This window comes from Protopterus annectens, chromosome 6.part1 (genome assembly GCF_019279795.1).
Source record: "Protopterus annectens isolate FY-2018-M chromosome 6.part1, PAN1.0, whole genome shotgun sequence".
In the NCBI taxonomy this organism is placed as follows: Eukaryota; Metazoa; Chordata; order Ceratodontiformes; family Protopteridae; genus Protopterus; species Protopterus annectens.
In genome coordinates, this window is record NC_056738.1 from 540,177,959 (window position 1) to 540,322,137 (window position 144,179).

Here is a 144,179-nt window from a genome sequence, read left to right on the forward strand (position 1 = left end):
GACAAATCTCAATGGCCTTATTCAAAGTTAAATCACTGTCACCTAGCAAAATCTTTCTCATAGCATCATCTTTTATGCCACACATGTCTGTCCTTTATCAACTCATCCCTTATGTCACCAAATTTGCATGTTTTAGCTTTATTTCTCAGGTGAGTTATATATGCTGCAAAAGTTTCAACAGGCTTTTGATCCCTTCTGTAAAATAATTACCTTTCCATTGTAACGTTTCTCTGGGAGTTACACACTTCTCTAAGTTTATGTTTTAAGCACTCTGAGTCATCCCATGACTCAGTCGGTACAACAATATGACAATTTTCCCCCTCTCCAGTAGAGACAGCAGGTGCATACACAAATGAACACTCCCTTTCTATTGCTTCTGGCCCAGCTAAATTAAGTAGAATAAATGCCTTTGTATGGTCATCTTTATCAGAAAATACAGCCTGTATGAAAATGTCATACTCTTGCTCCAAGACTCTCCAGTTCTTAGCAATATTACTGTCGAACGCAAGTTCACTGGGTTTTTGAAATCCATCTGCCATGACCACAAAGTATGCACAAACACATTGAAAATATGGCCTTTGCAATTATGTATGAAAAACTGTTCTGTGAGCTTGTAACAACATTCAAATGCACAATAAACTCTTCAAAATATTGCACTTTGTGAAATATGCTCTGTAATGGCTGTATTCTGTGAAATATGCCTTGTAATGGCTGTACTTTTGTGAAATAGCTTTACTGTAACACTACACAAACATGCAAACACTTTATATACTTTTGATAACTCGGATATCTTTGTTTACTATGAAAATACACGTTTTGTGAAAATGCGGTTGGTTCCCCTTATTCTATTCATTTTATGCAATTCAGACTTTATTTCAAACATTTTCCGTAGTAATTTGAATATTTTTGTCTCAATAGCATACATATATGTTTGGCGAAAATTGTCTAGAACGTGCTGTATGCTGTGTTTCATATTATGCAAAAAGAAATAGTGCTGAGCAAGTTTTAATACCTGAAACTCTTTTCTGACCTGTTTTACAAAGTTTGCACATTTGAGAATGATCCACTCCTGTGTATTCCACCAGCATCTAAACAAGTGCCTTAAGTAATTTTAGCCAAGCCGTTTCTGACTCCATGCCCCTTCGGTATGCTTCTACTGACTTCAGATCCTTTTAGATATGCCAGTTCTGATACCGTGTCCTTTAGACGTGCCACTTCTGACACCATGTCTCTCGTTCATCTCTAATACATAAAACAAGAAGGCTGGGGTTTCATTCAGATGCTTTAATATATACAAACACATCAGAATGGATAGCAGCATCTTTAAATATGAACGAGCCAGTTAACAAACAGAGCTTACATACATACATGCTTACATCTCAACATCTCAACAGCTAACTACAAAATGGCAGTCAGGCTTACACATGATCAGTATTTATACACTTGTGCAAGCCATTGGATATCTTCTTAAAGGTATGTACACACATACTTAACTACAGGATGGAAGAGGGAACAGGGGTGACTCCAGTTCCCCTACAAACTATTCTGAGGACAATGCTAAGAACTCATCAAAGCATAAGTACACTGTCTAGGGGGATCAACATTTTTACCCCGAACCATTCTTCTTACCATCTCTAGTTGCCCTGTCTTGTGACTGAATAAACCACTAACTCCTCAGTTTCACTCACAATAAAAGGATATTCTAGTTAGTTTCTTGGTGAGATTTCCACTTAAACACTATATCTTCTTGTACTAATTCCATTACTTGTAGAACCCATCCCATCATTAAGAGACTCTTGAGGCCTTTGATTTTACTGATCCCCCTATAAAAATGAATTCTTGTCTACAGGATATATAAACTTGCCACCAATGAGACAGCAGCTTGGTTATTTCCACCCGCTGTTATGAGGGGACCAATGTCCTTAGTGGAATGAAGAACACTACACCTTCAAAAGCGTAGGGAAACTGTTTATGTTTTTTATCCCCTTTATAAAATCCCCTGTCTTGTCAGCAATGAAAAGCAGAAGAATGTTTCAGTGCCATTAATCCACCCCATTCAATGTCTGCCTGTATTCTCTGTTAAGTAGTATATAAGGCAACCTTGATGCTTTAAGGTTTCGACCATACATACATTCAGTATATCTGTTAAAAAGGGAAATTAAGGGAAAGTGACCTTCCATTATCCATGGATGGGAGGGGGATCCATTTATCATGTAGCATAGTCTTAAATGTTTCCAAATGCTGACTTTCCTAAGCTCTAACTGTTTTCCTCTGTTTATAAATCCCTGATAGTCACATTCCCCCATCTCTGTCACATATTGTGCATCCATTTTATCCCTTTTCTTTTCCATTCCATGTCTCTAATGGGGATACCATCCACTTTCATAAAATGGTTCCTCTCAGATCAAAATAGCCAAACCCCATACATTCCGAGGATGAACTATCTAGTACGACTTCATCAAAGCGGCATGTATCTGAGCTATAGTAAATCAGCCATGCATGTGGTGTGGGAGAGCTTTAAAATAAGAGCTAAGGTTCCATGACATCTGTGCATTCAATGTCTTGCTCTCAGTTCTGGATTATAATGGTCATGTGGGTGAAGAAAGACTAAATAATTGTGACAAAGTAAATTCTGTAACATACATATCTCAGCATGGGATCCCTACACCTGATAGTACTGTGGCAGCATATGCTGCTTCATTTGGGACCCTCAACCTTTTGCTGTTCCAGATGAATTAGCTTCTTAACAAATGAATCTTCTGAAGAAAATGGTCTCCACCTAGGATGAAGACATGATGGAAAACAGAATAGCACAAAGGCCACAAACATTTTGATTACTACAATCCTTCTCATCATCTGAATAACTAATGTATTTTATTTATGGACCTAGACATATACTTTTTCCAAGATAAGGCACAAGTTAATTTCAATCATTGTCAGTCAGTTAGGATGCAAATATTTCCCCAGCAAAATTACTTCATGAATCCTTACTGTTTTAACTTCTCCAAAGTGTGGTTAATAGGCTATAGCATTGTCCATGAACTATTAATTCTTTATACTAATATAGCATTGTCTATGAAATATTATTTTTTATACTAAATATATCCACAATATACCCCTGGGTATTCTCTCCTGTGGCCAGGTCATGCCTAAGATTTTGTGTTAAGATTCTATAATTATTGGCAAATAGCAGTAGAAGTATCACCACAGCCATCACCTCCCAAGTTAACATCAGTCCCTCTTGTCCTAGATAGCTCTGCAGCTCATAGGAATGATCCTGGACTAAGACACAACCCTGTCTTACTTCCCTCCTCAGTGAAAAAGGGATAATCTCCAGAGGATACTAGTACAAAACCCAGACTGCTTTTATATATTCCAAAGGGATGGCCATTTTCTCCAAGATTTTTCATAAATAGATCCATCTGATGGAATCAATGGCCTTCCTGATATTTCCCAGTACCACTGCAGCCGGTTCTGGTGTATTTTTATGGCCTTGTATCATAATATGCACTGTATGTAAATGATCTGCACTACTTTGAAATAAGATGAATCCCGCATGGGTCAGAGAGATCACTTGTGATCACCATTATGCAATTCTAATTGCCAATAGCTTAGCGTAGACTTTTACATTGATGCTGAGCATGAAGACAGGTCTGTCATTAGTAACATCATCAGCAGACTTGACAGGTATAGGGAACACTGTAATAACTGAAGCCTGAGAGGAGGCATTAACTATACCCCTTACACTGAAATTCCTGGTGTTTTCTAGCTAGCCCTGGTACTAGCTGTTTGATAACAAGAAATAAAATTGCCTATTCAATCCATCTTGACCCAGGGTCTTGCCTCAGGAAAATGCCCTAATAGTCTCCTGAATCCTGTTTGGTTATATGGGGGTAGAAAATATTATTTGTCCTGCTGAAGATAGTTGGAAGACATTGACACTCTTCAGAAAATATCTACTCTGTCCAACTTATCAACCCTACCCTCATCACTATTTAATTGCCAATAATACCATTTAAATGTGCTGTTTTGCCTGCCTCATTTACAGCCTTGTCTTGTGTCTGTTTTGACTAGAATCTGGCAATAACTACCTTTGTTATAAATTGCTCAACTCTATGGGCAAACGCCATGCCTAGTTTCTCTCTGCAATATGACATAGTGATTCATGCTGTAAATATAATTACACCCTATTTTCTTAAATGCATCCGAAACTTTCTGTTTATCATTTTGCTTTCCTCACCCTCCCCCTGTAAGAAATCTTCCACATCTAATCTTCCCCTTAAACTCTTAGAAAAAACATTGAGATTATGTAGAAACCATAGAGAAATATAAGGAAATATAGGAGAGAAAAAATGTCCGTGGTTACACAGAACCAACACCTACATTTTTTAGTTAGTTAGTTACCCCCCCATACATGAAGCTGTTTTTTCAATAAAATTTCAAACCTTATTTAATGTATGAAAAGCTGCTACATTTTCAGTTATGTTCATTTATATATTCCTTTTCCTAATGCATCTTTAAGTACTCTCAGAATATAAACTTCACTCAGACTTCTTGTAAAATCCCATAGCTTTTAGTGCAGGTCATATCTTCCCCTACGCTCCTATGCTTTCAATTTCTTCTCATTATGCAAACTTGTATGAGTCTGTTATGTTCCATGTAACTTCTTCCCAAACTCCTAAGATGACTTGAAGCTGTTTTACTTTCTTTTGACTTATATTATCCCGACAGCTGTATTGTATGATTCAAGATTTACCACATGCTATTTTAATTGTATCTTTCAAAATAACAAGAAATGTACTTGTTCCCACAACAGATTTACTTCTAAACTGGCATTTTTTTAATTCTGTTTTCCAACATTTTTGTGTCATATGTTGAGACAGCAGTGAGATGTCTGTGCTAAATATGACTTGGCAGCTGAATTTGCATTGCTAAGTAAGTATTTATTGTTCCATGCTTAGTATTCAAGCCTGATTAACCTAAGTTCACTGAACATTTACTTCCTTTCAGTCGTCCATGTCATACTCTCTCCTGCCATCTCATTACTACATAGGTTCATAGGTTCATAGGTAGGTACTAGGCTATTGGCCCTAGGGCCTATATAAGCCTAGCCAAATGGTACCCTGGCTTTTGCCACCCAAGAAAATTATTTTCCTGTGCTCCTGTCAAGCAGAGCCACAGAAGTGATCCTCGGAGTGAATTTCCTATCTCCCATCCAATCATCAAGATTTTTCTTGAAGAGTGCTAATGAGAGCTTTGTTTGATATAGATACATAGTTTGTTCCAGAGTATGGGAAGTCTCTGGGACAGGAATCTATTCCTCCAGCATGTTCTGTTTATTGACAAGGTATAGGTCCCTAGAGCAACATTTTAATGGCTTTTCATCATGGCTCTTCTTGTACCTTGCTTGCCAAAGCTTCGCTTTGTAAGATGATATCTGCTTTTCATCATCTTCCCCAATTGTTCATAATCTCATTGATCTTTTAAGGTATTTCTTTGTAATGTCTGATATTCATTCTTTCCCCTTGCAGTCTACTTTTTTTTTTCTTCCCACCCTGTAATTCAGTAATTTTACAGATCATTTCATTCTGAAATAAATGAATTGTCCACTTTCTTTACAAATGTTCATGTTCAGGTTTGTCAGATATAGAAGCAGAAAGAAATAATATAATGTTTTCCTTCTGAGATTCAGATGAAAATTACTGTGGTTTGACTCATTAGAACATTATGGTGAACACTAATGTTGCACAAAACTATTACTAACTTTTGTGTATTTCTTTGCTAGTCTGTTCTTGCCAGCACTTTGACAAGAGCCATTTTCACTCTATCTCTAGATATACTCCAGTCTTCCTAGCCCCCCAACCCCCATTAATCTTGGGCGGTATATCAAAACCTCAGTGGTTCAACATCTTTTCACTTGATTCCCCAGGAAACATCTTGCAACATGTTTTAGAGCTGATCATCTGATTATTTCTGCCCCACTTCTGTCTAAGCTGATTCTGAAATTTCTAGCATGATTCTGCATGCCTTCCAAACCTGATCTTCTGCATGCACAATACAGAGGAATATTACTTGCGCAGAAGTCATTGTAGGATACTTTATGTGGCCTTTATAGAATTCCATGCCTCTAGCACATTTATTGACTCATTTTTTCATATTTTTACTTCTATATGTGACCTCTGTTTTGCTGATTTATAAAGAGGGGATTATGTATCTACACAATCTTTGCAATTTCTCCACTATTCTGTGGGTTCCTCCCCTAACACTTGTTTGTTTTAGGGCCCAGAGTTGTTTCTTTTTTGGTTGAGGCATAACAGAAACCTATCTGTCTCTTCTAATAATCAGGAAAAGCCCACATAATCACTACCATTGAAAGATAAGCCATCCATATGGTTAAGCCCATTAAATTAAATTGCTCCCATAGTAGTTGATATTTTTATCTTTTTTACATAAAAACTAGTACTTCACTTTTTTTTTCTTTTTTTTTTTTTTGTTCAACCTCTTGAAATGGATAACTTTATAGCTTGATGCCGAACCTCCTGTTTTGACTTGAATTAGTACAAGCATGCAGGTACATGCCTCAAAGCAGCCACTCTCACCTTCTCCCACCCAACCAATTAATTCTGTATAATTCAACTGAAACCACAGAGAAAAGATTATTTATCTTTCTATCAATCTTCAGAGTTAGCTCTGCTCTTTCTATCTTTCTATCTCTCTCTTTCTGCCAGTTTCCAGCAGATCTGCTGTCATCAGATTTAGTCCCTTATCTAGATTACAGGATTTTGTTTCTCCACACATTTGCAATAGCTGTTCTAACTTCTCTACATAGATATTTTGCAAATCAGTATTGGGTTGCAGTCTCTAATTTAACAAATGAATCTTATTTTCTACACCCTGGTAGTCCTGTTCCTGTTTTATCTCTACTATCTTTCTGTTCAGTGTTTGTAATTACTTTTTGTTAGTCTATATTTTCCATTTCTGCTATAGTGACCACTGCACTGTTGAAAATTTCTGTAATGAGATACATATCTGTGCTTCAGATGGGGCAGACTTGAACTGTTTTTGATCATTAGTGGTTATAATTTATTCTTCATTAGTAGTTTAAAATGAAGGCCTTTGTGATAATGGACTAGTTGGTTTTATCTGTGCCTCCAAGACAGAGAAACAGAGAGAGACAGAGATCTGTGAGTTGTCTTTGGGGCTTACTAGTTATACCCCCAATCATGAAGATTTTGATAGCATACAGATCAAATGAAAACCTGCACCATACTACCAATATTATCTTAAATATAAAGTCACATGAAATAAGCCCATTTAGTTATAGTTACCTATATGGAGTTCATCTATTTGCCAAATCCATGGAAACTGATTCACTGAGCTTAAGAAGTTAGAAAAAGAACCCATGTTAAGGCTCTTTTCCAAGGATGTATACTGAGTTAAGGATTTCTGAATTGTATACATTGGCTCATGCTTCACTGATCATAAGTCAACGAAAAATAATAAAGTGTGGGTATGTTAGTGCATGTGTGTGTTTATATATTGACAGACAGTATAATGGTGCTTTATCATTTTGTTGAAGGGAGATTTGACTGAACCACAGATGCTCAAAAAAATAAAGTAAATTTGACTGAAAAGCCATTTCACTCAGAACTGTAGAAATCTATAGATGTTTTTTTCTAATGTCATTCTTGATCCTGAGAGTAGTTAGGCTAGTGAATAAAAAGATTGTGGTTTGGCAATGCCCACCATAATGTTGTATATCTAGATGTGTACATGTTTGTGTTAGTGAGTATGCGCTGCTTCACTGTGTGCTGTTTTTTTATGTTTGTATGTCCAGATGTGTACGTTTGTGCTAGTGAGCCCGCAGTACTTCACTGTGTGCTGTTTTTTATGTTTCTATATCTGGATGTGTACAGGTATGTGTTAGTGACCCAGCACCGCTTCACTGTGTGCTGTTTTTTATGTTTATATATCCAGATATGTACGTTTGAGTTAGTGACCCCACACTACTTCACTGTGTGCTGTTTTTTATATTTGCATATCCAGATGTGTACAGGTTTGTGTTAGTGAGCATGCACTGCTTCACTGTGCGCTGTTTTTTTATGTTTGTACATCCAGAAGTGTACATGTTTATGCTAGTGAGCCCACAGTACTTCACTTTGGCTGTTTTTTATGTTTGTATATCCAGATGTGTACATATTTATATTAGTGAGCCCAGACAACTGTTTTTTTATGTTTGTATATCCACATGTGTATATGTTTGTGTTAGTGAACCCACACTGCTTCATTGTGTGCTGTTTTGTATGTTCTTCAAGAATGTGCAGCCATGAAGTTAGAATAAATAATTTAGGGAAATGTGGGGGTAGATGCCTCTACTTGGGCATTGCATGGTTTGTGCCCTGCAGAAAAACTTTTTGTTGTATATATTTTTAAGAGAATATTTGAAATAACTATTCAATCAAATGTAGTTTCAGTCATTCATGCTTTCTGTTTTTTTCATTTAGTCAAACCAACCTTCAGCAACATGTTACAAAACTAGTATTACTATTATAAGGATATAGTGGCATTCATCACATTGGTGGTACTTTGTGTCTAATGTCAACACAGTAACATCAAAACAGAAATGTTGAGATGCTTTTAGGCATGTGCTGAGGTTAGTTCTCTGAACATGTAAAGTTAAAAATACAGTGATTTTGTATAGGTGCAAGCCCACATGCACCTTCTGCTAATTATGTACACTAACTCCAATATCAGGCAATCCCCATGGAAAGGGCATATTCTCCAACCTCAGGGATTGTCTGTTCTTATACAGCTGTTGACCATCTGTATTCTCAACGAAAGTGTGTTGGCAATTCTGAGGCTGACTTTAGCTAAAATCTACCAATACTAGGGAACGTGTGTGTGTGTGTGTGTGTGTGTGTGTGTGTGTGTGTGTGTGTGTGTGTGTGTGTGTGCGTGCGTGTGTGTGTGTGTGTGTGTGTGTGTGCGTGTGTATGTGTGTAGATTTATGTATGTGTGTGTGTGTATGTGTGTGTGTGTGTGTGTGTGTGTGTGTGTGTGTGTGTGTGTGTGTGTGTGTGTGTGTGTGTGTGTGTGTGTGGTTTACTTCAAGTGTACGTGAACTGTGAAAATGTGTGTTTCTGAAATGCTGACAAAATAAGTGAAATCACCCTTTTCAAACATTTCTGGTATTTGGTTGTGCAATGTTGCGGCATAACAGGAAAAAGATATAAACACTTCACTCTAGCCAGAGCTTTATCAGATCCAGATCTGATCTTCACCTCGATCTGACAAATCTCTGACAAGATCAAACTCACTCCTCTCTTCTTTTAACTTAATAAACCATGATTTAAACAAGCAATTCCAGCATAAATCCTGTTGTCTAATTTTTAATAAGAATCTAAAGTGATTTTTGGCATGGATCTTTCATAAGAAGTTGTAACAATAGTCTATTTTAGTAATTCATATGCCAATATCAACAGAAGTCTTTCCTGTACAACTAGTTTTCTCTTTAGTTGATTTATTCTTCCATAAGGAAATTGTGTACTACCCTTAAGGCTGGAAAACTATATTTTCTCTGTACTGGGTTATGTTGTCATTGATATATATTCACTCACACACACACACACACACACACACATATATATATATATATATATATATATATATATTTATGATTATTTATGATTGTCACTGTATATATAGACATATTCATATCATATAAAGGCATATCATCCAGGAATTGTTACATAATTATATGTTTATGTGAATTTCTTACTAAAATTGTTCAAAAATGAGATTTGAAGGTTTTGGTAAAGTTTTGATTGTACTAGTCAGTTTTTGATTATTCAAATGTACCTTTACTGATAATAATGTCAGACAGAAATATTCTCTTCTCTTTCCTCCTTTTACTCTTGCTCTTCGCAAGAATTTCTTGTTCATCTTTTAACATTAATAAATACTGCATATTTACTATTACGATATACATTAGTTAACATAAGATGAGTATTACTCATTGCATTGTTTAATTTATACCACATGCATTAATATATTATGCCAGCATATATAAGAAGTTATTTAATTAATTATTTTTTTAAGTTAGAAAGTTAGCATGTGTATTTGCTCATAAGTTTGCATCTAAACTAGGCATTTGAAATGACTTCCTTAGAGACAGATGATAGTTTTAGGAGGCAGGTTAGTCATAAACATCTCTTAATTACACAAAATAATCTGTTAGATTCCAAGGTAAGAATTTTAATTTGTCGTTAGTAGTTATAGTTGTAGTTGACTTATGTAATGGCTAACACTTTACACTACAGAATTTGTTTCTTACTTATTCTTTGTCATTTGCAGCAATATTTTATTTTCCCACACTAGAATCTAACAGAAAGCTGTAATGCTTTAAAAAATATTCTCCATTAGACCAGATGTTTTATATTTTGTTTATGCTTTCATTTTTGAATGCTTTAAACAGTTATCCAAAAGGGGAAGACTGAAAGCGACCATTCAGATTAATACAACAAATGTTTTTTTTACAACTACATATTTTTAGATGGAAATATAAATAAAATAAATCATTCCATATCAGAAAATTATATTTATTCCCTTTTTAAAAGAGGAGTGGTATGCTTATTCTACAGAAAAAAATCTGTAATGCCCAAAATTGAAATAGCTATGTCGATAATAGTGGAATGTATACAATGATATTTACTGAATATCAAAACAGAATCTGCACATTAGCTAATTAATAACAAATGAACAAAATATATCTTTATTCATAACAATAAATGAACAAAATATATCTTTATTCATAAAAATAAACAGTTATCAATGGCATTGTATATCTAACAAGATACTTTAATTAGCTTTGAAATCAATGATACAATTAAAAATGTAAAATCTACTAAAGTTTCAGATATGCATGGTTTATTACCAAAAATGAAGAAATTACTTGTTTAGGTGATAGTTAATATTACTAATTACATTTTCAGTATCCTAGTTAAAAACAAAATAACATACTTCTGCTTAAAATATTCTAAATCAGTCCTGATATTGAAACCTGCCAACACTCCAGTAAAATGCAACTCATACAGCTTCATGTCTTTCCTAAACTCTGATCATAACATTTTATGTTCATGGTAACTATAAGAATTGCAAATTTAATTCCTTCTCTTACACAAAGATTATATGGGATTTACATTAGAAAGACCGACCCAAGATAAATTTAATGAGGTATAAGAAAACAGGTGCAAACAATCAGTTTACATATTGAAAGAAAATATTTGATTCATTACATTAGTCCCAGTCTATAGACATTGAGGTATCCAGTGACTTTCATTGATATTATTATGGAGTTGTACTCTAAAATATACATCTGAGTAGGCTGGTATTTTTATGAGAAATTACAGTTACTGAAAAGACCAATGGGTCTTTGTTGCCCCTTTACATTTGTATTAGCTGTTAACCTCTCATGAAGTTATTCAAGATAAAATAAATAAAATAATAATATTGTTTTCTATTTATTTATATGAGTTAATTAACAATCATAAATATGCATTATATTCACCACATTTTAAATATGTTAGCATTGTTCAGCTACATATCAAACCTAATATTCTCTAATAACTAATTAATCAAAAGCCAATAAAGAAGGACTAAAACTACAGAATTTAAACAGGACCTACATAAAATTTAGAAGGTGGAATTGTAATAGCAAGAATATCATTTATTTAGCTAGTTGTACATCATGCCCTGCCTACTATATTGGCAAAACAGAGAGACCATTTAAGAAAAGAATTTATGATCATATTTATAGAATTAGGGTACATGATACAAATAATCCGTTATATAGGCATATAGAGAAGAAAAGGGAACAACATAGTTTCAATTTTGCCATAATTGATCAAATTTTTACTTCAAATAGAGGAGGTAATTTTAAGGCATTATTAAGTAAAAAAGAAAGCATTTGGCAGGTGCTGACCGATTCTACAAGGGAACCAGGTATAAATGATTTTATTTCTGTCAAACCCTTTCTCTTGTTAGCCTGATGTGTTTTACCATCTTCTTTCACTATTTTGTTATTTATTTACATTTTTTTCAGGTCATGGATATAAATATGATGTATGAATCATATTATTATTAATTAATATTTATTTAGCGGTTTTTAATGTTGATATTTATCAGTCACAGTATTAGGACAAATAGTAATTTTTAAGATATAATAAAGTATTTATTGTTTTTAAATATTTATGTATAGTCAAAAGTAAGCACTGGCACTTTAAATGTAGCTGTAGAATGGCGCCAAAAAGATTTTAAAAGGAATGGAAATTGTGTTAACCAGCTGTTCTGATGAAGTCTGCGATAGCAGATGAAAGCGCTTAACATATGAATACATGGATGTTGGTCTTGAATTTTGTGGTTCGAGTTCATTAAATTATTTTTGGATGAAATAGCTCCTTTGCATTATTCGAGTAAGCCTGCACGCTACTTTTCAAAACATAGCCGGAACGGTGAGGATAACCATCTTGTCACATCAGTTCTGGTGTGTGTACATATACTCACACAACATACATATGCAACATACATACATACATACATACATACATACACAACAAAATATCATAAATATTAGGCTTGAAAAATTGGTATTAATATACAGGTAGTTGGATTATAAAACCACTTGTGCTATAACAGACTACTACAATAGGTTCATAGGTTCATAGGTGTGTACTAGGCTAATGGCCCTGGGGCCTTTACAAGCCTAGCCCATAGGATTACCCTGGCATCATGCCACTTGACCTAAGTTCCCAGTGCCTCTGTCGAGTGAAGTCACTGGAGTGATCCCTGGGGTGAATTTTCTATTTCCCATCCACTCATCAATATTTCTCTTGAAGAGGGCCAGTGAGGTGCTCAGCTTGACATTTATGGGAAGTCTATTCCATAGCATGGGCAGTCTCTGGGTTATGAACCTGTCCCTCCAGCATGTTCTGTTGATTGTGGTAATGAGGTTGAGGTCTCTGGAGCATGTGGTGTGGAGGGATTGGGATTTCTTTAGATGTAGCATTTCTAACAGAGCTGGGTCAGACATGGCTTTGTAAGTCAAGCAGAGATCGCCTGAAGTAGGCAATATGAGACAGAGAATAGTTGGAATATTTTTAGTCTGTCCATATAGGACAAATGTTTAAGGCCTAGGATCCTCTTTGTGAGGTACTTTTGTGGCCTCTCCAGTTGTTGCAGGTGTTTAGTGAGGCACATGCCAAATGGGGCATTGTACTCAATGATTGGCCTAATGAGGGAAGAATAGAGGGAGACAATGACCTCTTTCTTCCTGGATGCAAAACCCTTAGTAATGAGATGTGCCACATAGAAGGACTTTCCGACCACAGTGGCAATGTGGTGGTCAAAAGAGAGGTTGATGTCAACCTGTGTTCCCAGATCTCTTATAACACCTTCTATGTTCAGTGGACTACCATTGATGTGGTAATTCATGGGAACTGTGTTTTTCCCAAAGGGGTGACGACACATTTTTTGGCATTGAGCTTAAGGCCAAGGTTCTGACACCAGTCGTTGGTCTCCGTGAAGCCTTTCTGTAGGATGTCAACATCACGCAAGGAGTTAATAATAGCTCCCAACTTGCAATCATCTGTGAACGTTGTCAGCCAGATTCCCTTCATGTTGGCCTGGACTTCAGAGAAATAGATACCAAACAGGAGAGGACCCAGGACCAAACCCTGACGGACTCCACTTGTGACTGGTCGGCAGTTTGACTTGGAGTGAGCTACTTTCATACTGTGGGTTCTACCTGTGAGCCAGTTGGCTACCCACCTAGTGATATAGGGGTTGATGCCTAGCTTAGTGAGATTTTCTATGACTCCTGAATGGGGAATGGTATCAAAGGCCTTGGCCAGATCAAGGTAGGCTGTATTAACTACCTTGCCTTCATCCACAGCTATGATGACTGACTCAAAGAAGTTGACCAAGTTGAGCAGGCATGATCTACCCTTCACAAAACCAAACTGTGTGGGATCCAGAGTCTGGAGATTCCCTATATCCTTGTTTATTAGGTCCATGATGATGCATTCCATAGCTTTGCATATCAGACTCATCAGGCTAATGGGGTGATAGTCACCAGGGTCTGTAGTCGCTCCTCCTTTGTGGAGAGGGATGACTGTAGCAATGTGGCCATTTGGTAGGGACAAAGCCTGAGGTGTGGCTGTGATTAAACAGGGCAGACAGATGAGGTGCCAGTTCACTCTGTAGCTCATGTAGAACACAGCCAGATATTGTCAGGTCCCATAGAAGCTGTATTCTTGGCCTTGGACAGTGCTGTTTTAACCTGTGCAGCAACAGTAATACTGGTTGCCTGGCAATCTACTTGTATTGTGACTGGTCCCTTGGTGGGATGGAGTGGTAAAGTTAGCACTGAATCTGTCGGCCAGTATATTGTGGGACATCAGTGTGCCTCACTATCGAGTCACCTATGACTAGTGTGTTGGGTATGCTGTTTTGCCTTAGGGGCTTTAGATGAGTCTCAAGCTGTTTAGGATTTATGTGTCTCGTGAATTTTCTCTCGTTTATAGGTTAAGATAGGGTTAATCATTCAAATAATGGCATTTATTTGAATGGGTTTGAATTTGATCCCTTATACAACAACAGAGTGAGATTAAGGTTAGTAAACATCTTGCCAAGTGCTACTTGAAATGGAAACTAATTTTCTGAGTAAGGGACAAGCTTCAAGAAATTATTATATTTGATAAAGTTAATATACACTTCTGTTTTTTTTTTTTTTTTTTGCTGGTGGATGGAGGCAGTTACCTTGTTAGTCAAACAGTCATCCAGATCTGATTGTTTGATCGTATTATCTTTTAGTGAACCATGACTGAATAATCCCTGCTCAAGGAAGCAATGTCAGACTATAACTTTTCATAACTGTCCTAGAGGCTTGTGAACTTGGAATTAATTATATTAAGCAGGGTTATAGAAGGGATGAAGTAACCTACATTTTGATTATGGTGGGGTATCCCCCATATATAAAATTTTTCCAGTGAATTTTATATTATTGAACTGGTGTCTTCCAAATGTGATTTATTAAGAAAAGTGACTTAATTAATTGAACTATATTCGGTTCCCCTCTAAAGAACATGTATTATGCAACTGATAGCCAAGAAGCTGTATCATAAAGGGTTTTATTAAACCTTCCCTTCCAGTGCCTGTATAATCCCAAATCTGAACCCCTGCAGTGCACTGTATCTCTTGACAGTATTACTAAAGGATTACATTGTTAAAGAACTCCTGTCTTCTCATCTCATAGAGGGACTATCTCAGACATGATTCTGCAATAACCCCTTATCTTGATCTTTTTAGTTCTACTTTCATTTGTCCTTACCATTATGTACATGTGAAATGCACTTAAGAGTCTGAGTAAGGTCATGTTCTCAAGAATTCTCTTGTAATCCAACTCCAGAATCACGTTTTTTACCCTCAGTAGTATTTTTGTGATAAAAGTAATGGCATTATTTAGCTGGGGCTTTAGAAAATGAAAGCTTTTCTCCAAATGATGCCTCATCAACAGTCTTTAAAATGTAGACCTTACATCCCTCATTTCGATGCCAGTTATGATGCACCTCAATTTATCAGTAACTTTAGACAGTATGCTTGCTTAGGCATAGCAGAAGCTGATGGATCTTGTTCTTCTCTCATGCTTCCCAGCAAAATCCTGTCCACCAACAATCTTTCCTGACAATTTACCTGTCACAGTGGATCAGCTTGTCCCTTGCAGCACAATCCCCAGCATGATTTCCAAGGAGACATTTCTTTAGCTCACTATACTATTTCTGCTTGGTTAGATTAACAATATTTTTTTTTCAAATGACTTTGTCAAATAAAGCTGTGACTGACTACTGTTCTCTGATAATAAAACCAAATGTTTAAGCAGGGTCTTTTGGTCACTGAAGACTCAACATGTAAATAAGATTCGGTAATTCAAAAAAACAAATAACGTGATCAGGAGACTTTATTGTAGCATCATAAAATGTTCTAGTAGCTTGGCCAGATCCTTCAAGGAAAGCGAACATTAGTGCAAAACTAGCATTTAAAAACATGCAGGATTGTTATGACGTTAACATGCGATTAATAAATCGTCACGGCCCTTTAACTTCCAGGTTTAACCCTTTAGGTTTCATTGTAACATATTTCATAATGTAAACTGACTATTTATATTGTAACTTCCTCTTAAGTTGTAAGACATTTGAACTTTCCAAGATACTATCTCTTAACAGGTTAACTTCATTTGTATGAAATCTCTTAAAATGCAGTTCAACAAAATTATATTTTTCCCATGAAGTATATCAGAAATGTGCTCTTGTAGTCTTACTCTAATTTTCCTTTTCATTTTCTCACTCTAAGTTTCATTTTCATTTCACCTATCCAATATAAACTACAGGAACATCATAGGATGAACATCTGTCTCACAGCTAATTTACCCTATGCATTCCAATCTCATTCCATACAATGTATATATATATATATATATATATATATATATATAGTGTGTGTGTGTGTGTGTGTGTGTGTGTGTGTGTATGTATATATTTATATATATGTATATATATATATATATATATATATATATATATATATATATATGGGTCACCTTCATTTCGTCGACAGTTCATTTCACTGACAACCAAGTCAGCAGGCCCAATTCACTGAAACTTAATTTCACTGACACTTCATTTCACCGACACTCATTTTGTTGAAAATGATATATGGCCTATTCCCCACTGTAGAGCGACCCTGGAGTTAGAATATATAGTAAGGGGGGGTGTGGGGGGCACATAAACGTTTTATAGTATACAGATGCATTCTTACAAGTGCAGTGAATAACTATTACTAAAACACCATTATAGAACCCCAGTATGTGGGGGCTGTGCCTGCTGAGTTAAGTGTCAGTGAAATGAACTGTCGACGAAATGAAGGTGATCCATATATATAAGAGTAACAAATTAGCGTTGCTTGTTGTGGCAGTTCTCAGGCTTCCAAAGGTCCCCTGTTAGAGTTTGGGCCATCTTAATGTGTGTAAACTGAGCTATGAAGAATGTAAATATGAACCTTACAGGCTGCAACTGTATGTAAATTCATGAAAGTTCTTGTATATTTTCAGCAGTCTGCAGCAACCCCAGGTAAGTGCTAATCTCGTGAGAACTTTTCACAAGAGCTTGCACTGTTTAACACCCAATGTCAGTAACTAGCAGTTTATAAAAATGTTTACAAGTCTTGAGTTCACTCTGAAAGTGATGTTATATGGACACACTCTTATGACTTTTATGGTAGTAAAGAAAAGGACAGCACAGCCTGACAAAGAGGAGATAGCATCAAGAAAAACATAGAAGGAATACATTAATAGAACTAGGCTGGTTAAGGTGGGATAGGGTGGGTAATATTTTTTGTTAGTGCTAGACCCCATGTTTCTAATTATATATATAGTGAACTTGGACAAAGCTATAATTTTACATCAAATTGTGAAATGATTGAATCAAAAAAACAAAACTTTTTTTTACCTCACACTCCCTGCTCTCTCTCTCTCTCTCTCTATATATATATATATATATATATATAGATAGATATATATATACATATAAAACTCCAAAGTCACACAACAGCAGGGGTAAGGGTAAATTCCCTTACTCAACTGCAACACAATCCAGTGCAAAAGGATTCCATCAGAACTCCATGTAACACAATGTTCACCCTTTACTGAAAAGTGCTCATGCGAGCATTCACTCTTGTCAACTGTAAGCATGTGTGTGTGTGTGTATGTGTGTATATATATATATATATATATATATATATATATATATATATATATATATATATATATATATATATATATATACATGTGTGTATATAAGTCAAGTTTTGGAATGAAGAAGACCAGAATATGTAAAAGGGTTAAGGAAGAGTTAAAGGTATTCATATTTGCCTAAAAGAGAGACAGGATATACAGGAACTCTATGTTAAGCTAACAATTTGAAGGAGAGACAGATAAACAGATGATGGACAGACAGAAAGGGGATTATGATGACAGTCTTGTTCATAGGTTCATAGGTTCCTAGGTAGGTACTAGGCTATCTGCCTGAAGGCATTTATAAGCCTAGGCAGAATGTGTTGGCTTTCGCTGCCCCCTTAGATTATAGGTTCATAGGTGTGCCCTGTACCATCTCATTCTTTAGTGCCTCACATATTTTACAGCCTTGAAGGTAAGGGGGATGAGATTTCTGATGACTGTGTGGTTAGAGCTGTACTGGAGAGCAAGTCATGCATCCACTAAAGCAGAGACTCATATCACCTCTCCCATGAACCTGCTATAGCAGCCTCCATCTGGCCATGAACACAGGATGGTGGGTTGTCAGAGTCATGTCGACTCGGTAAAGGTAGTTCTGTCAAAGGTAAAAAAATGCAAAAATTTCTCTCTGAAACTACCTGTGTCAAAGCCTCCCTGGACATCCCTGGAATTGTATATACTAACTCCAGGGTTGCTCAACAGTGGAGAAAGTGGTAAGCTCTACTGTTGGTGAGATTATTTTTGGCAAACAGACTTTGAACATTTTAAGTTCGTTGAACTTAACTAACTTCAATTAAACACATTTGCCTTTTCAGGCTGCCATGCCTCAGGGTACCCACAAGGGTGGAGCCACTACTCCTACCCTGATAAGTAGTCTTCAGACAGGCTGGGAGAAGTGGCAATCAGTGCCACACCTTGATCAATAATGGCTGAGGTACCCAGGCTTGTTGAATATGCAGAAAAAAACAGTGAGAGAAAAATAAAGACAATAAAATGACAAGTTTTTAATAAAAAGTGCCTTTAATTCATAGACAAAAATGAGAGCAGGGAACTTCCATGAGTCTTAAACTGAAAGTAATGAAATATACAAATACAATTAATTATTATAACAGTAAACACTGGCAACTACTGGTTCAGTTTCAGGTCTGTTTTCACTGCAGAATTAATTATCTTTTTAATACTGCATTTCCTTCATCATGACTAATAACTGCATGAATTTCTGGAATGAAATGACATAATCCTCATTACATGTGCATTTTCTGATCAATTTTTATTGCCCTAACTATGAAACCCTAATGATACAGAAGATGCTGCTTACTAGTAAATAAACTTTAATTTTATTTTATTGTTAGTTTTTTATATACTTGTTGATGGTAACCTGTACTTATGAGGTCAGAGGACCAACCTTGTCTGCCTTCTGAGGTTTAGTTTATAGCTGACAGCCACATCAAAAGATGCTTGGAAAATAAAACCAAAAAAAGGAATTACTGAGACTTATTTGATTATTATCTGTGTACTGAGATTTAAATAAACACAACTCTAATACTTTCAACTGATTTTTGTATAGTCCTTTCCCCACATTTGTTTGGGTAGACTGAATATAGAGTCATAAACTTTCTGTTCTGTAACTCCCTCTTTTTGCCCTCCATAATTTATATATTAGCAAGAGAAACATGTAAATGTAATCAAGTTTCTAAAGTGTAGGATGTTTGAAAATAATTATGTGTAAGTCTTCTAAGTCAGTAAGTGAAGCATCCATCCTGTAAAAGGGAATGTTATGTATGCCCATAGATGGAAGTAAGAATGGTTTGTAACAGAAAGGATATTATTACAGGCAGTTATTCTGCAATGGATACATTCAGATGAATGAAATTTGGCTTCCATTGAAATGCTGGCACTCAAAATGCCAAGTCCTGAAAGCTGGGAAAAAAAAAAGACCAAAAACACGGAGAAGAATGAATGTTGAAAATCACTCTTCTCTTGAAAACTTATTTTTGCTTTGGAGAGCAATCCTCCCCATGTACCCCCCAAACTATATATATATATATATATATATATATATATATATATATATATATATATATATATATATATATATATATATATATATATATATATATATATATATATAAGATCACCATACCTCAGAGAAAATGGAATATTGTGAGATTTGGCATCTAGGACTTAGTATATTTAAGTCCAATCTTTCAGCCATTCAGGCTCTGCTTTTTAGGACTCACTCTAGCACGTCCTGACATTTCAAATGGTTACCATCAATTACCTTTCCTGGACAAGGGTTATGGAGGTATTTTTCTACTAACTGGTGAAAAGTTTACTGCGGAAAGTGAATTTCAGGAAGGCCAGACTTTTGCATGTGTTGCTGTGGTTAAAATACAAATTCCAGATGTGTTCAATAAGCTGAACTGAATTATTCTCATTACTGTTCCCTTTGTTATGTGCAAGTTGCATTGCTGTTTTTTATATCTTATTGCAATAATAATTTCATCACAAAGCACACCTACAAAAATATTGTGCTGATCATGGGCTGGAGCTTTGCAGCTAACTTTAACGCAAACATTATGAACAACATGTAGTTCAATAAGTCTCCATCCCTGTCTGAGCCATATGGTGCCTCTGCATGTATTATTTCCAGAAGGTGATAAAAGTTCTGAAAATTCCTAGTACATTAATAATACCATTTTATGGGCCTTACAGAAAGGTGTTCCAGTGGCCCTTCTTAGTGCAACACATGGCCAATAATTTAAGTAAATACATTCCTGACTTAAAATTTCTTCAGGCAAACTGAGTTGGGGAACTGAGTTATAGCCATGGAACAGTGACATTAAATACTTATTATTGAAGTGGAAATTCTATCATGTTTCTGCAATTCTCTGTAATTTTATAATAAAAGTGAAGTAGACATTGGCAACTAGTTCTTCAGTTTATGTGAAACACAACTTTTGCAAAGTTTTTCAGGGCTCATGATTATGATAGTCAATTTACTCTAGTTAATATAATTGTACTTTTCTTAGCAAGCTGTGCAGAATTTTGTTAATAAACCCACACAATAATATATCTATATCTATTCATATATATGCTTCGTATGTAGTAGTACAACACAAAAAGAAATGTAATACTACAGAAATTTGACCTTCACTTTTAAATCTCTCATACCCACTGGACCAGTTGGCTTCCTTTCTGCCAGTACAGGTCATGAATCTGTGCATGCTTTACTCATAAGCCTGGAGGATGCCTGTCAGGGATATAAGTTCCTTCCCTAATTAAGTCCATTTTTCAGTCTTTTATCGTGTCAAATCTGACACTTCCCAGTCTTTAAGGCATATGATGGCACCAGAAAGTTAAACATTATCTTTTTCTCCTTTTCACACAATCTTGTGGTGCAACCCTGAGCCTTCAGAGGCCATTATCTCCATACCAGGTTCAAGCAAGACTGAAAAAGTATGAAACAGAAATTACTAGGGTATGACATCACTCTGCCTGCCACCTTAAACCATTCACTAGCACCCAATACTTTTAATGAAACAGAGAATACTAGGGTATGACATCACTCTGCCTGCCACCTTAAAACATTCACTAGCACCCAGTAGTTTTAATGAAACAGAGACTACTAGGGTATGACATCACTCTGCCTGCCATCTTAAACCATTCACTAGCACCCACTAGTTTTAATGAAACAGAGACTACTAGGGTATGATATCACTCTGCCTGCCACCTTAAACCATTCACTAGCACCCACTAGTTTTAGTGAAACAGAGACTACTAGGGTATGACATCACTCTGCATGCTACCTTAAACCATTCACTAGCACCCACTAGTTTTAGTGAAACAGAGACTACTAGGTTATGACATCACTCTGCCTGCCACCTTAAACCATTCACTAGCACCCACTAGTTTTAATGAAACAGAGACTACTGGGGTATGACATCACTCTGCCTGCCACCTTAAACCATTCACTAGCACACACTAGTTTTAATGAAACAGAAACCAATAGGGTATGACATCACTCTGCCTGCCACCTTAAACCATTCACTAGCACCCACTAGTTTTAATGAAACAGAGACTATTAAGGTATGACATCACTCTGCCTGCCACCTTAAACCATTCACTAGCACCCACTAGTTTTAATGAAACAGAGACTACTAGGGCATGACATCACTCTGCCTGCCACCTTAAACTATTCACTAGCACCCACTAGTTTTAATGAAAAAGAGACTACTAGGGTATGACATCACTCTGCCTGCCACCTTAAACCATTCACTAACACCCACTAGTTTTAGTGAAACAGAGACTACTAGGGTATGACATCACTCTGCCTGCCACCTTAAACCATTCACTAGCACCCACTAGTTTTAATGAAACAGAGACTACTAGGGTATGACATCACTCTGCCTGTCACCTTAAACCATTCACTAGCACCCACTAGTTTTAATGAAAAAGAGACTACTAGGGTATGACATCACTCTGCCTGCCACCTTAAACCATTCACTAGCACCCACTACTTTTAATGAAACAGAGACTACTAGGGTATGACATCACTCTGCCTGCCACCTTAAACCATTCACTAGCACCCACTAGTTTTAGTGAAACAGAGACTACTAGGGTATGACATCACTCTGCCTGCCACCTTAAACCATTCACTAGCACTCACTAGTTTTAATGAAACGGAGACTACTAGGGTATGACATCACGCTGCCTGCCACCTTAAACCATTCACTAGCACCCACTAGTTTTAGTGAAACAGAGACTACTAGGGTATGACATCACTCTGCCTGCTACCTTAAACCATTCACTAGCACCCACTAGTTTTAATGAAACAGAGACTACTAGGGTATGACATCACTCTGTCTACCACCTTAAACCATTCACTAGCACCCACTAGTTTTAATGAAACAGAGACTACTAGGGTATGACATCACTCTGCCTGCCACCTTAAAGCATTCACTAGCACTCACTAGTTTTAGTGAAACAGAGACTACTAGGGTATGACATCACTCTGCCTGCCACCTTAAACCATTCACTAGCACCCACTAGTTTTAGTGAAACAGAGACTACTAGGGTATGACATCACTCTGCCTGCCACCTTAAACCATTCACTAGCACCCACTAGTTTTAATGAAACAGAGACTACTAGGGTATGACATCACTCTGCCCGCCACCTTAAACCAGTCAGTAGCACCCACTAGTTTTAATGAAACAGAGACTACTAGGGTATGACATCACTCTGCCTGCCACCTTAAACCATTCACTAGCACTCACTAGTTTTAGTGAAACAGAGACTACTAGGGTATGACATCACTCTGCCTGCCACCTTAAACCATTCACTAGCACCCACTAGTTTTAGTGAATTCCCAGAAATTATACAAATGCACACATTTTCCTTCATAAAAGAAAAGCTAGAAGAGTTTACATAAATGTGCAAAGGTGTGGGCTTCATACACAGTACGTAAGAACACAGAGATAACAATAAATGCAGTTACATGTCTGCACTGTAATGTGATTCATAGCGGTGAGCACCAAAATGCCCAGTTTGCATTACAACTTTGTAAGATGTGCAGAATTTCTTACAAACCTGAAAGATATGAGATTTTGAGTGACACCTGACAGCATTTGTATGAGAAGGTTGATGAAAAAGTTAGAATCAAATTAAATTGCTTGACCTTGACCTTGAGAAGGTCAGCAAGGCAATGGATGAGAGGAAAATGGTGCAAAGTGCCAACTTGGACCTTTCTAATGCAATCGATATAGTACCCCACTCAGGTATCACTGACAAACTCACAGAACTAGGCATAAACCCCTATATATCTCAATGGATTGCCATCTGCCTCACAGACAGGAACCAGGAGTCAGGATTGGTGACACCACCTCCACAAAGAGACTGGTCACCAGCGATGTAATCAGGGCTCTGTGCTGCTGGGACTGTTCCTATTTAGCATCTACTTCTCAGAGTAAAGGCTAATGTCAAGGGCCTTTGCCTGACCAGGTTTGCAGATGGCTGGAAATTAGGCTCTATCATAGATTCCCCCATGATGCAAACATCTTTACAAGAAGATTTAATATAGGCAAATGACTAGTTCCAAAATCACAGAGTAAAACTCAGTACCAAGAAATGCATTACAATGTCCTTTAAGAAAACTGCCATCCAGGCTAATTACTCCATTGATAAGAGTCCCCTAAGAGATGAACCGGTAGTCAGGGATCTGGCAACATATGTAGGCATGAATCTGGCCTTTGATCAACATGTGGCCAAGGTAGTATGAAAATCATTTTGTCATCCAACTTATAAGTAAGGGCATGCCATCCTGGTCCAAGCAAGTCATAGTTCTACTTTATTCAATCTTTCAGGCCCATCATTGAGTAAAATGCCCTCTTCAACACATTACGGACCAAATATATGCAACAGTTAGAATGCCCACAAGCGTTCCTCAGCAGGAGAATCTGGGGTATAAACATATTGTCCTACATGGATAAATTTAAAGCACTATCTCTATAGTCTGTCTCCTACAGGTTACTGAGAGATCTATGCCTGTTATACAAGATGTCCTGGGAGCCAGCTCTGATGCACCTTTTATATATACACAAAACAAACAGCATCAGAACCCCTATATCCAAGGATGTAAATTTTGCTTGTGACATAAATAAGACATGTTAGTGAGCCAGATCTGTGTCTCAGTGGATCCCATGCTCTGGAACAGGCTCCCTATCCATTTAAAGTAGTGCCCATTCCTGACTCTATTAAAGCATAACCTTGACCAATGCATGGGAAATTGGAAATTCACTCCAGCTCCATCCTCCATCTCTCTGGTAGGATGACCATTTGAGATGTCGGGGCTGGCTAAAGCGAGTCCCAAAATATGGACAATGGAAGAAAGATCACGCTTGCATATACCAAGTCTGAGATGCCATTTCTCTGAATATTCCCTTTTCTCCAAGGTATGTAAATCTTGGAATTGGTATATATAAGTATGGGGGAGTGTGGGGGTATTGCCCCCCCCGGTAAAAATATGTTTTAAAGAGAAGAGCATTTTTTGAGATTTGCTAAACCCTGTTTTTTCAGCCTTTTTTTCCTGCTTTTTCAGTTTGAGCATTACTGTCTGATTCTGTCTAATATACTCCCCAACATAGACACCAGAGATTTCTTAACTAACATATTCCCCTCATAATAAATGCCCGTGATACATAGGGACACAATTGGGTTGGTTTGCATGACTAGGTTTATAAAGACCCTGGTGGTCATTAGCCTAGTACATAACTATTATCAGGCATACTTAGGACCAAAACGTTGGAAATAGGCAACTACCATTGAATTTCATCATGAATATATGCTTACTATAAGCTGTGGTATCTGGCAATGCAATCTTTCTGCATTTTAAGGACTAAACAACTGAAAAAGTACTTGTCATTCTCTTTTGCCCATCCTTCCAAAACTCATTGTTAGGTCTGCATTTCAGTGTAGACATTTTTACATATAACTCTAATGAATAATGTATAACACTCAGAAAGATACAAAGGTGAAAAAAAAGAAGCATTACAAGGGAAAGAGGTAGAGAAAATCATCATGTATATAAGTACATAGAACTGATTACGCTCAGAAAAGGTATGGGGTGTCTAATTACATCAAACTTGTATTTCTAGAGAAAAGATGTTGCAGCATTGGGGAAGAAGGCACAGGAAAGACAGTTTTATTAATAAGAAAAAACACATCTTCATGGGTGCACCTAGGACCTATGATAACATCCTTTTTGTAAAAGAGGGACAAAGTAGGCAAAGTGAGGCAAGATGTGGGATCAAGTAGTGGCTGAAATAACTGCTGTAGGGGAAGGAACCACACTGTGGCACAGTGCAGAAAAAGAGGAAATGAAACCGTGGACCATGCCAGGATTAAGATTCAGCAGAATGTATTTGCCCTTCATAGCACCAGTGATGGACTTTCCACTGCGCAACATAAAACACCTGATGAGGAATACTTGCTCTCTTATCAGGTGTTGATTATGATGCAGAAGAGGAAGTTGCAGCATTCACTGAAGGTAGCATGGACACCAGTAGTTTTGGAGACCTCCAATATCCACATAAATGAATGAATAGAGAGCACGCTGTTAAATGGCAAAACTCCATTTCGCCTATCTTCTTAACCCCACAGGCATCCCCCAAGGTTCTATTTTGGGCCCCCTGTTATTTAATATTTTTATAAATAATCTACACCTGGCTATCCCACAGGGCTCCCTTGCCCAATACACAGATGACTCCACCATAATCTGTTCTGCTCCCAATGCAAATATACTTCAGTAAGAAACCCAGGCAGCTTTTTCCACTGTGGAGACATGGCTTCACAATCATCATCTTTATCTTAACCCTAAAAAAAACTAAACTTATGATTTTCATACCCAAGAGACAATCCCATTTAAATAAACCCAACCTCAGCATACACTCTATTAACTCTACAAAATTTGAGATAGTAGCTCACACCAAATTGTTAGGTGTCATAATTGATGAAAATCTTAAATTTGACTTATATTCAAAACAATATCTCTAAGACCCACAAGAAGCTAGGACTGCTTTATAGACACAGTACGTTCCTCTCCCTCCCAACTAAACAAACTCTTGCACAGGCATACCTTCTGCCTTCTCTAACCTACAGCACAGCATTATTAACCAATCTAAAATCTTCCTTACTATCAAAACTAGAAACATGCTACAATACGATCACTAAATTTGCTACTAACACCCACCACTCAACTCACCACTGTATTGCCCTAAATAAGTTAAAATGGCCCGAATTTCCTCATTACCTGCTATTCCTCCAGCTCACAATTACTCATAAACTTATTTACAAATCACAAGTCTGCCCTGCACTTAACTCTCTATTCTCCCTATATAACACAACTAGGTCTCTGTGACCTGAACAACAGCAGCTGCTTCAAGTCCATAAACCCAAAATTTCAGCAAGACAGTTATTATACTCATGGACCATGGCCAAAAAAATGGAACACCCTACCAACACCCATCAAATTCAACATAATTTTTACCACTTTAAAAATGCTCTTCAGAACTACTTCCTCATTAACAGGATGTGTAACTGCAAAATTTCCACCTCAGTCATCACTTAATATGTCCAATGAACCTGGTAAGTTAATCTCTTCTTACTGCTAGTAATAACATTCAATCCATCCACCTGCCCTGCCCTTTTCTTCTCTATTACACTATACCACCCTAATCAGACCTTTTCACTATGAAAATCAAATACTCTTGCAAGTAGAAAACCCTAACCTCTCCACTGGTCAAATGCTCCACTCCTTTTCCACTGCTATGGAACTCTCTTCCACCTTCATTTAGATCCACTAGCTCTACATCTGTTTTCTTGCTCTTGTGCTTGTTCCTCTCTCTCTCTCCTGTTACTATTCCCCATGTTCCTTACCTCCATCCTATATTACCTCCTAAAACCACACCTTTATCCCTGAATGATAATCTGTTTCTGTACCTTTACCCCCCCCCCCCAAGGGACCAGTGACAATACCACTAGATTGCCAGGCACCCAGTATTATTGCTGCACAGGTTAAAACAGCACTGTCCAAGACCAAGAATACAGCTTCTATGGGACCTGACAATATCCCTGGCTGTGCTCTACATGAACTACAGAGTGAACTGGCACCTCACCCATGTGCCCTGTGCAATCACACCCTCAACTCAGGCTTTGTCCCTATCGAATGGCACACTGCTACAGTCATCTCTTTCCACAAAGGAGGAGTGAATACAGACCCCGGGAACTATCACCTCATTAGCCTGATGAGTCTAATATGCAAAGCTATGGAATGCATTATCATGAACCTAATAAACAAGGATATAGGGAATCTCCAAACACTGGATCCCACACAGTTTGGTTTTGTGAAGGGTAGATCATGCCTGCTCAACTTGGTCAACTTCTTTGAGTCAGTCACCAGAGCTGTGGATGAAGGCAAGGTGGTTCATATAGCCTACCTTGATCTGGCCAAGGCTTTTGATACCATTCCCCACTCAGGAATCATAGAAAAACTCACTAAGCTAATCTTCAACACCTATATCACTAGGTGGGTTGCAAAATGGCTCACAGGTAGAACCCACAGTGTGAAAGTAGCTGACGCCAAGTCAGACTGCCGAGCAGTCACGAGTGGAGTCCCACAGGGTTCGGTCCTGGGTCCTCTCCTGTTTGGTATCTACTTCTCTGAAGTCCAGGCCAACATGAAGGGACTCTGGCTGACAAAGTTCACAGATGATTGCAAGTTGGGAGCTGAGTGATGTTGACATCCTACAGAAAGGTTTCACTGAGACCAACGACTGGTGTCAGAATCATGGCCTTAAGTTCAATGCCAAAAAGTTTGTCGTCATCCCCTTTGGGAAAAACCAAGTTCCCATGAATTACCGCATTGATGGTGGTCCACTGAACATAGAAGGCATTATAAGAGATCTGGGAACACAAGTTGACAGCAACCTCTCTTTTGACCACCACATTGCCACTGTGTTCAGAAAATCCTTCTATGTGGCACGTCTCATTACTAAGAGTTTTGCATTCAGGAAGAAAGAGGTCATTGTCTCCCTCTACTCTTCCCTCATTAGTCAAATCATTGAGTACAATGCCCCATTTGGCATGTACCTCACTAAACACCTGCAACAACTGGAGAGGCTGCAAAAGTAACTCACAAAGAGGATCCTAGGCCTTAAACATTTGTCTTATATGGACAGACTAAAAAAACTCTAACTATTCTCTGTCTCATATCGCCTACGTAGAGGCGATGTCTGCTTGACTTACAAAGCCATGTCTGACCCAGCTCTGTTAGAAATTCTACATCTAAAGAAATCCCAATCCCTCTGCACCACACACTCCAGAGACCTCAACCTCATTACCACAATCAGCAGAACATGCTGGAGGGACAGGTTCATAACCCAGAGACTGCCCATGCTATGGAATAGACTTCCCATACATGTCAAGCAGAGCACCTCACTGGCCCTCTTCAAGAGAAATCTTGATGAGTGGATGGGAAATAGAAAATTCACCCCAGGGATCACTCCAGTGGCTTTACTCGACAGAGGCACTGGGAACTAAGGTCAGGTGGCATGATGCCAGGGTAATCCTATGGGTTAGGCTTCTAAGGCTGCAGGGCCATTAGCCTAGTACACACCTATGAACTTATGAATATATGTATACATGTAATGTCAGTTGATTTATGTACAATCTGCATTGTCTTCTTACTTTGTTAAAAATTTTGATTATTGTTTAAAAGTTGTTGTATTTGCCAATTAAGTTTTATCAAATGTATGTATTGTATAAATTATTGTGGAGCTTTTCTCTCCAGGCCTCCACTGAAAATGGGTACTTTTTGGCCCAGTGGACCTTCCAGGTAAACAAATGCAAAGAAAATAAATAAATGTGGTGCAGAAGGTCAGTGTTTTGCTGGCATTGGCAATTTAAATGCATGTGCACTTGTTATGATTCTTCTTATTTCGGCTTTTCCCAATTAGGGGTCACCACAACAGATCACCTGTCCACTCATGATTGGCAGTGGAATTTTTTACGGTGTTGAGTTGCCAGCCCAGCGCCCAACCTTACACAGAGGGCACACACATGCATACACTCGCATCTAGGGCCAATTTACTGTCCTATCCACCTACAGCATGTCTTTGGGATGTGGGAGGATCAGAGCACCCTCAGGAAACCCACACGACCACAGGGAGGACATGCAGACATGCAGACTCCACACAGAAGGCACACCAGCTGAGAATCGAAATGGAGAACCTCTTGCTCTGAGGCGGCAATGCTAACCGCTGCACTATGATAACTGTGTAAAAATAACTGAAATGTTACTTCATCAAATACTCCAATGTCAGCTGCAGAACCATCTCAGCTGATAGCCAGTGATAACAGTGGACATCATACATTTAGTAAAATATCATACGCTTATTGCAGGTCACACTAATCAAATCATCAGAGGTATAGTTATCTCATCTATTGCCCTGTGCCAGCCCCATGCTGATGTTGCACTCCATAACCCTCAGCAACTGAAGAGCAAAAAAAAAAAAAAACACACCTGATACATGGCAACTCCCTCCTGCATCAGGTGTCAATCAAGTGCCATTTTTGTGCCCCATACCTTCCTCCTTCTTCACAGTATCTTTTAATAAAAAAAAAAAAAAAACGTTTTTCTTTTAAATTGTTGCAAGGTAGCAAGCAATGGTTACAGTATGTACTCTGCATGGAGCACTACAGCAGGCAGGTTTTACTTAAAGAAATGCTTTTGCTTTTAAGATGTAGCAAACTGCTCCCTAAAATGTAGCAAGGAGTTGCTACAGTTTAGACCAAAGAGAGAGTCCTACAGCACTACAGTTTGACCGTAACTGCATTGCTTGCTTTTAAATGTCAGTATACATTAAAGAGCAAATCATGATCAGCCAATTGCACCCACTAATACTTTGTACCCAGGGCAGTTACCCCTTTCACCCCTTTCACCCTGCCTTAGCTATACAACCACCACCTCAAGACATAGCACATGCAACACATAGTTCACAAAGTCAGTGTGCTAAACAGTCACAGCCCTTAAGGCCAAACAACATGCCAGACACACTTGTAATAGGTGACTCCATAGTCAGACACACTGACGTCCCGCTAACCAGACTGAACAAGGAAAAGGTCACAGTAAGCTGCCTGTCGGGAGCTAGAATCCGCCACATAACACAAGCACTCAGGTCACTCCACAGCAAGTACAAATATGACTCAGTCATTGTACATGCCGGTGTGAAAGACCTGAGACGTACCTCCCTGGACTACATGAAAAGAGACATAGAGGAGCTCTCTGATTATGTAGCCCAGGCCGGTATGACCCTGACCCTGACCAGCATCTTACCCTCACCAAGAATGATGCCACAGTACAAAGACAAAATGATCAGTTTTAACAATTGGCTTAATTACTGGTGTCATTCTAAGGGGATCCAATGTCTGTCTGCTTGGGATGACATGCTTGACAAGCCACGCTCAAGGGATGGCTTGCACCTGTCACCCTGGGCTTCTGGATATTGGCCAAGGCTCTTGCCACCCCATAGTGCCTTTTTTAGGCAAGGCTCAAATGACAAACCTACCTCCTAGAAAACACAAGTGGAAAAAACTAAGGGTAATGCTGCTCAATGCCAGAAGTCTAAACCTCAAGATGCACCCTCAAGCCCTCCTCAGTATGGAGAACATCGATGTCTGTGCAGTGACTGAAACCTGGTTCAAGGCTCCTGAGAGCACCCCAGCACTATCAGGTTTTACCTCATATCATGCTTTCCAGCCCCAAAACTTGGACCGAACCACAAAAGGAGGGGTATCCATTTTCATCAAAGATACCCACACCTCCAGGTTAGTGGCAACGCAAGCATCGGAGACTATCCAGGTGCAACTAACCATAGGCAAAACTGCCTTACAGTTTGTAGCATGCTACAGACCACCCTCTCAAACTCAGGAACCCCACACAGCCTTCCTGAAGACACTGGAGAGTATGAATGTCTCTCCAAATACCATCATTTTGGGAGACTTCAACTACCCAAACATAGACTGGGAACATTACTCAAGCCCCAACACCCTAGCCCAAAGGTTCCTAGAATTCATAAACTCAAATGCAATGGAACAACTAGTCACCATTCCCACAAGAGGCGACAATATACTAGACCTGATCATCACAAACATGGGGACAAAATGCTCCACACTGGAAGTATATCCCTCTTTGGTAAGATCAGACCATAAATTAATCTCACTGGAAATCCACATCCCGCCCACCCCTGCACAAAGACCACAGTGAAGAACTTCTCAAAAGCAAACTTCACACTTCTTAAGACTGAAGTGGTATCCTTCAAGGCCCCTGGGCCAGTGGAAACCACAACCCACACTGCTGAATCCTTTGCAAATGCCTTCTATGGGCACCTTCAAGAATGCATGGATTATGCAATCCCAAATAAAACCAAGACCCATTCCCCAAAGGCAGGCGCCCGGTCTGGTGGACCCCAGCCATAAACAAACTTTACAACAGGAGGAGGAAGCTACTACATGACAGAGCAAAATCCCTAAAAGGGAAGGCATCTCTGATCAGTACTAGCAAAAACTACGATCACTCATAAAATCATCCAAGGCCAACTTTGAGAGAAAAATCAAAAGACACAAAAGACAATCACAAGGCCTTCTTTAGCTATGTTAGAAACCTGGGTGGAAACTCCCAGATATGCTCAGAGTTAGTCCAAAATGACACAAAATACACTAAACCCACTGACATTGCCAACATTCTGGCAGACAGGTTCAGTGCAAATTTCTCCTCCTCCCAAAAGGAGAAATAACTATCCCAGCAGAGTGTAGCCTCCTAACATCTCAGATGCCCAGGTGAGAGCTGCCCTCTCTAAAGCTAAAAACACAGCATCAATGGGACTGGATGGTGTCCCGGGCTGTGTGCTACAAGAACTCCAAGAGGAACTAAACCCACACATAAGGCTGCTGTTTAATCTTAGCCTTACTACAGGATCCAAAGAGTGGCGTGACGGCAACAGTGGTCCCACTTCACAAAGGCGGTGCTTCTACGGACCCTGGAAATTACCACCCCATAAGCTTGACGAGCCTGGTCTGCAAAGCTATGGAGAGGATCATTATGGAACTCATAAACAAAGACATTGGGGACCTACAGACATTGGATCCTACCCAATTTGGCTTTGTCAGGGCAGATCCTGCCTTTTGAACTTGGTCGACTTTTTGAAACAGTCACTAAGGCCATTGATGAGGGTAAGGCAGTTCACACAGCCTACCTTGACCTTGCAAAGCCTTTGACACAATACCCCACTCGGGCATCATAGACAAACTCACCAGCTTAAATGTAAACCCATATGTCACAAGATGGGTTGCAAACTGGCTCAAGGACAGAACCCACAGGGTCAGAGTTGCTGGAGCTATGTCAGACTCTAAGCCAGTCTGGCGGTGTCCCACAGGCTCAGTCCTGGGACCCCTCTTGTTCGGCATTTATTTTTCCGAGGTACAGGCAAACATAGGAGGATTGTGGCTGACAAAGTTCGCAGATGACTGCAAACTGGGCGCCATAATTGATACTCCAGCGGACACAAACATCCTTCAGAGAGGCCTCATAGAAACGGATAATTGGTGCCAGAGCCATGGCCTTAAGCAGAACGCCAAAAAATGTATAGTCATACCCTTTGGGAAAAACAAGGTACCGACAAATTACCACATAGGTGGTAATCCATTAAGTACGGAAGAGGTAATCAAGGACCTAGGGACCCAGGTTAACAGTAACCTCTCATTTGACACTCACATTGCCAAAGTGGTTAGGAAGACCTTCTATATTGCCCACCTTATCATGAAGGGTTTCACATCTAGATCAAGAGGTCATTGTGCCCTGTACTCTTCTCTTATCAGGCCAATGATTGAGTACAATGCCCCATTTGGGATGTATCTCACCCGACACCTGCAGCAGTTGGAAAGATCCCAAAAGTTCCTCACCAAGAGGATAAAGGGTGTTAAACATATGTCATATGCTGCCCGACTGAAAAAACTCCAGCTCTATTCAGTTGCATACCGCCTACTCAGAGGTGATCTGTGCCTGACCTGACGTACAAGGCCATGTCCAATCCGGAATTAATGGACATGCTCCACCTCAGAAAATCCAAATCCATCAGAGCCACGAGAACAAGAGACTTAAACCTCAACACAGAAATAAATAGGATGTGCTGGAGGGACAGATTCATAACCCAGAGGCTCCCTACACTCTGGAACAGAATCCCAGTCCATGTTAGGCAGAGCCCCTCACTGACTCTATTCAAGAGAAATCTCGATGAATGGATGGGAGATCAGTACTAGCAAAAACTACGATCACTCATAAAATCATCCAAGGCCAACTTTGAGAGAAAAGACAATCCTGGGCCTTCTTTAGCTATGTTAGAAACAAAATGACACAAAATACACTAAACCCACTGACATTGCCAACATTCTGGCAGACAGGTTCAGTGCAAATTCTCCCCCCCCCAGGTAGAAATAACTATCCCAGCAGAGTGTAGCCTCAAAGCTAAAAGCATCAATGGGACTGGATGGTGTCCTGGGTTGTGTGCCAAGAACTCCAAGAGGAACTAAACCCACATAAGGCACAGGCTGCTGTTTAGGCAACAGTGGTCCCACTTCACAAGGCGACCCTGGAGGCGGTGCTTCTTGTGGACCTGGAAATTACCACCCCATAAGCTTGACGAGCCTGGTCTGCAAAGAATTTGGCTTTGTCAAGGGCAGATCCTGCCTTTTGAACTTGGCATCATAGACAACAAACTGGCTCAAGGACAGAACCCACAGGGTCAGAGTTGCTGGAGCTATGTCAGACTCTAAGCCAGTCACCCGGTGTCCCCTACAGGGCTCAGTCCTGTACAGGCAAACATAGGAGGATTAATGTGGGACAAAGTTACTTGAATGACTGCAAACTGGCGCCATAATTGATAAAACATCCTTCAGAGGCCTCATAGAAACGGATAATTGGCCAAAAATGTATAGTCATACCCTTTGGGAAAAGGTGGTAATCCATTACAATGGAAGAGGTAATCACATTGCCAAAGTGGTTAGGAAGACCTTCTATATTGCCCACCTTATCATGAAGGGTTTCACATCTAGATCGCAGTTGGAAAGATCCCAAAAGGTTCACCCAAAGAGGGATAAAGGGTGTTAAACATATGTCATATGCTGCCCGACTGAAAAGGTGATCTGTGCCTGACCCGCACAAGCACCAAGGCCATGTCTCCATCAGAGCCACGAGAACAAGAGACTTAAACCTCAACACCCAGTCCATGTTAGGCAGAGCCCTCACTGACCTCTATCAAAGAAATCTCGATGAATGGATGGTCATCTCTGTGTCACTATTAGACAGAGGCACAGTAAACTAAAACCCTAAAAGGGCGTAGTATTCTCATCCTAAGGGGTGGTGAAAGCCACACACACTCTGGCTAGGCTTACAAATGCCCTAGGGCAGATAGCCTAGTACGAACCTATGAACCTATGAACCTATGAACATATTGTCATTATGCATTTCCTAACAAGATCAGCACTAGAAACAATCACATGTTGTGCTGCCCCCCAAGAGGATTATGTTGAATGGCTGTCAGCAGTGATGCCATTACTCTCATTCATGACACAGCCTCAGGGCAGTGTCACACAGCTGGAAGGTGTACAGGCAAGGCCCCCTGTCTCACAGCAGGTGGATAACTCCATAGTTTATACAAACAGGCTCACACAGTCAGCATAATGAGGAAATTATATTACAACAAGGGGGAGATACCATGTAGCTGAACCCCTCTATCTCATACATGGGCTGAACCCTTGATGAAGAGACAGCTTTTATTGAAGTACCTGTACCCACTGTAATACCTGCACCCAGGGGTGACAAGTATAGACATCTTTCACAGTTAGCTCCACAGACACACAAGGCCTTGCCTGTCCAGCAGCAGATGGGTCATGACAAAAGTCAGGCCTAAGCTACTATCAGTGAGAGTCGGGTAGAGACAAGTTATATTTATTTATTTATTTATTTATTTATTTATTTATTTTATTTTATTTATTTACATTTGTTGACCGGGAGTGTCCGACTGGACATAGGTCCATCTTCAGTGGAGGCCCAGGGAGAAAAGCTCCACAGTTAAAATAAACAGACAGTAGTTACGTTGGATTACATAGCGATTAATAATTTGATCAACATAGCAATTAATTACAAAACATATTTACAGATGAAGAGCATAGTACATCAGTAGACAACTAGAATCTTTATCTGCGAAGTACATAACAGACATTAACAAATGTTACAATAAGAAGTTCTTGCTGTATAATAAGTACTAGGCTTATGAGCATCTGAGCTTGTTATAATCAAGGTAGTTAGTGAAGTGGAAAGAAAGGTAGTGGTTGGATGGGGTGGGTGATATTAGAGTGGGAGTTGTAAGGGCATAGCCAGCATGTTTTTAAGTGTGCTTTTAGTAAAGTTTTGAAGTGGGTGCATGATGGTACACAGGTAATTGTGGGTGGGAGGGAGTTCCATAATTTGGCTATGGCGCAAGAGAATAGTGCTTCACCGGAAGAGTTATTGGCTTTAGTGATCTGCAAGTGATTTTTGTTGTTGGATCTTAGTGGTCTGGTGGTGCGATAAGGTTGGAGTAGATTCTGGAGGGATGAGACATTTAGTGGATGGTTTACTAGATTGTGGGTGAGTGAGAATTGATACCATTGAAGGAGGTGAGGGAGTTCAAGCCAGCCCAGTTCAGCAAGTGAGAGACAGTGGTGACTACGGTAGGATGCCCCTGTGGCGAATTTGGCGATTTTGTTGTAGCAGGTCTCTAGCTTGTTTAGATCACATTGCCTCAGGTTAGTGTATATTGGAGAGGCATAAAGTAGGGTGGAGATAAGGTGGGAATTTGCTATTGAAATCTTTGCTGCTTTGGTGAGAAGTTGCTTATTTTTGTATAATGCCCCTGTTTTTTTGTGGACTTTTTTTATGGTCATGGATATGGGAATGTCAAATTTTAGTTTATTGTATATTTCCACTCCTAGCAATTTGGTGTGTTCAGTTGGGTATATAGTGGTGTTGTCTTTTGCTGTGATGTTAAAGTGAGAGTTGTTTTGAGTATGTTTGGTGGGTTGAGTATTAATTGGGCATTGGATAACCAAGTTTCAACAGAGGAAAAGGCTTCCTGTGTGACTTTTTGCAGTTTGGGTAGGGACTGGGCTGAGCAGATGATGGTTGAGTCATCTGCGACAGTATGAGTGTGCCATGTTTGGTGGCAGAGGCTAGATTATTGGTGAAAACAGAGAGGAGTAGGGGTCCAAGGATGGATCCTTGGGGAACCCCTATGGAGACAGGTAGTTGGGGAGATATGTCATTCTGCCATACAACAGATTGTTGGCGGTCAGACAGGTAACTCTGAAACCAGTTGGTGACTGATTGAGAGAAGGATAGGTTATTGAGGACAGAGATGAGTTATTTGTGTGGGACCATGTCAAATGCTTTAGATAGGTCTTAGAAAGTAGCAGAGGAGAGATAGCAATTGTTTTTATGCTGAAGGATAGTGTTAGTAAAGGAGAGTAAGGCAGTGGTGGTGCTATGGTTTGGTCGGAAACCATGCTGAGTAATGGAAAGGAGGTTGTTAGTAAAGAGGTAGTCTGAGACCTGAGAGTGTATGCATCTCTCTAGTATTTTGGAGAGTGGAGAGAGAACAGCTATGGGGCAGTAATTATTTAGTTCTGTGGAGGGGGCGCCTTTGTGGATGTGATACTTTCCACAGTGTGGGAACGTAACTTTCTGACAGAGATCGGTTAATCAAGATGGATACTGGGTAGGCCAGAGCATCAGCTGCGATTTGTAGGTATTCACTTGGGAGGTTGTCTGCTGCTAATTTGCTGGGCTTGAGTTTAGTTAAGAGTTTTTTTATGTTGGAGGTAGGTACAGGAGACAAAGAGAAGGCAGTGGGGAGATTACTAGTTGAAGGTGTGGGTTGGAGGGGAGGGGGGTTGCTTTTAGCTAGTGATATTATGGTTTGTGTGAAGTATGTGTTGAATGAGGTAGCAATATTTTCGGAGGAGTGAGGGATGTTAGGAGGGGGGGTACTGACTTTACCTGGGTGGAGGATGGAGTTTATGGAGGACCAGAATTGTTTGGGGCTGTGTTGGGAGGAGTCTAGGGCAGACTGGTAGTATTGGAATTTGTCCTGTTTTATTAGCTTTTTGACTCTATTACGTAGTTCTAGGAATTTCTGTCTAGTTGTGGGGGTTTTGGTTTTGTGCCAGTGCTCCCAGGCTTTATCTCTGTTTTTCATTTCTGACTTAATGGTTTTCTGTAGCCATGGGGAGGGTTGAGCTTTGGTTCTGGAAAGTCGTATGGGCGCATGGTAATTAAGGATGCTCAGGAAGGTAGTATTAAATAATTCAACTGCGTCATTAAGACCGAGGTACTTTAGAGGATGCCAGTTACATTCTTTGAGGGATGAGGTGAATGAGAGTGGGTTAAAGTTTAGTTTTTTACGTACTTGACGGTAGATGACAGGTTTGGCTTGGTATAGGTATTTTTTGAGTAGGAATGTTGGGGAGTGATCACTGAGGCTATCTGATAAGCAGCCTGTTATATATGACTGGGGGCTCTTACTGACTAGTATCCAATCCAGGGTAGTGTGCTTGCTGGAGTTTTTATTTATCCTGGTTGGCAACTGGACTACTTGGGTGAAGCCATGAAGGTTTACATGATGGGTTGGATGGTTGCCAGAACAGGATTGCCAGTCAATATTGAAATCACCTAAAATTATAGTTTCTTGGGGGAGATGGTAGGTAGACCAGCTGAGGAGGTTTTTTAGTGGAGGGATGTTCTGGCCAGGTGGGAAGTACCATCCAATTATGTTGATGGCTTTGTTTTGGTTTATTTTGAGGTTGGTATGTATTATTTCTTCATTGCCTATTTGTGGAGCTGATAATTTTAAGATCTGGATGTTTAGATGCTGTTTAAATATTATAGCTACACCGGCTCCTTTCTTGTTTAGTCGGTCTACTCTTAATATGCCGTAACCGGTAGGGAGTATTTGCTCACTGGTAATGTGAGGTTTTAGCCAGGTTTCTGTCAGGATGACTATATCTGGGGAGTACAAGTCTATGGTGGCATGGAGTTCATGGACTTCCTTGGATATACTTCTAATATTTAGGCTTAGTAGAAAGAAGTCACTTGGCTTTCTATTGGCTGTGATATGGGAGAAGTTGTGGCTTCTAGTCTGATTATGATGATTGGGGTTGGAGATGGTAGGGCCAGGGTTGGGGTGGATGTCTCCACTTAGGACTAGTTTTGATATGCATGAGGTTATTAGTTTTCTCAGTTTTTGAATGTGTTTGTTTATAAGGGAAACTTTATGATTGTGCTCTGTGGGTAATAGGTATGGTGGGAGGGTTACTATGTTAAGTTGTAGGGTTGCTTTATGTTTGAGTAATATAGTTGATAGAATATGTGGGGGGTGCATAGGGATGTTTCTTGAGTTGGTGGAAGGGGAGCTGAGTGAGGGTGAGACATGAGTGTGGTGTGAGTAGTAGTACTGTGATAGTGGTTGAGTGGGGAATGATGGAGCTTTGGTAGGATGTAAGATATGCAAGGACAGTGCATGCAGTGAGCACAGGTAAGGTATGCTTGTACGTTAGTTGAGGAGGTGTGATAGTAGTGGGAAGATGGAGGAGATAGTTTTGGGTTAGTACTGTGGTTGGCTATTGGAAAGATGGGAGGGGTTTGTGACTGTAATAAAGGTAGGACCACTGGGGGCGGGAGGTAATAGGAGGCAGGTTGGGGAGCGGAGTGGGTAGAGACCCTGTTAGTAGCTCTTATGAGGGGCTGGAAACAATCAGGTAACAGAGTAAACTGGTAAATGAACATATGATAGTGACAAAGGGTGGTTGTAGTTTTAAAAATGGTGCCTGCCACAGGTAATATTTATTAACTTTGGGATTGGCTTAAGGTAATAAACAGGGAAGGGGGAGGGGGAGAACAAGGGTGTGAACAGGCAGTTCTTTTGTACTGCTGCTAATGAGCCAAAGCAAAGACAAAGACATATATGTGAAGAAATTCACCAGTACTTAGGAATGGTGGAGACCAGGAACAATACCATAATGATCCTCATGCACAGTATGGTGCACACATGGCATCTGCATCAGCTTCCATATGCACACTAGTAAGGAGTTACCAGATACACATTACTGGACATGGATTAGGGACTGTCAGCATACGTGAAGGATAAGTAAACTGGACACTACATTAATCCCAAGAAAATTCTACAAATATTCATGCAAATTCTGCCAAAAAGAAGGCAATTAGCCCTAATCAAACTCCTACATCATGGAGTGAACTTTTGAGTCAAGGTCTGTGTCTCACAGCACTGTTAGGTCAATATCAAGTAGACCCTGTCGTTCCAGCAGCTCAGCGTGTAGGTTATGCACTACCACTCACTGATAGTCTTTTGGACCATCACCAACACTGTCTTTAGGTAACATTGTGTGTGACACCTTCCAAATATAGATCAAAGTTTTATGTGCTGTAACACAGAAGTTACTTATCAGGAAAATAATTTGCAGAGGAGAATGGATGATATCTCATTACATCCTCTGCAAATGAGAAATGATGCATTTACCTTCTAAATGAAGAAAATAAAAGACAGCTGCTATAATGAAACATTTAATGATGAAAAGCAAAACACATGCATTAGCAACTAAAAAGAGCAGAACGATGCATCAACTGAATAAGTCAGACTTTAAACTTTAGTCATAACGCCTGTTACTTTATATTTCCTCAAGACTCTGCCAGTATAGCTAGCACTTGTGCTACTGACCACTGAACACTGTACAAATGATGATGGCTACTAACATATACGAGCAAATAATTTGTATATAATATGTGAAGAAACGTCAAATGTACAGTGTAAGTTCAACAAGCACCAAGTATTAAATTTGTAACTTTGCACTGTTCTATAATGACTACTCTGTCCGCTATAACCACATACTCCCTTTCCCCACCCAACTTCCTCCCAGCCCTCCAATCAAACGTCACATCCTCTGTACTTCAATCAACCTATCATATTAAAGACCTTTGCATAGTCCCTTCCCCCACCTGCTAACATACAAATAATGTTTCAACAACCTACTTTATTTCCAAATACACTGCCAAAATATGTTTCTCCCAAATCTTAAATATTCTAACAACTTCCTAGTTATTTTCCCTCTCTCACCCATTCTAATCCTTAACTTCCTCACTATCCCATATCAATGCACCCTTACACACAGGTACCCTGCACCTGCTATAACCTACCCCCAAATCAAACTCTTTGCAACGTTCTCATTATTACAGCTACCCACACTCCCTCTTAAAACTAAACCAAAAACCTTCCTCCAATACAACCATTTTAATTCTCTCAAAAATGCTCATTTTAAATCTAATACTATCAGGTGATATACATCCCAACCCAGGACCTAACCATAGCTCCTCTCTCTGTGCTTACCCTCACATCCCTAAACTCCCCTCCCAGTACTACCTCACAGACCCTCCCATCCTCTTCCATCAAAAACCTATCTGTTCTATCTTTGAACATTCAGAGTAGCATAAATAAAATCTCCCCATTCCATGCCTGGATCTCCCTACACACCCCTGACATTCTCACCCTGTCTGAAACCTGGCTTAAATCTCACATATCTGACTCAGAATTTCTTCCCCAGGCTATAACATCTTCCATCAAGATAGACTTAAGATAAAAGGTAGCAGAGTTGCAATTCTATACAATAATCAGCTCTCCCTCCACCCTCTACCAATCACTCTTCCAAACTTCCACCCAGCTAAAATTCTGATGGTCTCCTGTAAATGAATAATCACAAGAAACTAGCAACTGCCTCCATCTACATTAACACACACTGATGAAGGGCTGATCCTGAAAGCTTTGTGATGCTTTTCCTGTTTGGAATAAATGCTGCATTTTACATAATTTCTAGGTTTTGGATTTTTTACTACTGCTTTGCATTTTGTATCTTGCCCAGTTTACCTATGTGCTGTTTTTGTTTCTTTGGATTTTTGGTTGTTCCATCTATATCCTCCCCAGGAAACAACATCCCTATCTTAGAGCTCTTTTTCTCCTCAAGCTCTCAGACAGTCTCATATGAAACTGTTATCTTGGGTGACATTAACATCGATTGGAATGCCCTTGATACTGATTACCCTAACACCTCCATTAATCTCTTTGGCTTCTTCCAGCTAATCTTTGCCTCCACTCATCTAAATAAACACACCAACTCTGGCTCCACACTAGATCGGGTCCTTACCTTCAACCATAACTCCTAGCACAACCGCTCCACCCTACCTGATACCCTAAGCGACCACAATCCCACCTTCATGCTTCGACACTCACCCCTACTACACAAATCCCACCAATACAAAGACTGCAGTAAGCTCTCAAACTTTAATCCAAACACTTTCAGCCACTCACTCTCTACAATTAACTGGTCCATCCTCTATGACCTCCCCCTGGAGGAAGCTGTCCTGGCATTTAACAACATCTTTCTAGACACACTTAACTCCCTGACCCCCATCAGGAAAATAGGAATCAAAACCCAATATGCTCCATGGCTAATGCAAGCCACTCATACACTTATGCATAAAAGAGATACTGCATGGAAAATGGAAGAAAATCTAATACTTTCACTGATCTTCAGTCCTACAGAGAGCTTTGTAACTTAACTAAAAAAAGTCACCCTTGAATAGAAAAGCTATTTCCAAAAACCCCTACATAATCCTCACTCCAACCCCCAAAAATTCTGGCAATCAGTAAATAAACTACTGCATCCTGGTAGCACCAATTCACTTAATTCATGCCCTAACAGCTCTCCCACTGATATGGCTACATTTCTTAATTCCTTCTTCATTGACTCTATTTGTAGTCTAGCCAGAAATGACACCATCACCTGCCCCACTCCTCCTTCATCAACCTACCCAACTCCCATCTCTCTTAAACCCATCCCTACAATTTATATCAAGTACTCCTTAGCAAACTTAAAACATGCTCTCTATCAGCTGATAACCTACTTTGTCAATTCCTAAAACTTGCTGCAATTTCTGTCGCCTACCCCATCACCATCTTAATCAATAGGTCAATCAAAGAAAATACTGTACCTGAAATATGGAAGAAATCCTATGTCTTACCCTTACATAAAGGTGGCAACTCAACTGACCCCTCAAATTTCAGGCCCAATGCCATTCTATCTCCCGTCAAAAATTCTCAAAAAGTGCAGCCATAAACAGCTCCTCGATCACTTCCTCCTAGAAAATCTGCTTACTCCTACACAGCATGGTTTCCACCCAAATCACAGTATAGCTACTGCTCTGATATCATTCACTAATTCTATTGCAAATTCTTATGACAACAGCAAGCTAATCTCATTTTTATTTCTGGACATCTCCAAAGTTTTACACTGTTTCCCACTGATTGCTTCTATCCAAATTAGCTACCCTTAATCTATCCACTCTGCATTTTCTTGGTTTTCCAGCTATCTCTCCAACAAATTCCAGACAGTTAAATGGGAATCTACCTTTTCTTCCTTCTTGCCAGTACAAACTGGGGTACCCCAAAGCTCCATCCTTGGACCCCTATTATTTAATATCTTTACTAATGACCTACAATCTTCCTGTTCACTCTCATCTGTCATACAATATGCTGATGATTCCACCATGATCTCCTCCTCCAACAATATCACCCACCTTCACACCCCCACCCAAGAGTCTCTGCACTCTGTTGAAAAATGGCTAACATCCAACCAACTGCTACTTAACCCTAAGAAAACAAAACTTCTCCTATTCCTCCCTAAACCTCTCCAACATCATAAAGCTACCTTTACTGTCTGTGCCTTTAACAACACCATCATCTCTGTTGACCCTCACACCAAATTGCTAGGAGCTATTACCGATGACCAACTAAAGTTCAACCTCCATACTCAGCAGTGCATCAAAAAGGCACATCAAAAGTTAGGCCTGCAGTATAGATGTAAAAAGTTCCTCACAGATGTCTCTAGGCTCTCTGTAGCACAAGCATTCCTACTCCCCACCCTTCTTTACACTGCCCTTAATTAATATCCAGTCCAATCTGCTGTCAAAACTGGAACTCATCTATAATAAAATTGTAAGATTTGCCACTAACCAACCCTACCACTCTCACCACTGCCTAGCCATGAAAAAACTGCAGTGCCTGGAATTTCATTATCAAATCCTACTATCCCAGCTGCTCGTACCTCATTCTATCTTACATGAACCCTCCTTCTGTCCCTCTCTCTCTACCCTCATCCAGCCCTATACTCGCAACCATGCCCTCCAGAGCTCCCAAAAGCATCTTCTGCAAATCTATGCACCCAACAAAAACATTGGTAAACTCCTCTACAGCTACTCAGTGACAAACGCTTGGAATAAATTACCACTAAGTGTTACACAGATCTCTAACTCCAACTCTTTCAAAGCAACACTAAAGGAAACTCTACGTACATGGACATACTTATGCTATGACCCAACTTAATCCATCTCCCCTCTTATAATACTGTTGCAGGAACCTTTTCTCCTGCCTCTCTCTGCCTCTGCTTCTAATAAAGTCTACTAATAGTCAATAGTTCCTACAGCTTCCATAGTTGTAATCTTGGAAATTGGCTCTTGCCCTCGGCTTATCTCCTGTTTATATATTTGCTATTTTCTGTTTTACAAACTTATCTGTATTTTTTCCTTCTGCTTATGAATGTATGAAACTTCCTGCTATATTATGTTTTCAATTTAATGACCATTTTCTAGCATGTTGTTTCAACATACATCTTGTACATATTGTAATTATTGTAATTTTAGTTATAACTCTGTCATATGATTACTTTTGTTACTTGTACTTTTTGAAGCTTTTCTTCTCGGGCCTCTGCTGAAAAAAGGCTGCTGCCCAGTCAGACTAACCCGGTCAACAAATGTTAAATAAATAAATAAATAAATGTCCTGGCCCATTGTTGTGGACTAGATGCTGCTAGTTCACCTGCACTGCCATGTACTGTGCACAACCCTGCCTGAGGGGTTACCATGTTGCTGCCATCAGCTGGCCACTGCCACTCTCATCACTGCTGGGGCAAATGACAGGTGGGGGGCTGTACTGCCACTATTGATGACTGGTCATACTAGCTGCACACCAGACTGATGTACATTTATGTTATGCAGAATGCTGCAGGCTGTAAACATTCTGCCTGCAGTAGCATGCTCATTGGAAAGTGTTCCTGATTTGTCCAGGCAACAGAAATGGGCACTGAGCATGCCAAACATTGACTCAATGACAATATGTGTCTGGGACAGGGTGGTGTTAAAGCACTCCTCAGCATATTCCTGTGGATTACAGACTGTTGTCATTTAGCCAAAGGTCAAATGGGTAGCCTATATCATCTGGGCAACAGTACAGAAGAGGGGAAATTTATCACTAATGCCTGTGCATTATATAGCTAAAGAAATGACTACAATTAATAACATTATAGCAGACTGCACTTATCAACTAGATGACTATGAGAAGTCCTACCATGTAGGAAGGGGAAGCATAACAAACTTGTCCACCATATGTGAGAATTATTGTCACCACCAGGATGCTAGGCCAATACATTGGTGATGCACCCCTGTACGTCACACAATATCAGCTGATGGAAAGGTAGCCCTTATTGGTATGGTACCTCTCTTACTGTGATCCATATGGGGCCCTTATGGCAAAATGGTTGCAATCCTTGACACTAAACACCTCAGAAAAGTGTGCCATTCCACAGAAGGTATGCATGGTACTGGCTTAGTCCTGCAGTGACAGTAGGAAATATGCTCATTCACATGTTCCAAGAGTATTTCAGGGAACTGCTACAGTATCCTTGAGGTAGATGCTTGTAGGATACCTAAAGTGTCCTTGGTTTGTCTTTTATTATTCTTATGGCAAGTATAGTCTGGACTATAAATTCCACAGTTTTCAGAGGTATAAGAAGTCCACATGTTTTCAATTTCCCACTTGCCATACAAGCTCAGCAAAGCCCGTATTATATCCATGCCCACTCAAAATCTTTCCAGTCACTTCTATTTAGAGAAGTTCAGGTGGGTTATTTTCTGTGTAAACCTCATTCTCCTAAGCTGGTGACTACTGCTCAGTCTATGTGGTTTTCATATGGCAGAAGCAAGCCTTGACATTTTAAGCTATGCTAATGCATCAGACTAACTCTATTTCTTGTATTTATTTCTTATACTATAAAGTGTCCTCATTGAACTGCCATACTGATGCAATTTTGTTTTTCAGTCTTTTCATTTGCTTCTCATAATACTGTTCATGACTATTAGTATGACCAAACCTAGAAGTAGTGAATAAAGTACTTATTTCCATGCACTTTCATAGATTATAGATCTGCAGATATTCCAAGGCCACTGAGGCCTAATGATCATTCATCCCTTGCCAGTACCTTCTCTCATGCAGCCCATCATTTCCCCAGAAGGAGTACACTAGTCAGTTCCAGGGACATTTGTGGATACTCATCTAGTTATCAAGGTTATACATAAAGGAACTTAAGGAGTCACTCTGCTTAACATGCAGAGAAAGTATAATCCAGAGGTTTAAGAGGCACTCGGTTAAATGTTTGTTTTTTTACCATGATTGCTTTTCTTTAGGTTTTAATTTAATTCACTGGTTTTAGTACTGGTAGACATATTGGGCTTACAGAGATATAGAGGATCAGGGCAACCAAGTATCTAATGGAGTGATAAGGAAGACAGGGACACTTTCAAACATCTGTAAAACAGACTAAGGAGATAGGGCTTCTGGCCACTTTTTCATAGCTGAGGGACTTTATCCTTGTAATCTTTTTAGTTAGGAATCCTTAGAGTATTTCTAATGGTTTGATATGGCTAATGAGATAAATCCCAAAGAGGTCACAGTACTAAGTAATTGATCTAATGAGTGTTCGGTATATGGCAGGGATTACCTCTTTAGACCTTGATAATCTTTTTCAGTTAGACATGTGAGATAAAAGGATTTCCTGATACCTGTTGTCATATAATGATCAAATCTGAGAGAATTATCAACCAAAGTTCCTAGATGTCTGACTACATTTTTGTTTTATAGTGGTTTATTGTCTATACAATATGATTAGGGGTATTTGATCCGATTTTTATTTCACCAAAAGTTTTTCAGTGAGCGTTCATCTGGAGGATTTGGGTATCTGTGGGTGACTTAACAACAACCCCCAGTTTGCAGTCATATGCCAACTTTGTTAGCCAGAGGTCTTGGCTCTCTTTTTTGAAATCTGGGGATAAATGCCAAAAAGGAGAGGTCCCAGCATCAAGCCCTGTGGGACATCACTAGTCACTTTCATTCTTTCAGAAGAGACATCTGCAACTCACACTGTGTAGGCTCTGTCTTTCATTTTTCTGTCCATCTTATGAGATATGGGTCAAAGTTTAATGAAGCCAGCATAGGGAATGGTGTTAAATGCCTTGGTCAGATCAAGGTATACTGTTTTACCTGCATGGCCACTATTTACAGCCTCCTTAAGCCTTTCAAAGTTGTTTACCAAATTCAGTAGACATGATCTGCCCTTCACAAAGCCAAACAGTTGAGAGTAATGTAATGAAATTTTTGATATCACAGTTTATGAGTTTGGTTACAATATGTTGCATGGCTTTGCAGTTGAGGTTTGTAAGGCTGATTGGATTGTAATTACCCAGATGAGTTGCAAGTCCACACTTATGGAGTGCCGTCACCACTGCAGTGTGCCACTCATCAGGGATCAAAACAGCAGATAAACTTAGGTTAAACAGTTTAAGGAGCAAGTCTGCGAGCGCAGTTTACTTCAATAACTTTATCATAAGTTGCTTTTTTTAGATTATGTCTGGAATGATTGTCAGTCTTTCTTCTGTACTTAATTACTCTAAATTTTATAAGCTGATAAAAAAGCTTTTCAAGCACTGGAAGTTCTGTTGAGTGTTCATATTTCTAGACCCTCCATGTTGTTTAAATGATGGCACTGCCTGCAACACCATCAGTTCTGCATATTCATTAGTGAATGGCATTTCTTACTTCAAAAAGTCAGTAAGGTAGATGAAAGACGCTTAATGTGTTTCAGGCTGCTCATAATTTTCAATTGCACAGATAAAAGCAATATTTTACTATCCAGAAATAAGAGTCCTTAACAGTTTATTTATATAGTACTGCATTACCATTCATACTTGTCCTGTATATAAACATAAAAGCAAAACCTCAGAATACTTACAGAGGAGGTGGCAAACAGTGAAACCTAAAGAAAATGTTTTGTTTAATCTATGTCCAGTTGTTTGAGAGGAAGTCTATTTTGAGAGTCACATTATCTGAAAGAAAGAACGGTAGGATCTTTATGATGTGTGGCAGAAAACAATGAAAATACAGAAACTGAAAGGCACTGAACAGTTTCTAGGTACTACAGTGCATGAAGGTAATATTGTAGGAAAAATAACTCTCTGACGAGGGAAACTATGTTGGGATTGTGAAATTTTCTCTGAAACTGTACTGAATTTAAGAATTGTAAGGCTGAAGAAAATAGCAACATAATCTTCAAACTACACAAACAGCGTTTACCTCTGAGAATACTTTTACTCAAGGGTCAAGAAAGTTTAAGGGATTTGCTGGTTATGTTTCTGTCTTTTGACTGCCTCTTGAAAGAGGTCTGAGGTATGAACAACAGAGAGTGCTGAACTGTTTGTTGACAAATGTTATTGGGTCTCACAGTGGGCACCTTATGTATTCATATGGCTATCAGTGTAGTTTCTAACTTTAAATAGGCCATGCTCATATTCCTTCTCTTAGCAGCTGTTTTAGACACAGAGTTCTTCCATTCTACAGATACAGGTACCATGGACATGTACCATTATTTAAAAAAAAAAAGTTTTGACACTAAATATTTTGGGATGAATCCATTAGGCCCAACTACCTTACTGTCTTTGGTTTTAGAACTAATTAATGTTTCTCCACATGTGGCATGTTACATCCTTTTTTTTGACTACTGTACATATTACTCCATCCAGCTTTACATTTTACTCCATATGTACCTTGCTACCCTAATTATCGTTCCTGATTTCATATGCTTTCACTTGAATAGCAGCGTGATCATTTTCTTCCTCTATTCTTTATACTTTTCTGGAACTTTTTGCTGCTATAGCATTCAGGAACTGCAACACTGTTTTCCATTTTTATTTTTCAACACCAGTTTCTTAACTGCTTGACAGAACATTTTTAAAGCATAGCCCACATTTCATCACACTTTCTTGAGTAAACCTTCCTTGTAGTTAAATCTGACTCTGTATTTAAGTTTAGTATGTATAATGGTGTCTAATATCCATGGCACCAAATGAGTAGCCACTTCCTGAATGGATCCTACTGCATGATATCTGAAGCACACCCATACAAGGTATTGAGAATATCCATATTCATTTATGTGGTTGCAGCTGTGGTGTATATGCTCATATTTAGTTTTCCCATCAACGACAAATGCCATGCACACCACCACAAAAAGCACACATTCTATCACATCCCTTCCCCATTTCTTCTCCACAAGATGGCTGTTTCTATACATCTATTCTATGACAAGCATCCTAGCTACATAAGAAAGTATTGCTTTTTCTGGTGAACTGCCATGATGTTTGCAGGTAAGTACTAAGATTTATAATGTTCATAGGAGCAGAGATATCATGCAGTAGTGGTCTATAAAGTTTACTACATCCTTGCTGTAATCCCATGTCTTTTTTTTTTTCTCTATGATATGCTGACAGACATCATGGGACACACACTACATTTATTTCTAGTTATCAATTATAGCTACATACTAAAGCAGGTCATACAGAACAAATCAGTTAAATGATATAAAGCATAGGATGTTTTGCACAACAAAACAGAACTCTGAGCTACAACAATAATACAGCCTAGGAAAAAGCACAGATACTATCTGAGTTTTGAATGCTGCTCGGGGGATCAAGTAACACATGGCATTACTCATTTGTCTTGTAACCACTGTCTCCAGCAGTCAAGTGTCCCAGAAGATTTTCGAAAATTAAAGTCCTATGAGCAGGATGCTGGCATCTTCAATCACAATGACCTTTTGTTATTACACACAGAGAAGAGAGCAATAACAGTTGTATGCGCATAAAGTGCAGATCAATGCAAATTAAATTTATTTGTGCAGGAATTTAATGGTGATATTTAGGGTCATTAACTACTGTAATATATTACTTGCTTTATTAACGTGTAAAAATCAATTTTTTTGTCATTTTGCTACTTGCTGTCTTTTTATCCCCTGCAACATCAACTGCATGAGTAAATTTCAATGAATACATATATAAAGGTGCCTACATCATATTATTCCAAAGGAAATGTCAAAAAGTAATACTTAAAGTTTAGGGTAACAGTCTAATCATGCAAAATCTAATATTAAGGTTTTAAACATACTACTCCCAACCAGCTGTCAAAGTGATAACAGAATATATACAGCCACTTAAAAACAGTATTATGTAAGACACAAACAGACACAATACAAAACTGTTTCCAAAGCTACTCTTCTCACAGGCTGAAAAAAATACAACTATTTTTTAATAAGAATTTCATGAGTAATATTAAATAGTTTTCACAAATCTGCCCTGAACAAAATGACTGCTCTTAAGGAATATGTGGTTTTGCTTTAAATAAGAGAATGGTCTTTCTTGTGAAAGAGATAATTTATGTACAGTATATGAAAGACACAAATGCATGCAGTTTCATAAGCAATGGTGTTTCTAGGTGCATTTTTCTTAGCTTACACTGATTTTGGCAATGAAGTAAGACTGTCAATGTGTGTTAAAACAGCACATGCCAAATCCCGTCACTGCAGGGAGAAATTCTCATTTTCTTATGGTGAAGTAATGAAAGAGTTGATTTTATTAAACAATGATAGAGTGCAAAGTGAAGCTCTTGAATGACATGTGTCTGGGGCATTTTTCCCTTTGTGAATTCTGAATTAGAGATCCAGTAATCTAATTTTTGAAACATAGTAGATTTTGCAATCCTGTTATTCATACGAGTATCATGTTACTATCTTTTACTTATACAACTATTGATATAAGTTACCTTGACATATTAGTAGGTTACAATGCACATTTTTAGGCAGCACCCCTGTCTTGTGGAAAACGTTTAGTTATTACATACAGCATAATACAGCCTAACTAAATGGGCCAGGAAAAAAAAAAGAAACTGTTGCAAAATAGAAAGATGCTTCACATTTCTTAAACTAGAGTCTTTGAGACGAAAATCTCCCATCATAACACGTGCACACGTTTATTACAAAACAAAATCAATGGTGCTCAAGGGTGGGAGGTTGGCATAGTGGTTAAGGTGTTCAGCTTATAGGCTCATCCTGCAGGGTTTGATTCTCACATGGAGTAATTGATTCAGTTTGGGATGGTCTACAAGGTCAGTTAGTCTGGTCCTTAATTGGTGGCACATTGATCTATGGGTTTCCTTCTTGCTTTGAGTGTGATAGGTCCTGGGTTCAAATCCTAGACAAGCCATCTTTTGAGGTTGGTATAATCATTAAGGCATTTACTTTATAGACACAAGATGCAGGGTTTGATTCTCATGTGGGATAATTGGCTAGGCTTAAAATAGCCAACAAGGGCACTTAGCCTAGTATTAACCAATGAATCAGCACACTACAAGGAAAAAAAGCATAAAAAGAATGCAAAATAGAGTCAGAAACTAAGATACACATAAGGACAATTTTACTGAACAGAACATTATTTTAGAAAATAAATTCAGTACAGACATATTTCAACTGTATCAAAATTTCATGATGTCAGCTTTCTATTTATAGTCAACACTGTTTTTATCCTAGTGCTATAACAAAGTATTTTGCAAAAACAGCAAATCTAAAACTAAATCTGTAATGTACACATGACTATCTAGTGAGTTTCTTGTTTGATAAGAACAGGTATTATACAGACTTTATTAATTAAATATGTGTGTAAAATATCTGTAGGTATAAAACTGAGTACAGTTGTCCATGCCGGGGGGGGGGGGTATTGTGTGCATAATGCATTAGGTATTGTAGGTAGAATGTACATGTCAGCATGACAGGAGGTAAGGATGAAGAGAAGCAAGAATCAGGTAAATTATTAAAAGATATCACTAGTGGCAGACTAAGAAGGCAATAAAAAGAAAGCTGCAGCACTTTAAATAGGGGCATGACCTGTAAGCTTTTTATTTGTTTATTCTTTCAGAGTGGCGGCTGGTGACTTCAAATCAAAAGGGGGCTGCAGGAGACCGTTGAATGGGTGGGGCCAATGGGAAGGGGTGTGGCCAACTAGACAGGGGAGGGGCTATGCTCAAAACCACAACAAATTAAACTTTAATTAAATATGCTGCCCTGGGTGCCAAACCATCATGACAGTACAATCAAGACAAAATGAAGTGTAGAAGAAAAAAAATATTTCAATGCATTGGCTGCATGACAGCTTACTTAATATCTAGATGGAAACAAAAAGGTTGTGAGGCATGAAAAAATAAATTACTTTTTAAATACATTCAAAATAAGTATAAGAAAAACAAGCAGCACTCAACTCAAACCACTTCTCCTTGCACTGCAATTCTAATTATAATTTATATTCAGCTTTATTAAAGTACCAAGTAACATGCTGAAAGTAGCAATCTCTGTGATACCCCTACTTGTAAAAATGTTTCTTATCCAAAAAAGACTTGCTGCCTAACAACAACTATCTACTTGTTTCACGGGGAAAACATGATCAAAGTAAAAAATGAAACGCAATCAAGAAACAGGATCAAGATAAATTGCTTTAATGATCATTGTACAGGTAACGGACCACACATGATAGACTGGCATTCTGTTTGGTTTACAGGTAAAGCCTGCAAAGATGATTGCAAATCTCCAACAAATGTAACAAGCTTCTTAAAATAATGTAATCCTGTCATTTATTACAAATACTGTTATATGCTCAAAGCTGTTTTCCATGCCAAAAAATATCTCTTTCTTTCTTTCTGCATCGTGAGCCAAAAGCTGCTGTATCAAAGTCCTTTCCATGCAGAGTAAAGCCCATGCTAAATCCACTGAGTAATTCCCATTCTGATCCTGTCCTTCCTGTCTTTCCTTCCCACAAGAGCACCTAGTTCTTCCTGCCTGCGGATGTTGCAGTCCAATCTCCTTCCAGTTTATGCAGTTGTAACTGCATAGACTGCTGGGAAAATTTGAAGTTGAATATTGTATTTGTACTCCAGACTGCTGGTGGAGACAGTCTGGATTCTGTGCGCATGCTCCAGACTGGTTCACCAGCAGTCTGAATGCTGCATGTGCAATGTTCTGGGACTCACGTTTTTATTTCTTTTATTTTTATTTATTTATTTTTCTTTTTTGTTTTATTTTACAGCTGGGGTCTGCACAGCTGGGAGGGCTGCAGTCCTGCAGTCCAATAGCACGAGCCATCAAAGGTTAAAGTGCCTGTGCTGAATATCTTCAGCAGTGAATTTGAGCATGTGCAAACTGCAACCACTCTGACTATATAAAGGTAAATACTCAAAGTGCTAGTTATATAGCATTTTTTAACTGGAAAATGTACACTTTTGCTTGCTGGCTGTGTTCAGCACATCACTTGTTATGTTCAGGAGTTCAGGGTCTTTTTGGAAACCTGGTAAAAAATTATGAACCCAGGCTGATGCAGGGCTTGGAATGTAAGGCAGAGGCCTGGGACCAGTTGACCAGGGAACTTACCAGTGCTACTGGTATCCCAAACACTGGTGAGCAGTGTTGTCACCATTATGACAACCTGAAGAGGAGAAAGAGGGGAACCTTGGACACCTGGGTCCAAGAGGCACAAACTGGGAATGCCCCACAAATATGTAGGTATGTTTTCCACTGTTTTATCAAACTGCAAGATGAATGTCTGCAAAACTGGTATGCATAATTGTGTGCTTCTCTCCCAACAGCTGCAGCGGAGAAGCTTGCAATGTCGTGTCCCATACAATGCACCTGGCCAGGTAATGCCATGAGTGTGGTATGTATGGATTTATTATGCTAACTGTAGTGCAATAAGCAAGAAAGAGTAAAGCATTTATTGCAATAAAGTATACACAATAAAAACTGTAGTGCAATAAATGGGCAATTAGAGCTGTAGTGCAAAAATGAACAATAACAACTGTATTGCAATAAACAATAAACAATACCAATAACAGTAAGCAAAATGGTGTACAGCAGGAGTGTGTTGTCATAACCAATACAGTAGAGCTGTATGCATTGCTTGTCTATGGTAAGGTTGATGCAGTCAAGTGTAACACTGTCTCCAGGCCAATATCAGTCACATAATGCTCTCTGTTCCTCCTACTCCAGGTAATAAAAGTATGTGGGTGAGGTAGCCTAGTCTATGGGCAGATATTGTGTGTAGACTTCACAGACATTTGTCAGCAATACCAATAAAGTGTTAAGCAACATTGTTGACTCCTAAAGAAATCTGTTTTAACAAATGCAGTATGGCTGCATTCCCTGCATGTCTGTTCTACTGTTACTGCAGTCAAGTATAACACTATAATAGTTCTAGAATGCAAAATGAATTCAGTCACATAATGCTCTCATATTCTTCCACTCCAGGAACAAAAGGTATATGGTTGAGGTACCCATGTTATGAGCAGATATGAATGTGCTTACATTTCACTGACATTTATCAGCAATACCAATAAAGTGTTAAGCAGCATTGTTGATTCCTAAATAAATCTGTCTTAATATTTCCAGTACGGCTATATTCCTTGCATGTGTGTACTAAGTTGCTACAGTCAATTGTTGCATTTTTTGCAGATATGCATTTGCAGCTTTTGGGTTATATTCCCATGCCTACCAACTAAGGCATGACAGATGTCTAGTTTATGTACTATACACAAACATGCCTCTCAAGTGTCATGATTTCTCATTATTTAATTAAAACTGCCTAATCCATCTGTCACAGGATTACCAGAAAAATAATTACCTGGAATGCAAAGTACTACCAAATCCACTTACAGATCACCTTGGTAGTTATATAAGTCCACATTGCGTGAAAGTGTTCTGTGTACTTGTGTAACTGCATTTGTTATTGCTTAGCCCATATCGACCCATGCTAACAGCTTGAGAGGTATGTACGTGCTACATCAGCTATAGGAGAATTGTAGTCACTGTCCCAAAACTGATGCTACACACCTGTAGAGTATTTATTATCAGTGTTTTCAGGGATCTAGTCTTCATTGTCAGTAATGGAATGCTTCTCTCTCTCTCTCGCCACCTCTTATCTTTATTTATTTATTATAGTTATTTACTATTATGATTTAATATTAACATATTTTGTTTAACTATATTTTGGTAAACTGTGATTTATTATTGTTATGTTTTATTATGATTCAATATTAACATATTTTTGTTAAACTAACTGTTTTGTTGGCCTTATGGTTTAATTCATACTGGCATGCTGTTAACATACTAACTGTTATGTTACTTAATGTTGTGTTACACATAATACACATTAATATGTATTGGGATTGATAAATACCATGTTCCATTCCCTTAATACTAACAATGGTTTGGTTATTACTAACTTTAACTTATTGCTATGCCTCATTTACCACAGCACATCAAGGTAGGCTGGTTCCGACTGATCCACATACTTTGCCTCATCTGGCCATGGCATTTGGTCCTAGCATATCTGGGGCCCAGACCGGTGGTACCCCCCCTGCTGCCCCTGCACTACCTGTGCCATTGGGTAGTGCCACCCCACGGGGCTGGGACGGGGGGAGCAGTGATGGAGGGGGAGTTGTCACGCAGGCTGAGCTGCCAGTTTTGGTGCACATGTTAGTCTACCATGGGTTTGACTGCCACCTTTGCTGGATTGAGGACATGCTGGCCAACCTGCTGGGGCAGCCTCACCCTGGTGCCCAGCCTACACCACTGCCACCCCTGGGGCAGTGATGGAGCAGTGCAGACAGTCCCATGGGTGAGGATGTGAGTCATGCTGCTGCCTTGTGGAGGCACATGGGATTTAGATTCCACAACATGCTCCCTATCCAAGGTGTTCACCCCCCTCATGTGTCACACACTGCGCCTGTCTGCTGTCTTGTTTGTCTTGTCTGTCTGCAGATGCATCTTCACCTACCCAACTTACCTCCCTCATATGTACCTATGCTCCTTCCCCAACATTCCACTCTCACCTTAAAAAAATGGTCACTTCTCTCACAAAAAAAAAAAAATACATATCCACTGCACACAAGTAATTTGGTCCAATTGGCTTGACAACACATTTATGTTGTCCTCACCCTTCTCCCTGGGGTGACAGTCCAAATTCATCTACAAATTCTGTCAAAGTACACAGTTGTTGCTGTACAAGAAATGGATAGCTATGGTTCTTTCCTACACCATTCCTGATCATCCCTACTTGCCTTTCACTATGTTTTCCCCCTGCTTGCACCCCATTTAACCACTTCCCTATCTCCCCATTTTTCATGTCTTTGTATTATTTTTAGCATGATGCTGCATACATGCCATCTCACGCTGCTTATCTAAGTTCAGCTAAGTAGAGCTATATTGACTATATGTGTTTTTAAAATTGTAACACATACTTAAAAATAAACACCTGTCCCATATTTTGAACCCAAGACCATTGGATCTGCAGGCCACTGCATTAACCTGCCACCCCACGCAACTCTTAATTAAAAACAGGTGGTTTAAACAAAACATAGTAATTGCCAGTTACAGTCATTAAGCATCTTTCAGCAGAGCTATGCATTGCAACACACTGTGTAAACTTGATTAAAAAGTAATGGAAAATGGGAATGTACCTTGAACTCTGGTGCAATAGTAGACCACTAGAAAGCCAAATACATAATAATGGATGTAAGTAAGGCCTGTGATAGCAGGTAAATGTGCCCTTTTATCAGCAACATATAGAAAGACACCTGCTAAGGCATTAATGGCAAAAATACATGTACAACTGGGACCCTGGTGCAGAAATACATCCATATAAAGTCATCCACATACTACTGAATGTAAAAAATGTTTGTCACAGCCTACATCTGTGCACATATATCTTGTAAATACACCTGCTGTAGCAGTGACTCAGTAACTCAGTCTGTTAAATGCCTTTCAAACAGTATTTTGCCATACACATTCCTGGGTTGAAGTCCAGTGGTTTGTAGCACTGGAATTAAAGTATTGTGAGGCCAGCAAATAATGAATCATCCACTCTTTTTCCACACAATGCATATGAAATGAAATGTCTGCATTTCACTGATGGAAGTCACAGGTCTGCAGATGGAAACACACTTCACATAACCCTATAGCAAAAGAATAAGTGCATAGAGTCATTTTCATGTCATACATTAATATGCATTGACAGAGAAATTCAGCTCAGGTACTGCAAATGAGGGCCACCGATGTCAAAGTGCACCACACAATCCTTTCAAACTCACAGTCCTTATTAGCACAGCTGCATACCTACCATACACATTTGAAGTACCTGCTTGTAAGATGGACTGCCCTTATACATGCTCCAAATTACTACTAGACTGTAACACATGGCCTGACAGTCACCCAAATGGTGGAAATATTGTTATATTAATCCCCCATGTTGCTCAAGGACACAACAAACATGTGGTATAGTATTCTGTTAGTGATACCATTGTCTAACATACTGACCTTAAACACATGAATTAATTGGACTGGAAAGGATAGCCTCACTCTGGCTCTGCCTCTGCAACAAGGCTGACACAGCTCCCACAGTTACTCCTACAGCTTGTTGTGCCAAAGTGTTCATACTCTCGGCCTATGCCTATTACCTGCAGCAGCATCTGCAGCCTGTATCACACCCATCTCAATATAAAAGTTGCTGCTACAGACTTACCCTCTGCAATGAAGGAGTTTCCATACCCCAGTAACATCCAGCATAACATATCAGGGTACTTACGTATTATCGCAACCAGATTTTCATAGGTGCGAAAAGCGCATACCTGCATACAAATGACTGCCTGAAACACTTCAAACTGTTGATCATAGTCCTTACTAATGGCCAAAAAGTTAACATTACTTTTATTAATGGCATACATTAAAATATTACATGAAGTACCAACCTGGTGACAGCTGTTGGCCTCCTCATACTAAGGGATGTGTTAGGGACGTATTCTGCATTTTTATGAGTCGACAGTGACATTCAGGGTTTTACACTTGTATTTGGATCATGTCATGTTTTAATGTATGGCATTTATTATAGGTTCATAGGGGTACAAGGCTATTGGCCCAAGGGCCTGAGTAAGCCTAGCCAGCAAGGTTCCATGGCTTTCGCCACCCAAGAAAGTTATTTTCCTGTGCCCCTGTCAAACAGAGCCACAGAAGTGATCCCCGGGGTGAATTTTCTATTTCCCATCCATTCATCAAGATTCTTCTTGAAGAGTGCTAATGAGGAGCTTTGTTTGATATAGATGGGTAGCTTGTTCCAGAGTATGGGAAGTCTCTGGGAAAGGAATCTATCCCTCCAGCAAGTTCTGTTTATTGTGGTGACAAGGTTTAGGTCCCTAGAGCTTGTGGCTCGGAGGGATTGGGATTTCTTTAGGTGGAGCGTGTCCGACAGCTCTTGGTTTGACATAGCTTTGTATGTTAGGCAGAGATAACCTTGGAGTAGGCGAAATGCTATAGAGTAAAGCTGGAGTTTTTTTGAGACAGTGTATGGCATCTGTTTGAGACTGGTAATCCTCTTTGTGAGGTACTTCTGCAGCCTTTCCAGCTGTTGCAGATGTCTTGTGAGGTACATGCCAAAAGGGCATTGTACTCCATAATGGGTCTAATTAGTGACACGTACAGGGGAACAATGACCTCTTTTTTCCTGGATGAGAATTCTTTCATGATGAGGTGTATCAAGGATTTCCTGACCACTGTAGCGATGTGATTATCAAAGGTGAGACTACTGTCCACCTGGGTCCCAAGGTCTCTTATCACACTTTCAGTGTTAAGTAGACTGCCATCTATGTGGTAGTTCATGGGTACAGGATTTTTACCAAAGGGTATGACAATGCACTTTTTGGCATTAAGCTTGAGGCCATGGCTCTGACACCAGGCATCTGTCTCAGTGAGGCCTTTCTGTAGGATGTCCACATCATTTGGGGACTCGACTATGGCTCCCAGTTTGCAGTCATCTGCGAACTTCATTAACCAGAGACCTTCTGTGTTAGCCTGCACTTCAGTGAAGTAGATACCAAACAGGAGAGGACCCAGGACTGAACCCAGTGGTACTCCACTTGTCACTGGTTTGAAGTCAGATATGGAGTCTGCAACTTTTACAATGTGGGTTCTGTCGGTGAGCCAGTTGGCAATCCATCTTGTGATGTAGGGATTTATACCCAGTTTAGTGAGTTTATCTATAATTCCAGAATGGGGGATGGTGTAGAAAGCCTTGGTGAGGTCAAGATAGTCTGTGTGAACCACCTTACCCTCATCTACAGCTTTGGTGACTGCTTCAAAGAAGTCAATCAGGTTCAGGAAGCATGATCTGCCTTTCACAAACCTAAACTGGAAGGGGTCCAGAGTTTGGAGGTTACCAATGTTTTTGTCTATAAGTTCCATGATGATACGTTCCATGGCCTTGCAGATTAGGCTCGTCAGGCTAATAGGGCAATAGTTCCTGGGGGCCATGGTGGCTCCCCCTTTGTGAAGTGGGATAACTGTTGCTGTGCGCCATTCAGTGGGCACAAAGCCTGATATGAGGCTATGATTGAACATGGTACTTAGGTGGGGAGTCAGTTAATTCTGAAGTTCATGTAAAAAGCAGCCTAGGATGTTGTCCGGTCGCATGGATGCTGTGTTCTTGACTTTAGAGAGTGCAGTTTTTACCTGCATAGTTGTGATTACAGGGACTCTGCATTCTTCCAGTGTAGATATGGACCCTTTAGGGGGTGAGAGGGGAGTAAATTTAGCACTGAGCCTATTAGCCAGGATGTTGGCAATATCAGTAGGTTCTATAATTTTTATGCCATTGTGCTGGAACTCAGTGCAGTTCTGGGTGTTGCCATTGAGATTCTTGACATAGCTATAGAATGCTTTGTGGTTGTCCTTAGAATCAGTGGCGATTTTTTTTTCGTAACTAGCTTTGGAGGATTTTATGAGGGATCTCAGCTTCTTACTGAGGCTGAGCAGGGAACCCCTCCACTCATGGGATTTAACTCTCTTTTGCAACAGTTTATTCCTTCTGTTGTACAGTTTGTTTATGGCAGGGGACCACCAGTCTGACTTCCTTTTTTTGGAGGATAGCTTCTTGGTTCTGTTAGGAATAGCATGAGCCATGTACTCATGTAAGTGCTTATAGAGTGCATTTGTGTAGGATTCAGCAATCGTGACTGTATTGTCCATCTGCATGGGTGTCATGAAGTTCACCACTTCTGTCTTAAGAAGCATAAAGTTGGCTTTGGAGAATTTTTTTATAGTGGTTTCCTTAATGGGGGTTGGGGGTGGGGGGCAGGATGTGGATATCCAGGGTGATTAGCTTATGGTCAGATCTGACCAAAGAGGAGTTGACTTCAGGTGTAGAACACCAGTCACTCATGCTGGTATTGACTAGGTCTAGGAAATTGTTTCCCCTGGTGGGGGTGTGGATAAGTTGATCCAGGGTATTGGAGTTTATGAATTCCAGAAAGAATTGAGTGAAGGAGTTGGTACATGAGTAGTTTTCCCAGTTAATGGTGGGGTAGTTGAAATTGCCCATTATTATGGTGTTTGGTTGAACCCTAATATTTTCCATTATATCAAGAAAGAAGGATTGGGAATCCTAGGGCATGGTGGGGGATCTGTATCAAGTTACAATTTGGATTGCAGTTTTGCCCAGAGTTAGTTGCACTTGGATAATCTCAGATGCATTATGCTGAGCAACTAGCCTGGAGGTGTGGATATCCTTAATGAATATGGACACACCTTCACCTTTAGTGTTCCGGTTCAAGTTAGATGGCCAAAAGGTGTGGTATGAATTAGAGCCTGGTAATGCAGGGGTGGTCTCTGGAGCCTTGAACCAGTTGTCAGTCACTGCACAGATATCGATGTTCTCCGTTTTAAGGAGTGCCTTGAGTGAGTGCATTTTGAGGTTTAGACTTCTAACATTGAGTAGCATTACCCTGAGGTTTTCCTTGCTTGTACTTGTTACGGTTGTGACTTTGTCATTTAAACCTTGCCTAAAAAATGCACTATAGGGGCAGCAAGAGCCTTAGCCAGTATCTGGAATCCCAGGGGTGACAGGTGCAGGCTTCTGTCGACCATGTTCTCCCAGGCAGACAGATACTGGATCCCCTTAGAATGACACCAGAAGCTTAACCAATTACTGAAGTCAATCATTTTGTCCTTGTACTGTGGTATCATTCTGGGTGATGGCAGGATGCTACTCAGGGCAAGGGTCATACCTGCCTGGGCTACAAGATCAGAAAGCTCTTCCATGTCTCTTATCATGTAGTGCAGGGAGGCACTTCTGAGGTCATTCACACCAACATGGACAATGACAGAATCATATTTGTACTTATTGTGGAGTAACCTGAGTCCATGGGTTACGTGTAGGACCCTGGCACCCAACAAGTAGCTAACAATAACCTTCTCCTTGTTTAGCCTGGTGAGTGGGACATCAGTGTGCCTGACTATAGAGCCACCTATGACTAGTGTGTTGGGTATGTTGTTTTGCCTTACAGGCTGTGGTTGAGTGGCACACTGAGTTTGTGGACTATGTGTTATTTTGGTTGTGTGGGGGGGTGAAGGTTGCTTGCATTTCTGCTTTGGACATCTATGTTGCTTGAGCAGATTATTATTGAGAGCCTCCATGAATGTTTTTGTGTTTATATGAGTGTAATTGTGTGGTGTAGGTTTAGTGGGACTATGTTATGAGTGTGGTGGGGTGCAAGTGTTCACCTTCTCCTTTTGACTGTCAAGTGCAGTCTTCGGTGGAGACAGCTTTGCCTCCAGTTTGTCTAGATAAATGCATCTCTCACAGGTTGTAGTGTTGGGTGGTAGGAGGAGAGGGTAGTCTGTGTACATGAGGCAGTTGCTACATTGCCCCAACATGCCCAGATTCATCAGGTAGACAGGAGAAAACACCAGGAGTTGACCCTTGGACATGCCTGCATAAAAAACTATTTTCCTCTAGACAAGTGAGGAAGGTAAGTACAAGAGCTGTTTTCCTCTAGGTAAATGAGGAAAGTAAGTACAAAAACTGTTTTCCTCTAGGTAAATGAGGAAGGTTGAGTGCTGTAGTAATTTGTAGCTTATTTAGTGCTTACAACAAGTTCTGGACAAGTGCTGAACTCAAAAAAAAAACAGATTCAAGTGCTAAAACAAAGAAATTGGTTAGTTCCAAGGGAAAAATTGAAGAGCAGACTTTATGGCACCGGGAATAGTTTAACCCTAGCTAAACAGTTTTGCGAACTCGTGCAAACCCGCGCAAACACGGGTTTTTAACTCAGAAAGTTGAAAGGGATAGAGATCTGACCAAAACAGCTAATAAAGTTAAATTTCAGAGCTGGAAACCACTCCTCTTGTGACAGACAGGCTGCTCAAAGCTTACCATTCTCAGTGATAAGCAGAAAGACCTCCCAGTATCACAAGATCTGGACAACTCAGAAACACAAAAAAAGTCCTGAAATGAGCAAATCTGGGATCCGGAATATTCTAGTATAGGAAAAGATGGCAAACGAGCAGAACAGATAGTATTTTTTTTGTGAAATTAAACAGAAAAATGCAATTTAACAGTAAATATGCAAGGAAAAGGCTATCACACTTGAGTGTGAAGCCTACAGCAGTAAATGCAGTCTAAATTATTAACTTTTAAGCTGAAATCAAAGTGCACACACAGTAAAATGATTTAACAGTAAAATGCAACAGTAATAACCACAGAACCACAGTAAAAATGGCTTTTAAAGTGCGGTAAGCAAAAACAGTCAATAAAAAGCCAAAAAGTTACTTAGAATCAGCAAAAACTCTCTCCTTCTCATTTTCTGGTGCTGTAGTAGTAGGCAGGATGCCCAAACAGGATCCGCCAAGGTAACACAAGTGGAAACACATAGGCAAACATGGGTTTTTAACTCAGAAAGTTGAAAGGGATAAAAATCAGCCCAAAAGACCCAATGAAGTTCAATTTCAGAGCTAGAAACCACTCCTCTTGTGACAGATAGGCTGCCCAAAGCTTACCACTCTCACTGATAAGCAGAAAGACCTCCCACTACCACAACAAGGTCTGGACAACTCAGAAACACAAAATAAAGTCCTGAAACCAGCAAATCTCGGATCCAGACTATTCTAGTATAGGAAAAGGTGAGAAATGAGCAGAAGAGATAGTATGTTTTTTGTTTTCCTTTTTTTTTTTTTGTGAAATTAAACAGAAAGATGCAATTTAACAGTAAATATGCACAGAAAAGATTATCACACTTGAGGATGAAGCTTACAGCAGTAAATGCAGTTTAACTATTTTACTTATTAGCTGAAATCAAAGTGCACACAAAGTAAAATGATTTAACAGAAAATACAGCAGTAATAACCACAGAACCACAGTAAAAATGGCTTTTAAAGTGTGTTGAGCAAAACAAATCAATAAAAAGCCAAAAAGATACTTAGAATCACCAAAAAGTCTCTCTTTTCATTTCTAGTACTGTAGTAGTCTGAAGGAGGCCCAAACAGGATCCAGCGAGCTAAAACAAGTGCAAACCTGTGCAAGCATGAGATTTTAACTCAGAAAGTTGAAAGGTATAGAAATCAGCCCAAAAAGGCCAATAAAGTTCAATTTCAGAGCTGGAAACCACTCCTCTTGTGACAGATTAGGCTGCTCAAAGCTTACCACTCTCACTGATAAGCAGAAAGACCTCCCACTACCACAACAAGGTCTAGACAACTCAGAAACACAAAATAAAGTCCTGAGACCAGCAAATCTGGGATTGAGACTATTCTAGTATAGGAAAAGTTGGGAAATGAGCAGAACAGATAGTATATTTTTGTTTTTATTTTTTTTTTTGTTTGTTTTTTTTGTGATATTATACGGAAAGATGCCATTTAACAGTAAATATGCACAGAAAAGGCTATCACACTTGAGTGTGAAGCCTACAGCAGTAAATGCAATTTAAATTATTAACTTTTAAGCTGAAATCAAAGTGCACACACAGTAAAATGATTTAACAGTAAAATGCAGCAGTAATAGCTACAGAACCACAGTAAAAATGGCTTTTAAAGTGCAGTCAATAAAAAGCTAAAAAGGTACTTAGAATCAGCAAAAAGTCTCTCCTCATTTCTGGGGCTGTAGTAGTCTGCAGGAAGCCCAAACATGATACACCCAGCTAAAACAAGTGCAAACACTCGTGCAAACACAGGTTATTTACTCAGAAAGTTGAAAGGGATAGAAATCAGCCCAAAACAACCAATAAAGTTTAGTTTTAAAGTTGGAAACCACTCCTCTTCCGACAGATAGGCTGCTCAAACCTTACCACTCTCACTGATAAGCAGAAAGACCTCCCACTACCACAACAAGGTTTGCACAACTCAGAAACACAAAATAAAGACCTGAAACCAGCAAATCTGGGATCCGAACTATTCTAGTATAGGAAAAGGTGCGAATCGAGCAGAACAGATAAAACTTTTTTTGTTTTTTAGTGAAATTAAACAGAAAGATGCAATTTAACAGTAATATGCACAGAAAAGGCTATCACACGAGTGTGAAGCCTACAGTAGTAAATGCATTTTAAATTATTAACTTTTAAGCTGAAATCAAAGTGCACAGACAGTAAAATGATTTAACAGTAAAATGCAGGAGTAATAACCACAGAACCACAGTAAAAATGGCATTTAAAGTGCGGTCAATAAAAAGCTGAAAAGATACTTAGAATCAGCAAAAAGTCTCTCCTTCTCATTTCTGGTGCTGAAGTACTCTGCAGGATGCCCAAACAGGCTCTGCCAAGATAAGTGCAAACACATGCACAAACATGGATTTTTAACTCAGGAAGTTGTAAGGGACAGAAAGCCCAAAATGGCCAATAAAGTAAAATTTCAGAGCTGGAAACCACTCCTCTTGTCACAGATAGGCTGCTGAAAGCTTACCACTCTTACTGATAAGCAGAAAGACTTCCCACTACAACAAGGTCTGTACAAGTCAGAAACACAAAATAAAGTCCTGAAACCAGCAAATATGGGATTGAGACTATTCTAGTATAGGAAAAAGTGGGAAATGAGCAGAACAGATAGTATTTTTTTTTATTTTATTTTTTGTGAAACTAAACAGAAAGATGCAATTTAACAGTAAATATTCACAGAAAAGGCTATCACACGAGTGTGAAGCCTACAGTAATAAATGTAGTTTAAATTATTAACTTTTAAGCTGAAATCAAAGTGGATACACAGTAAAATGATTTACCAGTAAAATTCAATAGTAATAACCACAGAACCACAGTAAAAATGGCTTTTAAAGTGCGGTAAGCAAACACAGACAATAAAAAGCCAAAAAGATACTTAGAAAAAAAAATGTCTCCCCTTCTCATTTTTGGTGCTGTAGTAGTCTGCAGGATGCCCAAACAGAATCTGCCAAGCTAAAAGAAGTGCAAACCTGCGTAAACATGGGTTTTAATTCAGAAAGTTGAGTGGGATAGAAATCAGCCCAAAACACCCAATAAAGTTCAAATTTAGAGCTGGAAACCACTCTGCTTGTGACAGATAGGCTGCTCAAAGCTTACCACTCTCACTGATAAGCAGAAAGACCTCCCACTATCACAACAAGGACTAGACAGCTCAGGAACACAAAATAAAGTCCTGAAACCAGCAAATCTTAGATCTGGGCTAGTCTAGTATAGGAAAAGGTGGGAAAAGAGCAGAACAGAGAGCATCTTTTTTTGTTTTTTGTTTTTTTTGTGAAATTATACAAAAAGATGCAATTTACCAGTAAATATGCACAGAAAAGGCTATCGTGCTTGAGTGTGAAACCTACAACAGTAAATGCAGTTTAAATTATTAACTTTTAAGCTGAAATCAAAGTGCACACACAGTAAAATGATTTAACAGTAAAATGCAGCAGTAATAGCCACAGAACCACAGTAAAAACGACTTTTAAATTGTTGTCAATAAAAAGCTAAAAAGGTACTTAGAATCAACAAAAAGTTTCTCCTTCTCATTTCTGGGGCTATAGTAGTCTACAGGAAGCCCAAACATGATCCGCCCAGCTAAAACAAGCGCAAACACATTCGCAAACACTGGTTATTAACTCAGAAAGTTGAAAGGGATGGACATCAGCCCATAACTACCAATAAAGTTCAGTTTCAGAGCTAGAAACCACTCCTCTTGTGACAGATAGGCTGCTCAAACCTTACCACTCTCACTGATAAGCAGAAAGACCTCCCACTACCTCAAGAAGGTCTGGACAACTCAAAAACACAAAATAAAGACCTGAAACCAGCAAATCTGGGATACGGACTATTCTAGCATAGGAAAAAGTGGGAAATGAGCAGAACAGTACTTTTTTATTTGTCTTTTTGGGGTTTTTTTGTGAAATTAAACAGAAAGATGCAATTTAACAGTAAATATGCACAAAAAAGGCTATCACACTTGAGTGTAAAGCCTACAGTAGTAAATGCATTTTAAATTATTAACTTTTAACCTGAAATTAAAGTGCACAGACAGTAAAACAATTTAACAGTAAAATGCAGCAGTAATAACCACAGAACCACAGTAAAAATGGCATTTAAAGTGCGGTAAGCAAAAACAGTCAATAAAAAGTTGAAAAGATACTTAGAATCAGCAAAAAGTCTCTCCTTCTCATTTCTGGTACTGAAGTAGTCTGCAGGATGCCCAAACAGGATCTGCCGAGATAAAACAAGTGCAAACACATGCACAAACATGGATTTTTAACTCAGAAAGTTGAAAGGGATAGAAATCAGCCCAAAAGACCCAATGAAGTTCAATTTCAGAGCTAGACACCACTTCTCTTGTGACAGATAGGCTGCCCAAAGCTTGCCACTCTCACTGATAAGCAGAAAGACCTCCCATTACCACAACAAGGTCTGGACAACTCAGAAATACAAAATAAAGTCATGAGACCAGCAAATCTGGGATCAAGACTATTCTAGTATTGGAAAAGGCGGGAAACAAGCAGAACAGATAGTATTTTTTTTTTTTTGTGAAATTAAACAGAAAGATACAATTTAGCAGTAAATATGCACAGAAAGGGCCATCGCACTTGAGCATGAAGCCTACAGCAGCAAATGTAGTTTAAATTATTAACTTTTGAGCTGAAATCAAAGTGCGCACACAGTAAAATGATTTAACAGTAAAATGCAGCAGTAATAACCACAGAACCACAGTAAAAATGGCATTTAAAGTGCGGTAAGCAAAAACAGTCAATAAAAAGTTGAAAAGATACTTAGAATCAGCAAAAACTCTCTCCTTCTCATTTTCTGGTGTTGTAGTAGTCTGCAGGACAACCAAACAGGATCCACCAAGCTAAAACAAGTGTAAACCTGCACAAACACAGGTTTTTAACTCAGAAAGTTGAGAGGGATAGAAATCAGCCCAAAACGCCCAATAAAGTTTAATTTTAGAGCTAGAAACCACTCTTCTTGCGACAGATAGGCTGCTCAAAGCTTACCACTCTCACTGATAAGCAGAAAGACCTCCCTCTACCACAACAAGGTCTGGACAACTCAGAAACACAAAATAAAGTCATGAGACCAGCAAATCTGGGATCGAGACTATTATAGTATAGGAAAAGGTGGGAAACGAGCAGTACAGATAGTATTTTTTTTTTATTTTTTATTGAAATTAAACAGAAAGATGCAATTTAACAGTAAATATGCACAGAAAGGGCTATTGCACTAGAGTGTGAAGCCTACAGCAGCAGGGGTTGGGAGGGTGGCCAAATGGTTAAAGTGTTTGCCTTACAAACACAAGGTGCAGGGTTTGAGTCTCACAAAGGATAATTAGCTAGGCTTAAAAATGGCTCGCAAGGGCAGTTAGCCTACTACTAACCTATGAAACACAAAATAAAGTCCTGAAACCAGAAAATCTGGGATTCAGACTATTCTAGTATAGGAAAAGGTGGGAAACAAGCTGAACAGATAGTACTTTTTTTGTTTTTATTTATTTATTTTTTTGTGAAATTACACAAAAAGATGCCATTTAACAGTAAATATGCACAGAAAAGGCTATCACACTTGAGTGTGAAGCCTACAGCAGTACATGCAGTTTAAATTATTAACTTTTAAGCTGAAATCAAAGTGCACACACAGTAAAATGATTTAACAGTAAAATGCAGCAGTAATAGCCACAGAACCACAGTAAAAATGGCTTTTAGCTCATTAACCCCGACTACCTTCTCTTGGCACCTCTGTACTTAAATCCGAGTACACTGTGAGATGATATGAATTGCAGGTTGTTATACCCGAGTGCCTCCTACAAGTGTAACTAACTTTATAGTCCGATTTTTATCTCCACTACTGAAAATTAATTTGAAAAAGTAATGGAACTTTGTCAGTTACCTTCTCAACTTAGGTTTCAGTGTGGAGTTACATACTGGTCATCTTTGACTTTTAAGAGAAAATCAGCTTGAAATGCACCCTCTATTTTCTTCTCACTACAGTCGATTTTGTTTGCCTTTCATCTAACAAGTGGTGGCAACCAATGAGATTCTTCCAGTCCAAGCCACCACTTGCTTATCACCTCCACTCCACCCCCAGACTTAATATTACTCTGTTCTCTCCCTTTATTTTCCTGACTTTTGCAGAATTCACTATTGGATTCCTCTGTTTATGTGCTGTGCTGATCAGTTTGCAGCTGCAATGGACATCTTTCAGCTTTTGGTAAAAGTACCGGGACACTTCAACAACAGACCATTTCCCCTTCTGCCTCTAACGAGTTCAAGAATCAGGTATGTTGATCTCATACCCCGGCATCTTTGCCATATTTAGTGTATGGACAGACAGCACCATATTTATTTGCACATTGCAGCAGTAGCTCTAACACCCAATTGTGGGGGGAAAAAGTATGTGTAGTAGCACCGCCAGCAGCAGTGACAGATCTAACATGGTCATATTAAAGGGCATCTGTGTCATTAACTTTGCAGAATAACTACATTTGTCTTTGTGGTGCATTATTTTGAACACACTTACTGTAAATTGAGCATGCAAAGGGCAAGTAAGTGGCAAAGATATTTTTTACTGAAAAAAAGCTGGGTTGCCTTCTGTGTGTATTCTGGGTACCCCAGTTTCCTCCTTTCTGTATATTACTATCGTTATTGTAGTGTTTTTTCCTGTGTGCCTCTGCTAGAAATTGACTCGTTCAGCATCAGACTTCCCAGTAAATGAATGTTAAAGTTAAAGTTACATTCATATCATTGCTTCAGTAATAAACTTAGCTACTAAACATTAACAGTAGATAAATGATGAATAGTGCAATGGAGAGACTTCCATCAAGATCAAAGATCCTGAGACCGAGAAAGCTTTATCATCATGGAGAAAGCCTTATCATACAGGATAGGAAATATGAGGGGTAGCAAGACTGAAGAATGCAAACTCAGCTAAATGGTTTATATGACTTTGTGGGAAACCTGGCGGTGATCACACAGTATAGAGACATGCCAGCAGCTGTGAATAATATTCCAGAGAAACCTCAAGGACAGATTGTGTTGCCTTTATCATTTCATGGGCAGAATGGATAACAAAGTAATTTGTTGTCCCTCATTGAATAAGGAAGTTGTGGTTTCTTTACATGACCTTATCGATCCTTTCTTATATGGTTCATAGGTTCATAGGTTGGTACTAGGCTATCGGACCTAGGGCCTATACAAGCCTAGCCATAACAATTCCCTGGCTATTTCTTCCCACACTATTTACTTCCCTGGACCTCTGTCTAGCAGGGTGACTGACGTGACCCCCAGGGGGAATTTCCTTTCTCCCATCCAGTCATCAAGGTTCCTTTTGAAGAGGGCCAAAGAGGTGGTCTGCTTGACATGTATGGACAGTGTATTCCAGAATCTGGGGAGTCTCTGGGTCAGGAACCTATCCCTCCAGCATGTTTTGTTTATTGTGATGACAAGGTTTAGATCCCTGGAGCATGTAGCCCTGAGGGGTTGGGATTTCTTTAAGTGTAGCATGTCTAACAGCTCTGGGTTTGACATGGCCTTGTATGTTAAGCAGAGATCACCTCGGAGTAGACGATATGCGACAGAGTATAGCTGTAGTTTTTTAAGGCAGTCAGCATAGGGCATCTGCTTTAGGCCTGTGATTCTTTAAGTGAGGTATTTCTGCGGCCTTTCCAGTTGTTGCAGATGTCTTGAGAGGTACATACCAAATGGGGCATTGTATTCTATAATGGGTCTAATGAGGGATGATTTCAGTACTAAATTAAGACTAAAAAAAATTCCTGAGCTGTATAAATAGAGGCTGGTTGCACTAGTGTCAAAATTAATTTACTTACTTGGATAGGGATTGATATTAGGAGCATCTGCTCACTAGTAGTACAGGGGGCAGTCCTAACATCTTGATGTTTCCATATTTCTGGCCAGAAATGTTTGCAGAAATAATAATATACAGTTAGTAGATTGCAATACATGTCTCCAGCATTTTTTTTGGGGGAGGGTGCTGTAGATGTGAGAAGAGAGAGGGGCATGTGAAATATTTCAGTGGTTTGTTAGTGGAGTACTTTTGTTCACCTGGACAGACTACAAACAGGATTGCTGGAGGAAATGCTTCACTTAGTAGTCTGGGGAGTGCTTTTGCATTCCTAGACAGACTGCAGAAGGAATCTCTGGGGAAATGTTGCAGGCGGTCATCAGGGAAGTGCCTGTGCATACCTGGACAGACTGTAGAAGGGATCGCTGGGGGAAATGTTTCAGCTGGTGACCAGGGAACTGATTGTGCATACCTGAACAAACAGCACCAGAGACTGATGGGGGAGATCTCTCATTTTGTGCTCAGGAGAGTGCTTATGCTTACCTGGCCAGACCACATACAGGATTGCTTGTATAAATGTTTCATTTTGTGGTCAGAGGGTGTAAATCCTGTCTAAATATTGTCACTATTGGAGTGACACCCAAATCCCATGTGCAAAATGGGAAACGGGATTGAGGATAGATGGATGGATGATGGTGCTTGTGCATACGTGAACAGACTGCAAAGATGATCCTTAGGGGAAAGTTTCATTTGGTGGTCAGGGGACTGGTCGTGTGTACAATGGATAGAATGCAGAATGGGGCCATTGGGGAAAGTGTTTTACTGTGTGGTCAGGGGAGTGCTTGCGCATACTTGGACAGACTGCAGAAGGGATTGCTGGTAAATGTTTAATTTGGTGGTCTGGGAGTTTCAGTGCTTACCTGGGCAGACTGCAGATTGGATTGCTGGCGGAAGTGTTTCTTTTGGGGGTCAGGGAAGTGCCTGTGCATACCGAGACAGACTGCAGATAGGATCATTGGGGGAAATGTTTTATTTGGTGATCAGAGGAGTGCTTGTGCATAGCTGGACAGACTGCAAAGGGGATTGTTGGGAGAAATGTTTCATTTGGTGGACAGGGGAGTTCTTGTGCATACATAGACAAACTGCAGAATGGATCATTGTGGGAAAGGTTTCATTTGGTAGTCAGGGGAGTACTTATGCATACATGGACAGTCTGCAGAAAGGATTGCTGGGGGAAATTTTTAATTCAATGGTCAGGGGAGTACTTGTGCGTACCTGGAAAGACTACTGAAGGGTTAGTGAAGGGAATGTTTCATTTGGTGTTCAGGGGAGTTCTTATGTATACCTGGACAGATCTAGGACTTTTGATCGAAAGATCAAAAGTCCGAATCTATTATCACTGAGCATACTTTACCGAAAGCGCTTTCACCGAAAAAGCACTTATGGTAAAGTATGTTTTAAAAAAAAACAACATTAAACCTACCTCTATGCAGGTGGGCAAGCCCCCCCCCTGCACCCCCACACCCCCTACTTTAATATTCTCACTCCAAGGTCGCACTACAGTGGGGAAAAGGGAATTTTCTTTTATCCATACCATAGTACAACTGTCACAATGGACATACTTATCCGAAAGTCCTGCTTCAGTGAATAACACTTTCGGTTAAGTATGCTTGGTGATTTCTGCTTCGGTGGAAAGTGCATTCGGTGATCTGTACGGATCCCACCTGGACATACTTTTGAAGGGATTGTTGTACAAAAGTTTCATTTGCTGGTTAGAGGAGAGGTTGTGCATAGCTGAACAAACTGCTAAAGGTATCACTGGAGGAAATGTTTCATTTGGTGGTCAGGGGAGTGATTGTGAACACCTGGACAAACTGCAGACGGGATCTCTGTGGGAAATGTTAATTTGGTGTCAGGATAGTGCTTATGCATAACTAGACAGACGGGGATCACTGGGGGAAATGTTTCATTTAGTGGTCAGGGGAGTGCTTGTGCATACCTGGACACACTGCAAACAGGATCCTTACAGGAAATGTTTCATTTGTAGTCAGGGGAGTGGTTGTGCATACAATGGACAGACTACATAAGGGAGTATGGTGGAAAATGTTTCATTTTATTGTAAGGGGAGTGCTTGTGTTTGTTTAGGGCTTATGTTATGTAAATTATGAATGTTTTCATATTTTGGTAAATAACTTTGCAAGGGAGCATGTCAATGTGCTACATAATACCTCATTTTGAAGACAGTATTAATAGTTCCAACATGGTAAAAGAACCGTGTCTGCATATTGTATGCATGTACATATATCAGAGTTTGTTTAGGACTTGGGTTATGGAAATTAAGATTTTTTCATAATTTGGTAAATAACTTTCCAAGGGAACATGTCAGTATGATAGATCACTGCAACTTTATTTTTGGAACACTCTGTTTCTAAAAAGCTGACCGTTTTGTCGGTACTTCACTCGCTTACAAGAACTTTGGTCTTTCGCTTACAGGAGACAGTAGTTACTGTATATTTTACCGTAATGGCAATTTTTTTTTAGTTTCTTGCCTTCCACATTCTGATGGCCATACAGTGTTACTTTGCTTGTAGATTTAAATGTAGAAACTTAGATTTCCTCATATGGTGATCTTCTGGACTCCATTGAATTTAGGTAACTGCAAATTTTAACACTTCTCTGTGTCACCTGTTACTTTTTTCAGTTTTAGTACTATTTTGAGCTACCCTACCCACACATAGATGCTTACATAAGGACTGTACTGCAATATTTTAACTGCAGCATGCATTCTTTCACTGTCTTTTTATTTTTTTTTACTTTGTAATCATTTTGTACCATATGTATCTGAAAAAAATAGATTGCTTGGGTGACTGTTTCATTTGGTGCATGTACATAACAGTAAATGTTACTGAAGGGTCATCTTATGTAATATTTCATTCTAGCGCTTGTGTGTAAATCATTTCATTGAACAGGTTGCTTGGGGGAATGCTTCATTTGGTAGTTGCACAAACTAGCAGATGTTACTGAAGGGTTATGAGTAGCGATACGCTCATAATTCATGGGTGAGGTACATGCTGAAAGAGGCATTGTACTCAATAAATGGACCTTATAATGGAAGAATACTGTGATTTTATTATATAACTTTGTATGGCAGTGTGAAATGTCTGTAACTGTATTCTGTTTTTTGTCTTATTGTTGGAATTGTGTTGGTTGAGACAGAGGTTCAAGTTTGAATGTGCTGCAAACCCTTAGATCAGTTTTACATACTGTTGCGTTCCTGACTATCTAAAGCTGATTATTTCCATAGGCCACTTGCTCACATCTGTCAGCTGTTTCAAGTGAAACCCTGGAAAACCAAATGCCCTTTATGTACATCTGCTGGTCCAAAATTTGCAAGGGTATTTCTTGTGCACAGCCCCCTTCAGGTCACCACTCAGATTTTCTATTGGATTTAGGTCTGGGATGTTTTTCTGTGTAAGAAAAGGCTTATGTATTGCAACCCTACCCCATAGTCCAGACACATGGAGAATACGGGAGATTGGTGTCACGTGTAGTACACAACCAGTACTTGCCAGAAATTCCTGCAGCTCCTTCAATGTTGTTGTAGGTCTCTTGGCAGCCTTCACGACCAGTGTTCATCTTGTCTTTTCATCTGTTTTGGAGAGACGTCCAGTCCATTGCAACATCACTGTTGTCCCATAGCTTCTCCACTGTTTGACTGTCTTCACTGTGTTCCATGGTATATCCAACAGCCAGTAAGATATAACTGCTGTACTACTTTAACTTAATTACTCTGGTATTTGTTCTAACAGATGGTAATGACTCTGTCTTATATTACACTTGTACAAGGAATATGATGCATGTCTACTCAAAAGATAATGTGATGCAATTTCCCACCTGCACATTCGGTGTTCGTTTCTGAATTTTTCCTTTTGGTGCTTGTACATACCAGAAAATGTTACTGAATGGTTGTTTTGGGGAAATCTTTTATTCTGGTGCCTGTGCATACATTATATTTAAGGGCTTGCGTGGGTGAATGCTTCATTTTGGTGGTTTAATACTAGCAAATCTTACAGACGTTTTTGGGGAAGCATTTAATTTTGGACATTGGGCATACCTCAAAATTCTACTGAAGGGGTTGCCTGGGTGAAGTGTTCATGCTGGTGGTTGCACATACTAGGAAATGTAACTGAAGGCTTGTTTGTGGAAACGTTTCATTTTGTGTGCATGTAGACCTGGACATAATTATGAGGATGTTGCTTGGGGAAATAATTCATTGTGTATCAGGGAAGTGCTTGTGCATGCATGGTCTCACTGCTGAAGTGAATGCTGGGCCAATTTGTGTAATTTTGGTGTCTGTGCATACAGAATGCAGACAACTGGAGGGGTTACTGGGGACATATAGAAAGTCAGTCTGCAAATTACATTGGGTTACATCAGTTCTACTTGTATTATTCTATTTGTGATTATACTGCCTGAGTGAGATAAAGGTTATCACTAGATGAATACTGACAGCATGCAGCTGTCATATTTTTGGTGCATTTATCCTGGCTTTGTCAGTCATGTGTGGAATTTAGGTGGGAGGAAGGCCTCAGTAATATCTAAATGTCATACTATTTGACTGAATGACTCAGGTCTTCTCCTTACTGATGATGCTGAGTCTGTGTTACATAACAGCTGCACAGTGTAATATAATGAATGCCTACTCAACAGCTTATGTGCAGCAATTATCACCTGTATCTCAGCATGCATACCTTTGCAGTAATGTAAGGAAGGTCATTATCACATTAGCAATATGTGCAGTTACAGTACAGCAGTTAGTCATTATCACTTTTCTGGGAAAAGTCTCAGTTGCTGTCACTGTTATTCACATAACTAGAAGTCATTATCACTTTGATGAATGCACAAACCAGGTTGTGTTTTTTCTCTGCTTGGAGTCATTGCAAGCAATCCCCCTCATTCTTCATCAACTGCCTACCCTCCTAAACCCCTGATATTTTTCTTGCTGTATATACACACACACACACACACACATATATATATATATATATATATATATATATATATATATATATATATATCTATATATATATATATATATATATATATATATATATATATATATATATATATATTTGCCCATATGTACATAATGTATTTGCACATATATACATTGGTCACATGCGTATATACATATATATATATATATATATATATATATATATATATATATATAATGTTGGGGATTTGGTGTATCTCAACATTTTCCTGAAGGGGTCATTTGGGGGAACGTTTAATTTAGGGACATGTGTATAACATGTAGTAATGAAGATGATGGTAGAGGAAATAATTCATTTGTGTACCAGTCAGTCATGGGTTTAAATGGTCAGTCAATCATGGGTGGAAATTAGGTGGCAGGAGGAAGGGCTCAGTAACATCCAAGTGTTATACTATTTTGACTGAATTATAATGATATAGTATTTCTACTGAATGATGATTGCCTCTACACTCCACACTAACATGTATAAGAACATGCTGATGCAAAACCTGTGTGTGTGTGTGTGTGTGTGTGTGTGTGTGTGTGTGTGTGTGTGTGTGTGTGTGTGTGTGTGTATGCGTGTGTGCGTGTGTGCGTGTGTGTGTGTGTGTGTGTGTGTGTGTGTGTGCGTGCGTGTGTACATGCGCGTGTGTGTGTGTGTGTGTGTGTGTGTGTGTGTGTGTGTGTGTGTGTGTGTGTGTGTAGTAGGTATGTACCTCTGCAGCGTCATCACCACTTACGTACCTAATGCAAAGAATACTGCCCCTGTGGCTAGGATGGAAGATTTGTATGGCTAACCAGGTAATGCATATGATATACATATACATGTAGTCTCCCAATACATCTGTCAGACATCAGTAGTAATCTGTTTGCATTTTCTTTCCTGTGCAGGTTTGTCCACCTTCTGACACTGATGTGGCTTCACAACCAGGAGAATGACAAATGAGAGTGTGGGTATGTGGCCATTCCTACATTCACTGGGCTGCCAACCATGCCTTCAAAACTGAAAACCAGTACAAATTGAGCTTCCACACATCCAGTATGAAGGTATACTGGATTGCAAGGAGAGGTATGCATTGGACCGTAGTACTGCAGTTGATGAAAGAGAAGTGTTCCATCTACCCTGAGCCCGACATTCTTGTGCTGCACATTGGAGGGAATGATGTCCTCAGTCAACCACTTGGAAGGCTACGGTTTCAAATCACAGCAATTTTTGAACACCTGCAGTTGGGGTGGCCACATTGTCATTTTGTGTGGTTTGATATAATTTCTTGACAGATATGGAAAACAGAAAACAGTCAACAGGCAGCTCACAAGGCCAGACGTTTACAGAATGGGTTCATGCATGGCTTGATGCACAGGGTCAGTGGATCTACAATATGCCATGACAGCATCATCATAGAAGATGTTCACCTGTTCAGAAGGGATGGCATTCACCTAACTGAGGAGGGTATTGTGTTGCTCTTGACTGACCTCCACAATGGCTTGAGGAGAGCTATGCAGGATTGGTAACATGCAGCGTGTGAAAAGAATGGAAAACACCCATGACCAAGTAGGACCAGTATGGTAAGTGAAACTCTATTATGAAATGTGTTCTGTAAAATATATTTTTCTGAGTTTGGCAAATAACTGTGGTAAGGAGCTGGTGAAGATGCTGAGAAAGAACAACTGTTTCAGGAGAGTGCTACCATGTGCAGTCTAATATGTCAGTGACCATCCTGCAATTTTTTTTTCTACTTTTATCAGGCATGTGTAGAGTTTAGATGACAGGAAGGGCTTAGTAATACAGAACTTGATCCCTTAGGTCCATTGCTGAATGGACACATGTAAAGAGAAAAGGCATAGGTAAGGCAGACTGCTGACACTGAAGGAGGTCATGAGACTGCAGTGGTATCAGCTGTCTGAGTGGGTAGCCAGCACAGGTATTGGACAGATCAGATGGCCTTGCCTGCCACTGAAGTCCCATGCTTGTCCTGGGTTCATTAGTGGAGTGGCGGTCCTTACCTTGCTATTTTTCTTTACATGTACCCATTCAGCAGTATGTTGGCTACAACAAGAATGTGTATATTTACAATCATATGTGTCTACATGGTAAAACAACTGGTTCTGAATGCTGTACAGATGTACAGATATCAGTTTTGTTAGGAATCAGGTTATGGAAATTATGATTTTTTTCATATTTTGGTAAATAACTTTACAAGGGAGAATCTGAATGTGCTAAGTAATACCTCATTTTGAAGACAGTATTGATAGTTCCAACATGGTAACAGAACTGTCCCTGTATGTTGTACACATGTATAGACATCAAAGTTTGTTTTGGACTTAGGTTATGGAAATTATGATTTTTTTTTCATATTTTGGTAAATAACTTCGCAAGGGAGAATCTGAATGTGCTAAGTAATATCTCATTTTGAAGACAGTCTTGATAGTTCCAACATGGTAGAAGAACTGTGCCTGTATGTTGTACACATGTACAAATATCAAAGTTTGTTCTGGTGCTTGTATGTTGTACACATGTACAGATATCAAAGTTTGTTTTGGACTTAGGTTATGGAAATTATGATTTTGTTTTCATATTTTGGTAAATAACTTTGCAAGGGAGCATCTGAATGTGCTAAATAATACTTCATTTTGAAGACAGTACTGATAGCTCCAACATGGTTAAAGAACTGTGCCTGTATGTTGTACACATGTACAGATATCAAAGTTTGTTTTGGATTTATGTTATGGAAATTATGATTTTTTGTTCATATTTTGGTAAATAACTTTGCAAGGGAGCATGTCAGTGTGCCAAGTAATACCTCATTTTGAAGACAGTGGTTACTCCTTACAACATGGCAAAAGATATTGTAAAGAAAAAGACATACTTGCTGTAGAGTGAAAAACACTTTATTCCCATAAAAGGTGAGTGCTTTCAAGGTTACCCTCTTCTTCAGACCTTAATAAAAACTAAAATACATTCACAGTTTAAATATATAAAGCAGCCAATAAAAACATGCAATAAAAAATAAGTGGGGCAATCCCCTTTTCCTTAAAATAGGCTTTAAAGAAACAGCACTGTTCAAACCAGGTGGAGCATAAGCCTTAAAGTCAACTTTCCACCTTAGCTCTATACATTCAGTCTCATTACAAATGTCTCCTTCTCTAAGGCTTTCATTATTTTTTTTGTAATACTAAAAACTTAAACATGTGCTGAGCCCCACAGTCAGATGCATGCATAGCTAATGCATTTGCAGATTTATTGTTGCGTATATCATTTAAGTGCTCCATAACCCTCTCTTTCAACATACGGTTAGTTTTACCTATGTAGAATGCACTGCATAGGTTGCACTTAGCTAAATACACTATATTTTGGTGCAACAATCAGCATAAAAATGAAATTCTATAAGTGTTAAATGCAGCGGATGTTTCTGTACAACAAGGGTCCGGTCACATGGAAACGCAAGTAAATAATCTAATCTTTAATTTATCCTCTGTGGTCTTAACCACTGAACAAATATCTGTGTTAAATAAAGGTCTATCTTTTGTACCAGTGAACAGAATGAATTTGGTAGACACTGTTCTTGAATTAAACATGTTTGCTATGAATATTATGCTCAAAACCGTTTTTGTCGATGGCGATGTGAGACATATGAATGTTAGTGATTTCAAGAAGCCTAGTTGTTTTGTACCCAACTACTCACCAGCTATGGAAGCATTTGTTAAAATGTGTGAGGAAGACTTGAGGAAGTAAATGAATGAGAAGTCTAAATTGTTTTTATAACCTGACAGCTAAGGAGAATGAAGCTTTAGGTGTATTGACCAGAGCTGAACATTTAGTTATTAGACCTGCAGACAAGGGTGGATAGTTGACTTCAAGGTTTATGCTCCACCTGGTTTGAACAGTGCTGTTTCTTAAAAAGCCTATTTTAAGGAAAAGGGGCTTGCCCCACTGATTTTTTGTTGCAAGTTTTAATTGGCTGCTTTATATATTTAAACTGTGAATGTATGTTAGTTTTTATTAAGGTCTGAAGAAGAGGGTAACCTCGAAAGCACTCACCTTTTATTGGAATAAAGTGTGTTTCACTCTAGAGCAAGTACGCCTTTTTCTTTACAATATATTCATGTTTTGGGTTTATTGGTTCCATCACTTTCTTACTTTTTAACATGGTAAAAGAACTGTGTCTGTGCACTGTACACATGTACAGATGTCACAGTTTATTTAGTCTTGTAGGATTATGAAAATTATACATTTCAAATACTTCTCATTATTATGCCCATATCTTTGCAAGGGAGCTTGGTGATGACAGAAATGATGCATCATTTTGAAGCTGACATTGACATGCACTACTTCTACACTGATATGTAGACTCTGTCTGCTACAGGTGATGAGATATTATGCTTTATTTATCAACTATGAGAAATATTATATTAATCATATTTCTGTGAATAGCTCTGTAAAGAAGCATCACACAGTAATGGTTAAGGGATCATTTTAAAGCTGACATTCATACTAAAATATTAAATGCAAATTGTATGGGTCTACATGGTACCTTGACCAAGATATTGTGCTTTGCTTTTCCAAAAAGCTAAAAAATATGTACAATATCAACATTCCTTACCAAATATTTAATAATGACTTTGATATGCACTATCAACAATTATACTGTTGGAATGGTCAGTGTCTGCTGAATAACTTTTGTGTTTACATTTTTAGTCTAGCTCTAATAGTTAAAGAGTTATGAACATTTGTTTTCTGTATGGCATTACAAATGGATTTTCTGAAAATGAGCTCAGGCTGCTCTGTTGTTCCTATGGTGGAATTAAGCAGACAGCTTTTTCTGCATTGCTCCGGAGTGAATGAGTTAAAGTGCAGTCAAGAAAAAGCTAAAAAGATACTAAGAATCAGCAAAAAGTCTATCCTTCTTGTTTCTGGGGCTGTAGTAGTCTGCAGGACACCCAAACAGGATCCGCTGAGCTAAAACAAGTGCAAACACACACGCAAACACAGGTTTTTAACTCACAAAGTTGAAAGAGATAGAAATTAGCCCAAAACAACCAATAAACTTCATTTTCAGAGCTGAAAACCACTCCTTTTGTGACAGATAGGCTGCTCAAAGCTTACCACTGTCATTGATAAGCAGAAAGACCTCCCACTACCTCAACAAGATCTGGACAACTCAGAAACACAAAATAAAGACCTGAAACCAGCAAATATGGGATCCGGACTATTCTAGTATAGTAAAAGGTGAGAAGCAGGCAGAACAGATAGTATATTTTTGTTTGTTTGTTTGTTTTTTTATGAAATTATACAAAAAGAAGCCATTTAACAGTAAATATGCCCAGAAAAGGCTATCTCGCTTGAGTATGAAGCCTGCAGCAGTAAATGCAATTTAAATTATTAACTTTTAACTTGAAATCAAAGTGCACACACAATAAAACAATTTAACAGTAGAATGCAGCAGTAATAACCACAGAACCACAGTAAAAAAGGCATTTAAAGTGTAGTAAGCAAAAACAGTCAATAAAAAGCCAAAAAAGATACTTAGAATCAGCTGAAAGCCTCTACTTCTCTTTTCTTGGGCTGTAATAGTCTGCTGGATGCCCAAACAGGATCTGCCAAGCTAAAACAAGCCCAAACACATGCACAAACATGGGTTTTTAACTGAGAAAGATGAAAGAGATAGAAATAAGCCCAAAACAACCAACAAAGTTCAATTTCAGAGCTGGAAACCACTCCTCTTGTGACAGATAGACTGCTCAAAGCTTAACACTTTCACTGATAAGCAGAAAGACCTCCCACTACCTCAACATGGTCTGCACAACTCAGAAATACAAAATAAAGACCTGAAACCAGCAAATCAGGGATCCGCACAATTCTAGTATAGGAGAAGGCAGGAAACAAGCAGAACAGATAGCATTTTGTTGTGTGTGAAATTAAGCAGAAAGATGCAATTTAACAGTAAATATGCACAGAAAATGCTATCGCACTTGAGTGTGAAGCCTACAGCAGTAAATGCAGTTTAAATGATCAAATATTAAGCTGAAATTAAAGTGCACACAGTAAAATGATTTAACAGTAAAATGCAGCAGTAATAACCACAGAACCACAGTAAAATAAAGGCATTTAAAGTGTGGTAAGCAAAAACAGTCAACAAAAAGCCAAAAACATACTTAGAATCAGGTAAAAGTCTATCTCCTTCTCATTTCTGGGGCTGTAGTAGCCTGCTGGACACCCAAACAGGATCCACCAAGCTAAAACAAGCCCAAACACATGAGCAAACATGGGTTTTTAACTCAGAAAGTTGAAAGGGATAGACATCAGCCCAAAACAACCAATGAAGTTTAATGTCAGAGCTGGAAACCACTCCTTTTGCGATATATATATATATATATATATATATATATATATATATATATATATATATATATAGACTGCTCAAAGCTTACCACTCTCACTGATAAGCAGAAAGACCTCCCACTACCACAACAAGGTCTAGACAACTCAGAAACACAAAATAAAGACCTGAAACCAGCAAATCTGTGATCTGGACTATTCTAGTGTAGGAAAAGTTGGGAAACGAGCAGAACAAATGGTATTTTTTTATTTTTGGGAAATTGATATTTAACAGTAAATATGCACAGAAAAGGCTACCACACTTGAGGATAAAGCCTACAGCAGTAAATGCAGTTGAAATTATTAAGTTTTAAGCTGAAATCAAAGTGCACATACAGTAAAATGATTTAACAGTAAAATGCAGCAGTAATAACCACAGACCCACAGTAAAAACAGCTTTTAAAGAGTGGGAAGCAAAAATAGTCAATAAAAAGCAAAAAAGATACTTAGAATCAGAAAAAAGTCTCTCCTTCTCGTTTCTGGTTCTGTAGTAGTCTGCAGGACACCCAAACAGGATCCACCGAGCTAAAACAACCACAAACACACATGCAAACATGGGTTTTTTACTCAGAAAGTTGAAAGGGATAGAAATCAGCCTGAAACGACCAATAAAGTTCAATTTCAAAGCTGGAAACCACTCCTCTTGTGACAGATACGCTGCTCAAAGCTTACCACTCCCACTGATATGCAGAAAGACCTCTCACTACCACAACAAGGTCTGGACAATTCAGGAAATACAAAATAAAGTCCTGAAACCAGAATATCTGGGATCTGGACTATTCTAGTATAGGAAAAGGTGGGAGATGAGCAGAACAAATAGCATTTTTTTTTTTGTGAAATTAAACAGAAAGATGCAATTTAACAGTAAATATGCACAGAAAAGGCTACCACACTTGAGGATGAAGCCTACAGCAGTAAATGCAGTTTAAATTATTAACGTTTAAGCTGAAATCAAAGTGCACACACAGTAAAATGATTTAACAGTAAAATGCAACAGTAATAACCACAGAAGCACAGTAAAAATGGCTTTTAAAGAATGGTAAACAAAAACAGTCAATAAAAAGCCAAAAAGATACTTAGAATCAGCAAAAAGTCTCTCCTTCTCGTTTCTGGTGCTGTAGTAGTCTGCAGGATGCCCAAACGGGATCCACCGAGCTAAAACAACCACAAACATATGTGTAAACATGGGTTTTTAACTCAGAAAGTTGAGTGGGATAGAAATCAGCCCAGAATGCCCAATAAAGTTCAATTTCAGAGCTGGAAATCACTCCTCTTGCGACAGATAGGCTGCTTAAAGCTTACCACTCTCACTGATAAGCAGAAAGATCTCTCACTACCACAACAAGGTGTGGACAACTCAGAAACACAAAATAAAGTGCTGAAACCAACAAATCTGGGATCCGGACTATTCTAGTATAGGAAAAGGTGGGAAATAAGCAGCACAGACAGTATTTTTTGTTTGTTTGTTTTTAGTGAAATTAAACACAAAGATGCAATCTAACAGTAAATATGCACAGAAAGTGCTATTGCACTTGAGTGTGAAGCCTACAGCAGTAAATACAGTTTAAATTATTAACTTTTAAGCTGAAATCAAAGTGCACACACAGTAAAATGATTTCTTTTTTTTTCAAAGAATTTTATTAAATAATTATTAAAATGAACAAATATTTCCATGAAATTATAAATTTTTTTCTTTAAAGTTAAAAAAACAAGAAATTAAAAAAACAAACTTTCTAATATATAAACCAATGTAGCTAAACTATGTACAAAGAAGTTCATCATGCAAAAAAAATTTCTTAATGTAGCTGTAGGATTAATAAAAATCATCTGTTTATATAAATTAATAAACTAGTTTTCTAGAAGTTCATAGATGATATTCCATGAATTATATAATGTGGTATTCCTAGATGATCTAGATTTAATAGTTAACATTTCCAAATTACACATTTCAAGGAGTATATTTTTAAATTCCAAAAATGTAGGTGCTGTACTAGATTTCCAATTCTTAGTGATTATTTTTCTAGCTATAGATAGTATAGACCAAACCAAAGGGTACTTATTCTCTTTTAAACAATCAGGAACAGCAGTATTAAATAAAACAAGTGATTTAGATATAAAGAAATTATCAGTAAAAAGTGTTTGCAACAAATTATTGATATCATCCCAAAATTTTCTTAAATATATGCAATTATAAAACATATGAGACCAGTCAGCATTCAATTCAATATTACATCTCCAACATGTTATATTCTTTTTAGAAAATATACTTATATTATGAGGAGTGATAAATGATCTATTTAAAAATCTCCATGTGAATAATTTCCATTTTAAAGAAGAAGTAGTCATCCTTGCTGATTGTAAAATATTAAGTTTGTCTTTCTCAGAAGGGGGGTTATTATTAATTAAAGAAAAATATTTCCAATAATTATCTGAATGTGTATCTAAATCACATTTAATTGCCTATAAATGTCTGATAACTTGTTATTAGCAGGAGATTTATGCAAAACTGATAAAATCATATATTGTATTGGCTTGGGAATTTTTTTCCTAATTATAGGAGACATAGAATCCAATTTATTTAATACATATTGTCTAGCTTCTTGAAGCTCTAACCATAAACAAGAATCAAGTTTATACTCTTCCAAGAGTAAACTATTGGATTTTATCTCATTATTTATCATCATTTGGTGCCAAAATGTTAAATGCTTTTGCTGAAATATAGACATTTTTGTATAATCTGAAGAGAAAATTGATCTGTGTGTGTAGGCTATAGGGAAGAGTAAAAAAAGCCAATCCTTATATATATTATATTTAAATATAACATTTTTAAATGATTTTAAAAGAAAAAACTATATACTTAGAGTTAAAACTCAGAGAAGAAAATTCAGAAATAAAATCTTTTAACCTCCAAATAAATGGATTATTAATTATATTTAGCTTATAGGAACTGTTTATATCTTTGGTATTTTGTGACAATACCTCTATAAACTCTTTACACTTAGCAGTATATTCCACATCAATGAGATGAGAGATTGTATTGAATACTGATGAAATCGAATACATTTCTAAATTTGGTAAGGCTATACCCCCATTATTCCAATTATACATATGGTATGTTAATGCAATCCTTGGCTTATTTGGGAACCACAAAAATTTCTGAATCATTGAATTACATTTTTTAATTATTTGATAAGAAGGAGGTATAGATAAAGACTGAATTATATATAAGATTTTGGGGAGAAGGATCATCTTTATTATTAAAAGTTTATCATCCATAGAAAAGGGTAATTTGTTCCATTTATTTATTAAATATTCTATCTGTAGTAGACTTTTATTATAATTTATTTGAATGGTATCTTTAATATTGTTAGTAATAATTATACCTAAATATGCTATTTGTTGAGACTGAGCTATATATTCATTATATTCATCAGGTATATTGTATTTTTTGAACCTGTTAAAAGAATTTGTGTTTTATTATTATTAAAAGTAAGGCCGGAATTTTTTTGAAAATATTCCATGTTTTTAAAAAGTTTTTGTATAGATTCCCTTCTGCTCCCAAGAGTAATCAATATGTCATCTGCAAACATTTGTATTGTAGATAATATAGTGGGGTTTAACTTGTATCCTTCAATATCTGTATCATGTCTTATTAAATTTGCCCATGGTTCCATAACTAATGAAAATAAAAAAGGGGATAAAGGACATATTTTGAGATATACTAGTGCCAATTTTAACATAAGCTTGGCTACCTTCATATAACAGAGTGATAAGATTGATAAAATTATTGGAGAAATTTAATTCCTTTAATAGAGTGAACAAATATTCCCATGTAACTGAGTCGAAAGCACAATTTATATCTAAACTAACTAGGGTTAAATTTGTTTTAAGATTTTTCACCGAAGCAATTAAAGTTAATATTCTTTTAATGTTATCATATGAAGTTATCTTCATTATAAACCCTGTTTGATCACTATCAACTAATTTGGGTAAAAGTGTTTTAAGCCTTTCTGCATGAATGGACATAAATAATTTGTAATCAGTGTTTAATAGGGAGATGGGTCTATAGGAGGTACACTTAGAGGGATCTTTGTTAGATTTTAAAATAGGAGAAATAAAAGTGTATTTCCAAGAAGGTTGAATTATGTTTTTGTCCTGAACAAGATTAAATATTTTATAAAGCCATTTTAGAGCATTAAAGGTAGTAATTTGTAAATTTTAGGAATGATGCCGTCATTACCTGGTGCTTTATTTTGCTTTAAGTTGGCAATGTGAGTTTGAAGTTCTTTGAAATATATTTGTTTATCAATAGAAATCCCTTGTTTCTCTGAAAGTCTTGTTTTAGTGTATTTATTAATAAATGTTTTTTTTATTTCCTCTTTAGAGTTAATTTCAGTAGTTGTTTGGTTGATGTTTATAAAAAACTCTCTAAATTCAGTTAATATATTATGAATTTCCGATACCATTTTTCCTTTTCTAGGAGAGAATATTTCATTAATATGATTAAATCTCTTTAATCTTTTCGTTTTATTAGCAAGAATTTTTAAGGATTTAGGGTTAGAAAAGAAATTTATAAACTTGAATTTTTCTATATTGATCATAGTTTTATGTTTTAATATTTCTAGATATTTATTATTTAACATATTTATTTCTTTTCTTTTATCTGATATATCTTTATCATCCATATTACTAAGTTTTAAAGTGTCTAATTTACATTGTATATCTTGCAGCTCTTTATCCCAGGTTTTCTTTTTTTTGTTGTACCAATTCAATATCCTACCATATAGATAAGCTTTTAGGGTATCCCATATGTAAATTTCTGATATATCATTAGTATTGTTAAGTTCTAAAAAAATTCTGTACTTCTGTAGAAATGAAATCATTAAAATCTTTTAATTTTGTGATATAAGCTGGTATCCTTTTTATATGAATATTAAAATTTGGATTGACTACCACTTTAAAAATTATAGAATTATGATCTGATAAAGGACATGAAGTCACTGCTGATTTGTTTAAGGAATCTGTTAAATTATTAGAAATAAAAACTCTATCTATCCTCAAGTATGAGTTATGTCTATGAGAAAAAAAGATGTAAAACAAAGAAGTAGTATCTGCAAACTAATTTATATCTTTCAAAAAATAAGTATCTGAAAAGTCTTTTAATAATTTAGATGATGTAGATATTCTTCTCTTCCCATTAGTACTAGAGTCTTTGTAATCTAGAATACAATTGAAATCTCCTGCCAAAATAATGTTCCCTTTAGAGAACAGTACAAGTTGATCAAGATGTTGTTTCACTGTGTTTATCCCTATCCCTGGGATCCAATATATGTTAATCAATGTGAAAATTTTACTGTTTATTTCTGTGGTGACTGCACAAAACATTCCTTTATTATCCTTATATGTATCTATTATTTTAGGAAAAGGCATTATGCTATTCCATAGGATAGCTACTCCTCTCTTTTTCTTAGTATGTTCAGAACTTACTAGAATCTTATATGTTTTAGATTCAAGTCTGAATATATCCTCTGTTATTAAGTGAGTTTCTTGTAAAAATACTAACTGGGATTTATGTAACTTAAGATATCTAGTTAAATTCCTCCTTTTATTAGGATTATTTAAACCATTAATGTTAACTGATATACCTTTTAGTGTAGTCATTGAAAATTAAATGATGTAAATATAAACATACTGATCTAAGAAATAGACACGAATATATCTAATAAGAATACTATTATGATCATTAGAACAATCATAGTGTAAGAGTATCATATTCTTAAAATTAAGGTTGTTTCCTACTACATAAGATATGAACGTCTGAAAAGTTATTAGAAAATATTTATAACATAAACATGAAACAAAATAACCAACCCGAACCCCTCTGGAGTTTAAAACTCCTAACTCGAATGACATCAGTCACTCGAATCGACCTCCTATCAAAAGCAGCATCCAATCAGCACCTGCCTAAATGTCTATAGTCATAACTATAAAAATAAGGCTTCTCATCAATAACATAAACAATTTTTTTGTACCAACCAAATGTATAGATATAATGTTGTGTCAATTAGTAAATTGATGACAGCTACATCTTAGGAATAAAGTACAGAATTTTCTTACATTAATTAGTTGGTTATTAAGAACTACTATGATCTATTAGTTCACTCTTCTGTTTTAAAGTAATCACATTTGATAAGAACCTTAAAAAGAGACTATAGCATTATTTTATTACCGAAATATGGCTAATAAAGGTTGAAGTGTGATATATATAGTACTGCCATAGGTGATCAGCTAACTGGGACATAGTTGTAAATGAATCACCTAAGGGCCTTCAATAACCACTAACATTGGCAGCTAATAAATAAGATGCTAATAAAAGTGATTTTACTAATAATCAACTAACATACTGATTGTTCTGAAAGAAATGAACACTGCATTTCTTTGCCAGAAACCAAATATAGTGATTACTCATCAAGAAGTAAAACCAACAACATCCTGCTAGTTTTCTTATAACCAAACACCCCAGTGCAGTCTCTCATAGAAGAGTGACTAATAAACCTTAAAAGTCTGATCTTCTATTCATTGCATTAATTTGAGTTACCTCAAAGAGTCCATCACCATACTGAAAACTAGTGAAAAGGTCATATTAGTTCAAAGAAGCAAGGTGCTTAAATAGCTCCTGTATACTATATAAAAGCCTTATTTAAATATAATGAGCTTTTTATTATTCAATTATAGCTTATACTATCTTTGAATTTTGAAAAGCTATTTCATTAACAAAACAAAAGATGAAAATTTCACATTTTCTAATGATAAACATATCTAACTATTTTTAATGCACCTGTCCTTGCAATATTATTGCTGCCTGTGTGGTACATCCCTATCAGCCTATTACACAAATGCATTCATAAAATAACTGAGATAACCTATTATATACATCTATACATTTAACATTTTGATAAATGCTTCATGAATATTTTCTCAGCAAGTCAATAGTTATAAAAAATGTACATGTAACACAAGTATATAAACAGCTTGTAGCATTATTAAATCTTCCAAAAATGCACACATCACAACTAGAATTTCTCATCAAGATATCGGCACCCTTGTCATACATAAAGCAAATATTTTATGAGAATACTATTCGTTTATAAATACATAAGGCTCAAGAATACCTATGATGATCAGAAAAAGTATTTAGGCTACATGCGTAGTATAATCCCTATTTATTTAAGAGATTGCTGCATATGTCTTACAATAAGTTGAAAGTAGTCATCTAGTTATATCTTCTTTCCGTATGCTGTATGAGGAAACAAATTTGAGTCAGTAGCTTCCCGGTGAGGATCAGAAGATCAATTTACTTCTGACACCTTCATGATGACGTTTTAAGAAAGCTCCGAGCTTTCCAGCTGCAATGGATATCACAGTTTCGAGCTCATCATGAAGATAAAGCTTTCAAAGTTCCAGCGGGAAATAGTAAGTAAAACATTACTTAACTACATATAAGGCAATGTCTTGAGACTCCCTCTATACTGAGAGAGATGAGAAAGAGAGAAAAAAAAAACTTGCATACACAACACGAAGCAATTACAGCTATCAAGCAAAGCTTCACCACAATATCAACCAGACTCTCCGGTTAATCTCCGACCAAAGCACACAGGCACCAAAACATACAATTAACACAAACAACACCACACATGTCTCTACAGTGCTAGATCACCAAACCAGAGCCTCCAAATAAACACACCAACAACTCGGAAATGACAACAAAGCCTTACCATTACTCCAGCCACACTGCCACTCACATCCTGAGTCAGAAGTACCATCACTAGCACAGCAATTCTGCAACTATACATCAGACCATCATACAAGATTCCTTTATCAAACAATTAACCATAATTCAACTAAAATACAAATACAGCAATTATAACTAAATAAAAGTTTTCCAACCACTATAAGAACCAAAATCAATATAAACAAATATGTCCCCTAATGATAAGCACCGCTACAAGACATCCGGAAGCATAGATATCTGAGACAGAAGAATCACTGCATCCATGGGAATCAAACCAATAAACATTAAGATAATTAATCTTAAACAAATAGTACAAATGAAAAAAAAAACCCAACAAATGACTATTCTACAAAACAAAATAGACAACTATTTAGTTAACCAATTTACATTATATTAAATATAATACCAAAAGCTCACCTGGATGTCTGGTTTCATTTCCCCAACTGAGTGAAGCAAGTGCAAATATGTACTTGTTATGATTCATCTTTTGATTTTTTTTTTTTTTAGGGTCAAATGTTTTCCAAGTGTTGTTCTCAGCATTCCTTTTAAGACTAGGACTGGCCCACTCCATTTCATCTACTTTTTCCAGTATGTTATTAGATTTTATATAAGTTATTGCATTGTCTAGGTCGTCAAAAATTTTAAAACCATCTTGATAAAATATTTTCAATCTTGCAGGAAAAAGCAAATGGGATTTTATTTTATTCTTTTTTAGTTCTCTGACTAAAGGCAAGAAAATTTTCCTTTTTGATAATATTGAAGAAGAATAGTCATTATCAAAGCGTATAATATTGTCCTTCAGTTTAATTGGGGATTTTGCCCACGCAGTCTTTAGTACCATTTCCTTATCATGGGCTGATAGGAACTTTACAATAACAGATTTAGTATAATTACTCTTGGTGTTTTTAGATGTCACCATTGATCTATGGGCTCTTTCAATACCATATGAAAGAGCCTCTGACAATTCAAGTACTTCAGGCAACCAGGAAGATAAAAATCTTTCCGTATTATTTCCCTCTATGTTATCCAGTAAGCCAAAAATTCTCACATTATTCCTACGGGAACTGTTCTCAAGGTCATCAACCTTTGTCTGAAGAAGAGAATTTTACTTTAACAGGAACTCAACATTATGTTCACTCTCCTGAAGTCTGTTATCCATATCACTTAATGCAGTTTCCATTCCTGAAATCTGCTTCCTCTGTTGCAATAAATCTTCATGTAGAATGCCCATTTGGTGAGAACACTTTTCTTTGAAATTGTCAATTTTTATATCCATTTTGTCTATCTTGACACTTAGTTCCTGAATAGTAGTTAGTAATGACTGTAGTTCTTTTTTTATAGTTGTTGATAAGAAGGTTTAGTGAAGCTCATCCTGTTCTTTTACTGTAGTACTTCCAAGTGTAACTTTGACAGGAAAACTTAAAATCTACTTGAAAGTTTTTATATACTACCCTAATATATATTTTAAAGAATTAATTAAAATAAAAAAAACTATTATTAGGGAAGTTTATATCAATATTTCCTGTCAATAAAGTTCTGTAAAGGCAGAGGTGATAAGAAAAGCTGCTACTCTGTGCTCATCTTGGCCACGCCCCCCAGTAAAATGATTTCTGAACGTAATGTTAACTTTTTGGCCATTGGTAAGTGCTATGATCAGCACTTTGAACTATTTCAGGCTCTCATTTGTCTGCAACTATGCGCTTTTCACTTTAGAACGTACTGACAAAGCTATGGAGTGGGGTCCACCTATGAGAAAAATGTAAATGTTATATTTCTGTCCAACGGCCATTACAGGAAGTGTTCGGAAAGTACACCGGGAATTTTTACAGTAGTAAGCATAACAAAAAGGGTAAGAAGGAGCTTGACTTTCCAGATCCTCTTTCAAGCATATAGAGGATTACAGTTACCTTGCTTTTGTGGTCAGTTTAGTACAGCAGAAGGTTTTATGCTGTGTGTCTGTTATAAAAATGCAATAGATGACAAATGTTGTCCTTCTCACAGTCAGTTGCCAAACTCCTGCTTCCATTTCTTCCTCTTGGTCCTGTTGCACAAGGAAAGTTATACAAAGGTAATTAGGAACTTACAAACCCAGTTTTACTTAAACATGCAGTCCTTTCATGAAAACATGGACATGTTTGCATGAAAGCATGCAAAATCTGAAGGTAATGCTACTCAATGCTAGAAGTCTAAACCTCAAAATGCACTCTCTCGAGGTACTTCTTAAAATGGAGAACATCGATATCTATGCAGTAACTGAGACCTGGTTCAAGGCTCCAGAGAACACCCCTGCAATACCAGGCTACAACTCTTCCCACACTTTTCGGCCACCAAACCAAGATCAAAACATTAAAGGTGGAGGAGTGTCCATATTCACCAAGGATATTCACACCTCCAAGCTAGTTGCCCAATACAATGCATCTGAAATTCTCCAGGTGCAACTAACACTAGGTAAGACTGCAATCTAAATTGTAGCTTGCTACAGATCCCCCACCATGTCCCAAGATTCTCATCACATCTTTCTAAACATATTGGAAAATATTAAGATACAACCAAACACCTAAATACTGAGTAATTTCAACTACCCTGCCATTAACTGGGAAAACTGCTCAGGTTCCAACACCTTTTCCCATAAATTCCAATGCTCTGGATCAACTAATACATTGTCCCACCAGGGCCTCCAATATCCTAGACCTGGTCATTACCAACATGGGAGATAGATGCTCCACACCAGTGGTCACCCCCTCATTGGTCAAGTCTGACCATAAGCAAATCATCCTTGACATCCACATCCCACACCCACCCCCCAGTAAGGAAACCATCGTAAAAAACTTCAATATAGCCAACAGACATCCACATCCCACACCCACCCCCCAGTAAGGAAACCATCGTAAAAAACTTCAATATAGCCAACTTCATGCTACTCAAGTCTGAAGTGACAAACTTCATGACACCCATGCAGACGGGAGCTGAAAGTTTGACTGCTGAATCCTACACTAAGGCACTGTATGAGCACATCCACTTGTGCATGAAACGTGCCATCCCAAATAGAATCAAGATGCTCTCCTCCAAAAAAAGGAAGCCAATCTGGTGGTCCCCTGCTGTAAACAAACTAAACAACAGAAGAAATAAAACTGTTGCAGAAAAGAGGAAAATCCCAGGATGCAAAAAACTTCCTTACCAGCCTCACTAAGAAGCTGAGATCCCTCATAAAATCATCCAAAGCTAGTTATGAAAATAAAATTGCCAAAGATTCTAAAGACAACCACAAAGCATTCTACAGTTATGTCAAGAAGCTAAATGGCAATGCTCAAATATGCTCTGAGCTACAACAGAATGGCATTAAATATACTGATCCCAAGGATATTGCCAATATCCTGGCACATTGATTTAGTGCCAACTTCACCCCCCTCTCACCCCCATAAAAAGCCTATCTCAATACCAAAAGAGTGCCAAATTGCAGTAATCATGGCCACACAGGTAGAAACCGCACTCTCCAAAGCTAAGAATACAGCATCCATGGGAAAAGATGACATTTCGGGCTGTCTACTACATGAACTACAAAATTAACTGGCAACTCACCTAAGTGTCATGTTTAATCATAGCCTCACCTCAGGCTTCGTGCCCACTGAGTGGCACACAGCTACAATTATCTCACTCCACAAGGGTGTTCCACCTTGGATCCCGAGAACTACCATCCCATCAGTCTGACGAGTCTGATCTGCAAGGCCATGGAACGCATTATCATGGAACTTATAAACAAAGACATTAACAACCTTCAAACACTAGACCCCATCCAGTTTGGGTTCGTGAAGGGCCGATCTTGTCTCCTGAACCTGATTGACTTCTTCAAATCAGTCTCCAGAGCTGTAGCTGAGGGTAAGGCAGTCCACACAGCCTATCTGGACCTCTCCAAGGCCTTCAACACCATCCCCCACTCTGGAATCACAGATAAACTTACTAAGCTGGGCATAAATCCCTATGTCACTTGATGGGTTGCCAACTGGCTTAGTGACAGAACCGAGACTGTAAAAGTAACCGACTCCAAATCCAGCTCCAGACAAGTGAGAAATGGAGTACCTCAGGGTTCAGTCCTGGGACCGCTCTTGTTTGGCATCTACTTCTCTGATGAACAGGCCAACACTAAGGGACTCTGGCTAGCAAAGTTTGCAGATGACTGTAAACTGGGAGCCATTATTGAATCCCCAAATGATGTCGATATTCTACAAAAGGGCTTTTCAGAAACAGATGCTTGGTGCCAGAGCCATGGGGTCAAGCTTAATGCCAAGGAATGTATAGTTATCCCCTTTTGGATGAACTATGTAGCCATGAATTACCACATAGGTGGCAGTACACTAAATACTGAAAGTGTGATGAGAGACTTAGGAACGCAGGTGGACAGTGGTCTCACCTTTGATAACCACATCTCCACAATAGTTAGGAAATCCTTCTATGTGGCACAACTCATCACTAAGGGCTTTTCATCCAGGAAAAAGGAGGTTATTGTCCCACTGTACACATCCCTTATTAGACTCATTATAGAGTATAATGCCCCATTTGGTATGTACCTCACAAGACATCTGCAACAGCTGGAAAGGCAGCAGAAATACCTCACTAAAAGAATCACAGGCCTAAAGTAAATGCCCTATGCTGACCATCTGAAAAAAACTCCAGCTATACTTTGTGGCATATCGTCTACTCAGAGGCGACCTCTGCTTAACATACAAGGCCATGTCAAACCCTGAGCTGTTGGACATGCTCCACTTAAAGAAATCCCAATCCCTCAGAGCCACATGCTCCAGGGATCTAAACCTTGTCATCACAATGAACAAAACATGCTGGAGGGGTAGGTTCCTGACCCAGAGACTCCCCATACTCTGGAATAGACTGCCCATACATGTCAAGCAGACTGCCGCCTTGGCTCTCTTCAAAAGGAACCTTGATGATTGGATGGGAGATAGGAAATTCACCCCGGGGATCACGTCAGTCAGCCTGCTAGACAGGGGTCCAGGGAAGTAAATATTGTGGGAAGAAATATCCAGGGAAATTTATGGCTAGGCTTGTATAGGCCCTAGGGCCAATAGCCTAGCACCAACCTATGAACCTATGAACATTAGGGATTAGACAATGGTAGAAATCTGGTTGTGATAATACATAAGTACCCATATCAGAAAGTGCCCCTAATCTACATGAAGGCCTTATATATTGAACTGTGGTTCCATGTCATTGGCTGATGGTAGTGCAAATCAGCTGTGTTGGCTGCAATTAGCATTTCAGAACCACAGACTGGTTAAGAGGCAATCACCTGCTGATAAGAAGCATGTTAAAAAGGCAAGCAGCTGGCTATGGGGAACCATTCTGTATGAGAGTTTCCTGACACAGACCACACATATGCAAAGTATTAACTATCAGCACATATCAACAGAGGAGTACTGCACCCCATCAAGTATGTAACCATCTTCTTTATATCAAGATGCAGATGTCTGACTATACTTTTGGGAAATAGGGTTTACAGCATTAAGCCTTTCTTAGAACTGTGATAATGACATGTCAATGATCTCCAGATTTGTTACACATACAGAGGATGTGCAAGACATCAAGGGTTGAATGTATATTGTCAATGTGGTACACTGAGCTCATGGAACTCCCCTTTACAGTAGTTGTTATGGCACACTGTTATTTGTTTGGCACAGTTGGTTTGACATATTATTAGGAGGGTTACCCCTTGGGGACACACTACAATATATTCCTGTGTTGGCTGTATAAACATACAGCAGTATCTGTCATGGCACATTAGGAATACCTGACTCTCACAATTATCATAGTTGTATCCACTTGCTTAGTATGTTTGTACACTGTGGAATATGACATGTGTGATCAATCAGTGGATATTTCCAGCCATTCTGTCCTTGCTGTATCTCTACATAGTGTACTTCCATGTATGTGATCCTGACGTGTTCCCATGTTGTTATCTTTTAGGGGACATGTATACAAGATGCCATGCAGCTTGCATGGATGCAATGCATGAGTTAATAGTGGAAGTGCTCTGTCAGCACAATGAAGTCCTACTGTGCACAGAGAGGCACAACAGGGAACAGCGGGAGGCATTGTGGGCTGACCATGTCTGTGATGTCAATTCCACTGGTCATCAAGGCAGGACATATGAGCAGGTTTGACAACGTGCAACAGACATGATCAGTGCCACACGCAGAAGAGCAGCAGACATAGCCAGGGATCATGGCACCACCGGTGGGGGGCCTGCAGTGGAACAATCACTCTCAGCCACTGGAGAATCCCTGGCAAATCTAGGCACACACAACAGCTCCCAGGCATTGTCACACCCTACATTGTGGATGTGGGTGCCACAGTGTCCATGGCAGAGGAAAGTGCAGGTAAGTTTAGTTTAATCAACATTGCAGTATTGTCGAATTCAGCATGTCAGGGTGTACATAGTCTTATGTGGCTGTCAGGTCTGTCTGCTTTTGGGGGTGGGAAGAAGGGTTTCACTGCAGTTTCACTGTCACGTTCAGATTTTGAACAATATAACAATTACTACAGTAACTACTGTAAATGTGAGACATATGGATGTTTTACCCTGTGCTGGTGGAACATGCAGTGGTACTGACATTACCTCTCCCTCAACCTTTCACAGTTCTGTCAGGTATTGGCCAAGCCCATGGTCCTGCTTCTGGTAATCATGACAAGATTGCCAACTACAAACATGTATTCTAACTGTACACATGTTAAACTCATACCTATGCCTTCTAGGTGTGACCACACTGACGGATGTGACAATATTGTCAGGACATTACAGAGTGTCATATGTGTCAACTGTGCAGAGTTTACACAAATGTCAACAGTGTACCTCACTGTTGCTGATGAAATTGTAGGGTAATGAGATATTATTAGTGGGAAGAGTACTGTCCTCATGTCCTACTATATGAGGCTGGGTTTCCAACAGGTCTGTCATAGTGATGATAGTGTATAGAGCCATAAATATATCACAACATAGTATTGCAGAGCAGAATAGTGCAGCTATTAATGTACTGCTTTTTTCCCTTTCTTATCACAGGTGACTGAGGGGTTGGGCTATGTCCCCTATATAATCTAATGTCAGTGTCTCCTCATACTCTAATGATCATGGTGGTCACAGTGTGTCACAGGTGGGGGTTTCAGGAGCTGAGTCTGTCCCAGAGGTTGACATCCCTCTCTTGCCCTCATTGTCACTGCACACAGTGAGTATGCTCACACATACCCTGTCCCTGGAGGTGACCATGGTTCCAGTGTGTGTAGACACTGGCTATAGCCAGAGAGCTGGTGAGGTCCCATACAGGCAGATTGACAGGGGTGCTTGTAGGAGGCCTGCTGTCCATCCATCAACGGTTGTAGACATATGCTTAGGGTTATGGATGCAGCTCAGTCTGACATCCGTGACTGCCTCCACCGCTATGGGGACACCCTGGATTGGTTTACTGATGCAGTGGACAGAAGGTGGGCTGGGACAGTGTCTGTCTTGGATTGCACATTGTCTGTGCTGGAACGTGTGGTTGGAGTTGAGCATTACACTCGTGGATGTAGGTCAGCAACCCCATCTGCTGAGAGTTCCACGTGGCCATACACAATCACACTCCCGTAGTGGCAGTACATCAGTGCTACAGATGGGAGTGTGCTGTCCACACCACAATGTAGCAGGCCATGGGTTCTTGGTCCTCGGAGTTCCAGTGGGGGACAAGATCCCAGCAGACAGCCCTCATCATTAGGTACTAGCACTACTTCTGATAACTGGCATGGAGGTGCCAGTGCAACTCCTGGCAGAGCCATTTCCCATATTCGGGGCCAGAGATGGTGAACTGTCAACCCTACCATGTACAGTCCAAAGCTGTCCAACATACACACTTGTAGGGCTAGCACTGAGCCTGACTGTGTACACTCAAACACCACTGTCAAATGTAGGTTGCCAATAGACACACACGGAACCTTTCTGTGGTCCATCCTACCTGCTTCCCTTCCTGACTCAGACACATGCTGTCAACCATTTGGGTCAGCATATACGCCTCCTGCACCCCCACACAACACCCTGTGCACGTGATGATCCCTGTACTGCATCCTTGTCATCCTCACTATCTATGCAGGAAAATGAAGCTATGTGTCTGATGCACAGGGTGATTATATTAGTTAACATGTACTTGTGTAATGCAGTGTTATTTTGCCATGTCACATGTAGTGGTTAATGACAGATACTGTATGCTGGCATTTGTCTTGAGTACACCACATACTTTTGTGTATCTTATGTTGTATGATGTTGTAATGGCTGTATAGTTAAACAATGATAAGTATGTCACGGACCTGTTTCTGTTTCAGGAATCTGTTGGGATAACCTATGGATACACAGCGGCAATAAAGCAGTACAGGATGGCATCTCAGCATAGCAGAAATATGTCCTCAGCAAGGTACAACACTATAAGTCCACAGCTCCATAGATTCATATGTATATAACAGCCTAACAAGGGCAATGGCAGCATTCAATACACTTATGCATCCCTAATCTGTAAAAAAGTCTGCTACCCTTGATAAGTCTCACCACAGTTTTGTGAACTCACACATCTTCAAGTTGTGGTGATTGAGATAACTCATCTACATATATCCTGTGTCCAGTACAGACAGTTACCCAACACCAGTTATGATTTCCATTTTCTGCATCCCATTTTGTAACCTGCACATAATGTGTGTCACAGCAGATGTGTGCTTCACATGCATGAGGAGCCTGCTTCATGTAGGTTGTACTGTCTGTGTTACATACCTGTTTCTCCAGCATGTACTATGTATACCACAGTGATGATGTACGTATGTAAAAAAGTGAGACATGTCTTAATCCTATCATGGATACGCAGGAGGTACACAGTGGGATCCGACACCTCCCTATATAGAGAAATACACATCCCCTCCAAAGCATTTAGGAGACAGACTGCACATGTACGGTTGTGACACAGACTCCATAGGACATTATCTACACTATGTATTGGTGTGCCATGGAAACTGTGTGGCTGCTACAGTTGTATGATATGCCTGTGTAATGACATAGCAAGGGTGCCATTGCACACAATAATAGGTGTGATGACAGCTGCATTCAGTATAGCAGTGGCAGCCTGGGATTTACATCCAAAACCAGTATAGGTTGTACAATAGTGAATGCATCCCCACATCTTACCGACCAGTGAAAGTCAAAGACTACATTATTGTCTGCATCCATGTGTAATGGCTCAACTGTGTGCAGTGTGCAGACACTGCAATATTTTTCAGGGGTGGATGACTTCTCACAGGATAGAATTGTGCAGTTGTTGGCAGTTAGTCTTTGTCAGTGGCTCAGAGAACAACTGATTGTGTCTTAGGCCATCCTGGATAACTGTTGGTTCTGTGTGGGATTCTTTGACAGCTGCTAATATGTAATCACCTGCTAATATACTCAGTCAGAGGTCACTGGCAGTGTCTGTGACTGCAGAGAGGGAATAGGTAGACTGGGTACACCAATAATGGAGGATGGTGAACATCACTGGTAACTGGCATCATTGCAGTAGCATTAGCATTAGTCTCCCAATGCTGTCTTCCCAGACTATGACTGTCAGACACTTGCCTATCCACTAGCTGACATCATACTCTGTACATGATGTACACAGTTTCCTGCAAGGCCTGCTGGCCAAATATTGTCATACACCTTGTCAGGGCATGGTTGGTGGATTGAGACATATATCCCACATCCATTGCATAGTGTAACAGTCAGTGGGCTCTGCCAGTTACAGTCAGTAAGCATGGTCTGGCCTTGAGCAAAAGTAACAGTGTTTGGTCCTGTGTCAGTAGGTGTATGACAGTGTTATTGCTCGTCTACATGAGAACTCCTATCATGGCATTTCAGGTGACATGACTCAGAGAACTGGGGACACCACTTGGCACTACAGGCTAGTTGCCCTATGTACAAGTAAGTATTGTAGTTACTTCCAGCATGTTGCAAGATGAGAGTCATGCAAGGTGTCTGTACAGAGCACAGACAAACACCTTAGGGAAGTGTAATATGTAAACACTGTGTTGCTTAGTCATGCTGCAGCTCACTTGTCCAAAGGATGGTCCAGGTCATAACCTACAATGCCCTGCAGCAGTGCTGTGACATCCTCACATGGGGAGCCAACATATTGCATCATGTATTTACCAATATGGGTGACTATTATAACCCCCCCAGTGTGATGTCCTCCCTGGTGGGATCTGGCCATAGATCAGTCTCCTTAGAACTATGAGCATGTACCCCCCCCCCTTGCAGACAATACAGACATATATGTCAAGAAAGCCCTTTATTACCTCCTGTGGGATGGTTGACATAGTGTGACTGCATCTCCCCCTTCAGATGGGAAAGGCAAGTATGCAGAGCTCTACACCGATGCATTATGTCAGCAGCATTACAACTGAACAAACTCAGCTGTTCATGACAGGAGGGACACCGGCATCACCATGGCTCACAAAACTTGACTAGTGGACAACTAGCATTAGCAGGCTGTACAATAACAGGTGAGCAGTGCTGGTGACAGTTGGGTGAGGGTAACCCCCTACATGGAGATACTATCTCCTCAGATAAAAGAAGTGCATAGTGTTGTTGTGATTCTGAGTAGACACAGTAAGTGACAAAAGTAGCCACCCACACAAAGCAGAACTACAACACACAGTGTAGTTACTTGTGTGACTTCAAAGGACAGGCCCAGATTGCCGGTGACCTCATATGTCATGATATGATATGATGGGTCTGTACTCATACCTAACCTGTACTCCCACACTGTCTGCGTCAACTACACTCCCTTGTCCTCACCACATGTGACACATGACATTTCTACAACCTGTCCCATAAGTTTCATATTTACAGAGCAGTTTGTAATTAGCCTCTTATTGGAAGATACACAGCATCTATTGCACATGCCAACATTCCAGGCTGCATCCCAGATGTGGTGTGACAAGGATGACTAACACCATTGGGAAACCCTTGCAATCATGCTGACACTACTGGCTGCACACCAGCTGAGTGGACAATGGCAACTGTTATACCCTTGCACAGAGGTGGTGCATCCACTGACCAACATAACTATACACCTCTTTGTCTAAGTATCCATATCTGTATGCCCATAGGGGTATTCATTATGGAGCTGATCAGCACACATATATGTGTCTTACACACAGTTTGGATTTGTGATGGGGGAGCATGACTGTTACACATGGTGGACATTTCTGAGGCAGTCCCCAGGGACCTGGGTGAGGGTACATCAGGGCGTACAACCCCCTTGACTTAGCCAACCATCTGATTATACCCCTTGCTCAGGCAACATTTACAAAGCACCCACTTAGGCATCCACAATACTGTCATTGTTGGGGTCACTAAGTAGCCCTATTGGTGGCACACAAATGTGACATAGGGACATCTGCCTCCAATAGCAAAATCTGTAAGCAGCAGTTCTCAACAGGGTGCATTCCTGGGTCCTCTACTGCTTGGAATCCATTCAATCACAATACATGCAACTACTGACTGACTGACTGTTGCTAACAATGTTGGCTGATGCCTACACACTGTGAGCACTCATAGAGTCTTTGTGGTATTTCACTATCCTGCAAGAGGGTATTGTGAACACATGCCTGTTGACATACTAATGGCCATAAACTCCATGCAAATATATATGTAGTATCATTTCTATCAGTTAGACCTACGTACCTGGTAAGTATCACATCAGTCTCAGCATGTAATGTAAATATTCAGGGGCGAACTAACTGGGCACACAGACCTGGCCACACAGGTTTACATCTAATGTGCTCAGTTCACCATGTCTGTACAGTGGTATGGCAAGCATCATATGGCATAGCTGAGGGCACAGTCACCTGTCAGTGACATACTCATAACCTCCAAGTACTCTTCACTCAGCATGCCAATATGTGAGTGCAGTGGCCATTTGGTGATGTACCTTTCCAAGCAGTATTAGCAATTGCACACAACAGTATAGTCCCTCACAAGGACACTTTACGTCTTCAGTATGTGTTCAATGGGGATTGTCTGCAATGAGTGTCACTGTCGCCTGTGGCATATAGGTTACTCAGAGGTGATCTTTGCCTTCCATACAGTGCAATGTGTGACCTTGCTTGATTGCATATGCTACCTATCTGTAAGAGGCATAGTAGATCAATAACTGACTGTAAGAACATTAACCTTGTATGTGACACTAGTACTACTTGTCTGCGGGAGAGATTTGTCTAGCAGTCTTAAACACACCCTTGAAACAGAATCCTACCTAATGGTACATAGAGCACCTCAGTGCACCTCAGCAGATACCATCTGTATAATTGGCTGGGCACCCATCATCTCAACAAAGGGCATCTGCCTGTGTCCCTCTTGGACTGGGGCAATATGCGCTAATCCTGCAACTACGAGCATAAAGATGTCTATGATTGTGAGGGCTGTATGGCCATTATGCTAATGAAGTTCAAATGTCCCATGGTTCCATAACATGATGGAAAATGCTCTAACAGGCTCACACACAAACATGGCTACATTGAGGCTAGCATCACTTCCAAACACTGAGTACAGAACACACCAAGGCACATGCGTACTGCAAGGTGTCTGTATGTAGATGAGAATACTTACCTCTGTAGTGGTACACACTACAGATCACAGTACATGATGCACACATCACACATCATGTCTGCTAGTACTATCAGTTCAGGACATATTATGCTTGATGACATCAGCAGGCCTTGTTGTGGTCAGTCCTTTGGAGGGCCACATCACACACTTCAAATAAAATACTGCAAAGCCCTATCTATTTCTAAGTTACCAAGGTGATCATATTTATGCCATATGGACACACGCACACACACACACACACACACACACACACACACACACACACACACACACACACACACACACACACACACACACACCAAGTAGCCTGGAATGAGATTAGAACTCCTACCTATGTGGACTTTTTGGCAATAAACCATTATAAGCCCTAGATGTAGTCTACTTAAAGATCACACGCAACTATTTTTTGAGCATAGCTGCAGTCTTTCTCTTTCTTCAAAGATAACAAATAGCTTCCTTTTCTACAAATCTAATTTAGTGAATATTCTATTGTTTCATTTTACTGTCATTACAGACATTGGCTCTTTACAGACTTATGAGGGCAGTAATTCTTGTCTTTGCATCGTCATGCCTGTCAATTTGATGATGTAAAGCTGGATCTTTCCTGCCCTTCCTGAAGTAGTAGGCTGGGTTTCTTTCCTCTGTTGTTATTTATTTATTTATTTTGTAAGTAAATATGTTAATGCTTCACACAGGCTGAGTACACTATGTCCTTTTATTAATGGAACAGATTTTGCAGTAGCATGCATTTTCTGGGCAAAATTAATTATAAACTATTAAACTCTAATACTGCATTAGTGCCCGACTAAAATCCTCAGTAGTTTATGTAGCATTTGTTTAGTGGGAAAGTCCAACTTGGAGCAAAGCCAATTTTCAGTGAAGGCCTGTGGAGAAAAATTCTAGACATATGTCTTTGTAACTTGGGAGGAAACCCACACGGATGCAGGAAGGACATGCAGACTCCACATAGAAAGCACCCAAGCCAAGAATTGAACTGGAGAATCTGTTGCTGTGAGCCGACAACCCCACCATTGCACCACTGCACCATCCTACAAAAGTGAACGTTTTTATAAGGGATGGACAGGGTAAAAATATGAGGCAAAATCAGGAGTGGTCTGCAAAACTGGACAGAAAAAATATAAGATTCAGTGACATTAGGCAAAATAAATTGAGTTATGGAATATGTGCTGCATGTGATACACTTGTGTGACAGTGAAACAGAATCAGCTCTCACATTTGTTTCCGCATAAAAGGAACAGAGAATGCATGGGGGTTTGAAGGCCATATTAACCAACAACATGTAACTAATCTTAATATTAAAAATAAAACTGCCCTCATCTGAGAATCCTCTCTCTGTATGCCTTTGTCCCTCTGTCAGCACACCAGCAAGAAAGCAGAACACCCTGCACATAAATCAATAAGAGCAGAGCATGTTATGGCTATGGCTATGGAGACCATTTTTTTAGAAGAGGTCTTCCATAAAAAGAAAAGTTAGAATGCAATCTTAAATGACAGAAAGACAGCCAAAGTAAACAACTACTGAGGAATACGTTTTGAGAACACATAGGCTACTTTGATGTTGTCAGTTTGGAAATGATCTTTAAGGATAGTATTAAGGTAGTCATTGATGTTAGTAACTAAGCTACCAACATTGGTATCATCAGCAAATTTACTAATCCAGGTATTATCAATGATTAGATAGTCAGACATCAATAAGCTAAATAGTGTAAGACCCAGGACAGATCTCTGAAGGATTACCAAAATTATCTCAAAAAATGTTGGCTACCCACCTGGTTATATGTGAGTCTGTCTTCTGCTTAACCAGTATTTTCAATATTTCATCATGGGGAACTGAGTTAAATGCCTTAGTAAGGCTTATATAAATGAAATTTGGTGCAAGCCCGTAGTCCCAAGTGCTGATGATAAGCTCATAAAATCCGATTAAATTATTTAGGAATGAGTGCCCGGTAAGAATCCATTTTTGTGATATTTCTAAAGTAAAACCAAGTGCTAAAGTGAGTAACAAAACATTTTCCAGTATACAAGTTAGGCTAATTGGTCAGTAACTGTCAGTGGTAGAACAAGACAGACATTTTGGTGTATGTAAAACTATAGCTTCTTTGCAAATGCCTGGGACAAAGACTTCTCTCATGGATCTTTGAAATAAGTCCAAAAGCATAGGTACTAGGCTATCAGTTATGCCATTCTGAAGCCAAAAATGGTGTAAGAAACTATCTCACAGTTACTCTTGTGATTTAGTGCCCCACTGGTATAACTCATTTACACATTCTGTAGAAACTACCCTTTCTCTAAATCTGGCCAGGATAACAGCAATATGCAAGTAGTAAAAAAAATAAATGTATGTATGTATGTATATATATATATATATATATATATATATATATATATATATATATATATATTTTTTTTTTTTTGTCTGATAACTGAGTAGGTAGACTGATCCGGAGACCATTTTCAGCTACGACTTGGGCACAAAGGCAACAATAAATGCAATAAACAAAATGAAAAGCAATTCACAATACAGTTAGGAGAACAATAAAACATCAGTTACAGTTAGTCTAGATAACAGATTTAACAACATAAACTGGAAATGGTATGACAAGTTCAGCTTAGCAAAATTAAACAAAGTGATGCAACTAGTAATTTGCTTGGTGGTTATAAATTCTCTATTGTCCCTAAAATATATATATTCCTCTTCAATGAAGAGGTGCTCTGAGAGTGCCTTCTTCAATCCTGAGAGAGTGTCCTGACTGCTGACATCCCCTGGAAGCTGATTCCAGAGAGTTGGGCCAACTGTGGAGAAGTTTTTTTCCCTATGAGTGTTCTAAATGTAGGATGGTTATGTAGAATAGCATGTGAGTGGGTATAACATAGAGTAAGATGGCTCCCTAGTTGGGAGTTTTTTTTTTTCATATGGTAACCATCCAGTTTTTAGGATTTTGAACAACAGTGTGCTGAGCTAATAAGCCATCTCTTTTTGTTATAGGAAGACACTTTAGGTCATTTAGTAGGAGACAGGGGTATGTCTGTGGGTCAACGTGTAAGGCAGAGCTAGCAAATTTGACTGTGATGTGTAGTTTCTAAGTATTTTAGGCAGAGTGAAAAGAAAGGCGGACGAGTCTATATTCTAGTTTTGATAGAAGGGCATTCTCATCCAGAGCTTTATGAGCAACAGGAGACAAAAAGATGTGAAAATGTGTAACAGAGTTTAAGTCACAAGAGGAGTTTATAACTGATGTCATCAGTGTGGACTGTAAAGATTAGTGGTGGATCAAGGGTTAGGCCAAAATGATTGTATCCAGTGACATTGGGAATAGGGTTGTTACCATTGCGACAGAGCTGTCAAGAAATGCATTATGTAAATTATTTTGTAGTTTGTAATCATTATAGCGTTTTATATAAAATAGTCCTTTCACTAATAGCACATTATGGAAAAAGAAGGAAGAAATGTTAAAAAGTTCATTATGCAATAGAATAGCTTTATTTTGCTGTGTTTATTTAGAGTTGTGTTGTTAATAGTAATACTATTATAGGAAATCATTAGTGGAAACATTGGTGGGAAGCAATATTTTTGAAGATATTTCTTTGTGTGTGTGTGTGTGCGTGTGCGTGTGCGTGTGCGTGTGTGTGTGCGTGTGTGTGTGTGTGTGTGTGTGTGTGTGTGTGTGTGTGTGTGTGTGTGTGTGTGTGTTTTGAATCCGGTGGTGTGCCTACTACTATTATTACTGATATTCTCTACAAATGAAGTTTGTAGAGTGTTTTCTGTTAATTATCTTACCAAGATAATGGTTTTGATTTATAGAATTCATAAAGGTAAAGGCAGATGTAATGTCAAAAATGTCTATAAATCAATGTGACTCACAATGAAGCAGTCAGTTCATATGCAAAGTATGCATATATGTCATTTCAGTGAGATGCAGAAACATGAAAGACAAAAAAACAGGCCTATAGCTTTTTATATTCTGGGAATCAGCAGATTATGGAATCAAGATTCTAGAAAGCAGCAATGTAGTAACACAGTACAATTGTGGGACTTGTACAACTACATCAATTATGTGGCCATGCATCTACACTTCTGGTTTTCTGGGAATGTAGTTTTAGTGCTTTCTTGAAAGTTACTTCTCTTGACTACGTAGAAGATTGTGAGGAAGTACCTTCCATTGTTTGATCACTGCAACAGAGTCACCAAATATATATTTTCATTATAAAACAGCTATTACTTTTCCTGTGGTAGGTCTAAAATCATATACGTCATGTCTGAACTTAACACCATCTGATGGAAGAGGACAATTGGGAGTGTATAAAATGTATGTGTAAAGCAAAGTTGAATTTAATGAATAGGATGACTAAATTCGAACTGTCGCAGTTGTTGTAAACAAGGTACAAAGATGACAAAAAGGACCTACCAGGAGTAGGGAGGTCCTCCACCTGTCTTACCAAACTTCACAACAACCCTTGGTGGTCAGTTGTTTCACTAATATTGATTTTGCTGGGAATTATTGCCTATGTGTTTAACAGAACCCATACTATCTTCCACCTTGAAATATCATGTGAATCTATGATAGAGATTGTGATGACACAGACACATAAGTCCACTAAATCCATCTATCCACAATCCCTTTTCCCCATTTTTTATATGGGATCAGGGAATCACTTCAACAGCGACCATCATCTAGAGTCAAGGTTCATACCACTGGGTGGCTAGACATGCCACCATTGTTCTTCCATACCACACATTTGCACACACACTCAAAAATATGGCCATTTAATAGATACTGCATGTGTCTGGAATGTGACAGGAAACTGTGAAATCCATATGAACACAGAGCAGACATGCAGACTTCACACATAAGTCACCCAGGCAAAGAATTGAACCAGGGATCCTCTAGCTGTGAGGTGACAATGTTATTTCTGTTGCCAAAAATATGTACAGTTAAAGGTTTACAGCCATACAGCTGGAGCAAATTTATACATGATGGTCAGGAGCTACAATTTTACAGTCTGTACCACTAACCACCTTAATACTATCCAAGGAGTGAATATCTTATTATAGCATGGCATGCACTACTGTGACCAACATTTTCCATACCCAATAAGCTTTACAATGAGCCACTGAACAGCAGGATAATTATTCCTGGCAATTCCAAAAATCCTGGAATTTCAGCCACTTTGCTGTATGCTCAGTGCCTTCCAGTGCTATCTAACAGTAACTGAAAATGTTTTCACTTACATGTATGTTGGGCACACGCACTCATACAAGTACATACACATCATCTCCGAAACGTTATTCATGATATCATACTAATGCCGGTGCACCTTTGTCCATCTTTACAGTGACACACTGCCAGCAGATAAACCAATTTAGCATACCAAGAACAGAATTACTACACCCTCTTAAAATAAACAACACAAAATATAATTGTTCGTAGCTATAGCTTAAGCAGTCACTTTGTATGGAAGATATCAACAGTTTAAATTCACCAAATTCAGACATTGCCATTACATTGTAACAGAAAATATATATTAGCTATAAGATGTTGAAATTAAATAATACAATGTTTTACTTCAAACAAAATTAAGCAATGCACTTTGTAAGATTAAATACATAAACAAGAAAATATAAAAACATTACATATGCATTCTGTTTAAATATCTGTTTTAACTGGATTGGCAACCAGCTCACAGATAGGACACAGATAATCAAAATAGGTTACTTCCGTAAAGAGACCAGTCACCAGTAGAGTCCCCCAGGGTTCTATGCTGGGACCCCTCCTGTTTGGCATCTACTTTTCTAAAGTACAAGTCAATACCAAAGAGACTCTGGGTAATTAAATATGCAGATAACTGCAAGATAGAAGCAGTCATTGAATCCCCAAATGCCTTAGCTGTCCTGCAAAAAGGTTTGTCTGAAATAAATAACTAGTGCCATAATCTATGGGCTGACACGAAACACCAAAAAAATATATTACTGTATCCTTTGGGAAGTCATCTACCCAGGGAACTACCACATTAACAATATGCCCCTAAGAGTTGACTCAGTTGTTTGGGATTTGGGAACTTATGTGGTCATTGACCTAACTTTTGACCAACTTGTGTCTATTGTTGTAAAAAAGCCCTTCTATATTGCACACCTTATAAACAAAGGGATTGTATCTGGATCTGGGGATGTCAATCTCCTCCTTTACTCAGCCCTCATTAGGCCAATCCTGAGTATAATACTCCCTTTGGCATGCATCTGTCCAGGCACATGCAACACCTGGAATGCTCACAGAGATACCTTACTAAAAGGATGCAAGGCCTAAACAACACTTTTTACATGGACCGACCCAAAGCCCTGTCACTATACTTGGTATCCTACAGACTGCTAAGAGGTGACCTGTATCAAGAATACAAGGCATCCTCTGATCCAATACTGATGGATTTATTGCACATCAGCAAGTCAAATGGCATCAGAAAGTCTCTAGCTAGGGATCTAAATTTCAACAACATCAACAGAATGGTTTGGAGGGATAGGTATATCTCACAGAGGATATTGCTTGTTGTGGAACAGACTCCCCATCCACCTAAAACAAAGTTCATCCCTGTTTATATTCAAGCACAGCTTATATCTATGAATGGGAAACAGAAAATTTATGCCAGAACCGACCCTTATACTAGTAATGGACAGAGGCACAGCTCTTAAATGCTTTATCACATAAATGAGTCCTCTCAAATTAACTGTAGTATGATCCCAGTTATTCTTATTAGGGGCAGTATATAATTATTCATCATTGGATGGGTAAGAACAGTCTATAACCAAATGGGTTATAGGAACACAAAAACAGAAACTGGTTAGGCATAAAATGTCCTGCAAGGGCAACTAGCCCTAGTACGTACCTATGAACCTATAAATATTTACTCCAGATATTACCCTTAGCTGAATGTTTCCTATGATGACTTTTAAAAGTATTTGGCAGCTATAGCAGACTCACAAGCAATAAATTGCTGACATGAGCTCTTGGTGCTAAAAGTCCTCTGTACACACTCCAGAAAATGAATTCCAATTAACTCCTGCTGAGTAGATGCACTCTGAGCTTAATGAAGTCACAGTTTTTTCTTTTCTTGTTTGATTTAGATTTTTAAATGAAAGGTTTTTTTTTTCAAAGTCACTTAACTCTGGGATGAAGATACAGTCCTTTATACTAATTCTTGTGAAAATATACTCTGGCAATGTATATAAGAGGAGATTTAAGGTAATTTTGTAAAATAAAGCACTATAATGGTGTGTGTTAGAAGCAGGTATAGGTACCATAGGTTGCTGCATTTCCATCTAAAAGATGCACTCATGTTCTTATACAGCTATTATAATTTGCATAATCTATATCTAGCAAAAATTTTTGGAAACGACAACGGCAGGGTTTGCACAGCTTTTTTTCTGTATATTTTTAAATTGTTACATTTAACTCAGTTGAGTATACCTTTCCTACATTTTGCGTTTTTATTGCTTCCTTATTAAAAGACAATGGCCCAGATTCATTAATGCCTACACTAAGTGTATACAACCTGTATTCAAGAACATCCCTGCCACATTTTTTGTGCTTTCTAGTGACTCAGAAAGATTACACTAAGTGCACACATAGTCTACACTTTGTGATAAACTTTATGAATCACCCTCAATCAAAATCTGTAGGAAATCTAACATTAGGAGGAAGAAAGTGGGAGTTATGCTTGTGTTGTCTGGTCACTCAGAATGGCATATACTTAGTGTACTTTTAGTGCAGGCATTAACAAATCCTAGGGTATGTTTCAGACAACTTGTCAGTGGTCACATAGCCAGCCTGCCTTATGTAGTGTAGACAGATGTGGAAGTCATCCTCACTATGGGACAGCATGAGATATATGCCACTACAAGATAAATGTTTAAGTGAACCTACTCAAACTTAAAGGTTTTCAGGCGGGATTATCAGTAGTTTTCAAAAGGCATTACTATGTGAAGGAGTGTATGGTATACTATACATTATTTACATCTAAAACCTGTACAATATATTCAAAGGCAAAGTGTTAAAGTCAGTATAATTGCCAAAAAGGGGAAAATACACCCAAAAGGGTAACTATATTTTTCTTATTTAGTTATTTATTTTTTATTTTTCTAAGAGAATATTACATAGCCTTTGATAATTAGCGTACACCAGATTTATGTTTCCAGCTGTGTAATCTTGACTCCATGTGTACATACTCTATGTATTCCTCTCAGTTGCATTACTTTTCATATTATTCTTGTAAATTAAAAGTACCCCTTTGGAACTGGCATTTAGTTTTTTGACTGATTTATCTTTTATTTGAGCTTGATGACTAGGGACCAGGTCTGATTCAAGCGGTACTTTCTGAGACCAGATTTGTAATTAACAAATGCATCCCTTTAGTGCTGATAATAATTGTATTATATTTATTTATTTTATTTTAATTTGTTAACTGGAATAAAACACTAATTCAAATGAAACCTTATCAGAGACAACAAAGGAGTGCAGTGCCTTTGCAAAGGTATGGTCAGTGGGGCAACTTCGTCAGATAGCAACTTATAACGGACGATGTAAGTTTAAAAAACGTTTGACAGCTTCTAAACTACTTGACAAATTGTCCATTTTAAAGTCATTAAACTACCTTTAGAAAGATGAGCATATAATTTACAAGCTGCCTATAAGCAGTTACATTGCGATCGCTTAACTTACAAGGCCATACACAACTGAACTTTATATTTTTAAAATGCTTATTGGTGAAATGATCCAAACAGGTATGCTGTGTAGGGTGCCATATTCCTGTGCTGTAGTGGAATATATACTGAGGAGATACAAAACATGTTATATATTTAGATGTGCAATCAGCAATTATCAACACAATCAGAGAGTATATGAGTTAAAGTCAAATACATTAGTGAAATAACATTAAAACAAAATGATGAAGAATTCTCCAGTTCGATTCTTGGCTAGGGTGCCCTCTGTGCGGAGTCTGCATGTCCTCTCTGCTTTTCTGTGGGTTTCCTCTGGATGCTCCTGTTTCTTCCCACATTTCAAAAATATGTGTCTGCAGTGTTTCTCCCAGGACATCTGCTGAAAATTGGCTTTGTTCCAACTTTTCTGGTTAACAAATATTAAATAAATATATGAGAATTTCATTTTCTGAAACACTTGCAGTATATACAGCTCATACAATGGAAACAACTATTTAAAAGCATCTATATTACAACATCAAAGCTTTAATTAATCGAATAACTAAAGCTCAATCTTGTAATATCGAAAGCTAAAATTGTCGAATGGCCAATTCAACCAAAGGAAACACTTCCCTTGGCTGAATCAAAAAAAAAAAAAACTTTACATCCAAAATCAAGTGGGGGGCTTTGCCACCCCCCACCCCCTACCTAAATATACCAACTCCAAGATCGCTCCAAATTGGAGAAATGGGCATACTCCACAGAACGGCCAAGGGAAGTGTTTCCCTGGGTTAAATCAGACGTTCGACAATTTACGGTTTTGATATTACAAGTTCGAGCTTTACTTATTCGATTAAGTAAAGCTTTGATCATTTAATACAGAACCGTTTAAAAGACTAAAACATTAAAAATTAGATGATAGGAATGGAAAGGTAAACAATATGTGTGACAAAAATTCTACAATAATATACAGTATTGAAGAGGTGGGTGGTTACGAAAGCATTTCTTGTTTGTGAAAGAAGTCTCATAAGCATTTGCATTTGGCAGTTTCAATAAGACATTTTAAGGTCTTTGTAAGTTAAATAATAATCACTGCTTTTCAAACAAGGGTGAAGTACCTGCCATAGTTTGAGAAACAGTTTAGAGAAATTGTAATCACTACAAGACAGTTTGTTATGAGAATGCAAACGGAGCACTAAACTGATCTGAGATTGTAATGTATTTGACTGATCAACAGTTCGCTAGAAAAAAAAGAAAGAAGTACTCCTTTTAAGAATCCCTGGAGCATTTCTCCCCAGGGCTCTGCTGAAAATTGTCTTTGTTCCAAGTCGGACTTTTCCAGTTAACAAATGTTAAATAAATAAATAACAAATAAATAAGAAGTTTCTACAGTTGAGATCTAAGGAATAGGTCTGTGTTTGATGGAAAACCATTTTAAAAGGACTTGGCAATGATAACCATGATGTGGGGAACTGGTTATAAAATGGCAAGTCCTGTTTAATGGTAATCTAAGTGGGAGGATGCCATCTTTGAGCTGGGATAGGAGAATTTTTTTTCTCCACTGTGGTTCTGCCTTCTAGAGAAAGAAATACATACTTTTCTAGTCCCAGAAGAGCAGTAAATTAATTTTTGCTTTTAGGTACCAAAACAATTTTTTGCTTTTGTTTTTTCTAAGTGATGGTTAAAGTTTAGTGTCTGATCTGGCCATATCGCCTGATATCTGAGGATTTCGATTGGTTTATGCATGTATGTATATTTTGATTTTATTCATGCCTCTATGTATGCATGATACACATATTGCCCAGCCAGGGTTAGACCTGCTGATTATCATGTCATCACTGTATTAAAATGAGCGTCATGGGTTTTTGTTTATGAATACAGAAAATAAGAAGAGAGAGAACAGATCCTTGAGATATGCCCTTATTTAATAAAGCAGAGTTGTATAGGGCTGTAGCAACCTCAAATCTGCAATTCTTTTTAGACTGGATGATTGTAGGCCAGCTAGCATTTATGATGTATGTATGTATATATATATGTATGCATGTATGTACGGTTGGATGGATAAAATGAATCATTGAGCAGGGTGTGGTTAACAATGTCAAAAGCTTTGGTATGGTCAATAAAGACACCACTGGCAAGACTGCCTTTGATGATATTAAAAATGGGTGTTATCAGTGAGGGTCCATATGGCTGCCCTGATACCTTACCCACATCCCTAACTTAGGGTGGTGAAAGGATAAGAGGCCGAATTGTTGGAAACCAAAGATATGTGAATTGATTAACTTTTCTATGATTTTGTATAAAGCATAAAAAAATGAAAATGGACCTAATGTCAGAAACTGAATCATGGTTTATGCACTTTGGGGAGAGGTTTTATTATTACTACTTCTCATATGTTGGGGAATATACATTTAGCTTTGGGGACTGGTTGAATATATGGTACAAGGGGGGATAAAACAGGGATGTAGGTTGTCAGCTACAGTCAGAGTACCATGGGTGATTGTTTGTAAATGTTCCCCACTTTTCTTTTTCTTAATAACACAGAAGTCGACTGGATGAATAAGCTGTGACTGAGAGTGGGATTCAAAGAAATCATCGTGTTTCACTAGAAATTTTCGCAAACAACCATACGCTCCGCAAGGATGGCATGCAGGGTCACGCCAACAATGTAAACCACCAATGACCAGCAAAAAACGATAGTGAACACACAGTAATGAATACTTTATTGTATTCATTGATAAAGGCTGAATAGCCGAAACCGGTCTGGATTTGAAGGAATTATAAATAAATAATCATTATTTCTTCATTTCTGCATGTTCACTATCGTTTTTTGCTGGTTGTCGGTGGTTCACTAGAAATTTTGCCATCTGTTGACATTTCTGATTAATCTGAGTCTGATATAGTTACTATGCAGCATTCACACACATATATGTATATGTATATAGATATATATATATATATATATATATATATATATATATATATATATATATATATTTGTGTGTGTGTGTGTGTGCAGCTTTAAAATGAAATCCTTATATTTGTAAAATGGCCTTTTCACTATATGCAGTACTCAAGTATGTTAAGATATTTCAGCAAATATTTTGTGCTCTAAACGAAAGCAGTACCGAACAAATATTGAGAATATATCCCTTTCTATTAGCATTGAAGATGATAGGCATAACTGCTCTGAGGTTTGAGAATATTAGCTAAGAGAAACTATACATTTCAAAATATAGAATTTACTCAAGCAACTGAAGGAATGTTAGCTGAAAGATAAAGGCACAGGGCATGAGCAAAGAGTCTTTAAAATTCCCTCATTTGTTTACACATGTACTGTTCTGTTTGGATCAATATTCCCTTGGTTATTACTTGACTGAGGTAGATGAGCAAGCCTGCTTTCCAGAGTACTTCTGCGAAATATCAGATATTACCTCTAAGCTGTAATGTGTAGAGAAACAATATAGAAATTAATAATACTGCTGTTCCACTGGACTGAAGTGCTGAAAAGTACTGATTTATTTCCTGCTGCACTCACTTATCCACATGGTATCACTGAGCCATCAAGATTTCGCACAGCAAGTGGAAGATTAGTGTCCTGAGGACAACTCGCTTCATCCTTCTGCAGGATGGGGGATGAATACTTCCTGCTGCTAGGCTTTCTCCAGCAAAGACTGAAGGACTGCATATATATTCTACTTAAGGACAGAACAGAGATGAGGTTAGTGTTCAGGATTCAAGCATATCAGATTGCACATTTAGCATATGCACTGTTGGCCTGTTATGTCCTGCTGTAGAAACAGCTGGAAAAGTATGCACAAGACCAAATTCAGGGCATCTTCGACATTATATGGATGCAGTTTTTGCTCCCTCCAACCTGAAGTCAATTCCCTGAAACAAATGTACACACACACACACACACACACACACACACACACACACACACACACACACACACACACACACAGACCATACACATTATGTGTTAGATCCTAAAACCAATTTATAACAAATGTAAGGTGCTTTGCAAACCTGCAGATGTCCTGAGTGCTTAAAATTCCTAAAATAACTGTTTTATGTTGTTGTTGTTATATGCAAATTAATAGGTATGCAGACAGCTACAGAGCACTGATTGCATTTACCATGATTCCAAAACAACCACAGAGCATTGTTACCATGCACACGAGTCCATAACTGCTACAGAGCACGGACACCATGCACTTGAGTTCATGACAACTACAGAGCACTGATAGTGTGTACATGATTCCATAGCAGCTACAGAGCACTGATAGCATGTATGTGAGGCCATAGCAGCTACAGGGCCCTGTTACCATGCACACGAGTCCATAACTGCTACAGAGCATTGTTACCATGCACACGAGTCCATAACTGCTACAGAGCACGGACACCATGCACTTGAGTTCATGACAACTACAGAGCACTGATAGTGTGTACATGATTCCATAGCAGCTACAGAGCACCAATACCATGCATATGATTCCATAACAGCTACAGAGCACTGTTACCATGCATATGTTTCCATAACAGCTACAGAGCACTGATAGCATGTATGTGAGGCCATAGCAGCTACAGGGCCCTGTTACCATGCATGTGAGTCCATAACCACTATAGAATGCTGATAGCGTGTATGTGAGTCAATAACAGCTACAGAGCACCGATACCATGCATATGATTCCATAACAGCTACAGAGCACTGATAGCATGTATGTGAGGCCATAGCAGCTACAGAGCACTGATACCATGCATGTGATTCCATAGCAGCTACAGAGCACTGATACCATGTATGTGATTCCATAATAGCTACAGAGCACTGATAGCATGTATGTGATTCCATAATAGCTACAGAGCACTGATACCATTTAACATCATTCCAAAACAGCTACAGAGCACCAATACCTATCACATCATGTTTTCCATTTATTAATGATGTTAAGTTTACTCCTGTTAAGCAGTTTTGTTGTAAGTCAGTAGGGGTTATTTATGCTCTATGTTGTCCATGTAATATGTATTACATAGGAGAAACAAAAGGGGCCTTCAAACTGAGATTGTTAGAGCATATAAGGGACATTAAGAATGGTAATATTGAAAGCCCTGTAGCTTTGCATTTTTTAGAATGTCATAACAAAAATAGTGAAGGTTTAAAAGCCACTATTTTAGAACAAGTTAAGCCAATAATGTATTGTCAGCAGGATGTTAAAACTGTGTTACTGCAAAAAGAAGCTCTGCTTATTTTAAAGTATAAAACTATGTCTCCTTGTGGGCTCAATGCTGAGTTCAATTGGAGAGTGTTGCTTAATTAATTGCTTAATTGTTTAATTGAGTTACTAGTTTGTTATAAAATGTGGATGCTTGTATACAATTTTATCCTCCTTGAAGGCTTTGGCCGAGACGTCAGAGATTTTATTAAAGAACTTTTTGGATACTGTGGTCGTTGTTTGCTACTTGCTGCTTGCTACTTGGTGCCTTTTCGTTGTTTTTGATGTCTTCTGATCCACAGTACCATCTTCCAAGGATTTTTAGAGAGACCAGAGAAGGAAATCAGATGTCTCTGGACAATTTTCTTCTGAATCCAGTTAATTCCTCTGAGAGAGGTGATAGAGGTGAGCGTTCTAATTCTCAGAGAGTGCCTATTGAAAATAATGTTATTTGGGAAAAGTGGGAAGAAGAAAGAAGAAGACGGTATCCCGATCCCTTTTCCAGTGTTGGAAGGAAGATTCCTTTGTCTGTTAATGCGGAAAACAAGCTTTTGTTTGAGGAATTGGAGAAACTAATGTGGAAAGAAACTGCTGTACATTATAATATATGTGGTCTTCAGAAATACATAGAGACAGATACAACACCCAGGGTCTCAGAGTTTTTAAAGACCCTCTACTCCATTTGACCTTTCTTTGGACTCTGATTGTGTTTTTCACAAGAGGTGGGTCAATGCTGCACATGTCTGTGTTACTGAATGGTTACATATACTTATTGAACGTGATTCACTTAAACAAAAGAACTGTGTAATAACATCAAAAAAAATGTATACAGATTTATCCAGTACTGTTTCTGTGGCTATATTTGATGAGTTTCTATCTCAAACTAATCAGAAACTCAAGGAATATGAAGCTACTTTAGTTGAGCGTAAAAGGCAAACTTCTCCGTGATGTGCGTGACTATGAAGCCATTCGGCTTTTTGTCTAAAGCACAACGCAAAAGTGCGTAAACAAGTTAGGTTTCAGTCCGGTAGACAGATGAATGTTTCTCATGTGTCTTCAGCGCCGGAAGGGGATATACATCTTACGAAGACGGAGAATATGAAACGGAGTTTCCAGTATTACCAGCGGCCCAACAAAGGGAGAACTTTCGCTCTACATTTCGTGGAGAGGCCGCCACCTCTTTTCATCATCAACAGGGACAGAAACGGACATGGGACCAATCTTCCTTTCCAGGTGGACAACGTTATGGACATGGGGATATAAGAGGGTAGAAAATGAACATGTATCGAATAATTTAAGGTATTGTAATACTGCAGATTATGTTATTAATTTATCTGGTTATGATTTTAACTGTGTTGAAATGTCTTTACTTAATAGGGGTTTGAAATTTATCCCCACAGTTATTAATCCCCTTCATGAACTTAAAAAAGATATGTATGTGTTTGGCAGGAAGTTACATTTGAAACATTTCTTTAGTAACTGTTCGACGTCTTTAAATTCTGCTGATACATTTGATGATAGTAGTTCTGGTGATAGTTATTTCCTTGTTTTTCAGATGAAGCTATTAATGCATATTGCCAGCTAGACACTACTAGGATACCTACCACTAGTAATTTTACTCCTGGCTATTTAAATAATGACATATGTCAGTTTGTTAGTTTAGCTAATTTTTTTACTGAACTCAATTATGAAAAATATATGAGTAATAAAACTAATGTTGATTATAACTTGCAATGGAATGAGTGGCAAGCTTTAGTTAGGCTCAGTAAAAGAACTGACATAATTTTCAAACCTTCTGATAAAGGTAATAAGCTTGTTGTTTTGAATTCTGCTGATTACTTTTCTATGTGTATGGAACATTTAAATGACAGTAACACTTATAAAGTTATATCTGTAGATGTTTATTTCAAATCAGTTCAGGAATATTTAGATTTGTTAAATAAAGGGGTTAGGCTAGGTTATTTTAGTTCCACTGATGTTAAAAAGAAATTTCAGATAGAAGGTTCAAAATGGCTCTTTTATTGCCTACCCAAAATACATAAAATCTGTCTAGGCCCCCCGGGAGGCCTATTGTTTCTGGTTCTTTGTATTTTTTGCATAATTTGGGTATTTTTCTACATCAATTTCTAGCTCCCTTTGTATACAAATTGCCATCATATATTTGTGATGTTTTTGATTTTCTGAATAAGATGAAAGGGGTGAAAATAAATGCTAGGATGACGTGGTTTACTATTGATGTTAAAAGCCTCTATACTAACATTAAACACCTTTTTGGCATTGAGGCTGTTAGATACTTTTTGGGTGACAATCCGGTCACAGCATTTATTATAGAGTTACTTCATTTTTGTTTGACTCATAATTTTTGAGTTTAATGAGATTTTGTATCATCAGTTACAGGGTACAGCCATGGGGGCTTCTTTTGCCCCCATGTATGCTAATTTATTTATGGGTTTATTTGAACTAGAAACAATATACAAGCATAGATTTTTTCAGACCCATGTAATTTCTTATTATAGGTTCGTGGATGATCTAATATTCTTGGTGGATGCTGATGAAAGTGACATTAAAGCATTTGTTAAAGATATTAATCATAATAGATTTTCTATGAGTTTTGATGGTCTAAAAATGGGACTTGTTGTCCCATTTTTGGATGCTATTCTCGATATTTCTAATGGTACTAAAATTATTACTTCGATCAATAGAAAATTTGACGGTACTAATTTTTATTTACATGGAACTAGTGGTCATCCTCCTCATACGTTGGATGCCTTACCATATGGGGAAATGTTACGTACATATAGATTATGTGGAAGACCTGATATTTTTCAGCAAGAAATGAATACTTTGGTGGAATCTTTCTTGAGTAGGGGATATAACAAAGATATTTTAAACAGATGTTTTGATAAATTAGTTAAAAGAGTTAAGCTTTTTGATGGTGTAAATAGTTACTTTCCCTGCAAAAATGTGGCTCAATATAATGGTAATAATAACTGTAAGGAAAATATGTATTTTGTAACCACTTATGGTTGTTTTACTTCTCAATTCCTTGATATAGTAAAACAATTTTGGTCTTTTTTACTTTCTTGCAAAAATGTTGAACAGTGGCTGAATGTTAATTTACAATTTTCCTATCGGAGAGGTAGAAATATAAAAAATGTTTTGGTTAAAAGTAAATTTATTTTGCCTCCACCTTCATTATATAAAGAACCATGCCAAGTTGGCACTTTCCCTTGTGGAAATTGCAAAGGTTGCAAATATATCACATCATGTTTTCCATTTATTAATTATGTTAAGTTTACTCCTGTTAAGCAGTTTTGTTGTAAGTCAGTAGGGGTTATTTATGCTCTATGTTGTCCATGTAATATGTATTACATAGGAGAAACAAAAAGGGCCTTCAAACTGAGATTGTTAGAGCATATAAGGGACATTAAGAATGGTAATATTGAAAGCCCTGTAGCTTTGCATTTTTTAGAATGTCATAACAAAAGTAGTGAAGGTTTAAAAGCCACTATTTTAGAACAAGTTAAGCCAATAATGTATTGTCAGCAAGATGTTAAAACTGTGTTACTGCAAAAAGAAGCTCTGCTTATTTTAAAGTATAAAACTATGTCTCCTTGTGGGCTCAATGCTGAGTTCAATTGGAGAGTGTTGCTTAATTAATTGCTTAATTGTTTAATTGAGTTACTAGTTTGTTATAAAATGTGGATGCTTGTATACAATTTTATTCTCCTTGAAGGCTTTGGCCGAGACGTCAGAGATTTTATTAAAGAACTTTTTGGATACTGTGGTCGTTGTTTGCTACTTGTGTTAACAAGGTTGCCTTTCCTGGCAAGTTCAACAGTGTATGTGAATATTCTGATAGAATATTCAATCCCAACCTGATCAGATACAACCATAAACTAATCATCATGGAAATCCACATCTCACCCACACCCCCTGCAAAGGTAAGTACCTTGAAAAACTTCTCCAAAGCTGACTTTGGGCTCCTAAAACCAGAGGTAGCTAACTTCACAGTCCCATGCCAATGGAAAATAACTGCATGACTGCCAAATTATACACCAATGGACTGCACTAATATGTACATAAATGCATGGAACTAGCCATACCCAACAGAACCAAGATGCTCTCCTCCAAAAAAAGGAAGCCAATCTGGTGGTCCCTTGCCATTAATAAACTCTACAATAGAAGGAATAATCTGTTGTAGAAAAAGGTGAAGTCCCAAGACTGGATAAACATGCTGAGTAGCCTCAACAAAAAGTTGAGATCCCTCATCAAATCCTCCAAAGCCAACTATGAAGGTAAAATTGCAGCAGACACTAAAAACAATCACAAAGCCTTCTATAGTTATATCAAGAACCTCCACAGCAATACCCAGATTTGCTCTGAGTTACTTCACAATGGTACCTCCTATACTGAGCCAACAGATATTGACAACATACTGGCCGGCAGATTCAGTGCCAACCTTACCCCTCTCTGCCCCCCTGAACAACCAATCACAATACCGGAAGAATGCCAGACACCCAGCATTACTGCAGCACAGGTTAAAGCTGCATTGTCCAAGGCCAAGAATACAGCTTTCATAGGACCCGATAATATCTCTGGCTGTGTTCTACATGAACTACAAAGTGAACTGGCACCACATTTGTGTGCCCTGTTCAGTCACAGCTTCACCTCAGGCTTTGTCGCTACCAAATGGTGCACTTCTACAGTCATCCCTCTCCATAAAGGGGGAGTAACTAAATATCCTGGGAATTATCACCCCATTAGCCTGACAAGTCTGATATGTCAAACTATGGAGTACATCATCATGGACCTGATTAACAAAGATATAGGAAATCTCTAAACTCTAGACCCCATGCAAGTGGCTTTGTGAAAGGGAGATCATCCCTGCACAACCTGGTTGACTTCTTTGAGTCAGTCACCAGGGCTGTGGATGAAGGTAAGGCCTACAGCCTACCTTGATCTGGCCAAGGCCTTTGATACCATTCCCCACTCAGGAATTTTTGACAAACTCACCAAACTAGGCATCAACCCATATATCACTAGATGGGTTGCAAACTGGCTCACAGATAGAACACACAGTGTGAAAGTAGTGGACTCCAAGTCAGACTGCCGACCAGTCACAAGTGGAGTCCCACAGGAATCAGTCCTGGGTCCTCTCCTGTTTGGCATCTAGTTCTCAGACGTCCAGGCTAAGACAAAGGGACTCTGGCTGACCAAGTTCGCAGATGACTCCAAGCTGGGAGCCCTTACTAACATCCCAAGTGATGCAGACATCCTACAGAAAAGCCTCAATGAGACCAATGACTGGTGTTGAAATCATACTTAAGATTAATGTCAAAAAATGCATTGTCATTCCCTTTGGTAAAAACTCAGTTCCCACTAATTATCACTTCAATGGGAGCCCACTGAACACTGAAGGCATTATAAGAGATCTGGGGGTCCAGGTTGACAGCAACCTCTTATTCGACCACCACATAACCACTGTGGTCAGAAAGTTCTTCTATGTGGCACATCTCATTACCAAGGGTTTTGCATCCAGGAAGAAAGAGATCATCATCTCGTTCTACCCTTCCCTCATTAGACCAATCATTGAGCATAATGACCCAATTGACATGTACCTCACTAGACACCTGCAACAGGTGGAGATGCCACAGAAGTACCTCATGAAGAGGATCCTAGGCATTAAACACATCCTACAAGGACAGACTCAAAAAACTTCAGCTATTCTCTGTCTCATATCACCTACTTAGAGGCGATCTCTGCTTGATTTACAAAATCATGTCTGACCCAGCTCTGTTAGAAATGCTACATCTAAAGAAATCCCAATCCCTCTGCACCACACGCTCCACAGACCTCAACCTCATTACCACAATCAACAGAACATGCTGGAGGGACAGGTTCTCACCCAGAGACTGCCCATGATCTGGAATAGACTTCCCATACATGTCAGGCAGAGTACCTTGCTGTCCCTCTTCAAGAGAAATCTTGATGAGTGGATGGGTAAGAGAAAGTTCACCCCGGGGATCACTCCGGTGGCTCTACTTGATAGAGGCACTTGGAACTAACTTTGGGTGGCACGATGCCAGGGCACTTATATGGGCTAGCCTTGTAATGGCTCCAGGGCCATTAGCGTGTACACACCTGTGAACCTATGAACAATGAGCTATTGCACAACTGCACAGCCTGCAATGAGAAGTGACCAGTAAGGCATCACCTGTGTCTTCTGATAAGCCAGCTGTCTGGCTATGAGATTACTGACCGTTACCATCAAGACATGCATCTGGTACAGGTATTGACTGAGTGCAACATATGACTTCACAAAGACAGTGGGATAATCCTATTCCCTTGACAACAAAGGTTTGTGTATTACTGGGTATTCTAATGTCAGAGACATTTTTAGCAATGTATGGGAGACACAACCTGTGTCTCCCATTCTGCAGATGACTGCAAACTAGGGGTCATAATTGAAACTCCTAACGATGTGGACATCCTACAAAAGGGCCTCACTGAGACAGATGCCTGGTGTCAAAGTCATGGCCTCAAGCTCAATCCCAAAAAGTGCATTGTCATTCCCTTTGGTAAAAACTCTGTACCCATGAGCTACCACATAGGTGGTAGTCTGCTTAACAGCGAAAGTGTGAAAAGACACCTTGGGACACAGGTGGACAGTAGTCTCTCCTTTGATAATCACATCACCACAGAAGTCAGGAAATCCTTCTACGTGGTACACCTCATCACAAAGGGTTTCACATCCAGGAAAAAAGAGGTTATTGCTCCCCTCTACTCGTCACTCATTAGACCCATTATAGAGTACAACGCCCCTTTTGGTATGTACCTCACAAGACATCTACAACAACTGGAAAGGCTACAGAAATACCTCACAAAGAGGATTATTGGCCTCAAACAGATGTCCTACGCAGACCGTCTCAAAAAACTCCAGCTTTACTCTGTCACATATCGCCTACTCAGAGGCGATATCTGCCTAACATACAAAGCTATGTCAAACCCAGAGCTGTTGGACATGCTCCACTTAAAGAAATCCCAGTCCATCAGAGCTACACGCTCTAGGGACCTAAACCTTGTCACCACAATAAACAGAACATGCTGGAGGGATAGATTCCTGTCCCAGAAACTTCCCATACTCTGAAACAAACTACCTATCTTTATCAAACAAAGCTCCTCATTAGCACTCTTCAAGAAAAATCTTGATGATTTGATGGGAAATAGGAACTTCACCCCAAGGATCACCTCTGTGGCTCTGCTTGGCAGGGGCACAGGAAAATAATTTTCTTGGGTGGCGAAAGCCAGGGTACCTTTTTGGCTAGGCTTGTATAGGCCCTAGGGCTGATAGCCTAGTACCTACATATGAACCTATGAAACTATGCATTGTAGTGAATCCTGAAGAAGTTCCTGGCTGTTATGTGCCAAGAGTCTGGGAATTGCACAACATTGCCAAGAAGAACAATTAAGTGCCAATGCGCTATGAACAGTTCTGTGAAGTATACTACCTTTCTAGCACCTCCCTTAAATCCTGACTGCTGAAATAGTCACTAAGATCCCCAAAGGATGGAGGGCAAAATGTATATAAACTAGAAAAGGGTTGCATTCGCTAAGCTACCAATTAATGTGCACAGCAGACAGAATGGTCATCAGATACTAGAGGCACACCCTGGCAGAGGCTGTTATTCTTTATCTAGCAGAACTATGGGGTACAAGTTCTTACATGGACCCAAAACAAAGTAAAATATTGTGGCTGAGTATTCATACAAAATACATGCAAACACAGTAATGAAATACACATGTAATACTGATGTATGAACATGAAGACTATCATATGAACATGGACATTGGGCTATGTGTCACGTGTTGTAAGTACCAGTGGATACACATTAGATTTAGAAATGTGATACAACACTTGTTTGGATACTGTATCCAAATTCTTGATTCATTTGTTTTGCTGCATCTAATGATGCTCTGTGATATTTATAGAGGAAACATCTTAGATGATCAGTGTGCTCAGTAATTTAGATCCTGATAGCATCTAATCATAGTGGGCTCCTATGTTGGCATGTTGATCTTCTACCATCACAACTCATACTCCTGGTCAGGAACAGGAACCTGTTCTAAATATGGCCATCACCAATATATAGGGATATCTAGCTTGGTCTGAGGCATCTGGTTGTCATTGCCTGAACCAGTATACAGGATCTCCAGTCAATGGCACTGATATATGTGCCCACCACAGCACATACAGGTATAGTTTTGTGGAAGAAAAGTATTACCTCTGTTACACACATTTGTCATTATCATTTGTAAGTTGTCAATTTGACAGTGGAGATGACAGCTGCATGTGGAAAGACCAAAATCCACAAATGGGAGGCTAGACCTCAAGATATACCCATGGACTTGTAATAAAGCAATGCCTGTTGCAAAACCTGGTATCGCTTCATGCACTAAGTGCTACTTTGTTGCTGTTGGCATCTGTTGTAAAGAAATATGCAGCACAGCACAGTACACTTTGATGTATTTTTTATTAAAACCCGTGTAATCAGACATAACCCCCATTTGTACCTTGGCACAGTGATCATATATGTACAAATGCTAACATCTAAACAAGCATCATCATGTACAAAGGATGCCAGGATGTAAGCACATATAGGACACATGGATATGCAGCTAAAAAGATAGGGAGGAGCCTACATCTTCTAGCATAGTCAGCCATGATGTGCACTTATGGATGTCCCACAGATTTGTCTGTCAACTGCATGACCGTAGCAAGCGTTAGGTATAGCATTTTCACTTCCAGCTGTCAGTAGAAACACAGGTATAATGTGGATGGGGTGATAATACAAGGTAATCCTGATGAAGATTTTGAAAAAAATAATGCATATAACTTATTCAGCAATGCAGTGTTAAGATCTAGTCCAATACTGTGATACAGAACATTGTGTCACATATATATTGTGACGTGACTGTCTGGCATGTTGGCAGAATTAAATGGCATGCAAAAATGGGTGATGAACTATCCATTTGTTTGATTACCATGTATGCAATATGTTTATGGTTAATAAATAGATGGTACACACCTGCTATTGAAAATGAACCTACCAGACCTGGAGGGGTTGAGCTATGTGACTCTGTGGGACATGCACATAGGTAAAAATCACTGTTCAAACTTATACACGATAATTACAGATGTGTGTAGCAGAGGTTTTACTTTTCTTCCACAAACCTATACCTGTATATAGTCTGGTTGGCACATATATCAGTGCCATTGACTGGGATCCTATATACTGGAGCAGGTTATGATGACCAGAAGCCTTAGCCCAAGTTAGACATCCCTATATATTGTTGATGGCCATATTCAGAACATGTTCTGATAAAGTCATATACTCATTTTCTTGTTGAAGGATGAAAGCGCTTCATGTACAATAAGTTTTCTGGTATGTGGTTACTTGCTTCATGAGTGCATTTTTCCATGGTTAATCCCCCCTCCACCACTGATTTCTGTGTTTTTGGTTGTTCAGTAGTGGTGGTTTGATGCCGAGTCTGTGGTTCTTTGGTTATTGCTGGCATTTCAGGGGATACTTGGATTGGATATGTTGTGCATATTAGGGTACAATTCCATCTAGGTTCCACCTAATGCAGTTAGTGTCCATTATTCTCATTCTTACACTCTGTTCCTTCAAGATGCACCACCCCCATCCTCTTTTTACCACTTCTGACACCTTCCTAAATACTAAAGACTTTGAAGGCGAAGACAACATTTTCTTATGTGTATGGTGAGAGAAAGAGGGGGAGAGAGAAAGATAACCAGGCTGTGCTTACATGTGGTGGTAATCCATGGCAACCATGAAATCATATAGACCCGTTTGTTCCTTGTGTTGTCAGTAAGTTCTTTTATATAGCTTACATTAGCTGATTTTTTTTATTTAACTGCCAATCTATGCAGATTTCTTGGATTTGCAGAGTGTGATTGTAACTTTGGGGGGGTGGCCTAATGGTTAAGGTGTTTTCCTTACAAACACAAAGTACAGGGTTTGAGTCTCACAGGGGATAATTGGCTAGGCTTAAAAAATGTCTCGCAGGGGCAGTTAGCCTAGTACTAATCTATCAACCTATGAACTTAAGCCTCTCTAGATTTATAATCACTTTATTATTCAAGATTTCTACATACATTGCATTTAATGTTTTTAGTTCAGAGTTTGCATTTATATCTTTGTTATTTAAATTATTTTAGTGCATCAATTTTTGTTTGTAATGTTATTAGCTCGTCATCGCATTGTTTCTTTTTGTTTAAATGCCAGTTTTTTATTTTACCATAAATATATGATTTTAACGAATCCCAAACAATAGTCTTAGAGGTCTCATTATTATCATTGATAGCGAGAAATGACTTAGTTTCATTTAAGAGCCAGACTTTAAACCCATCGAGTTTCACAACGTAAGCAGGTAATTTTTGCCAAGCTATCAGATCTTTAGGACTGATGTTAATCTTAAATAAAAGAGCATTGTGAAATGACAAAGGGCAAGAACTAATTAAAGCATTGTGAGTTTTAGAAATTAGACTATTAGAAATTAATACTTTGTCAATAGTTGTCTGTGTTCCATATCTGTACGAGTAGTGTGTGTAGTTTAATGATTCTGGTTCTTTTATATCATATATGTCTCTGAGATTTGAAGAATTAATAGCATTTTTTAGTTTTTTAGCTGGAGAAGACAATTTGAAATGATCATTTTTGGTGGTATCCTTTTTAGTAAAAATACAATTAAAATCTCCATCATAAACTATGTCTCCTTTGGCTTTAATTGATATTAATTCTAAATATTTATTAGCAGTTCCTGCACAGATACCAGGGATCTAATATATACTAGCGAAAGTGATGTAGCTTTTATTCAACTCTAGCACTACTAAACATAACATACCATTCTTCTCTGAGAAAGTGTCTACTATTTTGGGCATCAGTAAAGATTTGTTCCACAGTATCATAGTGCCTCTTCTGTTAGCCTGGAAATGAGATTCCACGTTCACTGTGTAACCGTTGAAAGATATTCTAAGTCCTTTTAATAAAGTGTGTTTCTTGTAGAAGTGCTATGTCTATTTTATTCATTTACAAATATTTTGATAGACTTCCTCTTTTTATGAGATTGTTAATGCCATTAATATGTAAGGATAAACATTTATATGTATGCATTTATAAAGAGACAAATGTCATTTTTAAAGTTTGTTATGGGGCTCGAATTTAAAACAAAACATATCTAATTAAACAAATATAACTATACACAATCCTAAACATGGAAAGATAGATTCCTGGTTTGATGAATGCATCATCCAAACCACCATCTTCACACCCTAAGACTCTCGTCAATATCCATCAAGTGCTTCTGCCTTCATTTAAATACTTATTCAGATTAAATATGAGAATAGACCTTTTAATGATATAAATATGATTTGATTCACAATAACTAATGCCATACAAAAGAAAGAAAAAAAACACGCAGCATAGCTCCATGCAGCGTATATGAAAGTGAGATATACTAATTTCCAAAAAACAATATAGCTTTATGTTGATTAATCTGAATTAAGTCACTAATAATATCTTAACTCCTAATACAAAATAAAATATAAAGAAACAAAGAACATAAATTATGATAATAATAGTTTCTCATGAAACTAAACCTGTTATTTACATTTATGAAAACTATCTGCATTTGTCATAAAGTAAGTGCAAAATAAAGTGTTATATATTATATCTGATACTCTCATCCTTCCCTCCTCTTCTTCCCTTTCTTCTGTACAATATTAAGGTATCCAATTTACGTTATTGTGTAGTTCTGCGTTTTATTGATCTTAAAAAGCTTTAAGAATATCTCATTAAATTTCCCATCCCACATCCCTCTCCCCTCCCCCTTCTCACTCAAAAATGATCTTAATCCACTGATGTAGATGTTTAGATAGGGATTATATGTACCTAAATATACCATTTAATAGATCAGTAGATAAAGATTAATTCTAGTCAAACATAACTTCCCATATAGATTAATCTCATATTGGATATCAGAGAACATATATTAACTTATATACATTGCAGCATAAAAATATATGAGAGGAGTTTGGCTTATGCTTGATCAGCATCTAGTAAACTTAGTGAGATTTATTTTATACATTTTAGTTATTAAAGCTGAACATATAACTAGTTAGTAATGAAATAAACTTGCCCTTACAACTGAATTATAAACTTCTACCTAAACTTTTATACATATCTTTAAATTATCATCATAAATGTGGGAGATACAGTACCATTCATGTGTAAAATGTTTACATAAACTATATCCTCTTTTAAAACAAGGTACTTTAGATAAGTAACTGTGTTTCTTATACTCCTTGCAAAAAAAAAATGGGGAGATAGTTTCTCATGTATTAACTACGCAAACCTGCCTGAACTCTAGCAAATCAAATCCTATTCAGAAACTAACCTTCAAAACTGTAACTACTGTACACTGCATTTGACATCTATAGAAGTTTTCTTATTAAATGAGTAGTACAGTTAACATAATGAGTCGCAAGTTATGCATGCATTGTGAAGAAATAGGCAGGTAAATATAATGATGTAGCATTAATAGTATAACTGTGAATAAGTCACATTGCTGGCAATATAGAAACAACTTCATATCAGAAACTGTATTAAAAAAACTACTATGCAGAATGTATTGAATCATTTCTCTCATGACATGTGAAGCACATTCCTGAAAGTTAAATGCTATGAGGTTAATACAAGCCAGTATTTCTGTGATTAAATAGGAAGATGATTATTTAAATGCAAGAACATCACTAAAATAATAGAATACAGCTTCTTTTTTAAGTTATAAGCCGTAACTTACAGTTTTTAGAGTCTAAATAAGCTGCAATCTTCTTAGAAATGGCTATACAGCACTGAGACACCATTTTCTTCATTGCAGATGTTAAACAGTGTGCGATACGAGTCCAAAGGTCATCTGGCTCAGTCTTTCAGTTCCCATGCTCATACAGTGTCCTCAGGGCTCGGGGAAGCTGTAGAAACACTTGAGGAATGGTTCTAGTGATGCTTTTCAACTTTATGGCACCAATACAAGTCTCAAGGCTAGTAAAGTATACAATTTAAGAAAAAGCCTTTTTAACAGGTGCTCGCATGTTAAAAGAGGGAATTTAGTGCATTTAAAGGGAAAAAAAAAGAAACTGTTAAGTAGGTGTTACAGTAAATGTGTTCCCCAGCATAAAACATCACCCCTATCAATGTAACCTCATTAAACACACTCTAAATAAATAATTACATAGTTTTTTTATCTAACAATAAGAGTAATAAGCACACTTGATTGACTGCAATCAACTGCTGTTAATACAAACAAAGGAATCTTCCTAGCTGCATTAATATGACACACATCTCCCATTTCCCTTTCAAATGGAAAAGCTGTCTACTTAATGTTAATACTGTATTTTTCTACTAAAAGCATGTTACTAAGCCATGCAAAGGAATGTTCTTTAAGTGTGCATTATCTATATAAAAAAAAAAGTCCTGTTAAAACATACTGGGCAGGATTCACGAAGCCTCCATGTAAGAAATACAAGGCTTACACGGAGGCTGCAGTTAAACGGTGTGATGTCAGCATGTCATGCATATGCATGAGGGCATGCTGAATCACACCTAAGGCTAACACGGTCCATGGAAGACAGTAGGGGGTGTGTCCGTAGGCCGAGCCCTGCAAGCGGACATGCCCCCAGAAGAGTAAAAGTGCCCAAAGTAAACACCCACGACAGAGTCCATGGAAATGTGAATAAGCACAACACAACACATGCCCCCACAGACTATGAACATAAAATATATAAAATTAATTAAATTGTAAAGATGTTTGCCCGTGAGTGCGCTCGTTTGCGCGGGCATACTCGTAGCTCAGCCACAGTTAGCAGTAAGTGGAAAAGCATATAAGAACTAACTACGCAAAGTAAGCCAAAAAGCAATAGCGTAGCAGTAGAGACGTCGGCTGAAGAGCAGGCAGTCATGGTTCGAGCCCCCACAACATCAATTTTTATTTTTAGTAAAATAAGCATGAAACAAGTCCCTGACATATATGTACACATATAAAATTATATTTAATGTAAAATGTAATGAAATAGGCCATTTATTTTGAAGAAATGTGAGATAACAAAATAATAAAAAATGCCAGATGTGCCTATAGCTAAGCTACAGTTTAACAAGGTGAGTGCATCTTCCCATAGGTGAGCAGTGGTTTAACAGGTGTAAAATGAATGCCCGTAGGTGAGCAGTGGTTTAAAATGCTGAAACTGTGTGCCCCTAGCTGAGCTGAGCGTAATATGCATGCTGACAGCCAAATGAAGCGTAAACTAGCGTAACCCATTTGCGCGGAGCTGCGCACCATGCCAACAAGCTAACCTACGGGCAACGTTGAGCAAGCTGTAACAAAACTGCCTTTACACAGACACACCCCCTAGCCTGTCTAGACAGTCATAAAATATAAAAAGCAGTGGCCAGGTTTGAACACAGGATACCATGCACTATAGTCAAAGTACTGAACCACTAAGCCATAACAGCTGTACTTAGAAATGCAGTAATAGCAAATATATAGGAATGAATAGAAAGTGGAGCATGACAAAGCAGGTTTTGTGAAGTTGATACAATTCCAAAATGGCCAATCACAGATAAGTGCGGGAAAAACGGCATATATAAGCCCCATAGGCGGGAATACACAGCATAAACGATTGTAGAACTAACTTGCAGCCAGAATGTCAGGAGTAGGTGAGGGTAGTTGCTTTTGAGCACAGAGGTGGGGCATTGAGGAGTCCAGATATATGGTCTGGCTCCTAGTCCACAATCATGAGGTCCAACTCATGCAGGGCCAGGTCATGTGGGGAGCATATAGGGCTGAGGCGTGGGACTGGTTGGCTCATGATCTCACCAGTGCCACAGGGATTCCAAGGACTGGTGAGCAGGTCCATCACCACCATGTGGACCTGAAGAGACGTAAGCAGGACCAATTGAACCTTTGGATCCAGGAGGCCCGGCAAATGCCCAATGCCCCACTACTGAGTAAGTTACATTTAATTATGTATGTAAGAAATTAAACTAGCTGATATTATGGAGATGTGTATTCCAATATTACTTCATTTATATTACAGCTGCAGGTGTCCGTTGTGCGAACCGCAGAGCCTATGGTGATAGGCTGATGTGGTTGCACCACCAGGCAGGTCAGTAATCCTCTCCCAGTAACTGTAAAGAAATATAAAAGTATGACAGTTAGCAAAAGAGTGCAGTGTAGTCACTAAGTAATAAAATGTGTAAATAACAGTGTAAGAGTGTTTGCAAGTATTACTTGATTACAAAAGTGTGTTGCAGTCTGTAATCCAAACAGAAAAATGAAAATGACTGAAATAAAGTCTGAAATAAAGATGCCCCACCTGTAATATAATAGTACAGAACCTGCAGCAGGCTGAAAAGTACAGCTGCAGAAGATGAGCAAATCACATGTGTGAAATATATCCCTGTTGAAATACTGAAACATGACATAAGTGAGACTGCTGGAAAGGATTGTAATAACTACAGGTAAAACATGTCAATAAAGCCTAGAAGTAAGTACCATCCTGAATAGTAAAATGAAAACAAGTGAGAGAGTGTGAGAAAGAGTTATGAATCCACCAATAAGTAATAATAACCCTTGAATAAAGTATACTGCTGTCAGTACAGAATGAAATGAATGTGACAAGCAGAACCAAACTGCGAAATGTGTTCAAAGTGTTGCTGCAGCTGGAATGTGTATCCCAAAATCTGGATATGTTGCTCTCAGTCTGCAATATGCAGATAGTATGATTGCCTGAAATACCAAACATCCGCAGTTGTCTATAGCTATATAAAGCAAATGTAGCAGGATGATGTAGCTGAACAAAGCCAGATATGAACGTGTATGAATAACAATAAAATGTATATTGATGTAGCAGTAACAGTCCTATCACCAAATTGAAGTAGTTATCATATAGGAAACTGTAGTTAGAACAGTAGTGTGTATATATCTGCAGCTATTAGAAATGTACAGCATATGTATTGGTATTCAAAGGTGTTAATAATATTTTCTTCACCCCACCCTATAACCACATATAATCCATTCCACGTGAAATTGGTATGTGCAATAACAATTAACACCCCTGGACATTTGTCCTGTTGGGTCATAAATATTTGCATGTACGTTGATGCATCTGCCCTGTTCATACATCCAAACCTGATGGCCTGTTGCCATCAATCAACCCTGCATGTTGTTGGACTGTGTATTGCTGTTCAGATTATGCATGTGTTATGCTTGCTGTTCAATGGTGTGAATATCTGGGTGTTTGGTTAATGGGAATACTAATGCATGCTGTTACAACTAATTACGAATGGTATTGTATGTTACTAACCCAAACTGTCATGACATAATGCAAAACACAGGACGACAGGGAAGGCGGGTTCCAGCGGACCCACCTCTCCCACCTCAGCTGGAGAGTGCACCTGGCACTAGTGCCCAGTCTGGACCCTCCTCCGGTGGCCCTGTGCCACCTGCGGGTGGAAGTACTGCAGGGGATGGGGCCCATCCCCCCTCTGCAAGTGTGGCCGGAGGAGAACCACCATTCACCCTCCGTAGCGTCCGGACTGTGGCGCGCAGGGAGATCCGGGACTCTGTTCTTGGGCCCCTATGCCAGCTTGAGGCACAGGTGGCACAACTTACGGGCATGCCTGTTGCCTGGCCTACACAGCCCCCAGCACAGCCCCGTCCTGGGCAGTGAAGAAACAGTGGCAACTGCCCATGGGTGGGGATATCAGTTCTACTGTTGCCATCTGTGGGCTCATGGGCTCTGGATATCCAAACATCCGTCCCCGTTAATTGTGTAACCCCCCCACATGTGTCATACACCGCCCCTGTATGTGTCTTGTTTGTTTTGTCTGTTGACCTACCCAACCTACCTCCCCAGCTATACCGACTTCCTTTACCTGACATACCACTCTCACCTGAAAAAAAAAAGGGGCACTCTGTACCCACAAAAAAATCATGCCCCATACATAGCTGCCCATTCCGCACACATGTCTGCTGGACATGGAAACTATCAATTACAATTGGCTGTACAACAAGTATTATTGTTGTCCTGACACCTCTCTCAGGGGTGGAAGGTTTCAAATGTCACACCAAATTACAAACATATGCACAGCTGTTGCTGATGAAGAAATGGGCAGCTATGGGCCTTACCTACATCCCTCCTGCAAAACCCAAGCTTGTTTTCCTACTGTCTTACCCTCTTTGTGACCCCTTTTTCACCACTTTCCTGTCTCCCCATTTTCATTTCTTTCTAAGAAAATAGAGCGGGTGTGTGCCAGAGTAAGCACTGTTAAGCGGTTGTAAGCAGGTGTGGCGGAGCTGAACGCCAGTGCGCATGCTGGAGCTCCGCGCAAACTAGCGCTAACCCAGTTACAACTTCTTAAAAGTGCCTTAGTCACTCTTATTGACAAGTCCTGTAGTCAGTTCAAAAGCAAAATAAAATCCCACTGTCAGTCCCGAACCCAGGATCTTGGAAACAGTAGTCTGCATGACTTACCACTAAGCCATGACTGTTATACAAGAACATTGTGCTAAAATAAATATATCATGTAATAGTAGGAATGAATGTAAAGGGAATATTGGATGTGTAGTACACAAAGCATGTCATGTATACTTACTGTCAAATCTAGTGGATTTCTATAATAGTAGTGTGTGAACAGAAACAGCCATGCTAGTTGGTAGCTAGTAGGTAATAATGTCAGTTAATGTACATATATAAATGTATGTATATTTATATATATATATATATATATATATATATATATATATATATATATATATATAGTTGTAGGTGTCAGTGTGCATACACACTTAGTACAGGAAACAGGAGAGAGGAATGGAGAAATGTGAATCTACAACACAGCCCAAATCATGAGTGAGATACTAACCTTTACACTCACAGAACAGTGTCCACAGCATACCAGCATGGTCCCCGCCCTTACAATCTGAAAGGGCAACACCTATCTCACATACCCTTTTATAGCACTGTCCTGAAATCACAGTGAGAACTGCAATCGGTACACAACTGGCTGCATGCAATTAGCAAATGCTGGCTTACAATTGGTGCAGAGGCCATCACATGGACTTATGCAGATACCTACAAAAGCATCCTGTACTCCCACTCCACACGAGCAATACTTTCATTGCACCATCTGGAGGCAGACAGTGAGAGTGAGAGAGAGAGAAAGAAAAAAAAAAAGAAAAAAAGAAAATAAGAACACAAACAAAAACACACGTTACACAAACTAAGTTGAAGCTGTCAGCAGTGTCAGTACCAAGCTGGGCTAACATCAGCATGAAGCTATAGTAACGGTAACGCAACCAGCTGTGACAAACACAGGTAATGTAAAGTAACAAGTTAATAGTCTACATACTGTGAACCCTCCATATGTGTCATTGGTCTGTATCTATAGGTATGTCCATGTGATAAGTTGTGTGCACGTAGTTTCACCCAAAGGGGATGACTATACATTACATGTCATTCAGTGTTAGGCCATGATCCTTTCCCCAGTTGTCCGTTTCAGTGAGGCCTGTCTGTAGGATGTGTGTGTCAGCTGGTGTAATGACTATGGCGCTTAGTTCGCAGTCATCAGGGAACTTTGTCATCCACAACCCGCACATGTTTGCTTTCACATCTGAGAAGTAAATGCCAAACAAGAGGGGTCCTAGGACAGAGCCCTGTGGGATACCACATGTGACTGGCATTGAGTCTGACATGGCTCCCGCAATATTGATATTATGGATTCTGTATGTCAACCAGTGTGCAACCCATCATGTGACATATGTAGTAACATGTAAGCTAATGAGCTTGTCTATGATGCCTGAGTGGAGTACTGTGTTGAAGGCCTTAGGCAAGTCCAGGTAGGCTGTATGGACTGCGTTGCCCTCATCAATGGCTGTAGTGACTGTTTTGAAAGGTCAACCAGGTTCAAAAGACAGGATCAGCCCATCACAAAGGCAAACTGGGTGGGATCAAGTGTCTGCAGGTACCCAATATCGCTGTATATGCGTCCCATAATGAATCATTCCATAGCTTTGCAGACCAGGCTGGTTAAGCTTATGGGGCGGTAGTTCCTAGGGTCAGTAGAGGTGCCTCCTTAGTGGAGTGGGACCACTGTTGCTGTATGCCAGTGTTTAGGTACATAGCCCGTAGTACGGCCATGGTTAAATATCAGTCTTATATGCGGTTGTATCTCCTCTTGGAGTTCACGTAGCACACATCCAGGGATACCATCAGGTCACATTGATGCTGTGTGTTCTGCTTTGCTGAGGGTGGCCCTCACCTGGACATCTGAGATGATAGGGAGGTTACATTCAGCTGTGATAAGTATTTCTAAGTGTGGGGGAGAAGGAGGGGGGATACGTGCACTGAACCTGTCTGCCAGAATGTTGCCAATATCAGTGTGTTCAGTGAATGTTAAGTAGGTGTGTAGTAACTCAGAGCATATCTGAGGCGTTTGGTCCATATGTCTAACATAACTGAAGAAGGCCTTGTGGTTATCTATAGTGTTTGTGGACATTTCCCTCCCAGAGTAGGCCGTGGATGTTGTTATGAGAGACCGTAGCTTATTAACAGTGCTGACCACAGATGCCTTCCCTTTATGTGAATCTGCTCTGTCCTGCAGTAGCCTCCTTCTATCGTTATACAATCTGCCTTTGGCTGGGGTCCACCAGACAGGATGCCTAACCTTTGTGCATAGGGTCTGAGTTAGAAATGTGCGTGCATGTTCCATGCATTCTTTGGGATGTCCGTGGGAAGCATTCGTAAAGGGGTCAGCAGTGTGGGTTGTGGTATCCACTGGCCCAGTGGGCTGCATGGATACCATGTCAGTCCTAACAAGTGAATATCTGTCTAATCACATATATATCAAAGTAGTCTACTGTGCTGGTGGTGGTGGGATATGTATATCCAGGCCGAGTAATTTGTATCCAGATCACACTAGTGGATGGCATTCCACATACAGTACCTTGGTATGAACCCCCAGAGTGAGGTTGTGCATTGGACCTGTCTCAGTGTGCTGACCGATGGGGCATGCTACTATGTTGTATGGAATGTGGCAGGTATTGTTGCACAGGTGTTGGCTGAGCACTGATATCTGGCCATGTATTTGTGTATCCACCAAGAGACACACACGTGCTACATATGGGAGTAGTAGTATATCACTACAGTTGAGTATCATATAAAGTATGTGTGCCATATATTGCTGACATAGTCTGCTGATATCCTGTTTGTGTTCTCTTCCAGGGACATGGCGCGTCAGCGAAATCCTGCCTACTCTGCTGCAGAAGATGAAGAGATACACCAGAGCCTGGTGCGGGATTATGACATACTGTTTTCCCGCACCAGCCAGAATCAGCAGGAGAGGGCTGCACTGTTGCAAGACCTGGTCCGTAGGGTAAATGACATTGGCACACATAATAGGACAAATGAGCAGGTACGACATCACTGCAGTGATTTAATCAGAAATGTCCGTCAGCGTGCGTCAGATATCCACAGGCATCAGGTCTCCACAGGAGGTTGGGTGGCCACACCCCCCCCCTCACTAGACTGGAGGGGCTACTCCTAAGTGTTGTGGCTCCAGCCCAGGAACATCCACAGCAACACACCTGCATTATGATGGAGGCTGGATCCACACAGCAACACGACATGGAGCGTGCAGGTAATATGCCATATGTACACTTGACTGTTCTGTACACTGTTAGTTTATGCATGTGTAAGGTGTGTCTGTGGTATGTAGCTGACAACATAGTATGTAATTGTGCAGGTGTGATATTGCCAATATCAGCAGCTGACATGTGAAAGGCAACTGGTGTACTACTGCACTGTATCATACGCAGTATCAATGGCACAGTTGTGCCCACTGACATTAATCCCCTCATGTCTGCAGGTCCCTCCGGTGTTACAGCAAGGCAGCCCATCCATGCTGGTGAGTGTGTTTTAACAATACCTATAATAGTCCTAATAGTGCTAGTAATACTAGTGTAACTCAGTAGTGCTCTGTGTATATACTGCGGGGTGTGCATGTGTGCATGTGTGCCTGTGTCCACATGTGCATGTGTGCATGTGTGCCTGTGTCCACGTGTGCATGTGTGCATGTGTGCCTGTGTCCACGTGTGCATGTGTGCGTGTGTGCATGTGTGCCTGTGTCCACGTGTGCATGTGTGCATGTGTCCATGTGTACATGTGTCCACGTGTGCACGTGTCCACATGTGCATGGGTGCCTGTGTCCATGTGTGCATGTGTGCATGTGTGCATGTGTGCCTGTGTCCATGTGTGCATGTGTGCATGTGTGCCTGTGTCCACGTGTGCATGTGTGCATGTGTGCATGTGTGCATGTGTCCACGTGTGCATGTGTGCATTAGTGCATCACTGGTAACATTGTGTAGACATTGTAAACTGTGTTTCCTGTCTTCCTCCCACAGGTTCTGGTGCTGCTCTGGTGTCCTGCAGCAGGGAACCTGAATCTGGTGCCACAGGTACTGATAATGATGATATCTGTGTAATGGCACAGGAGGGTGTGTCAGGGTCCGTCATTGGTCAGTCAATTGACAGTACACAGCTGTCAACCCCATCATTGCGCACAGTCATCCTGCCAGTACATCCTATGTCACCATTGTCCCTAGGTGATGGACAGGATACAGTGGGCATTGACCAGGGTAGTGTGGTATCTGTGGCACATGTTTCCCAACACAGCAGCCATGGGCAGGGTCCTGCGATGATACCACACAGACAGTTGCCCATGGGTTCTCATGGGAGCATCCGTGGGTGTACTGCCTCTGGCAGACATGCCCAAAGAGGTCTGTCAACCTCAGCTATGTTTCGGGCTGTCATGCAGGCACAGTCGCATATGGAAAGGTACACCAGACAGGGTCTGAGGGAGCTGAGAGCATGTCGCACAGCCATGACTGACAGTATGCGTGACATCGCGGATGCTATCCGTAATTTCACTGATGTCATAGACAGACGTTGTGGGGACATATTACAGCAGTTCCACAACCACATGTCCATGAGCCAGGGCAATGGTGGATGGTTGCGGCGTCGACGTGGCTGTATGCCAGCAACAGCAGCAGCTGGCAGTTGGCACGGACAACAACAGGCCCGTGGATGCCCCCATAGTGCCAGCAGCAGCCCCAGCAATGCTGGGTCTGTGCTGTCATCGGAACGCCCCGGGAGACCATGTGCACATGGCTTTGGACAGTCCCAACAGGGACCTGTGTCCAGTCAACACACTCCCGCTTCTGATGACAGTACCCAGTCTGGCTTAATACCAGATATGGTCCGTAGCACCCCTGCCAGGCACAGGTACCGTGTCCGTGCCCACAGACACTGATCTGTATGACCTGCCAGGTGCAGTCTGTGGCTGTCCACAAACTCCAGTATTTGGCAGCCATGAGGTGGAACTGTGTGCATGCATACACACATGCAAAATGTTAACACCTAGGGCTACAACATACACGCACACACTGCACCAACAGGGCCCCACCCTGTACTGCTGTCCCTCACCAACACACATACACACACATGTCACTTGGTGGTATCAGTGGCAGACTTAGGCATACCTAATTCACACCCTGTGCATATGATGAAACTGTGCCACCTCCTGCAATCTCCAACATCAGTGCAGGAACAAGTAAACACGTTGCTGATGCACAGCGTGACTACATAGAAGTGTATTACTAGTATCATGTTGGTAACAGTACAGTGTGCTGATATGACTGTGTGTATATCCCAGCATGCCTGATGCAGTAACTGTATGACTGTCCTGAATTGTTATTTACACCCATAGTAAGTACCATAGTGTAACAGCTGCACATTATTACATACTGGTGGTAAGGATGTCAACAGATAGCCACATACATAGGTAGCACAGGGGAGAAGCTAATGCAAGTAGTGATATGCAATGATGGACATGTACAGTAATGGTGGCATGTTGCCCACAATGACTATGCAATGTAGATGTTTGTGCATGTTGATATGTGTGCAGTACCAATGTAATACAAATCACAATTAACTATGGCATAATATCAGTTCTACCATGGACATCTGAGCTGTGCATTCCTGGGTACATGTTGATAGTGCGTACATATTTGCACTGTTACCTACTGTAAGTGTTACCCCTTCTTTGTTGTACAATGGACTACTTCCAGCCCTGCTTACTGTAGCTTTGTTTGCATGCATGTTTGCTTGGGGTTCCCTGGAACACTGCTTCCACCTGCAATGCAGAGTTACAGAGCTTCTGTGGACTCCTAGTGACATCTGCATAGCGTACTAGACATATGTCAATTTTCCACATGACAGAAAGTCACTGTCTGTCCTGTTCACATGTACGTTGCCTGTGGCACATTGCACATGACTTACCTGGCATTTACCCACGTGTGCAGTCATATATGCCAGTGCTATGAAATCAGTAGCAGTACACCCACACATACTCACCTTCAGTATGTTGTCCCCCATTGGCCCTATGTGTTGGTAATCACCATGGCAATCACACTACTACGGTAGCATGTGCAAAGGTAACCTGAGAATCACTTCTATGGTCCAGTTGTGGTTTATGTCAGTCATATGGCAATGTCACTGCTGCCACATGTATGCAGTCAACCCTCTCCCCTGGCCAGGAACATACAACACATGTGTGGGATGCCACCACATAGCCAGTCTGGGGACTGAGCACTCTGAACCCAGTATTGCCATACCCTGTCAGGTGACATGACATACTACAGTGACTACAATACCAGTCTGACATAGACCCACACTGACAGCAATCCGAACACACTGGGGCATACTTGGAGACTCAGAATAGCATCCTGCCTGAGCATCACACACCTCCACAGCTGGCACACAGGCATATGTTATGTCAGAATAAAGCACATGCCACACATGGCACACACATCCCATGTGCCACACACTCACAGCCTGTAGGGCTACACAACACACCTGCTACAGATGTGCCAGGTACCTCTCTTGGCCGCTGCAGTGGGGTCCCGCTCAACAGGCTGTACATGGTGAAGGTCACAGTGATATGCCCGTGGGGCACTATGGTCCACCATAAAACACATGCATACAGGTCAGTCAGAGGCATGGACACATATGACTCAGTCATTGTCCATGCCGCTATGGATGACCTGAGACATACCTCCCTGGACTACATGATAGGGAACATAGAAGGGATCTCTCAGCATGTTGCACGGGCCAGTATGAGCCTGATCTTGGTTGCCATCATACCCTCACCAGGTATGCTACCACAATATGTAGGAAGGGTGTTCTATGTCTACATTCTGCTCAATCTCCAATGTCATTCATAGGGTATCCAATGGCTGTCAACGTGTGCTTACATGTTAGGGAAGCCACAATGATTTGCGAGGGGCAGCTTGCATGTGACACCCATGGGCCATTGTATATTGGTGAAGCCCCTTGATACACACATAGTGCCTTTTGCTGCAGGACATGGATTACATAGCCACTTCCGTGGGTATCACACAGGATAGGACACTAACAGTGATGCTACATAACACCGGCAGTGTACACCGCAAGATGCATGCACTGGACACTGTCCTCAGCATGGTGAACTGCAATATCTGTGCAGTACCAGATTCCTGATTCACGGCTCATAGTTGCAACCCATCACTACCAGGTTATACCTCATACCATGCCTGTCGTCCCCTACACATGTAACACACATGGACAGGGGGGTGGTATCTCAAGGCACCACAGATACACACACCTCCAGGTTGTTGGCACAGCACAAAGCATCAGGGCCTATCCATGAGCAGCTAACAGTGTGTTGGACTGCCTTCTGGTTCATAGCCTGGCACACACAACCCTTCCATACACAGGAAACCCACCTGTCCTCCCTAACAACACTGGCAATATGACAGTCTATAGAAATGTCTTTATATGGCTGGACTGCATCCAGCCAAACATTGTGTGTGAGCATTACTGTAGCTACAACACACTAGCTGAAAGGTTCCCAGCATGTAGTCACTGAATTGCAGTGGAACAACATGTTACCACTCCCACAACAGGTGGGAACATGCAGCACCTGTTCATCGACTACATGTAGACTATATGGCCCAGAACAGATGTGTATCTCCTGCTGTTGGTATTATACCATATACAACCCACACTGTATAGACACATGCCATGTGCGGCCCCTGCACAGTAAGACACAGTCATAAAGTTATGCATTGCGAATACCATTTATCCACTTGAGGCATGTGTCAGACATGGTAACTACTGAAGGTCACAGGTATATATGTGTATGTGTCACACACATACGTCATGTGTGCATTGCCATTGCTGGTTTAGGCAATGGCATACATTGTTATGAACAACAAGCCACACATGGTCATATTGTGTGACACAACCACACGTGGCAGTTGTGGGTTTCCAAAACATACCTTTCTGTGCTCTGACAGTGGTAATAGACCCAGTAGCAGAGTGCACTATTGGCATTACTGGACAAGTAGCCCTCTTTGGCTGTACTGATAGTGTGGTGACATTCCCTGTGTTTACTGGGGGAATATGCAGCATCTGGTGTATTGTAGTATTTGCCAAACGGATCTGTTCTCTCACACTTGCAATTACACACACCCTACTACTCCCCCACACACACTTGCCATTTGCAGGATTCATACCCCTACCTAACTATGTCACGACACGTGAGAGTGAGACACATTAGCGAAGCGCACTATTCGGATTAATAGGAAGCTCTTCTTCTCCGGCTGTACTTATAGGGTGCTGACATCATCAGTGTTTGGAAAGGATAATGTGCATCATGCAGTGTGTTCTCCTGATTGCCGAAAAGCACATGTCTTTCATACAGAAATGCATACACACAAACTCCCCTCATCCAAACACACACACTTGCCATTTGCAGGTTTCAAACCCCTACCTAACTATGTTATGACACTTGAGAGAGACACATTAGCAGAGTATGTTATTCGGATTACTGGGAGGTTTCCTTTCTCCAGCTGTACTTATAGGGTGCTGACATCATCAGTGTTTGGAAAGGATAATGTGCATCATGCAGTGTGTTCTCCTGATTGCCGAAAAGCACATGTCTGTCATACAGAAATGCATACACACAAACTCCCCTCATCCAAACACACATACTTGCAGGTTTCAAACCCCTACCTAGCTATGTTATGACACATGAGAGAGACGCATTAGCAGAGTGCGCTATTCGGATTACTGGGAGGTTTTCCTTCTCCAGCTGTACTTATAGGGTGCTGACATCATCGGTGCTTAGATAGGGGAATGTGCATCCTGTAGAGTGTTTTCCCAGTTGCCAAAAGGGACATTTCCCTCACACAGACTTGCACACACACTACCCCCCCCCTCCACACATACTGGGCAGTTGCAGGATTCAAACCCCTACCTAACTATGTTATGACACATGTGACAGACGCATTAGCAGAGCGTGCTATTCGCAGTACTGGGAGGTTTCCCTTCTCCTGCTGTACGTATAGGGTGCTGACATCATCAGTGCTTAGAAAGGGGAATGTGCATCCTGTAGAGTGTTTTCCCAGTTGCCAAAAGGGACATTTCCCTCACACAAACTTGCACACACACTAACCCCCCTCCACACACACTGGGCAGTTGCAAGATTCAAACCCCTACCTAAGTATGTTACGACACTCGTGACAGACGCATTAGAGGAGCACGCTATTTGCATTACTGGGAAGTTTCTCTTCTCCTGCTGTACTTATAGGGTGCTGACATCATCAGTGCTTAGAAAGGGGAATGTGCATCCTGTAGAGTGTTTTCCCAGTTGCCAAAAGGGACACTTCCCTCACACAGACTTGCACACACAACAACCCCGCTCACCCACACACACATACACACACATACACACACACACACACACTGAGCATTTGCATGGTTCAAACTCCTACCTAACTATATTATGGCACTTGAGGGAGACGCATTAGCAGAGCGCGTTATCCGAATTACTGGGCATCTATTCTGCACCTGCAGTATTTATAGGGTGCTGACATCTTTATTTCTACAGAGGTATGTACATCTATTATGCATTTGCAGCCACCTACTTCAGGGTCAGATATGCACATCGCACTGGCAGGTTATGTTCTATACCATACTTCGTGACCACAGGACCTGTAACACACAACACAACCAGTCCAGAACACCACTCCCACATCCAGGACACACACTTTGCTTCCCTGGGAACAGTGCCGGGATATGCAGATGTTCACATACATCATTCCAGTTGTTAACATCAGGTACAGGCATATTGTGTGTGTGAACTACTCAGGCCTCTACAACATTACCCTACAGCCACTACAATTTGTGGGTCCATGTGCTATGGCAGAACCACTCACCACAGCCACATGGGGGAATACATATTGCACCTGTCCATCTGCAACATGGGTACTCACTGTTCCACACCAGAGGTAGACCACCATTGTTGATATCTGACCATACCCACCTTTCCCTGGACATCCATATCCCATCCCCACCCCCAGGCAAGGTTGTCACTGCAAACAAACTGTATTTAGCACAAGCAGACTCTACACTTGTGAAGACTGGGGTGGGCGACTTCAAAGGACCCATGCTGGGGGACTATACTGGCCACTCTGCATAATCCTTGACAATTGCATTCTATGAGCATGTGTAAAGTTTGCATTGATCATGCTATCCCACATATATCCATTACTGCTCCACAACAGGACACCTGTCAGGTGTACACCAGCCATATATGAGCCGTCCAACAGACAGAGTGAGCTAATACATTGCAGAGCTGTAGCCCACAGAGGGAGGACATCTCTGAACAGTACCGGCATGACACTTCGATCCCACATAATCATCACAACACAGTGTTGACAGTGGAATTGTCCAGACAATGCAGATAGGGCTCCCCTCAGTCTGTTATTGATGCCCACTTACTGTTAGTGGTCCTCAGCAACCCTCTTCCAGCACACACCAACAACATGGATGTGGCTTAGCACATTCAAACCTTGGGATCTCCACTGTGTCCCTGCTTGACAGAGGCACAGCACACTAGCCTCACACGTTGCCTTATGTGACCTACTTTACAGTGGCACAGTAGCCTATTGTACTGGGGATGCAGATGCCAAGCACACTCTGGCTAAGCTGTCATTCCCTAGGGCAAACAGCCTAGTATTGACCTCTACACCCATATCTTTAATTGTCAGATGCACAATATTTGTTGCTGTTAGACTGTTTGCAGGTCTTTATTGCCATAGCATTCCCTGTTCCTATGAACAACTTGTGTATCTGTGGAAGATGTTTGAATATGAGGGCGATCCACTATATCACTTATGTCTCTGTAGTCATTTACTGTGTGCACTGGGCAGATTGCTGTGTTGTGGTTGGTTCCTGAAATGACACGTACAAATACCAGATATGTGTGGCCAACTGCTAAACAGAGTTATGGCCTAAGT